This window comes from Coregonus lavaretus (genome assembly GCF_964263955.1).
Source record: "Coregonus lavaretus genome assembly, chromosome: 1".
NCBI lineage: Eukaryota > Metazoa > Chordata > Actinopteri > Salmoniformes > Salmonidae > Coregonus > Coregonus lavaretus.
Window position 1 is genome coordinate 45,728,037 of NC_139988.1, and position 144,179 is coordinate 45,872,215.

At 44.2% G+C, this 144,179-nt stretch overlaps 1 protein-coding gene and 4 pseudogenes across 8 annotated transcripts; 2 read left to right on the top strand and 3 right to left on the bottom strand.

Moving 5' to 3' along the window:
- Window positions 1-16,999: 16,999 nt before the first annotated feature.
- On the top strand, window positions 17,000-35,204 carry LOC311133244 (E3 ubiquitin-protein ligase FANCL-like; annotated as a pseudogene). The gene is made up of 8 exons: window positions 17,000-17,156; window positions 17,436-17,487; window positions 17,780-17,840; window positions 19,088-19,144; window positions 19,261-19,358; window positions 32,738-32,835; window positions 34,475-34,543; window positions 35,112-35,204. The product of its transcript is annotated as an E3 ubiquitin-protein ligase FANCL-like (transcript).
- LOC311133256 (E3 ubiquitin-protein ligase FANCL-like) lies at window positions 35,201-54,768 on the top strand (annotated as a pseudogene). Its single transcript has 7 exons — window positions 35,201-35,252; window positions 42,352-42,399; window positions 42,630-42,702; window positions 52,963-53,008; window positions 53,558-53,639; window positions 54,269-54,385; window positions 54,733-54,768. The product of its transcript is annotated as an E3 ubiquitin-protein ligase FANCL-like (transcript).
- Window positions 54,769-56,785: 2,017 nt separating this feature from the next.
- Window positions 56,786-64,465, bottom strand: LOC311133265 (annotated as a pseudogene). Its single transcript has 3 exons — window positions 64,446-64,465; window positions 57,577-57,682; window positions 56,786-57,262 (listed from the first exon to the last, which is right to left on the bottom strand). The product of its transcript is annotated as an uncharacterized misc_RNA (transcript).
- A 37-nt stretch (window positions 64,466-64,502) lies between these two features.
- Window positions 64,503-81,013, bottom strand: LOC311133275 (serine/threonine-protein kinase VRK1-like; annotated as a pseudogene). The gene is made up of 9 exons: window positions 80,852-81,013; window positions 80,192-80,239; window positions 79,758-79,827; window positions 78,635-78,722; window positions 78,384-78,492; window positions 78,189-78,281; window positions 77,883-78,015; window positions 69,736-69,822; window positions 64,503-64,645 (listed from the first exon to the last, which is right to left on the bottom strand). The product of its transcript is annotated as a serine/threonine-protein kinase VRK1-like (transcript).
- A 6,827-nt stretch (window positions 81,014-87,840) lies between these two features.
- On the bottom strand, window positions 87,841-89,466 carry LOC311128498 (uncharacterized protein). Of its 4 annotated transcripts, XM_084160674.1 has the most exons (4): window positions 88,594-89,466; window positions 88,399-88,461; window positions 88,258-88,323; window positions 87,841-88,134 (listed from the first exon to the last, which is right to left on the bottom strand). In XM_084160674.1, exons 1-4 carry the CDS (start codon window positions 89,444-89,446, stop codon window positions 87,926-87,928), a joined length of 1,191 nt encoding a protein of 396 aa, XP_084016800.1. In that variant the 5' UTR covers window positions 89,447-89,466; the 3' UTR covers window positions 87,841-87,925. The 4 variants fall into 4 exon arrangements, with proteins under 4 accessions (XP_084016800.1, XP_084016801.1, XP_084016799.1 ...); XM_084160675.1 differs by lacking the exon at window positions 88,399-88,461; XM_084160673.1 differs by having other exon boundaries at window positions 87,841-88,131; window positions 88,258-88,461.
- Between the last annotated feature and the right edge of the window lie 54,713 nt (window positions 89,467-144,179).

Genomic DNA, 144,179 nt, shown 5'->3' on the forward strand with positions numbered 1-144,179 from the left:
CCTCTCCATCTTCTGCAAAGAGAAAACATAAACCCGAACCGTAAGTCTCTCTGTATCCTTTCACACTGTCGCCACATCTATCTGTCTCTTTGACTCCCCTGCTTTCTTCCTTGTCTTCCCCCAGTAAGGAGAAGTGGATAGGTGGGCAGTTTATTTGGTAATCTTCCCCAACTGCAGATCTAAATAAAGATGCTCTTCAAATTCCATTACATGTTAGATAGTCTGGTGCAGTGAAAGGATTATGCTGTAAATATGATTTAAGCACGACACAATAGTGAGAGAGCGAAACAAGACAAAGCTTGTTTGGTGACAGGTTTCCCTGTTGAGTATTCCAATGCCTCATGCAAAGTTGTTTAAAAAGGCTTGGAATTCATTTTCTGGCTGGTGCAATTCAACATACTAACACAAAATCGAAGTGAGTCGCAGAGATTGCCAATAGGCAAACCTCCAAGTCATTTAGTCCAGATGCCTCACAGGCTGAAACGATAAGCCTCTCACAGCATATCATTATTGGCATAAGTATTATAATTACTTATGTTATTAATTTTGTCTTAATATGAGGGTAATATGATATGTAATTCAATCCCTATTGAAGAGAGGGAAAATAAGATAATCACAAATGCATCTCTTATGAAAATCAATTCCAAGTGGATATTCCGATATCACCCAACCACTGCCCTGTGGTTTTCTCATGCATATCAACCAATCATTTTTTGCATTCATCTGGAAAAATATATAAATATATCAACATATTTCACAGTGCCCCTGTCTAACAAAAAAACAATATAGATTTGTATTTCCTTGCAAACTATTTTAATAAAAAGCTATTGATCAGCGATCGAGCGGCTAGCCCATGGGCCCGGTGCACAGACCCCAGTGAGTCTAGATCATTATGTCCTCAACTGCTGGGTTCATTCACACAGATATGGTCAATAATGGTCTGGCACCCTTCAGGCTCTGTTATCGTGATGACTCCACACTGTTCTCAGCTCTGACTGAAGGCCCTGTTCAGTCAAAACCACAACAGTATGTATGACTTCCTAGGTAACTCAGAAATTACATTGATTTTATGCAACAAGACAGCATCTGATTTCAATTAAACATACCTGGCATTATGAATGCATTTTTTTTACTTGGATTAACTGGATTTCCTGGTTACCATTTTTGATTGAACAGGGCACTCGGTCTCACACGACAAAAAATGTATCAGAGAGGTGACTACATAGAACTACAACTTTTCACTTCTCTATCATGCCTATAGTAAAACCATAGCATACTACAGAGACAAAATTATATCAATCCACAAAACAGATGTTTATAACCTTATTTAACCTCCAGTCACTTTGTAAAATCTTTATTCTAGTGAACATATTTTCTAAACGCGAGACTCGCTGGAGAAATGGCAATAATGGTTTGGAGGGGGATCAATGCAGAGACCGGCTTTAATAATAAAATAATTTATCCATTAAAGTGAACCTTAGTCTGTGCCAGAATAGGAGAGGTTGGTCCACTCTTCACGTGCGTGATGTGGAGAATCGCCATATTTTTCCTGAGAGACAGAATTTATGACAGCTTATTGGAAATGAAGCACACTCATTACTTTACTAAAATAATTTATAGACCAATATCTTTCAACGGATAACATGAAATTGATGTTTATGAAGGAGAAATACAAAGGGATACCGTGTAGAATGAACTTGAAAATAAATTAATAATGTGTTTGAAGTACATCTAAAAGCCATCTCTCCCCGGTGTAGCTATTTACAAGACATGGAAAATGACGTTGGAAATAATGCATTTGGGGTCGTTCCACCTCAAAAAGCACAAGAAAGAGGATTTCGACACCCACCATTTCAAATTGTTCTGAAATCGTTTCCTTTGTTAGAAACTGATAAGATTAGCATTCCTGCAATATTATTTTGTTGAAATATAATTTGATCTCTGAGAAACTAAGTTAATTGATTGCATGATAATCTTATCTATTTCTAAGTACAGAAATATTTCAGAAAAATCTGAAATGGTGGGTGTCATGGCTTGCTGAAATGACATGGAATGACGCTTTGGTCAATTTATTAGCTTACACAGTATAGTTCATATTTACATGATGGCTTTGTGATTATTTTTACATTGTAACCTAATATTTAAAAAGACAAAGAATACTGACGTGTTGTAGTCCTTAGTCAGTAGTGCTGCTGAAGATAAGTGCTCACAGACAAGAAATACATAATATAACACAACTGTATCACTGGGCATGGTAAACCTACCGTAGCCTACTGGCTAGATGACTGTAAACACAATGAGGGGTGGAGGATACATAACAAGAACACTTCACAACGTGTATAACAAGCACACTAATCAAATCAAGTGGACTTTCTATATCCACACCCTGCATTTTCTTGCCTTTTCATATGGGAACCTCTTGATTATTAAATTATATTGATATTAATAGATATTAAATCTGTTGTGTGTTTTGGGGGATGTGTACATGTTAGCCTTTAGAGCACATAATGAGAGAGAGCAATGCTGACTGCTGGGAAATGGTTTACCATAGATTGTTTGTCATGTCAATCGGTCCATAATCCATGTAATGTTGTCAGGCTCTGTGACAAGCTACTTTAGTTTGGTGTAGTGGTGCCAATTGCCCTGTTTGATATCAGAGAAGTTAGCATATTGCTCCATGTTTCTGTACAGATAACCACTAAACACTACCCACCCTCCTACTGTACATCCATCAGTCAGCTGTGAGCAGCGGGCTTTAAACAACAGTGCTCTAAAGACCAATACAGAGATTTAAAAAAACATAAAACCTTTTACCTTATACCAGAGTCAGAAAACATTCACACTGAAGTCTGCAGGTTGATTGATAGAGTAGATTAAAGATATGCACACACACGCACGTGCACGTGACACGTGCACACACACAATCCTCTCTCACTGTTCCTTTCCCTGTTGAAACACACTTCTTTAAACACACACACCCCTGACTTCTCCACTAATGTTTTTTTAGGTACTGTAGGTTCCCTGCTGCAACTAAACACTGGTGATATCGATCTGTTCCTAAGCATCCACCAGGCTGATCAAGCCCCCCGTTCCCCTCTGATATTTACCCTCCCAGGGATAACCCTCTCCCAGCCATACATGAGGCAGGCAGGCCTCCCTAGCCCACAAGACATCCAGGGAGAAAAGTAAATTATACACATCGTGCTTGGTCTCCCCGTGGGGGAAAGGAACCCACACTTTCTAATCCGATCAATTCATGTCAGACAGCTGGCTGGATTCAGCCCTATCTCTGAGCCCTGTAATCCAAGCTAAGACTTCACACTCCACGTCGCTCCACCTCAGCTCACCACACATCCGTGATACAGCAAATTAGCGTAAACACACACAGACGCACAGTAATAAACGCACATGTAAACATGTAATAAAAGCACATGCAAACATGGAAACACACACACATACCCACACAAACAGACATGTGCACAGCCAAACAAACAAACAAAAACATGCATTCACTTAATTCCTAAACTTCAGGGTGAATGCCACGATATAGGCTAGAACAAGCAACATAAATAGCATGAAACCACACAGAAAGTCTTTATAATAATTTATTGAGAAGCTTGCAAGGTAAGAACTAAAACAGAGCTTTTAAAAACAGCCAAGTAATTTGATATGTCAGATAATCAGAGCATATTATAGTACTTGGCAGCCCTCCCTCTTGCAGCATATGACATCTGACTCTTTGCCTTAGAGTTGGGTCCAGAGAGCAGTTTAGTGCTGCTCAACACATCTCTCAGACTGTTGCCCAGTCCTGTCAGTGCTCACAGTAAATCAAGAGGAAGTGTGTGTGTGTGCCTGTGTGTTCGTTCATCTGCCCCATCTAAGAGTCTCATAAAGGGGGCTAAATAAGACGTAGAGACCAAGGCCAGACTCTGGCACCGTGGGCTGGCCTGGTCAGTACTGAGGCTGGGTCTGACTCACTTCATTACTTAAAACATGGAACTAATGCAACGGTGTGGGACCACTCAAATAAAGTACAGCAGAGATCATCAACTAGATTCTGCCGCGGGCTGATTTTTTCTTGAGCGGATGGTCAGGGGGCCGAAACATAATTACAGATCATTTGTAGACTACAAATTGACTGCAAGAAGCCCAAACAGATATAATATTTGACAAAAATATAATAATTTCAAACCTTACTTACATTTGTATACGATCACATATACAGTATCTCTCTATTGCGCATGGGAATAATTTGGAACAGATTTCCAAAATTAAAATCACTTGGAGCTGATGTGCTGCTGTTTGCTCAGAAAACATAAGGGGGCCAAATAAAATCGGAACCAGTTCAATCAATGAACACAAATTAAAGACAGGGCTACGTTCAAGAACACAAAGAAACAGGGCTACGTTCAAGAACACAAGGTTGACTAAGAAAATAAATACAGAACCTTACACAAGCTCTCACAATATCACGTCAGAATTAGACGTTCATCCATGTTTCTCAAACTTCAAATTTCGAAGTTGTTCCAAACGTCAAATTTCAAAGTGTTTAAGGTTAAGTTTAGGCATTAACTCTACATTTTTAAGGTTTGGGTTAAGGTTTGGGATAGGCTTAAACAAAAATATAAAAAACAACTTTTTTGGATTCGAGCATGCAACCTTTGGAATCAGAGGCCATCCCCGTCCACAACGCAAAACCGAAACCTACTTGAAGGTAACAGCGCTCACTGTTGCCCCTAATGGCCAGTGTCTATGTCTCCCGACGTCCTCAGACATGGATGGACGTTGAATACTAATTTATATCACAAGTGACCTGCCTGTGTTTTCCCCACTTGATAGGTAACTCCTTACATCTTCGTGTTGTCTTTCATTCTATCTATTATAATTTATTCTCTCTTGAAAATAACAGGTTCATACTTTGCACTGATGCAAATGTTTAGTAACTCAGAACATTGATCTAGGCTAAATTACTAACTGTAATTGTCTAGCATGGATGTCTAAAACGCCTTTACAGCAGAGCACACAAAAAAACTAGTCGAAAGACCAGGGTAGCTGGATGGGGGGATCCCATGATATAATTAAGCAATAAGGAAAGAGGAGGTGTGGTATATGGCCAATATACCATGGCTAAGGGCTGTTCTTATGCACGGCGCAACCCAGAGTACCTGGATACAGCCCTTAGCTGTGGTATATTGGCCATATACCACAACCCCCAGAGGTACCTTATTGCTATTATAAACTGGTTACCAATGTAATCAGAGCAGTAAAATTAAACGTTTTGTCATACCAGTGGTATACGGTCTGATATACCACTTTTTTTTTTTTTAAGCAATGGCTTTTTTCTGGCCACTCTTCCGTAAAGCCCAGCTCTGTGGAGTGTACGGCTTAAAGTGGTCCTATGGACAGATACTCTAATATCCGCTGTGGAGCTTTCAGCTCCTTCAGGGTTATCTTTGGTCTCTTTGTTTCCTCTCTGATTAATGCCCTCCTTGCCTGGTCCGTGAGTTTTGGTGGGCGGCCCTCTCTTGGCAGGTTTGTTGTGGTGCCATATTCTTTCCATTTTTTAATAATGGATATAATGGTGCTCCGTGGGATGTTAAAATATTCTGATATTTTTTTATAACCCAACCCTGATCTGTACTTCTCCACAACTTTGTCCCTGACCTGTTTGGAGAGCTCCTTGGTCTTCATGGTGCCGCTTGCTTAGTGGTGCCCCTTGCTTAGTAGTTTTGCATACTCTGGGGCCTTTCAGAACAGGTGTGTATATATACTGAGATCATGTGACAGATCATGTGACACTTAGATTGCACACAGGTGGACTTTATTTAACTAATTATGTAACTTCTGAAGGTAATTGGTTGCACCAGATCTTATTTAGGGGCTTGATAGCAAAGGGGGTGAATACATATGCACACACCACTTTTCCATTATTTATTTTTTAGAATATTTTGAAACAAGTTATTTATTTCATTTCACTTCACCAATTTGGACTATTTGTGCATGTCCATTACATAAAATCCAAATAAAAATCAATTTAAATTACAGGTTGTAATGCAACAAAATTGGAAAAATGCCAAGGGGGATGAATACTTTTGCAAGGCACTGTAAGTGGTAAAATGAACGATAAACAGGTTATACCAGCAATCACAACAGCATTCAAAAGAATAGCTAAACCAGAATAAACTAAATGCAACCTACATTTTAGACAATAACTTTTTTTGTACATTTAGTCGTTATGCCCATTTCAGCTCTTGCACAACAATATGTCCTATATACACTGCTCAAAAAAGTAAAGGGAACACTTAAACAACACAATGTAACTCCAAGTCAATCACACTTCTGTGAAATCAAACTGTCCACTTAGGAAGCAACACTGATTGACAATACATTTCACATGCTGTTGTGCAAATGGAATAGACAACAGGTGGAAATTATAGGCAATTAGCAAGACACCCCCAATAAAGGACTGGGGCCCTGTGCTCTTCACAGATGAAAGCAGGTTCACACTGAGCACATGTGACAGACGTGACAGACTCTGGAGACGCCGTGGAGAACGTTATGCTGCCTGCAACATCCTCCAGCATGACCGGTTTGGCGGTGGATCAGTCATGATGTGGGGTGGCATTTCTTTGGGGGGCCGCACAGCCCTCCATGTGCTCGCCAGAGGTAGCCTGACTGCCATTAGGTACCGAGATGAGATCCTCAGACCCCTTGTGAGACCATATGCTGGTGCGGTTGGCCCTGGGTTCCTCCTAATGCAAGACAATGCTAGACCTCATGTGGCTGGAGTGTGTCAGCAGTTCCTGCAAGAGGAAGGCATTGATGCTATGGACTGGCCCGCCCGTTCCCCAGACCTGAATCCAATTGAGCACATCTGGGACATCATGTCTCACTCCATCCACCAACGCCACGTTGCACCACAGACTGTCCAGGAGTTGGCGGATGCTTTAGTCCAGGTCTGGGAGGAGATCCCCCAGGAGACCATCCGCCACCTCATCAGGAGCATGCCCAGGCGTTGTAGGGAGGTCATACAGGCACGTGGAGGCCACACACACTACTGAGCCTCATTTTGACTTGTTTTAAGGACATTACATCAAAGTTGGATCAGCCTTTAGTGTGGTTTTCCACTTTAATTTTGAGGGTGACTCCAAATCCAGACCTCCATGGGTTGATAAATTTGATTTCCATTGATAATTTTTGTGTGATTTTGTTGTCAGCACATTCAACTATGTAGAGAAAAAAGTATTTAATAATATTATTTCATTCATTCAGATCTAGGATGTGTTATTTTAGTGTTCCCTTAATTTTTTTGAGCAGTGTATTATCATTCAGAACACAGAGAAAGAGAGAGAGAGAAAAAAGGTGTGTTGGACCAGGCACCCCTGCTCATGTCTTGCCTCAAAGGGATCTGTACGAACGAGCAAGAGAGAGCAAGAGCGAGAGAGAGAGAGAGAGAGGAGGCGGCAAAAAAAGATGGGTGCAGGACCCACACGGTTTAGTTCCAGCCAATTGCATTCCAGAGAAGTGACCATGGCCAGCAATAAACAAAGCACAATAGATAATTTATCTCAGAGCTGGAGCCCAGCACTGGAGGCTGCGGAAGGAAGGACGGAAAGAGAGAGAGAGAGAGAGCACTGTTTATGCACAGGCTCCGGCTATTCTCCAACGCTCAATTGTTTAAGCCTTTTTTCATTTTGAACGCTATTAAGCCAGCCATGTTGCGTGACTGCTGCACTTTACACGTGATGGAGAGAGACAGAGAGAGAGAGAGAAAGAGTGAGGGGGGGGGGAGAATATCGCTTCCTTCGGCACCGAGTGTGTGTGCCAGGGCTTCTCCTGAAAAGCCTCTTTGCTGAAATCGCCTTAAATTGTTCCCTCGCATTCCCCCAAACAATAAAGACATTTAACACTCACCCGTTTCACTGAGACAGGAGCCCTTCAGCCATTTGAGCGTGGCATCAAAACACACAAGCCCAGATACTCCTCCACAAAGATGTGTAAACAGCACCAGTAAGGTCTCTCTTTGTTTGGGTTTTCCAGCCTGGGTAGGTCTCTCCGTTTGTAGCTGCCTGCTGGGTTTTACAGCATTGAAGCAGGTGGATGACAAAACATCAATCTCTCCAGGCACATTGTGTATCATGCACGGTTGACACACTCCTCTCACAAGCCCATATTTTATCATCACAAACTGCAATACAGTCATCTTGGCAGGAGGGATAAATATTTGCTTAAAGGGAGCTAAGCCACAAACCTGCATATAGGAGCACGGCAATAAGGTGGCTTTTGTAGTAATCATGGTTTGATTGGATTTGAATAGGAATACAGTACAGGAGATTCACTCCACATGTTGTGACAATGCATATGTAAATTGATACAGAGACAGATGTTTTATTGGCTGATGTATTTCATATTATATGGAATATGAATGATACTGATAGAATAATTATGTGACAGTGTGATTGTTTAGTTGTCAAGGTAATCTAGTCTAAAATCAGATATAGATGTAAGAGTAATGCAATGTCAATATCCATCTCAAAGTTGAACACGCTATGTACTCTAGTTGGGTGCCGTTACTGTTTATATTTAGGTGCAGGAGCTCCACAATACTTTTGAGCTAATATTCTATAAGAGGAACAGGAGCTCAAGCAATCAAACATTTCAGGTGCCGGTACTCAGCTCCTGCCCAAGTCAAGCATTGACGTTATCTGAGGTTGGGAGTTGGGACTCAAGGTGGGGGCATCAGGGGCAAACTGCAGATGTTACCTGTAGAATAGAATAGAACAGAATAGAATAAATTGAGAAACCTATATTTACAAAATGATCAGCAATACATGTATGTTACCATATCCTCCCTGTACCTTCCATATTGTGTTTTTAATTAATAAAAAATGAATATTACCTGTAAATGCATCCACACATTTTGCTTAGCCTACATTTCAACACATTGACTAGGCCTGCCTTAGCTACGGCTTTGAAACATTTTTGGACCATGAAATTCAATTTTTTTGTACATAAAAAGCTGACCATTACCTGAGGGCTATACATACAGTTGAAGTCTGAAGTTTACATACACCTTAGCCAAACAGATTTAAACTCTGTTTTTCACAATTCCTGACATTTAATCCTAGTAAAAATTCCCTGTCTTAGGTCAGTTAGGATCACCACTTTATTTTAAGAATGTGAAATGTCAGAATAATAGTAGAGAGAATGATTTATTTCAGCTTTTATTTCTTTCATCACATTCCCAGTGGGTCAGAAGTTTACATGCACTCAATTAGTATTTGGTAGCATTGCCTTTAAATTGTTTAACTTGGGTCAAACGTCTCGGGTAGCCTACCACAAGCTTCCCACAATAAGTTGTGTGAATTTTGGCCCATTCCTCCTGACAGAGCTGGTGTAACTGAGTCAGGTTTGTAGGCCTCCGTGCTCGCACACGCTTTTTCAGATCTGCCCACAAATGTTCTATAGGATTGAGGTCAGGGCTTTGTGATGGCCACTCCAACACCTTGACTTTGTTGTCCTTAAGACATTTTGCCACAACTTTGGAAGTATGCTTGGTGTCATTGTCCATTTGGAAGACCCATTTGCGACCAAGCTTTAACTTCCCGACTGACGTCTTGAGATGTTGCTTCAATATATCCACATAATTTTCCTTCCTCATGGCCATCTATTTTGTGAAGTGCACCAGTCCCTCCTGCAACAAAGCACCCCCACAGTATGATGGTGTTCTTCGGCTTGCAAGCTTTCCCCGTTTTCCTCTAAACATTACGATGGTCATTATGGCCAAACAGTTCTATTTTTGTTTCATCAGACCAGAGGACATTTCTCCAAAAAGTACGATCTTTGCTGAGCGGCCTTTCCGGTTTTACTATGGATATAGGTACTTTTGTACCTGTTTCCTCCAGCATCTTCACAAGGTCCTTTGCTGTTGTTCTGGGATTGATTTGCACTTTTCGCACCAAAGTATGTTCATCTCTAGAAGACAGAACGCGTCTCCTTCCTCAGCGGTATGACGGCTGCGTGGTCCCATGGTGTTTATACTTGCATACTATTGTTTGTACAGATGAACGTGGTACCTTCAGCCGTTTGGAAATTGCTCCCAATGATGAACCAGACTTGTGGAGATCTACAATCTTTTTTCTGAGGTCTTGGCTGATTTCTTTTGATTTTCCCATGATGTCAAGCAAAGAGGCAATGAGTTTGAAGGTAGGCCTTGAAATAGATCCACAGGTACACTTCCAATTGACTCAAATGATGTCAATTAGCCTATCAGAAGCTTCTAAAGCCATTACATCATTTTCTGGAATTTTCCAAGCTGTTTAAAGGCACAGTCAATTTAGTGTATGTAAACTTCTGACCCACTGTAATTGTGATACAGTGAATTATAAGTGAAATAATCTGTCTGTAAACAATTTTTGGAAAAATTACTTGTGTCATTCACAAAGTAGATGTCCTAACCGACTTGCCAAAACTATAGTTTGTTAACAAGAAATGTGTGGAGTGGTTGAAAAACGAATTTTAATGACTCCAACCTAAGTGTATGTAAACTTCCGACTTCAACTGTATAAAGGACACTTTAGCAGAAAATTTAAGAAATTAGCTTTAGCCTATTTCCATTATATAATAATTTATTCCCTTATTAAAAAAGATTGCAGTTTTGAAACTGCAGTAAAAGTGCAGTAACTGCAGTCGACTGTGGTACTTTGGGCGCAGTGATTGCAAAATAACTGCAGTTACACTGCAAAATTACTGTAGTAAAAAAAACGGTGTTATTTTGGACACAGTATTTGTAGCATACTGCAGTTATACTGCATTATAACTACAGTTATACTACGGTGTACTGCAGTTATACTGCACTCTGACTGCAATATTTTTTCGTAAGGGTTAATTTGAGGCAAACCTAATAACATTACAGGAAAGGCTATCTAGTCAGCAACATCCATGAACCATTCAATGCTTTGTAAATAGGCTACAACAATTTTGTCGGTGCCTAATTTACATGGAGAATGACAATTGATAATGTGTAATAAACTTATAATGACCCCTTTGTTTAGTCAATTACCATTTGCAGAGCTGCCAACTCTCACGCATTGGCCGTGAGACACACACATTTCACCCTCTTCTCACACTCACATGCCACACCTCTTATATCTCACACATTGAAAATGCCTGCTTTTATTTTTCTAATTAATTCAGTGTGTTAACTTTTCAACTGTGCTCCAAATCGTTTTGAAATCAGAGCATCTGCGCCTGCAATTTAAGATCATGAGCGGAACCTCTATCATTGTCCTGTCTTGCCACAGCACTGTGAACCATGGCACATTGAAGCATTTTATTTTATTTTTTATTTAACTAGGCAAGTCAGTTAAGAACAAATTAATTTTTACAATGACGGCCTACACCGGCCAAACCCGGACGACGCTGGGCCAATTGTGCGCCGCCCTATGGGACTCCCAATCACGGCCAGTTGTGATACAGCCTGGAATCGAACCAGGGGTCTGTAGTGACGCCTCAAGCACTGAGATGCAGTGCCTTAGACCCCTGCGCTACTCGGGAGCCCTATGATTGGTCTAGTTATGTAAGGGATCAAGGGGTTTTGATGCACATTTTAAAGAAACGCCCCTCAAGATTAAAGTGGAGCTGAATGGAGAGAGAGAACATTTTCCACTGAGTTTAGAAAACTGTAAAAAGAGCAGCACGGTAGCACTGTTTTATGTACAATGTTGTCAACAAAATTAGGTTGCTGTTACTCCCGTCCCCATTGCAGAATGCAGCCTTTTGACAGCATGTACTAAAGTCAATTTAATCCACACTTGCATTATTCCCCTCGTTTGGTGACTGGCATTTAGGCTGACAACAAAAAGGCAGCAGACAGACTCACAATATGTTTTAGCAGGGAATTTTTGTAGGGTGACCTGATTTTTATCTATGAAAATAATTTTGTCAAACAGATTGTGAACCCAAAAGCGTAGGTTTGATAATTTGGTTAGGGTGAAGGGGCAGATTTATGTCATCTTGTCTTCAGGGGATTCTATTAGCTATTTACTTTATTTAGTCTGATCAGTTGAACAATTCTCATTCTTAACAATGGGCTAAAATATAGGGTAACTACTGTGCTTGTCAGCAAAAACACTATTGTTATTCCCCACATATTCTATTATTCCACTTCTTCCCAATTTTACCACTGTAATCACATATTTGACATCTGATATGCCTACTTGTGTCTTTCAAAATGAATTATATGAGGCTATATATTTTTGCAGCAATTCTTGGACAGTTTTTGAATAATTCATACAAATAAGCATTGGATATTAAATGATCCAGGCCTCAAATATATTTTTTTACATTTTAGTATTGTTTATCACAACTCATAAACACATCACATTTTGTTTATGTAGAGTAAGATGATGACAAGGATCTTCAACTAGTAGGCATAAACCACCTGAATATTAATATTCATTACATTTTTCTTGAAGGTTGGGTGATTTGGTGAAATTAATTGTTATAACAAGAACATTTTCAAACACTCAGCACTTGGGAAACATAGATCAGGGGTGGCCAACCCTCCTGGAGAGCAAGCAGGATTTTCTTCCAGCCCTATATTTCACCCAAATTACAAAATACAAAAAGTTTGTGTCCTCACCTTGAAAGCAGACTATGGACAAGGAGACTGCAATCTATGATTTGGTTTCCCACTGCCATCAACCATTAATATTTCCTGTGCAGAGCCTTGGTGTAATGGTAACACTCCCCGACACATTTCGCATACAACGTTCCACTTGAGAACAGGAATCAATCCCTGCTTCCAACCTTCCCACTGTTTCTCCCATTTGCCTGTCTCCCCATCTAATTTCATTAATGTCTGAATAGTGTCAAACCACGTAAAAAATATGTTGAAAAAAATATTAGCATACTTCAAATGTCATTCTTCAAGAATCTCAATCTCAATCCCATCTGGATTACCTACTTCGGGAGCGCCAGTGCTGTCATCGCTTCTCTCCCTCCCTCAGTGAACACTTGGAATCAGAGTCTGAACCCATGGAGGTAGGGGTCACTCGTCTCCCCGCGGCAGAGCGCCGCAGATGGATACAGCTGGGGCTCTGTCTGTACTGTGGAGAGGGAGGACACAAGCTCCAGAGGTGTCCGGCATGTCCGAATCCGGGATCCACAAGAGCAGAGGGATGGTCACGTGATCTTCCACCCCCTAGGGCAGGAGTGAGTATTCCATCTTCATCACTGTCTACTAGGCTCTTTTTGGTGTCCATTACACTATCTAACTGTCCTTCATGTACTGTGTCTACAGCGTCAGTGGATTCCGGTGCCGCGGGTAACTTTATTGACCAGACCCTTGCCTCCTCTCTTACCATTAACTCATACCCGCTCTCCTCTCATTTTCCGGTTCAAGCCCTGGAAGTCGGCCTTTAGGATCCAGAACCGTCACCCACATCACTCACCCTCACTGTGGAGTCCATTCGTCAGGAGAACATTCCCTTCTTCATTACCAGTGCACCAGTCCACAAGATCATCCTCAGCCTCCCTTGGCTTCGACAGGGGACCTGCTTCCCTGTCCCCTGTGGTTCCTCGTTGGTTGAGAGTCCTGTGGTTGCCCTTCAGCCCAACATCCCGGAAGTATACCAGGACATGCGGGAGGTATTCTCCAAGACCCGCACCACCTCTCTTCCTCCTCATCACCCCTGGGACTGTGCCATCGACCTGCTTTCAGGTTCTGCGCCTCCGCTCAGACGCATCTACCCTCTGTCGGTGGCTGAGAACCAGGCCATGGAGGACTACATCCAAGAGGCACTCCAACAAGGTTTCATCCACACATCCACTTCCCCTGCGTCGGCTGGTTTCTTCTTCCTGGCCAAGAAGGATGGAGGGTTACGTCCCTGCATTGACTACAAAGGACTCAACAAAATCACCTCAAAGTATCGGTATCCTCTCCCATTGGTGCTGTCAGCCATCGAGCAGCTCCGCGGATCCCGGTTCTTTACCAAACTGGAACTGTGGAGTGCATATAATCTCATCGGCATCCGGGAGGGGGATGAGTGGAAGACGGCATTTAGCACGATGTCTGGTCACTACGAGTACTTGGTAATGCCATATGGCTTAGCCAATGCTCCATCAGTGTTCCAGGCATTCGTTAATGAGGTGTTCAGGGACATGCTTGGCCGCCAGGTGGTCATGTATATCGATGACATCCTGATCTACTCGGCTACCTTGGAGGATCACATCATTCACGTTCAAGCAGTCATGGAACTCCTTCTCGCCAACCACCTGTTCGTCAAGGCTGAGAAGTGCCAATTTCACCAGAGGACGGTGTCCTTCTTAGGCTACCAAATCAGTCCGCAGGGTGTGAAGATGGATGACAAGAAGGTAGATGCTTTCATGTCATGGCCAGTTCCAACCACCTTAAAGGGGTTACAACAGCTTTTGGGGTTTGCCAACTTCTACCGCCGCTTCATCAGGAACTTCAGCTCTGTCGCCGCTCCTCTCACCTCTCTCCTTAAAGGAGGGCCCCGTAGGTTGGTGTGGAACCTAGCAGCCGATGAGGCCTTCTGTCTACTCAAAGGACATTTCACCTCCGCCTCAGTGCTCAAACACCCAGATCCCATGACATCCTTTTTGGTGGAGGTGGACGCTTCAGAGGTAGGTGTGGGGGAAGTTCTGTCTCAACGACAGGGTAACCCACAGAAGTTGTACCCATGTGCGTTTTACTCTAAGAAACTGTTCTCTGCAGAGAGGAATTACGACGTCGGCGATCGTGAGCTGTTGTCAGTGAAGTTGGCATTAGAGGAGTGGAGACACTGGCTGGAGGGCGCCAAGGAACCATTCATCATTCTCACCAATCATCAGAACCTGGAGTACATACGAACAGCGAGGAGAATGAATCCGCGCCAAGCTAGGTGGGCCCTGTACTTCACAAGGTTTGACTTCACACTGACCAATCGCCCAGGTTCTAAGAACACCAAGGACGACGCTCTGTCCCGTCTCTACGATTCGGGGGAGGGTCCTGTCCAGAATGCACCCATAATTACATCCTCCCGATTCGCACACAGCTTTCGTCGCTGGACATCCAGGTATTTATCGCACTACCCAATCCATCTCTGAGAAATACTGATGGCCCACCTTAGCGCAGGACGTCACTCGCTATGTCAACTCCTGTTCCGTATGTGCTCAAACCAAGTCCCCCCGGAACGCTACAGCAGGGAATCTCCTGCCCCTTCCCGTGCCTCAGCGACCCTGGTCACATCTATCCATTGACTTTGTAACCAATCTCCCCTCCTCTGATGGTTTCACCACCATTTTTGTGGTAGTGGATAGATTTTCTAAATCCTGTCGTTTAATCCCTCTTCCTGGTCTCCCCACTGCTCTCCACGTCGCTGAGGCACTCTTCCAGCATGTCGTCCGGCATTATGGCCTTCCGGAAGACATAGTCTCTGACCATGGGCCCCAATTCACATCACGAGTATGGAGGGCCTTCATGGAGAAGCTAGGGGTCACTGTCAGCCTCAATTCCAGGTACCGGCCTCAGTCCAACGGGCAGGTGAAGAGGATGAACCAGGAGCTGGGGAGGTTCCTTAGGAGTCACTGTCAGGACCGGCAGGGTGAGTGGCACGATTCATTCCATGGGCAGAGTACGCCCAGAACTCGCTACGTCACTCCTCCACTGGGTTGACCCCTTCCAGTGTGTTCTGGGTTTTCAGCCGGCCCTGGCCCCATGGACCCTGGGCCAGACCGATGCTCCTGCGGTTGATGAGTGGTTCCGGCGCGCAGAATAGGTGTGGAGTGACGCTCATGTGAGACTCCAGCGCGCCGTCCATCATCAAAAGGAACCGTAGTGAGACCCCTGTGTTCCACCCTGGGAATCGCGTCTGGCTTTCTACCAGGAACCTTCCACTCCGCCTGCCCTGCAAGAAACTGAGCCCCCGATTAGTGGGGCCGTTCAAGGTTCTCCGGAAGGGTCAACGAGGTGACGTATAGGTTACAGCTTGCCCAGTCTCTATCGTATCTCACCTTCTTTTCATGTCTCCCTTCTCAGGCCGGTGGTTGCTGGTCCCCTAGCTGAAGCTGTCCCCCATGACACACCCCCCCACCCTCCCTGGACATCGAGGGGAGTTCGGCATATGCTGTCAGATCCCTACTGGACTCCCGGCATCGTGGGGGTCGGCTCCAGTACCAGGTGGACTGGGAGGGTTATGACCCAGAGGAGCGGTGTTGGGTTCCGGTGGAGGACATTCTGGACCCTCCTCGGGGTTGTCCGTCTGGTCGGTGTCGTCCTATGGTGGGAGCCGCACGTCGGGGGCCGGAGTTTTTATCATTACGCACACCTGGCATCCATCATTACGCGCACCTGCAGATCATTATGATTCACACCTGGATTCCATGAACTTCCTCATGACCTCCCCTTTATATGTCCCTCCCTTACATTTAGTCCTCAGTCGGTATTGTTCCTGTGTTTATGCTATATCGCCACTGTTACACTGTCTCATTTCATGTTTGTTGTTTTATTAAGCGTTTCACCCGCACCTTCTTCTCGACTCACAGCGTCATTGTTACACCGTCTAAGCCATGTCAAGAATTGCAGGAAATTAGCTTGAAAATATTTTTTCCCACATCCACCAGCTAGGTGTAGAGACAATGTCATTCAAGATAGTAGATCTCACTCCAAGCCATCTTCAAAAGTTGGCAGCCCTGCATTTGCAGTCAAAGTTGTATATTAGGCTACTTCAAATAGTACCCGAAACACTGCTTAGTTGTCTACTGGCTAATACAGTTTTGCAATTCAAACTGTAGCCTTGTGACGTATGTTACACGATTATTTTGTGGGACAAACAGTCAGCTGGCTAGCTACTCAACCAAAATGAAGATAGCTATTGGCTTGTGACACCTTTTCCTCAAACGCACTGTTAGCTTTCTTAGTTAATTTTCTTGAGGTGTAGACACGTTCAAGTGGCAAGAACATGAGTACACAGCTGCACACTTCAACGTTTTTTACATGCTAGCATGGTCAGCTAACCATGTTGTTAACGTTAGCTCACCACACAGCTGACTGTCAAGGATGGAGAGTTTACTTGTGAAAGAGAGACCGCTGTTACCACTCAACAAGGAGAAACTGTCTGATGGATTTGTCACGGTTCAGGTCGGACAAACATGTTATGGTTTCTGAGCTTGCTACTTGCGTTACAATCAAGCCAAGAGATCTTGTATCTTTAACTTTGTAGTGTTGGCTGTGTAGTAGCCGCGCGCCCTTGCATTGATTCTTGGACAGTCAGCTGTTTATGTAGACAGCATCAGCGAATGCGCGGTTAAGTTAATCACATGCCAAGTTACCAGAAGAACAAACCATTTTCTCAACAGATCTCATGGTATTGAAGATGATCTGATGGCCTACTTTATCAACTTTTGTTGCTAATTAATTTTTTGGGTAAGAGACTTCAGAATAAGAATACTGCTTCCACCAGATCATCAACTTAAACTAGCTGAGTACAAGTCCCCTGTATTCTATTTTGTGTGTCAGAGAGAGAGAGACACAACAAGGAATGGTCTGTCAATGTCAGTCCCTCCGTCTGTCTGTTTTTGTTTGTCTGTCTCTCTCTATCTCTGTCTCTATCTCTCTATGCACACAGACAGACAGACTGGCGCAGAGGAATAGTGGTGTCAAACTTAATGATAAACGTTGCATGTCCTCTTTAATACCCTGAATGAATTATATTGTACTCTAGTCCTCTGAATCAAATGGAATCAATGATTTATTACATGTCATTCTGCATTGCAGGCTTCACTGCTGCTGGCAGCTGAAACAGCTATTGCATGGATATGGGCACATAATAAAACAGGCAAAACAAAAAAACAGGGCAATCTACACCAACACTTTAACTCTAACCAATTGAGAGTCCAAATTATTTCAGATGAAGATGTTTTCACCAATAGGTGGACTGGACTGTTTAGTAGTTATTGGACTGTACGCGCACTTATTGCTGTGTTTGACTCGCTTGTTAAAAAAGTAGTTTCCACTGCTTAATTAACATTGCCTTGGAAATGTCCCTATTTGTTATGTGGTCACCTGTTGGTTATTGGGATTAGATTGATATTTCACCTCGGGCTGTAAAGTTCATTATGTTCACAGGCTTTAAGCTATCATTAATTATTAAACCTAGTGACAGGCTTCATTAATCAAAACATTGGCTTTGATTTGAACGGCTCCTTCAAGTTGGTTTGAAAGAAGACACTACAGTATCCCTTAACCTCTACGGGATCGGTGTCCCGTATACGGGACGGTATAGCTAACGTGCGCTAATGTGATTAGCATGACCGTTGTAAGTAACAGCAAACTTTCCAGGACATAGACATGTCTTATATGGGCAGAAAACTTAATTTATTGTTATTCTAACTGCACTGTCCAGTTTACAGTAGCTATTACAGTGAATAAATACCATGCTATTGTTTGAGCAGAGTGCACAGCAACAAAAAACATATCATGGCAACTGGTTTGATACATTCACCTCTGAAGGTAATGTACTTACATTCAGTAATCTTGCTCTGATTTGTCATCGTAAGTGTCCCAGAGATAAAATGTAGCATAGTTTTGTTTGATAAAATCCATTTTTATATTCAAATGTAGGAACTGGGTTCTACAGTTCGAACCCCTGCTCTCTCTTTTTGTATGTTCTCTATAGTTAAATACTTGAAAATGTATCAATTGACCAATTCGGCACATTTGGGCAGACTTGATACAAAATAGTCCAGTATTGCAATGCTTCACTGGATCAATCTGAAACTTTGCAGAGACACTGCTGCCATCTAGTGGCCAAAATCTAAAAAATAATTGTTTGTATTATGTTTTACCAGATCTAATGTGTTATATTCTCATACATTCATTTCACATTTCCACAAACTTCAAAGTGTTTCCTTTCAAATGGTATCAAGAATATGCATATCCTTGCTTCAGGTCCTGAGCTACAGGCAGTTAAATTTGGGTATGTCATTTTAGGCGAAAATTGAAAAAAAGAGTCTGATCCTTAAGAGGTTAATTTTCCAGCTATTTAGGGATCTCTCTTTTCTCATAGTTTTTGTCTTTTCACAGAGATGACATCACTCACCTGATCTAGTCAACTTTGTTCTGGAGCTGAAGACTGTCCTGGTAAGAGCATCTGTTTTTGCCTCTCAGATTGATATTGACATATTCCTGAATCTCATAATAATACAGTCCTGAAATGCTGGTGATTGAATGTAAACAGGAAGTGTTCAATGTTTCAGGAAGTGGCCCTGAAGAGCAGGCTGGAGTGTTGCTCCTTCCCCCCTCCACAGTACTACTCTCAGCTCATCACTGAGATGGAGGACCTGGGATGGGATAAGTATGTTCTGGAGCAAGTAGGGCTAGGGACAGGAGTTTTTATTTACTACGTGACCTGACCAGGAACAACTCTGGTTGCTAGTCATAGAGTTTAACCTACAACTATGACCTGGAGTAATTCCTGGTGAGGTCTATTAGACCAGTCAGTGACAAATTATTACCTTATAGCTACCCTACCATCAGAATAAAGAAAGGCATTGGACAATATTGTACTGTATTAATAACTGACTCAGGGTTTGCACAAGGTGCTTGAGGTGCTTAAAGTACTTGAATTTGGCACTCTGAAATTCAAGTACTGGAATACCTTGAAAATCAGACATTTTCTCAAGTTGGTACTTGAAAATAGGAGAACAGAAAATGGTAAAATATGTTAAAATGAAAAATATTTAAAAAATGTATTTAGTCTTTCTAATTAATTTCCAGGCAGACTACCAAATTTTATTTCCTCATGTGTTTCACGCTCTGGTTGCCAGGCGAGCTCGCTCATTCCACCCACACTACCACACAGCCAGGCAGGTACAGAACTGTCTGATTAGGCACTGCCAAACGTCACATCGATAGCTAAAATGTCGGGCAAATATAGATTCAAAATTTGATGGTTATATATGGGTTGTGCCAGACCCATCCAGGGATGTAGTGGAGGGTAAACACACTCAAACGCCATTTACGCACCTTTTTATTTGTAAAATAGTGTTTACTCACCTTTTTTATTTTGTTAACTATCAATTACCCACTTATTGCGTTCCCAGCGTTGATCAAAGCTCAGAAGGCTTCTTGATCGGAGTTCTAATCGCGCCTACCTCTGCGAACAAGTTGAATCATGAATGATTAATGTATGCTCGTTATGTTCGCCTGCTCCCCCGGATTTGCCGTGTTAGCAGCGCATTCATTCACCACTCTGCCCAATGGGCTCCACAAGCTCCCACCCTCATCAGACCGTGAGGCTGTCTCAGCCTCCGGCCCATTCATCATCCACGATGGATACTACAGCTGGCTTGGGTCCATCGGGCCCCACCGCCCTTTAGTCCTTGAGGGGTTTGCGAAACCACTCGAGGCGAAAGAACGGCTGGACCTCCTCAGCCATTGCACCAGCTTTCGTCATCAGCAGTTCTATTGAAAGAAACATCTTGGTTCCCGGGGCAAAAACCCTGTTCTATCCTGGAGCACGAGTACAAGACATTACAAGGCTACTTCCTAACATTCTACGTCAGATGCTGGGAGCTGACACTGTCATACACCATGTGGGGTCAAACGACATCAGGAGGGCTAGCGTGGAAATTTTGAAAATTGATTTTAAAGAACGTATTCTAGCACTGAAAGATTCCAAATAATGGCCAAATAAGTCCGGTGCCATCATCGGGCCGAGGGTGTGAAAGATTCAGCAGGCCACTGGAATTACACACCTGGCTAAAAGATTACTGTAGCTCTGTTAGAATCACTTTTATAGATAACTTCGACACCTTCTGGAAACAGAAGATGCTCTATCATCTTGGCTCCTGGACTCTGTCCACGTATTTCAAGGCTGCGTTGAGACAATTACTTATCAATGACCCAAGACCAGCTCAGTTAATCCCTACCATTGTTTCGCTGAGTTGTCATAATGCTGAGCAAATGTACATTATCCCAGGGGCGTTGGCAGACACATTTTAAGTAACTTAATTTATTTCCCCCTAACTGCCCTGAATGCCTCTGTTGATCCTACAGCCATTGTATGCAGTAATCATGTGCCTATGAACCAGAGTTATACTGTTAGCACTGAGGAGGTGTTCCCTAGTAGGAAGTCCACTGTGTGCAGCACACCCTGCACTATCAGCTCAAATATAATAAACATGAGCATGTCTACTTCTGATAAGCTTCCCAGTAAACCAATAAAAACAATCAAGCATCCCAGAAAAGTGGTAAAAATAGCTCACATTAACATACAGTGGAGAGAACAAGTATTTGATACACTGACGATTTTGCAGGTTTTACTACTTACAAAGCATGTAGAGGTCTGTAATTTTTATCATAGGTACACTTCAACTGTGAGAGACGGAATCTAAAACAAAAATCCAGAAAATCACATTGTATGATTTTTCAGAAATTAATTTGCATTTTATTGCATGACATAAGTATTTGATCACCTACCAACCAGTAAGAATTCCGGCTCTCACAGACCTGTTAGTTTTTCTTTAAGAAGCCCTCCTGTTCTCCACTCATTACCTGTATTAACTGCACCTGTTTGAACTCGTTACCTGTATAAAAGACACCTGTCCACACACTCAATCAAGCAGACTCCAACCTCTCCACAATGGCCAAGACCAGAGAGCTGTTTAAGGACATCAGGGATAAAATTGTAAAATCACCCTCGGTCTGGGGCTCCATGCAAGATCTCACCTCGTGGGGCATCAATGATCATGAAGAAGGTGAGGGATTAGCCCAGAACTACACGGCAGGACCTGGTCAATGACCTGAAGAGAGCTGGGACCACAGTTTCAAAGAAAACCATTAGTAACACACTACGCCGTCATGGTTTAAAATCCTGCAGCGCAAGCAAGGTCCCCCTGCTCAAGCCAGCGCATGTCCAGGCCCATGTGAAGTTTGCCAATGACCATCTGGATGATCCAGAGGAGGAATGGGAGAAGGTCATGTGGTCTGATGAGACAAAAATATAGCTTTTTGGTCTAAACTCCACTCGCCGTGTTTGGAGGAAGAAGAAGGATGAGTACAACCCCAAGAACACCATCCCAACTGTGAAGCATGGAGGTGGAAACATCATTCTTTGGGGACGCTTTTCTGCAAAGGGGACAGGACGACTGCACCGTATTGAGGGGAGGATGGATGGGGCCATGTATCGCAAGATCTTGGCCAACAACCTCCTTCCCTCAGTAAGAGCATTGAAGATGGGTCATGGCTGGGTCTTCCAGCATGACAACGACCCGAAACACACAGCCAGGGCAACTAAGGAGTGAACCCAATAGAACATCTTTGGAGGGAGCTGAAAGTCCGTATTGCCCAGTGACAGCCCCGAAACCTGAAGGATCTGGAGAAGGTCTGTATGGAGGAGTGGGACAAAATCCCTGCTGCAGTGTGTGCAAACCTGGTCAAGACCTACAGGGAACGTATGATCTCTGTAATTGCAAACAAAGGTTTCTGTACCAAATATTAAGTTCTGCTTTTCTGATGTATCAAATACTTATGTCATGCAATACAATGCAAATGAATTACTTAAAAATCATACAATGTGATTTTTTGGACAAAAAAATTTGATTCCGTCTCTCATAGTTGAAGTGTACCTATGATACAAATACAGACCTCTACATGCTTTGTAAGTAGAAAAACCTGCAAAATCGGCAGTGTATCAAATACTTGTTCTCCCCACTGTATGTAGCCTAAGAAACAAGGTTAATGAAATCAATAACTTGCTAGAAACAGATGACACTCATATTCTGACTATCTCTGAAACTCACTTAGATAATACTTTTGATGATACAATGGTAGCAATACATGGTTATAAGATCTATAGAAAATACATTTGCCAATGTACAGAAATGCCAATGGGGGCAGTGTTGCGGTCTATATTCAGAACCGTATTCCTGTTATGCTTAAAAGGATCTCATGTTATATACTGTTGAAGTAATATGGCTACAGGTTCATCTGCCTCACCAAAAGCACATTCTTGTGGGAAGCTGCTACAGCGCCTTGCAAAAGTATTCATCCTAATTGGCGTTTTTTCCTGTTTTGTTGCATTACAACTTGTACTTTAAATTGATTTTTATTTGGATTTCATGTAATGGACATACACAAAATAGTCCAAATTGGTGAAGTGAAATATTTTTTTTTACTTGTTTCAAGAAATGCAAAAAAATAAATAACAGAAAAGTGGTTTGTGCATTTGTATTCACCCCCTTTGCTATGAAGCCCCTAAGTAAGGTCTGGTGCAACCAATTACCTTCAGAAGTCACATAATTAGTTAAATAAAGTCCACCTGTGTGCAATCTAAGTGTCACATGATCTGTCACATGATCTCAGTATATATATACACACCTATTCTGAAAGGCCCCAGAGTCTGCAACACCACTAAGCAAGGGGCACAACCAAGCAAGCAGCACCATGAAGACCAAGGAGCTCTCCAAACAGGTCAGGGACAAAGTAGTGGAGAAGTACAGATCAGGGTTGGGTTATAAAAAAAATATCAGAAACTTTTAACATCCCACGGATTGAATCCACTATTAAAAAATTGAAAGAATATGGCACCACAACAAACCTGCCAAGAGAGGGCCGCCCACCAAAACTCACAAGGACGGCATTAATCAGAGAGGCAACAAAGAGACCAAAGATTACATTTTACATTTACATTTTAGTCATTTAGCAGACGCTCTTATCCAGAGCGACTTACATGAGCAATTAGGGTTAAGTGCCTTGCTTAAGGTCACATCGACAGATTTTTCACCTGGTCGGCTCGGGGATTAGAACCAGAGACCTTTCGGTTACTGGCACAACGCTCTTACCCACTAAGCTACCTGCCGCCCCTGATAACCCTGAAGGAGCTGCAAAGCTCCACAGCGGAGATTGGAGTGTCTGTCCATATGACCACTTTAAGCCTTACACTCCACAGAGCTGGGCTTTATGGAAGAGTGGCCAGAAAAAAAGCCATTGCTTGAAGAAAAAAAGGCATGCGGGAGACTCCCCAAACATATGGAAGAAGGTACTCTGGTCAGATGAGACTAAAAAGGATATTTTGGCCATCAAGGAAAATGTCTGCTGCAAACCCAACACCTCTCATCACCCCGAGAACACCATCCCCACAGTGAAGCATGGTGGTGGCAGCATCATGCTGTGGGGATGTTTTTCATCGGCAGGGACTGGGAAACTGGTCCGAATTTAAGGAATGATGGATGGCGCTAAATCCAGGGAAAATCTTGAGGGAAACCTTTTTCAGTCTTCCAGAGATCTGAGACTGGGATGGAGGTTCACCTTCCAGCAGGACAATGACCCTAATCATACTGCTAAAGCATTAATCAAGTGGTTGAAGGGGAAGCATTTAAATGTCTTGGAATGGCCTAGACAAAGCCCAGACCTCAATCCAATTGAGAATCTGTGGTATGACTTAAAGATTGCTGTACACCAGAGGAACCCATCCAACTTGAAGGAGCTGGAGCAGTTTTGCCTTGAAGAATGGGCAGAAATCCCATTGGCTAGATGTGCCAAGCTTATAGAGACATACCCCAAGAGACTTGCAGCTGTAATTGCTGCAAAAGGTGGCTCTACAAAGTATTGACTTTGGGGGGGTGAATAGTTATGCACGCTCAAGTTTCTTTGTCTTATTTCTTGTTTGTTTCACAAATACAAATATTTTACATCTTCAAAGTGGTAGGCATGTTGTGTAAATCAAATGATACAAACTCCCCAAAAAATCCATTTTAATCCCAGTTTTAAGGCAACAAAATTGGAAAAATGCCAAGGGGGAAGAATACTTTCGGAAGCCACTGTACAGACCACCAAGTGCTAACAGTCAGTATCTGGATAAAATGTCTGAAATGCTTGATAATGTATGTAATCTCAACAGAGGTATACAGTGGGGAAAAAAGTATTTAGTCAGCCACCAATTGTGCAAGTTCTCCCACTTAAAAAGATGAGAGAGGCCTGTAATTTTCATCATAGGTACACGTCAACTATGACAGACAAATTGAGAAAAAAAATCCAGAAAATCACATGGTGGGATTTTTTATGAATTTATTTGCAAATGATGGTGGAAAATAAGTATTTGGTCACCTACAAACAAGCAAGATTTCTGGCTCTCACAGACCTGTAACTTCTTCTTTAAGAGGCTCCTCTGTCCTCCACTCGTTACCTGTATTAATGGCACCTGTTTTAACTTGTTATCAGTATAAAAGACACCTGTCCACAACCTCAAACAGTCACACTCCAAACTCCACTATGGCCAAGACCAAAGAGCTGTCAAAGGACACCAGAAACAAAATTGTAGACCTGCACCAGGCTGGGAAGACTGAATCTGCAATAGGTAAACAGCTTGGTTTGAAGAAATCAACTGTGGGAGCAATTATTAGGAAATGGAAGACATACAAGACCACTGATAATCTCCCTCGATCTGGGGCTCCACGCAAGATCTCACCCCGTGGGGTCAAAATGATCACAAGAACGGTGAGCAAAAATCCCAGAACCACACGGGGGGACCTAGTGAATGACCTGCAGAGAGCTGGGACCAAAGTAACAAAGCCTACCATCAGTAACACACTACGCCGCCAGGGACTCAAATCATGCAGTGCCAGACGTGTCCCCCTGCTTAAGCCAGTATATGTCCAGTCCCGTCTGAAGTTTGCTAGAGTGCATTTGGATGATCCAGAAGAGGATTGGGAGAATGTCATGTGGTCACATGAAACCAAAATATAACTTTTTGGTAAAAACTCAACTCGTCGTGTTTGGAGGACAAAGAATGCTGAGTTGCATCCAAAGAACACCATACCTACTGTGAAGCATGAAGGTGGAAACATCATGCTCTGGGGATGTTTTTCTGCAAAGGGACCAGGACGACTGATCCGTGTAAAGGAAAGAATGAATGGGGCCATGTATCGTGAGATTTTGAGTGAAAACCTCCTTCCATCAGCAAGGGCATTGAAGATGAAACGTGGCTGGGTCTTTCAGCATGACAATGATCCCAAACACACCGCCCTGGCAACGAAGGAGTGGCTTCGTAAGAAGCATTTCAAGGTCCTGGAGTGGCCTAGCCAGTCTCCAGATCTCAACCCCATAGAAAATCTTTGGAGGGAGTTGAAAGTCCGTGTTGCCCAGCGACAGCCCCAAAACATCACTGCTCTAGAGGAGATCTGCATGGAGGAATGGGCCAAAATACCAGCAACAGTGTGTGAAAACCTTGTGAAGACATACAGAAAACGTTTGACCTGTGTCATTGCCAACAAAGGGTATATAACAAAGCATTGAGAAACTTTTGTTATTGACCAAATACTTATTTTCCACCATAATTTGCAAATAAATTCATTAAAAATACTACAATGTGATTTTCTGGATTTTTTTTTCTCATTTTGTCTGTCATAGTTGACGTGTACCTATGATGAATATTACAGGCCTCTCTCATCTTTTTAAGTGGGAGAACTTGCACAATTGGTGGCTGACTAAATACTTTTTTTCCACACTGTATTTTCTGGGTGACCTAAATATTGACTGACTTTCATCAAGCTGCCCACTCAAGAAAAAGTTTCAAACTGCAACCAGTTCCTACAACCTGGTTCAGGTTATCAGTCAACCTACCAGGGTAGGTACAAACAGCACAGGAATGAAATCATCAACATGTATTGATCACATCTTTACTAATGCTGCAGAAATTTGCTTTAAAGCAGCATCCAAATCCATCGGATCTAGTGATCACAGTATAGTAGCCATATCTAGGAAAATTCCAGCTACTAATAAGCATGCACCAATTAAGAACATGACTGTAAAAACGGTTAAATCCCCTTGGATTCATGAGGAATTGAACAATTGTATGGTTGAGAGGGATGAGGCAAAAGGAATGGCAAATAAGTCTGAATGCACAACCGATTGGCAAATGTTTTGCAAATTGAGAAATCAAGTGACTAAACTGAATAAAAGCAAGAAACTATACTATGGAACAAAATATAAATTATATAAAGAATGATAGTAAAAAGCTTTGGAGCACCTTAAATGAAATTTTGGCCAAAAAAGCTAACTCAGCTCCATCATTCATTGAATCAGATGGCTCATTCATCTCAAAACCCACTGATTTTACCAACTACTTTAATGATTTTTTCATTTGCAAGATTATCAAACTTAGGCATGACATGCCAACAACAAACGTAGACACTAGACATCCAAGTATAACTGACCAAATTATGAAAGACAAGCATTGCAATTTTGAAATCTGTAAAGTTTATGTGGAAAAGGTGAAAAATTATTGTTGTCAATCAACAATGACAAGCCACCGGGGTTTGACAACTTGGATGGAAAATAACTGACGATAGTAGCGAACGATATTGCCACTCCTATTTTCCATATCTTCAATCTAAGCCTACTAGAAAGTGTGTGCCCTCAGGTCTGGAGGGAAGCAAAAGTAATTCCGCTACCAAAAAATAGTAAAGCCCCCTTTACTGGCTCAAATAGCTGACCAATCAGCCTGTTACCAACCCTTACTAAACTTTTGGAGAAAAAATTGTTTGACCAGATACAATACTATTTTACAGTAAACAAATTGACAACAGACTTTCAGCACGCTTATAGGGAGGACATTCAACAAGCACAGCGCTTACACAAATGATAAAAAGATTGTGGGGGCTGTTTTGTTAGACTTCAGTGAGGCTTTTGACATTATCAATCATAGTCTGCTGCTGGAAAAATATGTGTTATGGCTTTACACCCCCTGCTATATTGTGGATAAACAGTTACCTGTCTAACAGAACACAGAGGTTGTTTTTTAATGGAAGCCTCTCCCACATAATCCAGGTAGAATCAGGAATTCCGCAGGGCAGCTATCCAGGCCCCTTTTTTCAATCTTTACTAACGACATGCCACTGGCATTGAGTTAAGCCAATGTGTCTATGTATGCCGATGACTCAACACTATACACGTCAGCTACTACATCGACTGAAATGACTGCAACACTTAACAAAGAGCTGCAGTTAGTTTCAGAATGGGTGGCAAGGAATAACTTAGTTCTAAATATTTCAAAAACTAAAATAATTGTATTTGGGACAAATTATTCACTAAACCGTAAACCTTAACTAAATCTTGTAATGAATAATCTGGAAATTGACCAAGTTGAGGTGACTAAACTGCTTGGAGTAACCCTGGATTGTAAACTGTCATGGTCAAAACATGTTGATACAACAGTAGCTAAAATGGGGAGAAGTCTGTCTATAATAAAGCGCTGCTCTACCTTCTTAACAACACTATCAATAAGGCAGGTCCTACAAGCCCTTGTTTTGTCGCACTTGGACTACTGTTCAGTCATGTGGTCAGATGCCACAAAGAGGGACTTAAATGTACACAGAGAGCTAACGTTAATAATATGCATGTCAATATCTCATGGCTCAAAGTGGAGGAGATATTGACTTCAGCACTATTTGTTTTTGTAGGAAGTATTGACAAGCTGAATGCACTGAGCTGTCTGTTTAAACTACTAGCACACAGCTTGGACACCCATGCATACCCCACAATACATGCCACAAGAGGTCTCTTCAGAATCCCCTAGTCCAGAACATATTTTGGGAGGCGCACATTACTACACAGAGCCATGACCACATGGAACTCTATTTCACATCAGGTAACTGATGGAAGCAGTAGAATCAGATTAAAAAATCTGATGAAAATGCACCTTATGGAACAGCGGGTACTGTGAAGAGACACACACACAGGTACAGACACACACATACACACACAAAAGCTAGCACACAGTACACGTACATTGTAATATTGTTGTATGTTGGTATTATACATTTTGTATTGTAGGTATGTAGTGGTGTAATAATGTTATATAATGTACTGTTTTATCTTTTGTTTTATGTGTGATATAAGTGCCTTAATGTGTTTGGACCCCATTGGCAGCAGCTAATGGGGATCCCTAATAAATACAAATACAAAACTACCTCAGCCCAGACAGTGGGAATTATTTGAACATTCCTCGACTCCTGCCGTGTCAACAGACATCCCCCAAACAAACACCCCCTGACTCTCTGAGAATGGTAAATAGTCGCTGATATTTCAGTCAGATGTCTAGCAAGCTAGTTAGCTCAAGGGCTCTGGCTATTAGCCAGGTAGCTAGTTTTAACTAGCTGGCTAGAAGGATGAAGTTAGAAGCTAACGTTGAACGGAGCCTGACCTCAGCAGGAGCAGTTGACAGAAATTAAGCTAGCTATAATCAAAATATGGGCTACTTTAAGTTCTCATAACAAATACCTTTTCTCTACAGAGAGTAGTGAGACAGACAGTGGTGAGTCAGGCTGCAATGAAGGAGGCAAAGTAGAAACACAGAGAGAGGAAGCATTGAAGCAAGCAGGGAGAGAGGTTAGTAGTACAGTGGATCCCAAACATGGGGTCCGGGACCCATTTGGGGTCCCCTAATATTTAAATAGGGTCTCCTGAGAGAGTCTTTAATCTTATAAAACACATTAATAACTTGTTTCTCTTCAAATTGGTATAGAATACAACATTTTAGAGTCAACTAAGGGCCTTTTACACTGTCAGAATTCACTTTCATGTCATTATGTGTTGGGACAGCCTGCGGGACCTAACATTTTGTGAAATACAGTATATAGACAATTTAAAAATAAAGACAATATTATGTACACTGAACAAAAAATAGAAACGCAACATGCAACAATTTCAAAGATTTTACTGAGTTACAGTTCATATAAGGAAATCAGTCAACATCATCAGTCCTGACTTATCATTTATGTATGTAATAAATAAGTAGTGAAACACGGATTATTGAGTAGAATTTATAAGGAAATGATGAATAGTAAGTTAGTTATTAATTTTTTTCGGTTGTGGGGGTATACTGCCATCTGTTGGCGACTAGAAACCATTGCATAATAGGAACTATTACAAATTGATGGTCCTTGGAAATAAATAATAGAGCTTGAAAAAGTACTTGAAAGTCCTTCAATTTGACTTGCCACTGTCTGTACGAACCCCGCTGACTGTAATGATGTCCTTATTTGTAGTTATTGAGTAATAGTTAAAGCCAGATCCCATTTAATAACTCTGCCTTGCTGAGTGACAGCCAGCGCTAATACCATCTTCTCTTTATCACTGATGATGTATCTCCAGCTACCATTTAGCCCGGCTAATAATTTTCCACTTTTACTATTAATGACCACAGCTACAATTATGATATTAGAAAACGAAAATTGGTTTAATTGATTACCCTTCTCTTAGGTTTAATGGTGGGTTAATGGGGGGTTGAAGTTATGTGGAAACGAGGTTAACGTCATTTCAATGCTGTATTACCGTTAGAAGCATTCCGCAGCGGGTCTAGTTCAATGCACTCGAGATTCATTTAGTCTTAATTGGCAACAGCGTTAATAGCCCAGGGTTTTCACTCGCTCTGTCCGCTGATCGGTGCAGGTAAGAGAGGCTTGCTATGTGCCTGGTCATTTGAATGGGCTTGAGGTTGCCATGAGAAGGTGTGTCATGAGTTAATGAATGGGAATATGGAGTCAAGTATCTCCACCCTAGCCCCCTCTATGCCCTAAACCAGGGGTCCTCAAACATTTCTTGCCAAGGGACCCCCTCCCAGGCAAACCGGCAACCCAGGGAAGATATTCTCCTCTTTTCTACTGTAGGTACAGTGCCTTCATAAAGTATTCATACCACTTGACTTGTGTTACAGCCTGAATTCAAAATGGATTACATTTATTTTTGCTCACCCATCTACACACACTACCCCATAATGACAAAGTCAAAACATGTTTTTAGAAATGTTTGCAAATTTATTGAGAATGAAATACAGAAATATCTCATTTACAAAAGTATTCACACCCCTGATTCAATACTTTGTAGAAGCATCTTTGGCGGCGATTACAGCGTTGAGTTGTCTTGGGTATGTCTGTATCAGCGTCGCACAACTGGATTTGGGGATTTTCTCCATTTATTCCTTGCAGATTTTCTAATAATTCCACTTTGACATTATGGGGTATTGTGTGTAGGCCAGTGACGAAACATCTCAATTTAATCCATTTTAAATTCAGGCTGTAACACAACAACATGTGGGAAAAAGTCAAGGGGTGTGATGAATACTTTCTGAATGCATTGTACCTCCCGGTTGAATACCCCTGCCCTAAACACAGCGTGTTTGGCATCATTAAAAAGACATAACTTGATTCCTTATTCACCAGTTTACGTGGCATATAAATGTTTCTTGTGTGTCTTTGTTGAAATAAGAGGTGTGTGTTTGTGTGCACCTTTGTGTATTGCTCTTCAATCTGTCTTTAGGTTTCCCTAAAACCGTATACATTGCCTTTACCCCAAATGGCCATACATCTATTTGGCTTTTATGGTAATCGGTATAGGTTGTCACACCTTCCTAAAGTACTAGGAGTTGTCTATGGCTTCACTTAATCTCAAGCCTCCCTCCAGCATAAATACACCAGAGAACCTCAAGCCTCCCTCCAGGATAAGTACACCAGACACATGTTCTATACATTTCAAAGTGTATCCAAACATGAAGTACTTACTGGTGAAATAGTATGTGAATGGACTCATATGTGAGTAGAATTGCACATGACTGTCTATGGCTTTCTACATAGATGTCAAATACTTTCATATGGTAGCTGGAGAACCCCAGTTCTCATCATTACTGTAACAAATGGCAATTCCACCACTGTGTAAAGGTAGCTCCATCCATATACTGCTCACTCAGACATGTGTCATTTGTTCCTGTTTTCGAATCAGCTCCACTCCTGCATTTCGATTTTTTGATTGATATGATTTAAGTGTCATATTTTACAAATGCTCGGCTCTCATCAGTCTTCACAGTGGGGCATCACACTGTCACGCTGTGTCCATCACGCAAAGTGCCAGCCAGCCCCTGCTGTGGGGCGGGAGGCCCCGTGTGAATGCAGAGTAGAGATGGGACTGTGACGCAACGATGGAGCTGTGATATTGATATGTTGATTGAAAAAATAAATAATTGTCACTAATGAAATAGAATGAGGGAAGGGGAAAAAAGGGAGATGAATTGAGTGAGAGGGATATGAAGAGCGAGTGAATAAATTATGTTCGTATTTTACTAGATTAAAGGAGAGTGAGGTGCTGTGTAGGATCGCGGTGTATGTATGAGCATGTGTTGCCACTCATTTCTATGTTTGTGTATGTGTGTTTGTCAGTTTTTCAAGCATCATAGTTGCGTCCGTCAGAAAACCTGCCCTGCTCCATGCCTTCAGAAGTGTGTGTTGCAGTGAACACACTGACCACCACTCCCTGATACACCACATAAATATCCAGCAGATATATGGCCATGTCAGCCACAGCAGAGTGGCATTACTGCACTGTAAATATAGGACAAAGTAGCCCCCAGAGTCTAGACACTGCTCTAAGGTCACTTTGACTTTTACTCCGCCAATGGTTAAGGTTAGAATATGGGAAAGGTAAGCTGGTCCTAGATCTGTACCTACGGGGGATTTCTACATGGTGCTCTAAATCAGGGGAGATCTGAAGCAGAACAGGGACAGCGCTAATGTAGATGTTTCACTGCCTCCCTCAGGGTGTGATTAATGGGCTATGATGGGAGCAACGTGCGTTCCCTCTACTAAACTAAACCCCTCTGACTCGGTCTGTGTGTGAGAATGTGTCACCTCTGTATGCAGTATGTGTCTGACCAACTGACTGACGGATGTTTGTGTGTTCCAGGGATGGTGTTCATTGACACAGAGTTCCCCACACTGAGACTGAGGGCTGAGGACTCCTCAAGACGATAGCATGTCGTCACCATCAAACTGAAGCCCAAGGTAAGAGAACACACACACTGTGTACAAAACATTAGGAACACCTGCTCTTTCCATGACATAGACTGACCAGGTGAATCCAGGTGAAAGCTATGATCCCTTATTGATGTCACCTGTTAAATGCACTTCAATCAGTGTAGATGAAGGAGAGGAGACAGGTAAAAAAAATATATATTTTTAGACGTGGATTGTGTATGTGTGCCATTCAGACGGTGAATGGACAAGACAAAATATTTAAATCAAATGTTATTGTTTACGTACACATATTTAGCAGATGTTATTGCTTGTGTAGCGAAATGCTTGAGTTCCTAGCTCCAACAGTGCGGTAGTATATAACAATTCACAACAATACACACAAATCTCAAAGTTGCACCCCCTTTGAATGGGGCCTTTGAATGCGGTATGGTAGTAGATGTCAGGCGCACAGGTGCCAGGCGCACCGGTTTGAATGTGTCAAGAACTGCAACGCTGCTGGGTTTTTCACGCTCACCAGTTTCCCGTGTGTATCAAGAATTGTCCACCACCCAAAGGACATCCAGCCAACTTGACAACTGTGGGAAGCATTGAAGTCAACATGGGCCAGCATCCCTGTGGAACACTTTCGACACCTTGAAGAGTCCATGCTCTGATGAATTGAGGCTGTTCTGAGGGCAAACTCAGGTGTTCTTAATATTTTGTACACTCATATTTTGTACACTCATTGTATGCTATGTAGTCTAATATTCTCACACACATGTACACTTACAGTTAAACTAACTAATGCCCAAAGTGAGAAAACACACACACTGATAGTTAACAGTCAATGAAAACATACTCTTACACAGTACGGTCAAATATACATGTGTTCAAATCAAATGTTATTTGCCGCATGCGCCGATTTCAACAGGTGTAGACCTTACAGTGAAATGCTTACTTACAAGCCCTTAACCAACAATGTGGTTTTTAATAGATAAGTACAAAATAAAAATAGCAAATAATTAAAGAGCAGCAGTAAAATAAAATAACAGTAGGGAGGCTATATACAGGGGTTACCGGTACAGAGTCAATGTGCGGAGGCACCGGATAGTCGAGGTAATATGTAATATGTACATGTGGGTAGTGTTAAGAGACAGTACTTGTGTTAAAAGACATACTCTATCTAGGGCAAACATACTTTGGTGAAGTCTGTTTGAGAGGTGCCAACACGCTGTGAGATGGGAGTGTAGAGATATCCACTTTAGACACTCAGTGGCATGATACAACCCTCCAGAACCGGAGGAGAGGAGTGAGATAAGACCATGTGGGCATATCTAGTAAAAATACATCTTAAAATGATTATAAAGGGCATGGAGAAGGTACAACATCTAGATAAGTTTGAGCACATCTTGGTTGGCGATAGCGGCCATATTCTGGGTATAGCAGGGTGGCAGTGCTGGGTTAGAGAGTGCTGAGCAGGGTGGCAGCATGGCAGGTTGGTGGCAGCTGGCCCTGATGATATCGAGAGGAGGTGGTTGGTATAACCCTGTGCCCACCTGCCCACCTGCCAGCCCCCGTCGCTGAGTAAAAATAGCCTTGATTCCCCCTGTGGCCCAGCTACCTCGCCCGCCCCTCTCCCCTACCCAGGTCACCCTACACGGGGCCACAGCCAGAGGGTGGAAGGTAGGGGTTGGTAGAGGCCCCAGAGGGCTCCGCAGAGCTACCCGTTCCACCGGCCATGACCTGGACACCACAGGTACAACACACACATCTCACACACACATTCTCAGTCAGTCAGTCAGTAATATTGAGCCTTAGACACTGACAGCTGTTCTCGTTCCATGTGAGTGTGGGTGTGTGTATTTTATTTCTGCGTATGTGATACATGGCAAGCCGTACAGAGAAGACCAGCTCAGTACAGCTCTGCCGTATGGAGCCTGTCTGCCTGCTGGGCAGCTGATGGATCACTCCTGTGCTGCGAAAAGAGTCTGTGTGTGTGTGTGTGTGTGTGTGTGTGTGTGTGTGTGTGTGTGTGTGTGTGTGTGTGTGTGTGTGTGTGTGTGTGTGTGTGTGTGGGTAGTTGTGCATGTGTGTGTGTGTGTGTGTGTGTTGTTGGGGAAGGGCTTGTCTGTCAGCTGTCCTGACATGTTCATTTAAATTAGTAATTATTGCCTGCTCTGTTGCATGGCCAAGATGTGCGTTTGCACGAACGAATGAGGGACATAAAGACACTGTAGTTTGTGTGCACATTAGAGAGAGAACAAGAGACAGACAATACATGCATATACGTACATACTACATACCTGTTTTGTGTCTTTTTAAAGCAGTGTGTGGTGATTGTTGTCCGTATCAGACTGTGGGTGGGTAGGACCATCGGTGGGCACCAGACCCACCACTGCAGGTGTGGCACAGCATGAACAACCTCAGCCAGCAGTCTGTGTGTGTGAGTCCGTGCGTGTACACACGTATGTGCCAGACCTACCAGTCATAAAGGATTAGAGTACAGGATTAGAATCATACCTGTCATCAGCCAGGAGAAGAAAACCTACATACACTTAGGTTGGAGCATTAAAACTAATTTTTCAACCGCTCCACAAATTTCTTGTAAGTCGGTTAGGACATAGTAATTTTTCCAACAATTGTTTATAGACAGATTATTTCACTTATAATTCACTGTATCACAATTCCAGTGGGTCAGAAGTTCACATACACTAAGTTGACTGGGTCTTTAAACAGCTTGGAAAATTCAAGAAAATGATGTCATGGCTTTAGAAGCTTCTGATGGGCTAATTGACATCATTTGAGTCAATTGGAGGTGTACCTGTGACTGTATTTCAAGGCCTACCTTCAAACTCAGTGCCTCTTTGCTTGACATCATGGGAAAATCAAAAGAAATCAGCCAAGACCTCAGAAAAATAATTGTAAACCTCCACAAGTCTGGTTCATCCTTGGGAGCAATTTCCAAACACCTGAAGGTACCACGTTCATCTGTAAAAAAAATAGTACGCAAGTATAACACAATGGGACCACGCAGCCGTCATACCGCTCAGGAAGGAGACACGTTCTGTCTCCTAGAGATTAACGTACTTGGTGCAAATCAATCCCAGAACAACAGCAAAGGACCTTGTGAAGATGCTGGAGGAAACGGGTACAAAAGTATCTATTTCTACAGTAAAAACGAGTCCTACAATGGGGAAAATAAGTATTTAGTCAGCCACCAATTGTGCAAGTTCTCCCACTTAAAAAGACGAGAGAGGCCTGTAATTTTCATCATAGGTACACGTCAACTATGACAGACAAAATGAGATTTTTTTTCTCCAGAAAATCACATTGTAGGATTTTTTATGAATTTATTTGCAAATTATGGTGGAAAATAAGTATTTGGTCAATAACAAAAGTTTCTCAATACTTTGTTATATACCCTTTGTTGGCAATGACACAGGTCAAACGTTTTCTGTAAGTCTTCACAAGGTTTTCACACACTGTTGCTGATATTTTGGCCCATTCCTCCATGCAGATCTCCTCTAGAGCAGTGATGTTTTGGGGCTGTCGCTGGGCAACACGGACATTCAACTCCCTCCAAAGATTTTCTATGGGGTTGAGATCTGGAGACTGGCTAGGCCACTCCAGGACCTTGAAATGCTTCTTACGAAGCCACTCCTTCGTTGCCCGGGCGGTGTGTTTGGGATCATTGTCATGCTGAAAGACCCAGCCACGTTTCATCTTCAATGCCCTTGCTGATGGAAGGAGATTTCCACTCAAAATCTCACGATACATGGCCCCATTCATTCTTTCCTTTACACGGATCAGTCGTCCTGGTCCCTTTGCAGAAAAACAGCCCCAAAGCATGATGTTTCCACCCCATGCTTCACAGTAGGTATGGTGTTCTTTGGATGCAACACAGCATTCTTTGTCCTCCAAACACGACGAGTTGAGTTTTTACCAAAAAATTCTGACCATATGACATTCTCCCAATCCTCTTCTGGATCATCCAAATGCACTCTAGCAAACTTCAGATGGGCCTGGACATGTACTGGCTTAAGCAGGGGGACACGTCTTGCACTGCATGATTTGAGTCCCTGGCGGCATGGTGTGTTACTGATGGTAGGCTTTGTTACTTTGGTCCCAGCTCTCTGCAGGTCATTCACTAGGTCCCCCCGTGTGGTTCTGGGATTTTTGCTCACCGTTCTTGTGATCATTTTGACCCCACGGGGTGAGATCTTGCGTGGAGCCCCAGATCGAGGGAGATTATCAGTGGTCTTGTATGTCTTCCATTTCCTAATAATTGCTCCCACAGTTGATTTCTTCAAACCAAGCTGCTTACCTATTGCAGATTCAGTCTTCCCAGCCTGGTGCAGGTCTACAATTTTGTTTCTGGTGTCCTTTGACAGCTCTTTGGTCTTGGCCATAGTGGAGTTTGGAGTGTGACTGTTTGAGGTTGTGGACAGGTGTCTTTTATACTGATAACAAGTTCAAACAGGTGCCATTAATACAGGTAACGAGTGGAGGACAGAGGAGCCTCTTAAAGAAGTTGTTACAGGTCTGTGAGAGCCAGAAATATTGCTTGTTTGTAGGTGACCAAATACTTATTTTCCACCATAATAAATTCATTAAAAATACTACAATGTGATTTTCTGGATTTTTTTTCCTCATTTTGTCTGTCATAGTTGACGTGTACCTATGATGAAAATTACAGACCTCTCTCATCTTTTTAAGTGGGAGAACTTGCACAATTGGTGGCTGACTAAATACTTTTTTCCCCCACTGTATATCGACATAACCTGAGAGGCCGCTCAGCAAGGAAGAAGCCACTGCTCCAAAACCGCCATAAAAAAGCCAGACTACGGTTTGCAACTGCACATGGGGACAAAGATCGTACTTTTTGGAGAAATGTCCTCTGGTCTGAAGAGACAAAAATAGAACTGTTTGGCCATAATGACCATTGTTATGTGTGGAGGAAAAAGGGTGTGCTTTCAAGCCGAAGAACACCATCCCAACCGTGAAGCACGGGGGTGGCAGCATCATGCTGTGGGGGTGCTTTGCTGCAGGAGGGACTGGTGCACTTCACAAAATAGATGGCATCATGAGGAAGGAAAATTATGTGGATATATTGAAGCAACATCTCAAGACATCAGTCAGGAATTTAAAGCTTGGTCGCAAATGGGTCTTCCAAATGGACAATGACCCAAAGCATACTTCCAAAGTTGTGCCAAAATGGCTTAGGTAGCTTAGTGGTTAAGAGCGTTGTGCCAGTAACCGAAAGGTTGCTGGTTCTAATCCCCGAGCCGACTAGGTGAAAAATCTGTCTGTGCCCTTGAGCAAGGCACTTAACCCTAATTGCTCCTGTAAGTCGCTCTGGATAAGAGCGTCTGCTAAATGACCTTTTTTTTTTTTTTTTTTTTTTTTAAGGACAACAAAGTCAAGGTATTGGAGTGGCCATCACAAAGCCCTGACCTCAATCTAAAGAACATTTGTGGGCAGAACTGAAAAAGCGTGTGCGAGCAAGGAGGCCTACAAATCTGACTCAGTTACACCAGCTCTGTCTGGAGGAATGGGCCAAAATTCACCCAACTTATTGTGGTAAGCTTGTGGAAGGCTACCCAAAACGTTTGACCCAAGTTAAACAACTGAAAGGCAATGTTATCAAATACTAATTGAGTGAATGTAAACTTCTGACCCACTGGGAATGTGATGAAAGAAATAAATGCTGAAATAAATCATTCTCTCTACTATTATTCTGATATTTCATATCTTCAAATTAAGTGGTGATCCTAACTGACCTAAGACAGGGAATTTTTACTAGGATTAAAAGTCAGGAATAGTGAAAATCTGAGTTTAAATGTATTTGGCTAAGGTGTATGTAAACTTCCGACCTCAACTGTACGTCACAGTTCCCTCAATGTCTACACAAGCCATCATTATAAAGGCTTTAGGTATCCATTCATACTGAATTACTCAATTTGAACCCTGCTAGATGGTTGCTTTTATTAGCAGTGTTTTAGTATGTACAGTTATACTCCCGTTTCCTCAGTAGTTAAGCATGTAGTGAGGATAGATATGTGTCTTTGCTCAGTGCTAGATGAAGAGGCTTAATTAAGGCATTCAAGGAGCACTGAGCGGATCTTAGCTTTCCACAGACACACACTCTTACAGCTTGCCACTCAAATCCAGCAGGAATTCAATTACCAAGCCGCTTTTACTGGGTCCACTGTATTTCTATGGAGCCATAACCATAATCACGCCACTGGCATTAATTGGCCAGTAATTGCGGAGTCTCTGCACCTGTGCGATGTTAAATTGTGTGCACTGTGCTGGCACAATGACCCATAATTTTGGTTCATTTTTCTCTCTTTCTTTTTCCTTTCTCCCTCTCACTTCTGTCGGGTTTCCCGCTTTGGTGTGTCGTGGTGGTGGGGGAGAGAGCTATTCTAATCAAATAATTTGTTAAAGGGAATTAGATTTGCTGAGCCCGCGCCTGCATTAAAAACTGAATAGGGAGTAGAATAATTTTCTAAATCATGTTTGTCTATGTGACACTATCTCATGGTAGTCTATAGTCTGATATGTCATCTTCATATCTTACAAGTTTAGGCAAAAATATTTTCCCAACCGTTAGATACAACGTATGTGGTTGAGATAGCTAGTTGCTTGAAGTTATATTTGTGGTAATTTTAATAGAGGAACTGATTAGGCTACATGTAATTCTCTCCAAGATCAGACCTTTCTATAGATGCAAATCTTTCTGCAAATCTAATTTGTATGGGCATAATTATATAAATGTTATTATTATCATTTAGAACAATTCATTTCTTTATTGAGAAGTATCCACCCACACATTTGAAATCTGGTTTAGGTTGTCATATCTGTTGTGTTCTGTTCCCCACACAGAGTTGGGGCAATGTTCACACAGTTCATGCTGCTTCTAGAGTCTCTGGCCGAGTTATGTGCGGTTATAGATGAGATTTATGAAAATACCTGTGTTCTAGTGTAGGCTCGACAAGGAACACAAGGAAAGGACAATTCCCAAGGACTCGTCAGCCCTGGCCCCTATGAGGGGCCAACATGTATCTCTCTGTTACAGTATCCAGATGACTGACTATTGAATGAGTGATAGAATAATGATATAGTATCCATGTTTGGTATCTATCTGAAATTTGTTCACGTTGGATAAATCTGATGCTATCTATGTGGATGTATTATCTCTGTGGTAACTTGTATCTGTACAGGGTGAACTCTAAATTTCTCCATTATGCAACGTTTATTTTTATTGTCCTCTCAGGAATTCTGTCTCATTTACTGCTGTGACACCCTGTGGAGATTGAGCCTTGTTGGTCAGGTTACACTGCAAACTTGGTATCATTTGATTGGTCAAAGATGGTTGGTTTTAGGTTGAAAGGTTACACCTTCTGATTAAATGCCTTTGTTCTCTCTCTTATCCTGCATCAGGTCCATGGAGGAAGGTTGTATGATAAATTCTCATTTCCTAGGCTTCTAAGCCTCTGGCCTAGTAAGCATCTCTTTGTCCAAGCTTTGCCTTGTAAGATAACCTTAGAATCTATATGCCTAGAATAATGCTTTGTTATGGTCAGTATTACCTTTTAACTTAAGCTTTATGCCTTGTATGTGAACCCATTCATTTTACAAAGTTATTAAATAATACTTGCTTTGATGTCTGCTTTTCATGACCATTCCTTAATCTTAGTCAGCTAAACACATAATACTTGATTGCACATGATTCAACTGTAGTCTCTTGCATATTGCTAATTATCTTTATGGAGTCAGATAAACATTTTAATAGGCTAATTGCTTAGTCTTATTACGAGTCGCAGGTGAGGTACAGTGGCTTATGAAAGTATTGACCCCCTTGCCTATTTTTTTGCCTTACAACCTGGAATTTAAATGGATTTTTGGGGGGGTTGTATAATTTCATTTACACAACATGCCTACCACTTTGAAGATGCAAAATATGTTTTATTGTGAACAAACAAGAAATAAGACAAAAAAACAGAAAACTTGAGCGTGCATAACTATTCACCCCCCCCAAAGTCAATACTTTGTAGAGCCACCTTTTGCAGCAATTACAGCTGCAAGTCTCTTGGGGGTATGTCTATATAAGCTTGGCACATCTAGCCACTGGGATTTTTGCCCATTCTTCAAGGCAAAACTGCTCCAGCTCCTTCAAGTTGGATGGGTTCCGCTGGTGTACAGCAATCTTTAAGTCATACCACAGATTCTCAATTGGATTCAGGTGTGGGCTTTGACTAGGCCATTCCAAGACATTTAAATGTTTTCCCTTAAACCACTCAAGTGTTGCTTTTGCAGTATGCTTAGGGTCATTGTCCTGCTGGAAGGTGAACCTCCGTCCCAGTCTCAAATCTCTGGAAGACTGAAACAGGTTTCCCTCAATAATTTCCCTGTATTTAGCGTGCTTCACTGTGGGGATGGTCTTCTCGGGGTGATGAGAGGTGCTGGGTTTGCGCCAGACATAGCGTTTCCCTTGATGGCCAAAAGCTCAATTTTAGTCTCATCTGACCAGAGTACCTTCTTCCATATGTTTGGGGAGTCTCCCACATGCCTTTTGGCGAACACCAAACATGTTTGCTTATTTTATTCTCTAAGCAATGGCTTTTTTCTGGCCACTCATCCATAAAGCCCAGCTCTCTGGAGTGTATGGCTTAAAGTGGTCCTATGGACAGATACTCCAATCTCCGCTGTGGAGCTTTGCAGATCCTTCAGGGTTATCTTTGGTCTCTTTGTTGCCTCTCTGATTAATGCCCTCCTTGCCTGTCTGTGAGTTTTGGTGGGCGACCCTCTCTTGGCAGGTTTGTTGTGGTGCCATATTCTTTCTATTTTTTATGCTCCGTGGGATGTTCAAAGTTTCAGATATTTTTTTAGAACCCAACCCGAATCTGTACTTCTCCACAAATGTGTCCCTGACCTGTTTGGAGCGCTCCTTGGTCTTCAGCTGCTTGCTTGGTGGTGCCCCTTGCTTAGTGGTGTTGCAGACTATGGGGCCTTTCAGAACAGGTGTATATATACTGAGATCATGTGACACTTAGATTGCACACAGGTGGACTTTATTTACATTTCATTTCATTTCAGTCATTTAGCAGATGCTCTTATCCAGAGCGACTTACAGTTAGTGAGTGCATACATTTTCATACTGGCCCCCCGTGGGAAACGAACCCACAACCCTGGCGTTGCAAGCGCCATGCTCTACCAACTGAGCTACACGAGGCCTATTTAACTAATTATGTGATTTCTGAAGGTAATTGGTTGCACCAGACCTTATTTAGTGGCTTCATAGCAAAGGGGGTGAATACATATGCACGCACCACTTTTCCATTATTGATTTTGTAGAATTTTTTTTTACAAGTCATTTTTTTCATTTAACTTCACCAATTTGGACTATTTTGTGTATGTCCATTACATGAAATCCAAATAAATATCAATTTAAATTACAGGTTGTAATGCAACAAAATAGGAAAAACGCCAACGAACTGTATTTATAATATCATATACACTGTATATACACATGTCAAATATTACTGCCCACTACGCTAGAGAAAGAGAAACCCAGCAGAGCCGACACCATGAGGAGGATCGCCATCGGTAACATGGCGATCACACACACACACACATACATGCTCTCACTTAGGCAGATATGCACACTCACTGACTAGAGACCTCGGTAGCCCATTATTAACCCTCATGCACACTGAACTGAACAACATACCTCTACTGCTATTACCTATACACACTCACTTCTATAGTTGTTTCCTTTGCGTTATGGTCACCTGTTCCTTGATATGTCCCCAAACATTGATTGACTATGTCTGTAGGAAATAACGTGTCCATAAAAGTGGAGGTTGACATGAGACACCCAATGATGCTGCCAGCTCGGAGCAGACCATAGTAGATATAATACTGGATACTTAGTGTGTGTTTATTAGTTTTCTTTAAATGTTGTACCACTTATTTCTGACTTATAGTTATTATTAGTCTTTACAACACTACTCCTCTTACACCGTTTAAACTAGAAATGCCATTCAAACTTTAAAACGTGCACACTTGTCTGGAATAGTGTGCTTGTAAAAAACCTTTTGATACTATTTATACTTTTTAAACTATTACAATTTTATTACACATATTAAATGTCGTCCACTTTCATGTGATTTCTTTAACATTCTAAAGCTTCCTTTGTGACATCAAGGCATCCAAATTTCCATTTACTGTGAATGCAACAATGCAACTTTTGACATAAATCTGCTAATTCGACCACTTTCCCAGCACTTTAGACAACAACTTAGAAGGGTCTGACATATTGGTCTACTTCTCTGCTATTCAAATCTGGAATCAGAACCAAATGATCTGCTACCAATCAAAAGTTCAGCTGTTTGTCGGAGTTTAGAGTGACGAAAAAAAGCTAGCTAACGCCAGCTAACAGCTTTTTTGCCATTCAATGCATTTGAATGGCAAAAAAAGAAGAGCCGGTTGACCGATAGAGTCGGCCGATATTAGCCTTTCACAGAAATATTTATATCGGTCTTTATTCCACAGATAAAGCGCCAATATTATATACTTAAGCAATAAGGCCCGAGTGTGTTTTGTACAGTGCCTTGCAAAAGTATTCATCCCCCTTGGCATTTTTTCCTATTTTGTTGCATTACAACCTGTAATTTAAATTGATTTTTATTTGGATTTCATGTAATGGACATACACAAAATAGTCCAAATTGGTGAAGTGAAATGAAAAAAAAAACTTTTTTCAAAATATTCTAAAAAATAAATAACGGAAAAGTGGTGCGTGCATATGTATTCACCCCCTTTGCTATGAAGCCCCTAAATAAGATCTGGTGCAACCAATTACCTTCAGAAGTCACATAATTAGTTAAATAAAGTCCACCTGTGTGCAATCTAAGTGTCACATGATCTGTCACATGATCTCAGTATATATACACCTGAAATAGCCCAGAATCTGCAACACCACTAAGCAAGGGGCACCACCATGCAAGCGACACCACTTCCTCCGAAGCTGCCTCCTCTCCTTGTTCGGGCAGGCTTCTGCGTTCGTCGTCACCGGCCTTCTAGCCACTGCCGCTGATCATCTCATCACTCCATTTGTTTTGTCTTGTTTATTACACACACCTGGTTCATATCCCCTCATCAGTACATGTATAAGTATTCCCTCTGCTCCCCTTCTCTTTGTGTGTGATTGTTACTTTGTGTAGGTATCGCTAGCTCGGTTGAGCATTTTGTTATTTTTATCGCCGGGAATATTTACCTGTGTATGTTTGGTTTCCCAGTACGCATTTAAGTCGCACTGGGATCGTGTTTACACATTGCTGCGGACTACCTTATTGAACTGAATAAAGCATATTCCTTCTTCACACTCCTGCGCCTGACTACGTCCATCCCCTTGCCCCACAGAATCACACACCCAGCAGCATGGAGTCAGCAGAAAACGGGAATATGCCTGGAGTCGTGGAGCGGGTCCGGGAGCATTCCAACATGCTAGCCAGCTTGGCGAAGCGATGGATCGGGTTCTCCAGGTCGTCCAACGCCTGGAGAGGAGAGGACCCAACCCTTCGGGACCAGCTGAGCGACCGGATCCAGCCACCAACACCCCAGCACCCAGAGGGATTCACCTATCCTGACCGAGGGAGTACGACGGGACAGCGGCCCACTGCCAGGGATTCCTCCTGCAGCTGGACCTCTATTTTTCCACCATCAGCCCGGCTCCCTCAGAGCGGGAGAAGGTGTCCGCCCTCGTCTCCTGCCTCAAGGGGAAGGCCCTGGAGTGGGCCAACGCGGTCTGGAGTGAAGGAGGAGACACGTTGGACAACTACGGGGCATTCGCTCGCTTCTTCCGGGCAGTCTTTGATCATCCCCCCGAAGGAAGAGAGGCCAGCGAGCACCTGGTCCATCTGAGACAGGGGACGAGGACCGCGCAAGACTTTGCCCTGGAGTTTAGAACTCTAGCGGAGTGGTCCGGGTGGAACGAGCGGGCCCTCATTGACCACTTCCGGTGCAGCCTGTGGGAGGACGTCCAAAGGGAGCTAGCCTGCCGGCATACCACGTTGACTTTCAACCAGCTGGTGGACATGGCCATCCAGTTGGACAACCTGCTGGCTTCCAGAGGACGTCCTGGTAGGGGCCTGCCCATTTCACCCCCCTGCAACCCGGATTACGTGCCGATGGAGCTGGGTGGTGCAGCAATCCGGGAGAACGGAGGACGACAGATCTAGTCACTCTTGTGACAAGAGAGGACATTCTGCTGCACGCTGTCGTCAGCGTTCTTCTGGGTCTGGAGGCAGCAGGCAGGGCACTCTCGCGTCACCCCAGGTAGCGCAAACCCACACTCGTTCAGAGCCCTCTGCTGTGCACTTCACTATACACATCCACTTCCCTGAGCACACGGTAGTTCCCCAGTGTAAGGCGCTGGTCAATTCAGGCGCAGCTGGGAACTTTATGCAGCTAATAGGTTATGTATCACATTGGTTTCCCCTACCCATTCCATTTCCCATCAAGGCACTTGACAGTCAACCATTAGGGTCAGGTTTTGTTAGGGAGGTTACAGCACCAGTCACGATGATTATGCAGGAGACCCATATGGAGCAAATCACTTTTTATATTAGCCCCCTGATTTCCCTGTTGTGTTGGGTCTTCCCTGGCTCGCACTACATGACCCCACCTTTTCAGGGCCGCAGAGGGTTCTCACGGGGTGGTCGCGAGAGTGTCAGGGTAGGTGTCTAGCTGTTTCCGTTGGTGCAACCACGGTGGAAAGTCCAGACACTACCTCAACCGTGTGCATTCCCCCCGAATACCTCAACTTGGTGCACACGTTTTCCAAAACGCAGGCGACCAAATTGCCACCTCATTGGGCGGGGGATTGCGAGATAAACCTCTGGTTAGACGCTGTGCCTCCCAGGAGTCATGTCTATCCCCTGTCGCAGGCTGAAACGGAGGCTATGGAGACATACATCTCTGAGTCCCTGCGCCAGGGGTTTATAAGTCCCTCCACTTCGCCCGCCTCCTCAAGTTTCTTTTTCATGAAGAAGAAGGATGGAGGTCTGCACCCTTGCATTGATTACCGGGCACTTAATAAAACTACCATTCGCTATAGTGTTCCCTCTACCCCTCATCTCCTCTGTTATAGAATCAATGCATGGGGCGCGCTTCTTCACAATATTAGATCTCCGGAGTGCGTACAACCTGGTGCGTGTGGACGAGTGGAAAACAGCATTCAGCACAACCACGGGGCATTAAGAAATACCTGGTGATGCCGTACGGCAGGGTTCTTCAATTCCGGTTCTGGAGGGCCAAAACACCTCTGTTTTTCATCCTCTCCTTCTAATCAGGGGCTAATTCAGACCTGGGACACCAGGTGAGTGCAATTAACTACCAGGTAGAAATAAAAAACAGAAGTTTTTCGGTCCTCCAGGACCGGAATTGAAGAACCCTGCCGTACGGGTTGATGAATGCTCCATCCGTCTTCCAGTCCTTTGTGAACGAGGTGTTTTTGGACATGCTTGGTCGCGGTGTGGAGGTCTACATCAATGACATTCTGGTGTATTCCGCTATGCGCACCGAGCATGTGTCCCTGGTCCGCAGAGTGCTGGGCCGACTGTTGGAACTTGACCTTTATGCCAAGGCAGAAAAGTGTCTGTCTTACAGTAGTCCGTCTCCTTCCTCGGGTTACCACATCACCACCTCAGGTGTGGAGATGGAGGAAGACTGCCGAATTGGCCGACCCCAACCACGGTGAAGGAGGTGCAGCGCTTCATTGGCTTTGCCAATTACTATCGGAGGTTTATCAGGGGTTTGGCAAGGTCGCAGCTCCCATCACCTCTCTGATGAAGGGTGGGCCATCCCGGATCCGCTGGTCTGCTGAGGCTGACAGGGTTTTCAGTAACTTGAGGGCTCTGTTCACCTCAGTCCCGGTACTGGCCCATCCCGATCCATCATTGCCGTTTATAGTGGAAGTGGATGCGTCCAAGGTAAGGGTAGGCGCAGTCCTATCCCAATGCTCGGGCATGCCACTCAAGCTCCACCCATGTGCCTTCTTCTCGAAGAAGCTCAGCCCGCCGGAGCAGAACTACGACGTTGGTGATTGGGAGCTGTTGGCTGTTGTCAGAGCCCTGACCGCGTGGAGGCACTGGCTCGAGGGGGCGAAACACCCTTTCCTCATCTGGACTGACCAGCGTAACCTGGAGTACATCCGGGCAGCGAGAAGGCTGAACCCTCTCCAGGCCAGGTGGGCCATGTTCTTCACCCGGTTTGATTTCACGTTGTCATACATACCAGGTACTAAGAACGTGAAGGCAGATGCACTGTCACAGCTGTACGACACAGAGGAGAGGCCCATAGACAACACCCTCATACTCCCGGCCTCCTGCATTGTGGTGCCGGTAGTGTGGGCGGTGGACGCGGACAGAGACATCTCCACCTCAGTGCCCAGCTGGGCTGCGGTACGTGCTGTCTCTTGTCCGTGATCGTCTGATCTGTTGGGCACACACATCCCCCTCCTATGGTCACCCAGGTATTGGCCGTACAGTGCGCTTCCTGACCGGGAAGTACTGGTGGCCTACTTTGGCTAAAGACGTGAGGGTGTATGTCCTCCTGCACCTAGGCACCTCCCAGCGGGTAAGTTACATCCCTTACCAGTTCCACAATGGCCATGGTCCCACTTGTCAATTACTTTTCTCACTGATCTTCCCCTCTCTCAGGGAAACACCACCATCCTGGTCGTTGTGGACCGCTTTTCTAAAGTCTGCCGCCTCCTTCCGCTGCCCGGTCTCCCCACGGCCCTGCAAACGGTGGAAATCCTGTTTACTCACTATGTCTTCTGGCACTACGGGGTGCCAGAGGACATTGTGTCTGACCGGGGTCCCCAGTTTACATCCAGGGTCTGGAAGGCGTTCATGGAATGTCTGGGGGTCTCAGTCAGCCTGACCTCTGGGTTTCACCCCGAGTCTAATGGGCAGGTGGAAAGGGTAAATCAGGATATGGGTAGGTTCCTGCAGTCCTACTGCCAGGACCGGCCGGGCGACACACAGCGCACTGGAGGTTACACGGTTTGTGGGGCCGTTCAAAGTCCTGAGGAGAATAAATGAGGTTACACATAGGTTACCCTCCTGATTACTGTATTAACCCCCTTATTAACTACCTTATTGAGCTGAATAAAGCATATTCCTTCTTCACACTCCTGTGCCTGACTCCATCCATCCCCTCGCCCCACAGGAGCTCTCCAAACAGATCAGGGTTGGGTTATAAAAAAATATCAGAAAATTTGAACATCCCACGGAGCACCATTAAATCCATTATAAAAAAATTGAAAGATATATGGCACCACAACAAACCTGCCAAGAGAGGGCCGCCAACCAAAACTCACGGACCAGGCAAGGAGGGCATTAATCAGAGCGGCAACAAAGAGACCAAAGATAACCCTGAAGGAGCTGCAAAGCTCCACAGCGGAGGTTGGAGTATCTGTCCATAGGACCACTTTAAGCCGTACACTCCACAGAGCTGGGCTTTATGGAAGAGTGGCCAGAAAAAAGCCATTGCTTAAAGAAAAAAATAAGCAAACACGTTTGGTGTTCGCCAAAAGGCATGTGGGAGACTCCGCAAACATGTGGAAGAAGGTACTCTGGTTAGATGAGACTAAAATTGAGCTTTTTTGCCATCAAGGAAAACGCTATGTCTGGCGCAAACCCAGCACCTCTCATCACCCCGAGAACACCATCCACACAGTGAAGCATGGTGGTGGCAGCATCATGCTGTGGGGATATTTTTCATCAGCAGGGACTGGGAAACTGGTCAGAATTGAAGGAATGATGGATGGCGCTAAATATAGGGAAATTCTTGAGGGAAACTTTTCTCAGTCTTCCAGAGATTTGAGACTGGGACGGAGGTTCACCTTTCAGCAGGACAATGACCCTAAGCATACTGCTAAAGCAACAATGGAGTGGTTTAAGGGGAAACATTTAAATGTCTTGTTATAGCCTAGTCAAAGCCCAGACCTCAATCCAATTGAGAATCTGTGGTATGACTTAAAGATTGCTGTTCACTAGCGGAACCCATCCAACTTGAAGGAGCTGGAGCAGTTATGCCTTGAAGAATGGGCAAAAATCCCAGTGGCTAGATGTGCCAAGCTTATAGAGACATACCCCAAGAGACTTGCAGCTGTAATTGCTGCAAAAGGTGGCTCTACAAAGTATTGACTTTGGGGGGATGAATAGTTATGCACGCTCAAGTTTTTTTGTCTTATTTCTTGTTTGTTTCACAAATACAAATATTTTACATCTTCAAAGTGGTAGGCATGTTGTGTAAATCAAATGATACAAACCCCCCCAAAATCTATTTTAATTCAAGGTTGTAAGGCAACAAAATAGGAAAAATGCCAAGGGGGTGTATACTTTTGCAAGCCACTGTATGTGGCCAACATACCACGGCTAAGGGCTGTTCTTATGCACGACGCGACGCGGAGTGTCTGGATACAGCCCTTAGCCGTGGTATATTGGCCATATACCACAAACCCACGACATACCTTATTGCTATTATAAACTGGTTACAAACGTAATTAAGAGCAGTAAAAATAAATGTTTTGTCATACCCGTGGTATATGATGGAACCCTCTGTATTGTCATTTCTTGTGGTGGCAGTATCATGTTCTGGGTATGCTTGTCACTGGCAGGGACTGGGGAGTTTGTCAGGATCAAAACAAGTATGAAAGGAGTCTTCTGAATACCTAACGTTGGGATAGAGTTGCATTTCTTACCGGAACAAATACACACATTTTAAAGCCAAATACAGAACAGAATGGCTTTTCAAGAGGTGTTGAGAGTTCCTGAGTGGCCCAGTCCTGACTTAAATCTGCCTGAAAATCAGAGACAAGGTTTAAATATTTCTGTCCATCAATGGCTGCCAACCAAATTTACTGTACAAAACATTAGGAACACCTTCCGAATATTGAGTTGAACCCCCTTTTGCCCTCAGAACAGCCTCAGTTCATTGGGGCATGGACTCAACAAGCTGTCGAAAGTATTCCACAGAGATTCTTGCCCATGTTGACTCCAATGCTGCCCACAGTTGTGTCACGTTGGCTGGTAGTGAATCTCTACTCCGAATAGCTCGTTCCATCTCATCCCACAGATGCTCAATTGGATTCAGATCTGGTCACTCGGCAGGCCACTGCAGTAAGTTGAATTAACTGTCATGTTTGTGGAACCATTCCTGGGCAATCCAAGCTTTGTGGCATTATCCTGCTGAAAAAATCAATTCGCAGATGGATACACTGCTGCCATGAAGGGATTCACCTGATTGGCAATGATGTTCAGCTCACAGGAGGCTGTTGAGGGGAGAACGGCTCATAATAATGGCCGGAACAGAGCAAATGGAATGGCATCAAACACTTGGAAACCATTTGTTTCATGTATTTGTTACCATACCACTAATTCTGCTCCAGTCATTACCACGAGCCCGTTCTCCCCAATTAAGGTGCCACCAAACTCCTGTGGTTCAGATATCCTGTGGCATTCAAACGTTGCTCCACTTTTATCAAGGGGCCAATGTGTGCCATGAAAGCACACCCCACACCATCACACAGCCACCACCAGCCTGTAATGTTGGCACGCGGCATGATGGATCCAAGTACTCATGTGGTTTTCTCCATACCCTAGTCCTCCCATCAGTGTGAAACAGCAGGAATCAGGATTCATCAGACCAGGCAGTTTTTCAAATTCTCCAGTGTTTTCATTCCTTGGCCCACTGCAACCGAAATTTCTTGTTTTCTGCTGAAAGAAGTAGAACTCTAAGGTCGTCGGATGCCATACCCCATTCATGTCAAGGTAAGACGAGTTGTGCATTATTTTATGGGTCTTTGGGCACCAATGTTGTACTGGAATGTCAGTTGAATAACTGTTGCCCGTCTGTTGCTCTGAACAATGTGGAATGTGTACCCTGTATTGAAAGACAGCACACTTGCCGTGCTTCAATATCTTTTAAAGGCATCCTCCTTCCCACATTCAGTCTATTAACTGATCTGACTCAATTTGATAAGCAAACACAGAGTATTGAGGAAACTTGGCTTCCACCTACCATATTCTGTCATATCTGTGATCACAGACAAAGGAAATATGTACAGTGCCTTCAGAAAGTATTCACACCCCTTGACCTTTTCCACATTTTGTTGTGTTACAGCCTGAATGTAAACATTAAATGTAGATGTTTTTGTCACTGGCATACACACAATACCCAATTAACATCAAACTGGAATTATGTTTTTCGCATTTTGCACAAATTAATTAAAAATGAAAAGCTGAAATGTCTTGATTCAATAAGTATTCAACCCTTTTCTTATGGCAAGCCTAAAAAAGTTCAGGAGTAGAAATGTGCTTAACAAGTCACATAATAAGTTGCATGGACTCAATCTGTGTGCAATAATAGTGTTTAACATGATTTTTGAATGACTACCTCCTCTCTTTACCCCACATATACAATTAGCTATAAGGTCCCTCAGTCGAGCAGTGAATTTCAAACACAGATTAAAATACAAAGACCAGGGAGGTTTTCCAATGCCTCACAAAGAGGGGCACCTATTGGTAGATGGGCATAAAAAAAAAGCAGACATTTAATATCCCTTTGAGAATGGTGAAGTTATAAATTACACTTTGGATGGCGTATCAATACACCCAGGCACTACAAAGATACAGGCATCCTTCCTAACTCCTTTACCGGAGAGGATGGAAACCACTCTGGGATTTCACCATGAGGCCAATGGTGACTTTAAAACTGTTACAGAGGTTCAAGGCTGTGATAGGAGAGAACCGATGATGGATCAACAACATTGTAGTTACTCCATAATACTAACCTAATAGTGCCTGTACAGAATACAAATATTCCAAAACATACATTCTGTTTGCAATAAGGCACTAAAGTCAAACTGCAAAAAATGTTGCAAAGAAATGAACTTTGTCCTGAATAAAAAGTGTTACGTTTGGGGCAAATCCAACAGAACATCCCTGAGTACCACTCTTCATATTTAAGCATGGCGGTGGCTGCGTCATGTTATGGGTATGCTTGTCATCAGCAAGAACTAGGGAGTTTATGATAAAAATAAACTGAATAGAGCTAAGCACATGCAAAATCCCAGAGGAAAACCTGGTTCAGTTTGCTTTCCAACATACAGTGGGGGACATTCACCTTTCAACAGGACAATAACCTAAAACACAAGGCCAAATATACACTGGAGTTGCTTACCAAGACGACATTGATGTTCCTGAGTGGCCTAGTTACAGTTTTGACTTAAATCGACTTGAAAATCTATGGCAAGACTTGAAAATGGATGTCTAGCAATGATCAACAACCAACTTGACCGAGCTTGAAGAATTTAATAAAGAATAATGTGCAAATATTGTACAATCCAGGTGTGCAAAGCTCTTAGAGACTTACCCAGAATACAAATGTTTGAATTTCTCTCCTACTTTGACATGAGTATTTTCTGTAGACTTTAGGAAAGGAAAGATGGATTATTTTTTGGGGCACATTATTTGTCCTTTTGAATGTGGACTACCCAACATAAACATTTTACAACATATTGATTTGGTAAGTTTGCGAGGACCAACCAACGTTGAGTTTGTTTTATTTAAGTCCCAACAATTGTTGCCAATTGTTTCTTTAAATCCAAGGTCATGCTTGGCCAACTGTGCCACATAAAACTCATTGTTGGTTTGCCTAGCAATGCTACTCAAATATATTAAAACACACACTCTCATGTCGCCAAGACTGAAGCAGGCAGTAACCCTCAAATAGAAAGGGTCACGCAGAAATATTGCTTTTTGCATTTAAGAATAGCAAATGATGGCTGTACACAAAGACAAGGCTGATGGGGTGGAACAGACAAGAGCAGAGCGGTTGTCGAAGTTATTCAAATATTTCCTCTTTGCCTGACTCTGTTGTCAAATATGAATAGCTGTTTGAAAGAGCCTGTGTGTTGCATCCAGGAAAACCCTTGACATCACTAGAAACAAATTAGATTTGGGGTGATGTTTTCTAAAATGCAAAAAAAAGGACTGTATTACACAACACTAGCAGGGGGATTTATCTCTAAACCTGTCTTTTTACAATGCCCATTTGGAATTCACCAATTAATTGTGTGGATAATTTTCCCTTGCAGTTGTAACACCTTTGAGGAACAATCTCAATGCCAACATGCATTTAAGGTAAGTTAGGTAGTCAAACATGTATTTATTGGTATTATCTTATGTTACATGTTCCATACAATGGTATTTCCTGATTTATAGTGTTGGAAACATTCCACATGAACCAAGTCTCCTTATAATCGTGATGTCCTTGGTCTTCAACATTTCCGAGCAGGGAGAGAAATATAGGACATATTGGTCATAATTGTAAACTCCTGTTCCCCCTGTCTCTCCCTCATTTGCATGTCTTTAATTAGTGTGTGAAGGAGCTGTTTCTTGTGTCTTTCAGGAGCCCGGACTGCATCATCTTGCATAACCTCCGTGATGTTTTGGGGATAGAATTCCCGTCACCTGCCACCCATGAAAAATCTGAACTGAGAACCAAGTCTGAACATGAGCCAAGTCTCCTATGCCATATAATCGTGATAGTCTTGGTATTCAACATTTCCGAGCAGGGTTGAGAAATACAGGACATATTGGTCAAAATTGTAAACTCCTCTTCCCCCTGTCTCTCCCTCATTTGCATGTATTTAATTAGTGTGTGAAGGAGCTGTTTCTCGTGTCTTTCAGGAGCCCGGACTGCAGCGTCTTGCAGAACCTTCGTGATGTTTTGGAGATAGAATTCCCGTCACCTGCCACCCACGAAAAATCTGTATGTTGTATTTCCCTGTTTCAAACACCAAGCCCTCACAATTACCTCTACCGAGCAATCGTGTGTGTGGTGGACAGATATGTATTTTTCTGTCTGTTATTCTTTTTTATGTTTGCTGGAGGTGGGTGTGCATCCCCTTTAATTGGGTTGTTTACAGATAAAATCATTTGAATAACAAAGATGGCAGAATCCTTGCCACTATCAAGATTGCTTTAATCACACATTTATCCATTTATTTTTTTATTTTTTATTTTTTACTTGCCAGCGGATGGGTTGAAAGGGCGCCGTGTTTATCCGCTGTCACCACGGTGATTAATGCCTCAGCATCATTAACATTCCGAAGAGTGAAAAGTTTACTTGACTAGATGTTGACATTTTACCTGCCATCCTCTTTTTAATGGATCGCTTAGAGTATAAAAAAGGGTTTCTCATTACACGAAAAGCAATATGCAAAAAGAGAGAGAGTGTAGGGGAGGTGGATAGACTGGTAGAAAGAGAAAGGGTGGTGTAGTGGGATAGAGGAAGCGAAGAGGGGTGATAGAGAGTGAGAGAAAAGGAGAGACAGGAGAGAGTGGGCAAGTACTGTGGATTTTGGGTCTTCATCAGTGACTCTGTTGTGTATATTGTAGAGTTTCAGTGTGGAGTGTGGGATCTGTTACTCCTACCATCTGGTGTCGGCCATTACTGATCAGGTGTGCAACGACCATCACTGCGGCCAACCGTTCCACCAGGCATGTCTGTACGAGGTGAGGGACACACACCCACGACTCTCCAACCCGATCAGTAGGCCTGCCTATATGACAAAACGATCACTACACACACAATATCCCAAATGAGACATATTACATTTTAAATAAATTCATACAAAAGTCAAAGGATGCAAAAGTCAAATAGTGTAAATATAAAGTCATTTCAAGTGTTTCCTCTTTGCATTGCTCAAATCTTGCCACTACAGGCACAAGGTAAATGGGCAACTTCAGTTTCAAACCAGTGTTAAGTTTGACTAGTTCTTGTTCGGTCTCCCTAAATATTTGCCAATAACAATATAGTCCATGTTAAAAACGACACTATTTGTTATTTTTATTGTATGCAGCACATCACAGTGAAGATGTCCACCCAGAAACCCTGAGAGCTGACTGGAGCCAGGCCCTGGACATAGAGCTCTATGGTTTCACATGAGCCTCAGCAAAACGACTCACTCCATCAAATGTACTGTCTCACTCATGTCATGACACTAGAGCAAACTGTAAAAATATATATATATATATATTTTGTCACATACACCGGATACAGTGGGGGAAATAAGTATTTAGTCAGACACCAATTGTGCAAGTTCTCCCACTTAAAAAGATGAGAGAGGCCTGTAATTTTCATCATAGGTACACGTCAACTATGACAGACAAAATGAGAAAAAAAAATCCAGAAAATCACATGTAGGATTTTTTATGAATTTATTTGCAAATTATGGTGGAAAATAAGTATTTGGTCAATAACAAAAGTTTCTCAATACTTTGTTATATACCCTTTGTTGGCAATGACACAGGTCAAACGTTTTCTGTATGTCTTCACAAGGTTTTCACACACTGTTGCTGGTATTTTGGCCCATTCCTCCATGCAGATCTCCTCTAGAGCAGTGATGTTTTGGGGCTGTCGCTGGGCAACATGGACTTTTAACTCACTCCAAAGATTTTCAATGGGGTTGAGATCTGGAGACTGGCTAGGTTACTCTAGGACCTTGAAATGCTTCTTACGAAGCCACTCCTTCGTTGCCCGGGCGGTGTGTTTGGGATCATTGTCATGCTGAAAGACCCAGCCACGTTTCATCTTCAATGCCCTTGCTGATGGAAGGAGGATTTCACTCAAAATCTCACGATACATGGCCCCATTCATTCTTTCCTTTACACGGATCAGTCGTCCTGGTCCCTTTGCAGAAAAACAGCCCCAAAGAATGATGTTTCCACCCCCATGCTTCACAGTAGGTATGGTGTTCTTTGGATGCAACTCAGCATTCTTTGTCCTCCAAACACGACGAGTTGAGTTTTTACCAAAAAGTTATATTTTGGTTTCATCTGACCATATGACATTCTCCCAATCCTCTTCTGGATCATCCAAATGCACTCTAGCAAACTTCAGACGGGCCTGGACATGTACTGGCTTAAGCAGGGGGACACGTCTCGCACTGCAGGATTTGAGTCCCTGGCGGCGTAGTATGTTACTGATGGGAGGCTTTGTTACTTTGGTCCCAGCTCTCTGCAGGTCATTCACTAGGTCCCCCCGTGTGGTTCTGGGATTTTTGCTCACCGTTCTTGTGATCATTTTGACCCCACAGGGTGAGATCTTGCGTGGAGCCCCAGATCGAGGGAGATTATCAGTGGTCTTGTATGTCTTCCATTTCCTAATAATTGCTCCTACAGTTGATTTCTTCAAACCAAGCTGCTTACCTATTGCAGATTCAGTCTTCCCAGCCTGGTGCAGGTCTACAACTTTGTTTCTGGTGTCCTTTGACAGCTCTTTGGTCTTGGCCATAGTGGAGTTTGGAGTGTGACTGTTTAAGGTTGTGGACAGGTGTCTTTTATACTGATAACAAGTTCAAACAGGTGCCATTAATACAGGTAACGAGTGGAGGACAGAGGAGCCTCTTAAAGAAGAAGTTACATGTCTGTGAAAGCCAGAAATCTTGCTTGTTTGTAGGTGACCAAATACTTATTTTCCACCATAATTTGCAAATAAATTCATTAAAAATCCTACAATGTTATTTTCTGGATATTTTTTTCTCAATTTGTCTGTCATAGTTGACGTGTACCTATGATGAAAATTACAGGCCTCTCTCATCTTTTTAAGTGGGAGAACTTGCACAGTTGGTGGCTGACTAAATACTTTTTTTCCCCACTGTGTATGTGCAATGAAATGTGTTGTTTAATGGTACTGCGCCCCTGCAGCAAATTATGACCAGTCCCTTGCTCAAGGGCACATCAACAGATTTTTCACCTTGTCTGCTCGGGTATTCGAACCAGCGACCTTTAGGTTATTACTGTAACCTCTAGGCTACCTGCTGCCTACCTACTTGCCAAAATAGGCATGATGGGTAAGAAACGTAAAGAAAAAGTGTCAGAGAGTACCAGGGAAACGGAGCACCAAGTCATCAATTAGGACCGCCAGTCAGTGAATAGAAAGGCCAGGGACAGGAATAGGAAGAGAACTAAGGCACTGCAGTAGTGTGACATCCCAGCCATCCTTCTGTTTAGAATAAGGCTCTGCTCTTTGGTCGTGGTCTTTGTGGCCGTATTCCTCCCACTCACCACGGTCATATATGTGGTTGGGATTTCCCAGTGGTCAGATTCTGGGGGACCGTGCTTCTGACTCTTACCCCAACACTGGTCATTACGGTCGTGGTTGAAGTTCTCCAAACCATCAACCTCATTGTACAGATGTTTTTCCCAGTGTGTCCGACTGTGGACCTCCCAATGGTCATTATGTGTTTGACCCAGTTTGGTTTTTGTACGGGTTCTACTTTCTCTCGGGTAGGACGGTCTATGATTGACTTGTGGTCTTGTTGAGGTCACAGCAACGCCATCGTCAACAACCATTTTCCTCATGCGCCGTTTGGTTTGTGTTGATGTTTTCTGTTAGGGGATAATTCAAACATTTGCTCCAGTTTCTGCCATTGACCTGAACTCTTGTAGCAGTGGTTGAAATATGTTTTTTATATGGCAATAGAAATATATTATTGTGATATTTCTTTGCAGTTTGACTTTTCTTTGAACTTGACATTTCTTTGATACAACTCCAATATTCATTACCACTTGGGAGTCACAGTAAATTTGCTGGTCATTTTGTCCATTCTCGTAAAACCAGTTTGTAACAGCATTATAGTAAAATGTAGTGAATCCTGTCAATATTACAATACAAGCAGGATTTAGTGCCTTGACCTCATCACAAGTCCTGGCTGGGGCTTGGAAATGGGTGGTCCTCTGATGTATTGAGACGGCATTGGTCTGGGTCTCTCCTCCTCATCCTCCACAGCCTCTAGCTCAGCCCGCTTTCTGTAGGGAAAGGATACGGGAAGACCATGTTGAGACATTACATGTGAAACTAGCATGCACTAGTGTATGACAATAAGGTAATCCTTGCTCTATAGCTGCTTTTATACCAGGAGTAGGCTGAATCTGGATCGGAGAAAGCCACCTACTATGTTGAACACTAGCAATGTTCACTGAATTATTAATTTCAGTCTTTGAATGATGAAGAGAAATGATGATACAGAGGAGTGGGACTGATACACTGAAGGAAGACTTTCCATGAACACTATTACTTCGACTGACATTTACGCTCTCTTTTTCCAAACCTCCAAAAATGTACACTTCTGTTTGACTACGGATCAAACTGCCAGGCAGTTCAGTGTGGAGAGGAGAGAGAAATAGAGAGGGGTAAAAAGGAGTATAATTGTGGCTGCTGATACTCTGCCCCTGTAAAGTGTGTGTCATCAATCGCCTCAAATTGGGCGTCTGTGGGTCAAGTTAGCTGCCATTGTGATTCCGGTAAATTCCAGAAAATCACAACCCTCTCCACTCCAGTCCCTCTTGAGGGGGACGAGGTGTCCCGCCGTTGGGGTCAGGGACAACTTTACCTCCTTTACTGCGGTCAAGATTCCCCGCCAGGCATTTGGAGAAGAAAATGTGATTCTCCTCTCTACACCGCTATGCAAAAGGCCAGAGCAAGAGAGATTTGACAGATTTGGTACAGGTAAATGTCCAATTGAAATGCAACTATTTCACTAGAAATACTTTTTACAGTGTGTGTGTGTAACTGTGTATGTGTGCATATTGTAAATAAAGACTTGTAATTGGATAGGGTCTGTGGCTGAGGCTGTCATCAGTGTGTAAATCTCCCACACTGCACTGCGGCTCATGACAGACACACACACAGAAGCCTCACTCCTCTCCCAGACAGATGCAAATCAGAGTATACACAATGAACACATCCATTGAAGTTAGTCAGGCCATCTGGTCTCCATTACACTCCCCTGAGCAGCATTCTACCCTCTACAGAAATATTAGATACACTTCAGTATATATATATATATATATATATATATATATATATATATATATATATATATATATATATATATATATATATACAGTGAGGGAATAAAGTATTTAATCCCCTGTTGATTTTGTGTGTTTGCCCACTGACAAAGAAATGATCAGTCTATAATTTTAATGGTAGGTTTATTTGAACAGTGAGAGACAGAATAACAACAACAAAATCCAGAAAAACGCATGTCAAAAATGTTATAAATTGATTTGCATTTTAATGAGGGAAATAAGTATTTGACCCCCTCTCAATCAGAAAGATTTCTGGCTCCCAGGTGTCTTTTATACAGGTAACAAGCTGAGATTACGAGCACACTCTTAAAGGGAGTGCTCCTAATATAAGCTTGTTATCTGCATAAAAGACACCTGTCCACAGAAGCAATCAATCAGATTCCAAACTCTCCACCATGGCCAAGACCGAAGAGCTCTCCAAGGATGTCAGGGACAAGATTGTAGACCTACACAAGGCTGGAATGGGCTACAAGACCATCGCCAAGCAGCTTGGTGAGAAGGTGACAACAGTTGGTGCGATTATTCGCAAATGGAAGAAACACAAAAGACCTGTCAATCTCCCTCGGCCTGGGGCTCCATACAAGATCTCACCTCATGGAGTTGCAATGATCATGAGAACGGTGAGGAATCAGCACAGAACTACACGGGAGGATCTTGTCAATGATCTCAAGGCAGCTGGGACCATAGTCACCAAGAAAACAATTGGTAACAAACTACGCCGTGAAGGACTTAAATCCTGCAGCGCACGCAAGGTCCCCCTGCTCACGAAAGCACATATACAGGGCCGTCTGAAGTTTGCCAATGAACATCTGAATGATTCAGAGGAGAACTGGGTGAAAGTGTTGTGGTCAGATGAGACCAAAATCGAGCTCTTTGGCATCAACTCAACTCGCCGTGTTTGGAGGAGGAGGAATGCTGCCTATGACCCCAAGAACACCATCCCAACCGTCAAACATGGAGGTGGAAACATTATGCTTTGAGGGTGTTTTTCTGCTAAGGGGACAGGACAACTTCACCGCATCAAAGGGACGTTGGACGGGGCCATGTACCGTCAAATCTTGGGTGAGAACCTCCTTCCCTCAGCCAGGGCATTGAAAATGGGTTGTGGATGGGTATTCCAGCATGACAATGAACCAAAACACACGGCCAAGGCAACAAAGGAGTGGCTCAAGAAGAAGCACATTAAGGTCCTGGAGTGGCCTAGCCAGTCTCCAGACCTTAATCCCATAGAAAATCTGTGGAGGGAGCTGAAGGTTCGAGTTGCCAAACGTCAGGCTCGAAACCTTAATGACGTGGAGAAGATCTGCATAGACGAGTGGGACAAAATCCCTCCTGAGATGTGTGCAAACCTGGTGGCCAACTACAAGAAACGTCTGACCTCTGTGATTGCCAACAAGTGTTTTGCCACCAAGTACTAAGTCATGTTTTGCAGAGGGGTGAAATACTTATTTCCCTCATTAAAATGCAAATCAATTCATAACATTGTTGTCATGCGTTTTTCTTGATTTTTTCTCACTGTTCAAATAAACCTACCATTAAAATTATAGACTGATCATGTCTTTGACAGTGGGAAAACGTACAAAATCAGCAGGGGATCAAATACTTATTTCCCTCTCTGTATGTACTGTATATATACACTACAGGTCAAACGTTTGGACACACCTACTCATTCAAGGGTTTTTCTTAAATTTTAAAATTTTTCACATTGTAGAATAATAGTGAAGACATCAAAACTATGAAATAACACATAAAAAGTGTTAAAATCAAAATATTTTTTATATTTGAGATTCTTCAAATAGCCACCCTTTGCCTTGATGACAGCTTTGCACACTCTTGGAATTCTCTCAACCAGCTTCATGAGGTAGTCACCTGGAATGCATTTCAATTAACTGGTGTGCCTTCTTAAAAGATCATTTGTGGAATTTCTTTCCTTCTTAATGCGTTTGAGCCAATCAGTTGTGTTGTGACAAGGTAGGGGGATATACAGAAGATAGCCCTATTTGGTAAAATACCAAGTCCATATTATGGCAAGAACAGCTCAAATAAGCAAAGGGAAATTACAGTCCATCATTACTTTAAGACATGAAGGTCATTCAATACGGAACATTTCAAGAACTTTGAAAGTTTCTTCAAGTGCAGTCGCAAAAACCATCAAGCGCTATGATGAAACTGGCTCTCGTGACGACCACCACAGGAATGGAAGGCCCAGAGTTCTCTGCTGCAGAGGATAAGTTCATTAGAGTTACCAGCCTCAGAAATTGCAGCCCAAATAAATGCTTCACAGAGTTCAAGTCACAGACACATCTCAACATCAACTGTTCAGAGGGGACTGTGTGAATCAAGCCTTCATGATCGAATTGCTGCAAAGAAACCACTACTAAAGGACACCAATAATAAGAAGAGACTTGCTTGGGCCAAGAAACACAAGCAATGGACATTAGACCGGTGGAAATGTGTCCTTTGGTCTTTCTGAGACGCGGTGTGGGTGAACGGATGATCTTTGCATGTGTATTTCCCACCGTAAAGCATGGAGGAGGAGGTGTTATGGTGTGGGGGTGCTTTGTTGGTGACACTGTCTGTGATTTATTTAGAATTCAAGGCACACTTAACCAGCATGGCTACCACAGCATTCTGCAGTGATACGCCATCCCATCTGGTTTGTGCTTAGTGGGACTATCATTTTTTTTTCAACAGGACAATGATCCAACATACCTCCAGGCTGTGTAAGGGCTATTTTACGAAGAAGGAGAGTGATGGAATGCTGCATCAGATGACCTGTCCTCCACAATCCCCCGACCTCAACCCAATTGAGATGGTTTGGGATGAGTCGGAACGCAGAGTGAAGGAAAAGCAGCCAACAAGTACTCAGCATATGTGGGAACTCCTTCAAGACTGTTGGAAAAGCATTCCAGGTGAGTCTGGTTGAGAGAATGCCAAGAGTGTGCAAAGCTGTCACCATGGGTGGCTATTTGAAATATATTTTGATTTGTTTAACAGTTTTTGGTTACTACATGATTCCATATGTGTTATTTCATAGCTTTGATGTCTTCACTATTATTCTACAATGTAGAAAATAGTAAAAATAGAGAAAAGCCCTTGAATGAGTAGGTGTGTGTCACGATCGTCATGAAAAGTGGACCAAGGCGCAGCGTGATATGCGTACATCTCTTTTATTGTGTACTAGCAACACGATACAAAATACAAAACAACAAAACAAAACGTGAAGTCCTCGGTCATGAACACAAACCAACACGGAACAAGATCCCACCAAACACAAGTGCACAACAGGCTCCCTAAGTATGGTTCCCAATCAGAGACAACAAGCAACAGCTGATTCTCGTTGCCTCTGATTGAGAACCACCCCGGCCAACATAGAAACACATAACCTAGAACAGAACATAGAAAACGAAACATAGACACTACACAAAGAAACTAACACCCTGGCTCAACATACAAGAGTCCCCGGAGCCAGGGCGTGACAGTACCCCCCCCCCCAAAGGCGCGGACTGCGACCGCGCCAACATAAACCCAACAGGGGAGGGGCCGGGTGGGCATTCCACCTCGGAGGCGGATCCGGCTCCGGGCGTGACCACCACCCTCTAACAACCCCCCCGTAGCGCCCCTGGTCTGGTCCCGCTGGCTGGAGCTGGACTGGACATCGGTGGAGCGGATTGCTTAGGCTCCGGTGTGGAGCAGCTGACCGGTACCTGACCAGGCACCGGTGAAACAGGCACGGGCTGTGCCGGACTGACGACGCGCACCACAGGCTTGGTGCGGGGAGCAGGAATGGGCCGGACCGGGCTGACGACGCGCACCACTGACTTGGTGCGGGGAGCAGGAACGGGCCGGACCGGGTTAACGATGCGCACCAGTGGCTTGGTGCGGGGAGCAGGAATGGGCCGGACCGGGCTGACGATGCGCACCATTGGCTTGGTGCGGGGAGCAGGAATGGGCCGGACCGGGCTGACGAAGCGCACCACTGGCTTGGTACGGGGAGCAGAAACAGGCCGGGCCGGGCTGGCGACGCGCACCATTGGCTTGGTGCGGGGAGCAGGGACGGGCCGGGCCGGGCTGACGACGCGCACCATTGGCTTGGTACGGGGAGCAGGAATGGGCCGGACCGGGCTGACGACGCGCACCATTGGCTTGGTGCGGGGAGCAGGAATGGGCCGGACCGGGCTGACGACGCGCACCATTGGCTTGGTGCGGGGAGCAGGAATGGGCCGGACCGGGCTGACGAAGCGCACCACTGGCTTGGTGCGGGGAGCAGGAACAGGCCGGGCCGGGCTGGCGATGCGCACCATTGGCTTGGTGCAGGGACGGGCCGGGCTGACGACGCGCACCATTGGCTTGGTGAGGGGAGCAGGAACGGGCCGGACCGGGCTGACGAAGCGCACCACTGGCTTGGTGCGGGGAGCAGGAACAGGCCGGACCGGGCTGGCGACGCGCACCATTGGCTTGATGCGAGGAGCAGGAACGGGCCGGGCCGGGCTGACGACGCGCACCATTGGATTGGTGCGGGGAGCAGGAACGGGCCGGACCGGGCTGACGACGCGCACCATTGGCTTGGTGTGAGGGGCAGGAACAGGCCGGGCCGGGCTGGCGACGCGCACCATAGGCTTGGTGCGAGACGCAGGAACAGGCCGGGCCGGGCTGGCGACGCTCATCACCGGCTTGGTGCGAGGGACAGGAACCGGCCGGACCGTACTGGGAACACACACCACTGGCCTTGTGTGGGGATCAGGAACGGGCCGGACCGGACTGGTAACACACCTCAGTACCTCTCGCCGTGCCTCTACACTCTCCTTCCCTCTACTGACCAATGGCCCCCGTAACCTGGTGGCCTTCTCTCCTCGTCCACAAACTCGCCCTTTATCTGCCTCCAGCAGCCCCGTCGTCCATGCCGTGTGCTCCTCTCCTGCCTGGGTCTCCCCCTTCATCGCCCTCCGGTAACGGACGGCCTCCTCCTCCGTGATCTGCCCCCAACCGAGGAGGACATCCACTAACGTTACCTCCGGCGTTTGCTCCTGGACACGCTGCTTGGTCCTGTATTGGTGGGATCTTCTGTCACGATCGTCATAATGAGCGGACCAATGCGCAGCGTGATATGCGTACATCTCTTTTATTGTGTACTAGCAACACGATACAAAATACAAAACAACAAAACGAAACGTGAAGTCCTCGGTCATGAACACAAACCAACACGGAACAAGATCCCACCAAACACAAGTGCACAACAGGCTGCCTAAGTATGGTTCCCAATCAGAGACAACAAGCAACAGCTGATTCTCGTTGCCTCTGATTGAGAACCACCCCGGCCAACATAGAAACACATAACCTAGAACAGAACATAGAAAACGAAACATAGACACTACACAAAGAAACTAACACCCTGGCTCAACATACAAGAGTCCCCAGAGCCAGGGCGTGACAGTGTGTCCAGACTTTTGACTGGTACTGTATATATACAGTATATATATATATCTATAACTGTTAGGTCCTAATACTTCACGTCAAAGGGGTATGTTTGCGACCTGATTTTCTAACTTTTAGTAAGCTATATCTTATTGTCTATTGACCATAGACTACTTACATTTGGGAGTAGATCTGGATATGCATGTGAATGATTGATTGATTGATTAGGTCTACATAAACAACTTCAATGCAAGTGTCTAGGTAATCTCTCAGGTTCTCTCACCTTGCCCGTGGCTGGCCCATCAGACCCTCTGGTGGAGGAACCCCGTGACACCTCTCCTCATGGCCCAGACAGGTCCAGCCTTCCCTGGCCTCCGCTCACTCTCTGTCCCCCCTTGGACAGCGGCTCTCTCAGCTTCTGGTAGTCCGGACGCGCCTTATACCCCAGAACTTTGACATGGAGCAGGAACCTGGTTAACTCATCTAAGAGAGAGCAGGGAAGAAGAGAAAAATGAACAATATGTTTCAAATCAAATAACATTTTATTGGTCGCATACACATATTTAGCAGATGTTATTGTGGGTATAGTGAAATGCTTGTGTTCCTAGCTCCAACAGTGCAGTAGTATTTAACAATTCACAACAATACACACAAATCTAAAAGTAAAAGAATGGAATTAAGAAATATATAAATATTAGATTGAGCAATGTCGGAGTGGCATTGACTAAAATACTAAAATACAGTAGAATAGTATACAGTATATACATATGAGATGAGTAAAGCAGTATGTAAACATTATTAATGTGACTAGTGTTCCATTATTAAAGTGGCCAGTGATTCCAAGTCTATGTATATAGGGCAGCAGCCTCTAAGGTGCAGGGTTGCGTAACCGGGTGGAAGCCGGCTAGTGATGGCTATTTAACAGTCTGATGGCCTTGAGATAGAAGCTGTTTTTCAGTCTCTCGGTCCCAGCTTTCATGCACCTGTACTGACCTCGCCTTCTGGATGATAGCGGGGTGAACAGGCCGTGGCTCGGGAGGTTGATGTCCTTGATGATCTTCAAATCAAATCAAATGTTATTTGTCACATACATGTGTGAAGCAGATGTTATAGCGGGTGTAGCGAAATGCTTGTGCTTCTAGCTCTGACAGTGCAGTAATATCTAACAAGTAATATCTAACAATTTCACAACATATACCCAATGCACACAAAACTAGTAAGAAAATATACATATATGGACAAGCAATGACAGAACGGCATGGACTAAGATACAGTAGAATATTATAGAATAGAATGCAGTATATACATATGAGATGAGTAGTGCAAGATATGTAAACATTATTAAAGTGACTAGTGTTCCATTTCTTAAAGTGGCCAGTGATTTCTGTAGCTCAATTGGTAGAGCATGGCGCTTGTAACGCCAGGGTAGTGGGTTCGATCCCCGGGTCCACCCATACGAAAAAACGTATGCACACATGACTGTAAGTCGCTTTGGATAAAAGCGTCTGCTAAATGGCATATTATATTATTATTTCAGCCTCTAATGTGCTAGTGATGGCTATTTAACAGTCTGATGGCCTTGAGATAGAAAGTGTTTTTAATTCTCTCGGTCCCAGCTTTGCTGCACCTGTACTGACCTCGCCTTCTGAATGATAGCGGGGTGAACAGGCAGTGGCTCGGGTGGTTGATGTCCTTAATGATCTTTTTGGCATTCCTGTGACCGGGTGCTGTATGTGTCTTGGAGGGCGGGTAGTTTGCCCCCGGTAATGCGTTCGGCAGACCGCACCACCCTCTGGAGAGCCCTGCGGTTGCGGGTGGTGCAGTTGCCGTACCAGGTGGTGATACAGCCCGACAGGATGCTCTCAATTGTGCATCTGTAAAAGTTTGTGAGGGTTTTCGGTGCCAAGCCGAATTTCTTCATCGTCCTGAGGTTGAAGAGGCTCTGTTGTGCCTTCTTCACCACACTGTCTGCGTGGGTGGACCATTTCAGTTTGTCGGTGATGTGTACGCCAAGGAACTTGAAACTTTCCACCTTCTCCACTGCGGTCCGGTCGATGTGGATAAGGGGGTGCACCCTCTGCTGTTTCCTGAAGTCCACGATCATCTCCTTTGTTTTGTTGACGTTGAGTGAGAGGTTATTTTCCTGGCACCACACTCCCAGAGCCCTCACCTCCTCCCTGTAGGCGGTTTAGTCATTGTTGGTAATCAAGCCTACTACTGTTGTGTCGTCTGCAAACTTGATGATTGAGTTGGAGGCGTGCTTGGCCACGCAGTCATCGGTGAACAGGGAGTACAGGAGGGGGCTGAGCACGCACCCTTGTGGGGCCCCAGTGTTGACGATCAGCGAAGTGGAGATGTTGTTTCCTACCTTCACCACCTGGGGGCAGCCCGTCAGGAAGTCCAGGACCCAGTTGCACAGGGCGGGGTTCAGACCCAGGGCCTCGAGCTTAATGATGAGCTTGGAGGGTACTATGGTGTTGAATGCTGAGCTATAGTCAATGAACAGAATTCTTACATAGGTATTCCTCTTGTCCAGATGGGATAGGGCAGTGTGCAGTGTGATGGCGATTGCATCGTCTGTGGATCTATTGGGGCGGTAAGCAAATTTAAGTGGGTCTAGGGTGACAGGTAAGGTAGAGGTGATATGATCCTTGACTAGTCTCTCAAAGCACTTCATGATGACAGAGGTAAGTGCTACAGGGCGATAGTCATTTAGTTCAGTTACCTTTGCTTTCTTGGGTACAGGAACAATGGTAGCCATCTTGAAGCATGTGGGAACAGCAGACTGGGAAAAGGAGAGATTGAATATGTCCATAAACACACCAGCCAGCTGGTCTGCGCATGCTCTGAGGACTCGGATAGGGATGCCGTCTGGGCCGGCAGCCTTGCGGGGGTTAACATGCTTAAATGTCTTAATCACGTCGGCCACGGGGAAGGAGAGGCCACAGTCCTTGGTAGAGGGCCTCGTCAGTGGCACTGTGTTATCCTCAAAGCAGGCAAAGAAGGTGTTTAGCTTGTCTGGAAGCGAGACGTCGGTGTCGGCGACGTGGCTGGTTTTCCTTTTGTAGTCCGTGATTGTCTGTAGACCCTGCCACATACGTCTTGTGTCTGAGCCGTTGAATTGCGACTCCACTTTGTCTCTATACTGATGTTTTGCCAGTTTTATTGCCTTGTGGAGTGAGTAGCTACACTGTTTGTATTCTGCCATATTCCCAGTCACCTTGCCATGGTTGAATGCGGTGGTTCGCGCTTTCAGATTTGCGCGAATGCTGCCATCTATCCACGGTTTCTGGTTAGGGTAGGTTTTAATAGTCACAGTGGGCACAACATCACCTATACACTTCCTGATAAACTCAGTCACCGTTTCAGTGTATTCGTCTAAATTATTTTCGGAAGCTACCCGGGAACATATCCCAGTCCGCGTGATCAAAACAATCTTGAAGCGTGGATTCCGATTGGTCAGACCAGCGTTGAATAGTCCTTAGCACGGGTATTTCCTGATTAAGTTTCTGCCTATAGGAAGGGATGAGAAAAATGGAGTCGTGGTCAGATTTACCGAAAGGAGGGCGGGGGAGGGCCTTATAACCATCCCGGAAGTTCGAATAGCAATGGTCGAGGATTTTGGCAGAGCAAGTACAACAGTCGATATGTTGATAGAACTTCGGCAGCCTAGTCATCAAATTTGCTTTGTTAAAATCCCCGGCTACAATAAATGCAGCCTCAGGATATGATGTTTCCTGTTTGCATAAAGTCCAGTGAAGTTCTTTGAGGGCCGTCGTGGTATCAGCTTGAGGGGGGATATACACGGCCATGACTATAACCGAAGAAAATTCTCTTGGGAGATAATACGGTCGGCATTTGATTGTGAGATATTCTAGGTCGGGTGAACAAAAGGACTCGAGTTCCTGTATGTTACTACAATTACACCATGAGTCGTTAATTATGAAACACACACCTCTGCCCTTCTGCTTCCCGGAGAGATATTTATTCCTGTCTGCGCGATGAACTGAGAACCCCTCTGGCTGGACCGATTTCGACAGAATATCCCAAGAGAGCCATGTTTCCGTGAAACAAAGTATGTTACAGGCCTTGATGTCTCTCTGGAAATAAATCCTTGCCCGGAGTTCGTCGACCTTGTTAACCAGAGACTGAACATCAGCGAGTAGTATACTTGGAAGCGGTGGGTGATGTGCGCGCATCCAAAGTCGAACCAGCAGGCCGCTCCGAGTGCCTCTCCTCCGCCGGCGATGTTTTGGGTCAGCCGCTGGAATCAGTTCAGTTGCCCTGGGGAGAGCAAACAAAGGATCGGCTTCGGGAAAGTCGTATTCCTGGTCGTAATGCTAGTGAGTTACCGCCGTTCTGATATTCAATTGTTTTCCCCGGCTGTATGTAATGATACAAAACACTTTCTGAGCTAATAATGTAAAAAATAATACATAAAAAAACAAAATACTGTCAAGTTTCCTAAGAGCTAGTCGCGAGGCCGCCATCTTCATTGGCGCCTTTCTGTGACATCGGGTGCTATAGGTGTCCTGGAGGACAGGTAGTTTGCCTCCTGTGATGCGTTGGGCAGATCACACCACCCTCTGGAGAACCCTGTGGTTGCGGGCGGTGCAGTTGCCTTACCAGGTGGTGATACAGCCCGACAAGATGCTCTCAATTGTGCATCTGTAAAAGTTTGGGAGGGTTTTAGGGGTCAAGCCACATTTCTTCAGCCTCCTGATGTTGAAGAGGCGCAGTTGCGCCTTCTTCACCACACTGTCTGTTTGGGTGGACCATTTCAGAACGTCAGTGATGTGTACGCCGAGGAACTTGAAGCTTTCCACCTTCTCCACTACGGTCCCGTCGATGTGGATAGGGGCATGCTCTCTCTGCTGTTTCCTGAAGTCCACGATCAGCTCCTTTGTTTTGTTGACGTTGAGTGAGAGGTTATATTCTTGGCACCACTCTCCCAGGGTCCTCACCTCCTCCCTGTAGGCTGTCTCGTCATTGTCCCACTCACTGTCTCTTATCATAGATGTTTATAAACACTGGCTATGACTACCAAACACACAGAGACACCCCAGGTGATGTGTGTTTCAGTACACAGAAACAATTTGACTTTCACCCCTTACTGTAACAAGTCCCGCTACCTAGAGTGTACACAAACACACACACACACATACATTGGTGAGTGTGTATCACACTATATAATATGGTTGATGCATGTCCTGGGCCTTATCTGTGGCGGCCAGCCGGGCCCTGCCTCTGGAGGAGGTGCAGAGAATCAGCCCAGTCAGACAGTCACCACCATATCTGATCACACAGAGACGTCACCTCACTGAGATGTGACCTCTCTTTACAGGACCAGAGATAACAGACAACACAACACCCAAGTCTCAAAGACATCTCTCTGGGATGGATCCTGGAGTTGTGGGAACGTATTTTTAGGATGAGGTTTTGAAAGGCTGATCAAGTGTTTCACTGACACCTGGGACACTGTGGTGTGACTGGTGTCTGACTCAACCAGAGGTGTATGACTACTGGACTCTGGACACATACTGACTGACTGGTACGGAGGCCCTCTCACTCACCTGTGTAAGCTCCACCCAAGTCTGCCCCACACAGCCAGTGGAGCAGACAGAAGCCCAACACCTCCAGGTCCCCATGTCTAGATGGAGCTACAGAGAGAGGGGGAGAGAGAGAGACAAAAAGAGAAGGGAGATAGGGAGAGTAGAAGATCAGAACCTGGTCTGGGAGGATAAAAACTGCTTAGATTGAAGGGATGTGTTCAGAGGTAAAACACATACCCTCTCTGAAAAAGAGAGGGTATGATGATGACGGAGGGAGTGTAGGCCTATTTTGTTTGCTCAGCTGGTGTTAATCTCAACTTTTTCCTTGATCTATGTCCTGCTCTGCAGACATAGAAAGAGAAATTGGTGTACTCAGCTCAAATGTTTGTAGCAACAAAAAGTATTTGGTTGCCGGGTTCAAAAGCCATATACTTGAAGAAAGAAAAAACCTGCACTCACTGGAATATTCTTTATGTTTTAATGTATTTTCTTAGCCGCAGAGGTCAGAACAAACGGGCGCGTTTCAGCGGCTGCCTTCATCAGCGTACTCTGCAGACAAACAGGGCTTTCTGAGGGGAGGAGGGCTGACTTTTTTGGTCAGTTTACTCCCGCTCTGGCCCGTTCCAGGAAACTGGATCCTTGTGGCCTCTGACATGATCCAGACGCCCGCTGCATGGCCTAAAAACACACTCACACACTCAATCCCTCTCTCAGGCAGTAAAACACACACACAGAGATGTCTGAGCCAAAATCACTACCACATGTTACAGAAGTCGACAGGGTGCTGTGCACTGGGGAGTCATCTAAATACTGATAGCTAGACTAGACATTAATCTCTGGACTTTGTTGTAAACAATGCCTTCCATCTAGTTTGAATAAAGAAGTGGACAAACCCTGCACTGAGCCAGTGTCTTTATGAAAAACTGTGGTGAGTTCATCAATACGTCTGAAATGAGTCCATGTAAGGGGTCGAGCCCGAGGAGTTTTAGCAGCACAATACTGTAACAGCCTCACGTCTCTGGAGAAATTACCTATCGACTGGCTTCATCAGAGGGAGAAATCTTCAGCCAGATCCATGGCTAGCATTGATCTCAGCCAGTGCTGCAAGAGTTGCCACCAGGCAGCAGTACCCAGCAGGCCAGCACTACTGGCTAGCCTTGAGACAGACATGGCTGGTGCTGGTTGGTTGTTAGTTGGTGGGTTGGCGTTGTTGGCTGTAGTTAGATGTTGTTGGTTGGTTCTTGCCACTGCTGCTGCCTCTGTTGCCTTCATTTCTGTGATTAAACCGCTTGTTTAAATAATTTATTGAATACATTCTCTTAAGAGTGGAAGGTGTAAAGTACTTAAGTGCATAGGTCACCATTACAGTATATTTGTTGCTGCCACATCTAATCAAGTCATTGTTGCAAACAATTATATAAAGCCTCGTTGATACTGAGAGGCAGATAAGAGAGAATAAAGAAGAAAAACACAAGTGACACCAGCACTCAAACTGCTCCAAGTCCCACTGCCACATAATAGATTAACAATTATAACTATGTTAAGCACCAGTGGCCTGCTTTTGTGTGTTCTTTGGACATATTGTCCCTGTTCACAATAGCATTTACTTTGCTGTTTGGTAGTGTATTTCTGCATCTTTCCTAACGAGAGAGGGGGCAGGATACACACAGATCTCTCAACCGCACACACACTCGAAAACACACAATAGATGCACAGACCAGGGTTTCCGTTAGGAAAATGTGGCGCCCGGACAATGTGGCCGGGAAGATTTTAATTTACCGGCCATTTGAGGAATTTACCGGACCCATATGCATTGGGTACATAACCCATTAGGGCGTCCACCCCCGGTGCTCAGAATGACAGAAATCACATTGATTATGGTAGTGCTTTTTAACAGAACGCACAACTCATGCAATGAAGCAGCGAATAAAACATCATTTTCAAACATTTGCCAAAATGCAATTCGCGGGAAAACACCATTCTAAACAGCACACCTGATAACGATTATATGTGACAAGATTAGAAAGAGCGGGAATCTAAAGATGCAACAACTAGGATGCGTTGCTAATATGACTAGGATTGTGCCTTTGGCTTCTGGACAACGAAAGAAAGTTGATATGAAAACCAATAGCACAGGAGAGAAATGGCATAGCAGTGGGTCCAATAGGGAAGTAAATGAAAATACATTTCCCATAACTATATAATTACTCCTGTCTAAACAGAAATAGATAAAATCATTTAAAATAAATCACCAGAAAGCATGACTTAGCCACAGAGGAATCGAGGATCATTAGCTTCTTAAAAAAAAACTGGATTGTTTCATATCACAAGCTCGTAGGTCTATGCCTATTTGGGAAGCCTGCAATTTGGGCAGCGCACGTGGCAATAGGCCTAGCTGATTATTGAGTTGCGGCTGTTGGTGAAAAGCATCTAAAATATGTGTGAAGACAATGTGTCTTGAGTATAATTTAAAATGTAGAGACAAGAAGGGGAGGGGTGTGGCGAAGATATAGGCGAGTCTCTCCAGAATGGCTCAGCTGTCTCCCGCCAATTATTGCGCACTCATCGTTTAATTGTGTGAATTGTTTTCCCTTTGATTATTATTTATATGAATTCCCCATTACATAATTCACCAAAGTAAATGTACCGTTAATCACCGTCATTTAGTTACATTAATTTCTGTTAATACATGTATTAATTTGTCATTTACCGTTCTCATTCTCGGAGTGTAAACGTTGTTTGCAGTTCACAACCTGCTACACCTGTGAAAAACAAGTTTTGGTTTATTTCATAACCATCATTTACGAGATTTGTTAATGTTTTCATTGTCTTTTGTTCGGAGTGCTCCATGTGAGCGATGAGCATGTGTCTGGTTTCGCTGTCCTGATAATGTTGAGGGAGCGTCTGCTGCACAGAAATGTTTTTTAACATTCATTGCGAATGATAATATATTAAAACTATAGTTCCTAGCAGTAAGCTATTTGAAAAATCTTTCCAACAATCTCCCCTCCAATAATCACCAATCCTTGTTGTGAAAGAGCAATGGAAGTTATAGGCCTACTGCTGCATTAGCCTATAGGCTATGAGTTCCATGCGTTCATTTCTTTACATTTACATTTACATTTTAGTCATTTAGCAGACGCTCTTATCCAGAGCGACTTACAGTTAGTGAATACATATATTTTTTTATACTGCCCCCCCGTGGGAAACGAACCCACAACCCTGGCGTTGCAAACGCCATGCTCTATCAACTGAGCTACATCCCTACCGGCCATTCCCTCCCCTACCCTGGACGACGCTGGGCCAATTGTGCGCCGCCCATGAGTCTCCCGGTCGCGGCCGGCTGCGACAGAGCCTGGATTCGAACCAGGATCTCTAGTAGCACAGTTAGCACTGCAATGCAGTGCCTTAGACCACTGCGCCACTCAGCCACCAATGGATCACGGTGTATCAATGTGTCCATACAGCAGAGGCTGGTGATCTCGCATTAGTTGACTTTTAACGTTTCAATTTTTATTTTATGATTAACCACTGATTTTGAGAAACAAAAACGATATTATTGAAATTAAACTGTTCCGCGAAAATATGCATATGAAAATCAGAACTGGCACGCAGAACGGTAGAAATGGTAGGATAAATTAATTGTAAGCTTCCTCAAACTTGAAACTCAAGTGCCACCTATGAAGTCTTTATAAAATAATTGCCTCAACGTTTCCATGGTGGGATTTTGCCTATAGGCTACTTTGAAGCAAGGTAAGACATGCCTCATAATATGAAATAAAACATTCAGGTTTCAAACAATGAAGTATGTTTTCAAAATGCATACTGCCTCCAGCTCACATTGTAAAGTGGTGGGTAACGCGCTGATAGCCTATTGCCTGCACTTGGATGGTGAATGAGAGGCGCTTTTCAATTATCAGTTGAGAAATAAAAATACTAGCTTTTTTTAATAGTGCACCAAAACTGTTTTTAACATGTGATGGCATTTACAAATCCCGCTCAAAATACAGTGAGGGAAAAAAGTATTTGATCCCCTGCTGATTTTGTATGTTTGCCCACTGACAAAGACATGATCAGTCTATAATTTTAATGGTATGTTTATTTGAACAGTGAGAGATAGAATAACAACAACAAAATCCTGAAAAACGCATGTCAAAAATGTTATAAATTGATTTGCATTTTAATGAGGGAAATAAGTATTTGACCCCTCTGCAAAACATTACTTAGTACCTGGTGGCAAAACCCTTGTTGGCAATCACAGAGGTCAGACGTTTCTTGTAGTTGGCCTCCAGGTTTGCACACATCTCAGGAGGGATTTTGTCCCATTCCGCTTTGCAGATCTTCTCCAAGTCATTAAGGTTTCGAGGCTGACGTTTAGCAACTCGAACCTTCAGCTCCCTCCACAGATTTTCTATGGGATTAAGGTCTGGAGACTGGCTAGGCCACTCCAGGACCTTAATGTGCTTCTTCTTGAGCCACTCCTTTGTTGCCTTGGCCGTGTGTTTTGGGTCATTGTCATGCTGGAATACCCATCCACAACCCACTTTCAATGCCCTGACTGAGGGAAGGAGGTTCTCACCCAAGATTTGACGGTACATGGCCCTGTCCATCGTCCCTTTGATGCGGTGAAGTTGTCCTGTCACCTTAGCAGAAAAACACCCCCAAAGCATAATGTTTCCACCTCCATGTTTGACGGTGGGGATGGTGTTCTTGGGGTCATAGGCAGCATTCCTCCTCCTCCAAACACGGCGAGTTGAGTTGATGCCAAAGAGCTCCATTTTGGTCTCATCTGACCACAACACTTTCACACAGTACTCCTCTGAATCATTCAGATGTGCATTGGCAAACTTCAGACGGCCCTGTATGTGTGCTTTCTTGAGCAGGGGGACCTTGCGGGCGCTGCAGGATTTCAGTCCTTCACGGGTTAGTGTGTTACCAATTATTTTCTTGGTGACTATGGTCCCAGCTGCCTTGAGATCATTGACAAGATCCTCCCGTGAAGTTCTGGGCTGATTCCTTACCGTTCTCATGATCATTGCAACTCCACGAGGTGAGATCTTGCATGGAATCCCAGGCCGAGGGAGATTGACAGGTCTTTTGTGTTTCTTCCATTTGTGAATAATCGCACCAACTGTTGTCACCTTCTCGCCAAGCTGCTTGGCGATGGTCTTGTAGGCCATTCCAGCTTTGTGTAGGTCTACAATCTTGTCCCTGACATCCTTGGAGAGCTCTTTGGTCTTGGCCATGGTGGAGAGTTTGGAATCTGATTGATTGATTGCTTCTGTGGACAGGTGTCTTTTATACAGGTAACAAGCTGAGATTAGGAGCACTCCCTTTAAGAGTGTGCTCCTAATCTCAGCTCGTTACCTGTATAAAAGACACCTGGGAGCCAGACATCTTTCTGATTGAGAGGGGATCAAATACTTATTTCCCTTATTAAAATGCAAATCAATTTATAACAATTTTGACATGCGTTTTTCTGGATTTTGTTGTTGTTGTTATTCTGTCTCTCACTGTTCAAATAAACCTACCATTAAAATTATAGACAGATCATTTCTTTGTCAGTGGGCAAACGTAGAAAATCAGCAGGGGATCAAATACTTTTTTCCCTCACTGTAGGCTCTGTATGCTGTGCGCGTGTGATAGTTGTGTTGGATAAATAAGATACATGATGACTAACGAAAATACACACAGGCCAATTTTATTCCACTAAATTATGCAAATGAACCTATAGACCGATAAGCATGACGGTCAAATGTATTTCCATCGACTGGTATTTCCATCAATGAATAAAAGGCATTATTTTGCAATGGATCTTTTTTTCTCCCGGTCATTTTGGCTGGCAACAGTTTTTTAAAAGTTTTTTTTATCAGTTTTTTAATGAATTTTTTGGGGGCCAAAAGCCCCCAGACACAATAAATGCACACATGCATGCAAGCTCGCAAACACACACACAGTTTAGAAGGTGAACCTCAGAGCCGTAAACACTCCAGGCTTGTCATAGAGGAGTTAGGTGACAATGTAGTGGGTAGTCATCTCCTACTGTTATTCAGATTTCCTAAATCGTGGTGTCACACTCTAAACCCTCTCCGTTGGAATTTCTGTGTTCAGAAGCATCCCTCTCCAATAGGTGATAATTAGCTCAGAGTTCAGTGGTGCATCACTCTGTGTTCAATCTCCACCCTCGTCATGGCAACCTTTCAACATCTACACAGTGAGGCTGATGAGAGGTGAGATGGGAGGGCGGGATCTTGAGCAAAAAGTATTTGTGTTCCTCGTCAAAATCTGCAGGCATCTCTATTGCCATTTGACCCAAAGAAACTCAGAAACTGCCTTACAACATGGAGGTCAAGTAAGAGCAGCCATCATATACAATTTATCCGCCTGGAATATAATTTTTTGATTTGTTTATCAACTGTAGTCAAAAAAGGAAACTTTACCAAATGGCCTCTTGATTGACCAATTCCAATAGTGGTGTACTGTAGGTCTAACGAAAGCTTTTATTATATCAAAGGACTTATGAATGTCAATAGTGTTTAGAAGAAGGTCACCGCAAAAGCACATATTTTCATCTTATACTCTATACCTACTTTGGTTTGTAGAAGATTCATGACCCCTGGGCCAAAGAAGCAAAGGAATAATTCACCTGTACAACAGCTTCTACTGTTTAGGCAAGACCAAAGCGTTGGAATGAGGACCATATGCAACGGCCTGTATGTGACATGAGAACAAATTGTGGTAGGTGTGAGTGAGTGTACTTCAATGTAAAAGAACAGACCTGTGTTTGAACCAGTCCTGTGATTTAAATGTCATTCCTATCCAACCTCTTATTAAATCAAAAATACAATGAGAACAGCTATAGATCAACAACTGATAACATGTTGAAGTAAGTTCTGCCTGCAACATATGGGCTTCTATTCAAACGTTGAATTGAAATCAGTGTTTCTTTTCAGCAGAGGTGGCACAGTTGTCGGGGGGGGTGTTGAGGAGTGGCCTTGGCACGGTTTTAGAGGCCCTCTTGGCCGCAGAGACAAAATGTTGCCACTTTAAAACTAATTTCCTGCAAATCTACACATTTTGCCATGGGGCATAAAGAACATTTTATTGTTTTAAAGCTAGTTTCCTGCAATTCTACACATTTTGCCATGGTGCCAAGAGAACATTTTCAGTTTTAAAGATAATTTCCTTCAATTCTACACATTTTGCCATGGCTTATGCCTTGTTCTTATGCTATCCAGTATCTTTTCTACATACTTTATACAGTATATTGTTTTAGCCATTTAAGTTTACACTGAAAACGTTTTACCATCCCCACATTTTGTTCTTCCAAAAAAAAAGAGAAATATACATATTTTTGAATCTTTTCTGAGTATTTTTTTTGGTTTGTGGCAGTGTGCCTCTGCCAAATGCATATAGGTGAAGCAATGATTACAATACATGGGCCCAACATCCACCTTTCCAACATCCACCTTTTCATTCAGAGAACATCCAACAGAAAAACATAAGCTCAGCAATTAACCCCCCCCCCCCCCCCTTCTCTCTAAAGCATATTAAAATTGACGTTTTTGCCTTTATCAATATCGCTGCATGAACATCTCGTGTGTTTTGGTCCATATCGACAGCATCGATAGAAACAGAGGCACGGCGATTAAGGAGTCTTAGCCACACTCGTTCAGTGTATCGAACCTCAAAGCCTTCCTCTGCTCTGAGCAAGCAGAGAGGTTATCAGTGGCCAGTCCCTCTCTAACCAAACATCAAAGCCTTAATTAATGGGGGATGAATACACAATGCAGGTTATGACTTTAGCTAATTAGGGAATTGTTAAATGGAGTCCGCGTCTGGGAAATATGGGCCAGGGAGAATCATTGTCCAATAAAAAGGACCATGTATGCAATTTGCCAGCTAATGTGTTCCCGATATCTACTGAGGGAGGTTTTAAAGCAAGGGACGAAGAGGGTTTCACTTTACATTATCCAACTGGAAGATACTGTAACGCAGTTAGTATAAAGCAAGATACATCCATGCAAGATCATTGACCATACAGTTAATACAAGAGAACTCTACTGTCCACAAATCTGTGTATGTTTACCCAGAAACCTTTCACAACACAATAGCTTTTTTTGGCATCTGAAACTATGAATGTTCATAACAATGAAATCACACTTTACCAACTCCATTGTGAGCATCTATGCTGGTGTACGCTATGGTTCCGTTGTGTCCCTTCTTTGGGTTTTCCTTGTACTCCTTGTGTACTCCATCTGGGCTGTACCTGTAGAACAGGCCGTAGTCAGCCAGGTACACCTGCAGAACAGGGAATAAACAGACAGTATGTGTAGATAACTTACAAGTAGAAGCTTAACACAATGCTCAATGTTAGTATAGTTTGTAACGGTCTTCTACGTATGTTTTGTACACAGTACAAGAAATTCCTTCAATACACATGCCTACTGTATTTAGACAGTGCTAGTGCTAACCTTGTCTGGGTCTGTGTGACCAAGCATTAGGTTGGCAGCCTTTACGTCTGCATGGACATACTTGTTGTCATGGATATACTCAAGCACATCCAGCTGTAGGAGGACAAGGAGACAAAGAGTAGGTGAAATCTTTCCATTCCATCTTGTGATATGCAGCAATGGATGATGAAGAGGATAACAGAGTAAGAGACTCACCAGGACACGTCCTAGCTGTAGCACTGTGTCTATCTTTAGCCTGCTACCATTTCTCTCACACACCTTCTGAAGGTCACTGCACAGACGGTCCATCGCCATGAACCTGTACCTGAACAGGGCAAAGGTCAAGGATAAGGGGTAAAATCATCTCTGACACACTTCCCAACCCCAATGTGAGGGATTATTAACCAAGTATCATCAACATCATCCTCATCATGACCATAACTACACCATGTAATGGTCAGTAGTACCTGGTTCCGTTGTGTTCTGCCAGTCCTGATCCCCAGTATGCAGGGATCCCCAGGAAGTCCAGCTTCTTGCTCCTCTTCCACCTCAGCACTGAGACAACAGCAGGACAGAATTACAAAAATCAAACAATGTAATGTACTGTATCCTACATATACATACGGCCAGGTCGCAGTTGTAAATGAGAACTTGTTCTCAACTGGCTTACCTGGTTAAATAAAGGTGAAATAAAATTAATTAATAAACAGTATTTACGACATATTTAAATGTATTTTCACCAGTGCAATGGTTGCACCTATTATTTTTCTACAGGAATACCAGACACAAAAAAAAGTGCAAAAACAGAACACTGTACATATTTGCTCTTTGCCTTATTGTTTCATTCATTACTCGTTGCGTTCATTATTTACCTCTGTTTTATTCCCTCTGAAAGTAACTGATGCTAGTGCTTAGCAAATATGGCCAAGTGCCCAAGATACAATCCTAGGGGACCTGAGCCTTTGGTCTTAAAAGTTATGCAACAAATTGGGAAGTGATGTGAATTGAATTACTGTCGATTTAGGTTGACTCTGTCTGAACTGTTCGCAAAAACACATATGACCAGACAGAGGAAATATGGAAGGACATGTCTAAGCCAGACACACAAGCATGCACTTCAAACTATAGACACAGACACACACTGACAGACAGAGAGAGAAACAGACAGACAGGCAAGCACACACACAGTGAACAGTAGGCCTGTCTTGGAGTGGTGACTGGCCTGACTGGCTCTCCACCAGACTGGCAGGTGGTCAGGGGCCCAGTGGAGGAGCAGGCATCATTATGTGTGATTGGGTCCCTCTCTATGAATTAGAACTCAAACAAGCAGGGAAGGGGCTAACTGCCACTGAGGTGCATGTTAGCTTTGGCTTATTAATTACACCAGGCAGCAGTCTTCATGTCTATGGCCATTTCATCAGCCAAGTTCACTCCTGCTGCACTGGGCCTGGCTGCTCATATAAGAGGTAGCCTAAAACAGGTTTTGCTGTAACCAAACAGTATGTAGCCTTTGTGGGATAAAGGCTATGCATTCTTGACCATATGTCTGCTGCATGATGATGTTGAATGATTGAAGTTGTTGATACTCATTGTTCTCAGGTTTAGTTCACCTCTGATAGAACTTGAGCTCAGAAAACAGAGGCCCATTCTCATGGTACCCCTGCAGACACAATGAAATAAGAGGGTCAAATAAGAAGAAATGTGGAAATAGCCTAGGCCCACACTATTTCATAAATAGACATGCTGAAAGCTGTTGCATGTTCTGCCTTAAAATTATAGGCAGTTCTATAAGCATATAAAGCCAGGAGTTCCTCATTGTCACTTTCCATATCCAAGAAAACCCAATGAGGAGAGCAAGCAAGAGAGGAATACAAAGTGAGAGAGCAATGGAGCCTAACAGTAAATGATTGTGGTTAAGTCAAACTGTCAATCATCTCTAGTTTATCTCTGAAGAAATGACAATGCCTACACATAGGTGTTAATGCCTTGACTCACACAACACAATCAGCCATTCCTATACTTACCACTTTAATCACAAAGTTAGAGTCCTCCCCAACAGGCGTGTCCACGTCGTGCGAAGCTGAAGGGAGAGAGGGAAGAAGGGAGACAGAGAAAAAGTAAGAGATGGGGAAAAGGAGGGAGAGAAATAGGGTGTAAGAGAGAAGGGGGGAGCAAAAGAGAGCTGGGAGAGAGAGAGACAAAGAAAAACAGAGGGACACATAAACCGTGATAATCATGACAGGAAGCAATCAGATGTACCCCAGTTTTTGTGGTCTGTTGGTGATGTGTTTACACCCAAAAAACTAATCTGTGATTGCTGGTCATGTGTTTTGCTCCATAAATTGGGGTCTCACCACTCTTGTCACTCCAAGAGGGATGTGTGTGTGAGTCTGTGTTGAGGGAGGGAGGGAGGAGGGGGTTTGAGAATCAGTGATAACTTGATGGATTGACATACTAGTCTGGTTACCTACCTAGGTAGATCTACCTCGGGCTCCCGAGTGGCGCAGCGGTCTAAGGCACTGCATCTCAGTGCTTGAGGCGTCACTACAGACCCCCTGGTTTGATTCCAGGCTGTATCACAACTGGCTGTGATTGGGTGTCCCATAGGGCGGCGCACAATTGGCCCAGTGTCGTCCGGGTTTGGCCGGTGTAGGCCGTCATTGTAAATAAGAATTTGTTCTTACCTGACTTGCCAGGTTAAATAAAGGTAAAATAAAAAAATTAAAAATTCCAAAGCCTCCTTGGTCAATTATTCTGCCCAGTGTCCATCGCTTCTTCTCTTTGTCTGTCAGTGTAAAACCGTCTGGTAGGGGTGCAGGCAATACTCGTTTCCTAGGAGGGTCCATGGAGCTAGCTAGCAATAGCAACCTATTTAGCCGTTAACGTTACAGAGAGTCAAGTTAGTTGGCCAGCAATAGTGGCAATAGTATGGTTGCAGAGTATTGACATGTGGTCAACAGATGCAGCTATAGCCACCTAACTAGCTTGCAAAGTATGAGCTGAGAAGAGAGGCCATGAATACGGAAACAAAACTGAAAGTCAGTGAAATATGGAAATTGGCCAGCAGATTAGCCTATAGCTAGCTAGCTAGCTACTACAAGCTCAACTAGCACTCAACTAGTTGAGGAAGAAAGAAAGCTTTTATTCTCTACCATGTATTTATATTATTCTCCCATATGTAACTCTGTGTTGTTGTTTTTATCGCACTGCTTTGCTTTATCTTGGCCAGGTCGCAGTTGTAAATGAGAACTTGTTCTCAACTGGCTTACCTGGTTAAATAAAGGTTAAATAAAAAAAATAATAAAAAAAATTTGCTAGGTTTAAAGCTACCAGTACTAGATATGATCAATGAACGAATGTTGTGTCCAAAGTTGGCAAGCTAGCTAGGTTGCTCTCCCTACAGAGCTCTCCCATATACCGAAAGAATGTATCTACTCCATCTGGTTCTTCGACAGCTGACAGCTGCTGTCAAAACTGTCCAATTTCCTTCAACTTTGTCCCTCCCGCTGAGTGGTAGGCCAGACATCAACCAATGATATTCAACCGCCAATGACTGCAACAGCAAGTTCCATATGACAGGTTTAGATTGCTTTCAGTCAGCCTCAAACATCTGGCCTGGGGTGCTTTCAGTGGGTGCAACCATATGGGTGCAACGCTACAGAACGTTCTGGCAAAACTATGTAGAACAGAAACTATCTCTCATTTAGATTAGGCCAAGGAATTGTATCAATTTGAGTGATTTGTAAGAAAGAGACCTCCCAGTCAACATGGTGGGTTCAGGCCTATTCTGTCTGAGACTCAGGGGACTATGCATCGACTCGGACTTCATACGGGCCGAGCTCTTCCCGAGTCCGGCAGAATAACTCTTGGTTCCGGCTAATGGTACTCGGGCCGAGTCCACTTCAGCATATCTGGCCCGAATAACTTTTTTTCAGAGGTAGGGCCACATTAGGTTTTTATTCGGCAGGTGATGGAACAATAAAAAAAACAAATTGTTGTAATAATTTCACCTCAAATTTGCTAGGTCATTTGCAAGCAAGAATTCGGCCCATTAGGCTATAAGATGGAGAAGGACCCTACAGAATTTATGCTATAAAAAAAAAAATGTGGGGAACCCTACTCAAACGAATTATATTAATTTCAGTCCTTCGGCCAATCCTGGTTTAATATAATGGCAATAGCGATTTTTAGGCATATGCTGGTGGCCACGTTAATTATAGGACGACTTGAAATACAAGATCCACGACAGACAGCACATCTCAGTGTCCAGTGGAAGCTCCTCGGAGGAGGAGGATGGCGAGGACCGTCCTCCTCAGTGAATTTCATACAAATAAAAATAGTGAAACATTTAATAGGTTATCATTTTTAGATACAACTATATTAAATATATTCACATGTCACCAAATAATTGATTAAAACACACTGTTTTGCAATGAAGGTCTACAGTAGCCTCAACAGCACTCTGTAGGCAGTGGAGATTTTAGCATGTACAGTGCATTTGGAAAGTATTCAAACCCCTTGACTTTACAGCCTTATTCTAACATTTATTAAATTGTTTTTTTTCCCTCATCAATCTACACACAATACCCCATAATGACAAAGCAAAAACAGGTTTATAGAAATGTTTGCAAATGTATTGAAAATAAAAAACTGAAATATGACATTTACTTATTTATTCAGACCCTTTACTCAGTACTTTGTTGAAGCACTTTTGGCAGCGATTACAGCCTCAACTCTTCTTGGGTATGACGCTACAACCTTGGCACACCTGTATTTGGGGAGTTTCTCCCATTCTTCTCTGCAGATCCTCTCAAGCTCAGTCAGGTTGGATGGGGAGCGTCGCTGTACAGCTATTTTCAGGTCTCTCCAGAGATGTTTGATCAGGTTCAAGTCCGGGCTCTGGCTGGGCCACTCAAGGACATTCAGAGACTTGTCCCAAAGCCACTCATGCATTGTCTTGGCTGTGTGCTTAGGGTTGTTATGTTGTTGGAAGGTGAACCTTCGCCCCAGTCTGAGGTCCTGAGCACTCTGGAGCATGTTTTCATCAAGGATCTCTCTGTACTTTGCTCCGTTCATCTTTCCCTCGATCTCGACTAGTTGCCCAGTCCCTGCCGCTGAAAAACATCCCCACAGCATGATGCTTCCACCACCATGCTTCACCGTAGGGATGGTACCAGGTTTCCACCAGACGTGATGCTTGGCATTCAGGCCAGAGTTCAATCTTGGTTTCATCAGACCAGAGAATCTTGTTCCTCATGGTCTGAGCGTCCTTTATGTGCCTTTTGGCAAACTCCAAGCTAGCTGTCATGTGCCCTTCACTGAGGAGTGGCTTCCGTCTGGCCACTCTACCATAAAGGCCTGAATGGTGGAGTGCTGCAGAGATGGTTGTCCTTCTGGAAAGTTCTTCTATCTCCAGAGAGGAACTCTGGAGCTCTTTCAGAGTGACCATCGGGTTCTTGGTCACCTCCCTGACCAAGGCCCTTCTCCCGGCCAGCTGTAGGAAGAGTCTTGGTGGTTCCAAACTTCATCCATTTAAGAATGATGGAGGCTACTGTGTTCTTGGGGACCTTCAATGCTGCAGAAATGTGCCTGGACATAATCCTGTCTCGGAGCTGTACGGACAATTCCTTCGACCTTATGGCTTGGTTTTTGCTCTGACATGCACTGTCAACTGTGGGACCTTATATAGACAGGTGTGTGCCTTTCCAAATCATGTCCAATCAATTGAATTTACCACAGGTGGACTCCAATCAAGTTGTAGAAACTTCTCAAGGACGATCAATGGAAACAGGATGCACCTGAGCTCAATTTCGAGTCTTATTGCAACGGGTCTGAATACTTATGTAAAATAGGTATTTCTAGTTTAGGATTTTTTTATACATTTGCAAAAATTTTGAAAAACATGTTTTTGCTTAGTCATTATGGGGCATTGTGTGTAGATTGATGAGGGACATTTTTCTATTTAATCCATTTTAGGATAAGGCTGTAACGTAAGAAAATGTGGAAAAAGTGAAGTGGTCTGAATACTTTCCGAATGCACTGTAAATCTTGGTGGGGCAAAAAATAAAAAATAAAACAGCAAAGCCACTACACAACACAGCACTAAACAATACATTAATTGCACTATAACGGTGACAAACGGTGCCCACAAACTGTTAGGGCCTACATGAAGCTGTTCCAACAGCAGAGCTTTCTTTTCAGCACCATGGAGTGAATTCTTACCACCGCTACACCTGGCTATCAGCGGCACCTTGTCTGGCAGCGAAACAGTTCATTCAGCCTCATTTACAGCTTTTTTGAAACATAGCTGATATGGCTGACTTGCTTAAACAAATGTGGTTTCTACTGACAATTGAGATGTAGAAACTATGGCATAAAGGAACGACGAGCGGATAAGAGGAAATTAATTTCGATTAAGACATTAATGAGCGAGCTAGGACAGACGTAGTCAATATAACTGCATGTTCAGCATTTTTTAAATGTACAGCGACAAATTGGGGGCTAGCTATATTAAAAAAAGACTTTCACTTTCATTTACTTAGGTAGCAAATGTAGCTAGCTAGTTTAGCCTACTCAAACACCCTGCTCAAACAGAGAGCTATGTTAGCTAGCTGGCTATGACAATCCAACACTGGAATTCTTCCAAGTCAAGGTAAGCTTTTGGTTTGACTAATTTCTTGCAACCGGGACCTGCCGGTGTAACTGCTAAACTGCTTATTGACTGTACTGCATGATTGTAGCAGGTTTAAATCAAATCAAATCAAATTTGTCACATGCGCCAAAAAGAACAGGTGTAGACCTTACCGTGAAATGCTTACTTACAAGCCCTTAACCAACAATGCAGTTTTAAGAAAATAGAGTTAAGAAAATATTTACTAAATAAACAAAAGTTAAAAAAAAAAAGATGTTAAAAAAGTAACACAATAAAATAACAATAATGAGGCTGTATACAGGGGGTACCGGTACCGGGGGTCAATGGAAATGTTTTCATTCCAAAGAATCAGTTGAAAAACGTTTCTTAAATGGAAGCAAACGGAACGAAACGGGGATAAACATACCTGAATTTGTCCAATAGAAACTCTCGTTTGCAACTGTTAGACTAATGATTACACCCTAGATCAGCTAGATGCAGTCAATATTGTACACGCCGGTATTTAATGTGTCATTTTCTCTCAACCTGTGCACCTACGTTGTAAACGTTCATTCATAGGCTAGGTTGGAGCAACCTCATGATGGGTATAGGGAAAATTCGAGTATCATGTAGTAACCTAAACCTATCGATGTAACATGGAACTGGGTGAATGGAATATGAATTACACTAATCAAATATACTGTAATAGAAATAAGGCCATGCTCATAAAAAATTAATAATCGTCCTCCCTCATCTTAAATGGACCCGACTGCCACTGTCAGTGTAATAGGCTATAGCCTATTTTTCTATGGTAGGCCTATCTATAAACGCCGATACATCCTGACAAAATACACCATATGGGTGGCCTAATGTAACTTCTGGAGCTTGTAAACTGTTGAGAATAAACCCATAACTAATCCAAATGGTTGTATAATCAGGGCTTTATTTCGTCATGAAACACAAAAGGACGTTTGAGCAGTTATTCAAATTAGCCTACATCACTGCAGTTTACAGCCTAGACAATGAATGTATAGTAAAGATAATACATTCCTCAATGCACTTTGTTGTTGTAGCCTAGAAGGTAAAATAATTGTATTTTCTAAAAACGTACTAATTATATCAATAGTGGAGAATGCCCGGCGACCGCAGAGCTACCTAAGCTGAACGAGTGATGCAGCCTACCATGCATGTTGAATTATTGCAATAGCCTATTAAACTGTTAGAAATGTATTCAATAACATATTAAAATAGTCAAATAAATAACGACCATGACAGTCAATGGGAAAAAATCAAGGCGCGCGAAACGTCATGATTGTGTGTTCGATTCCCGGGGTCACGAACGGAAAATGAATGCATGCATACTGTCGCTTTGGATAAAAGCGTGTCCTTACTGTCATATTTATTATTTTTGCACACCTCATATTAGCTATGGGGTGCCTGCACATTCTGAGAAGATGGAAGAAAAGAAAACAGCTATCTAAACCGGGTAAGTTATGAATTGTATCACCAACTGTGTAACTTTGTCATAGTGTTTCTTTGTCATAACCCAAGGTTGCATGCCAAATGTTTGCTGAACCTGAACAGAGACAAAGTTTAATTCAAGATTGAGACCTCACATCACCAAGTCAACAATAGGCTATTTCCTGTCTGTTTTACAAATCTGTGCTTGGAATTTTCAACATAGCAAATAGCAGCATACATGTATCATCAATTGCCAACATCAATGTTTGCTGAAGTACTGTTGTCCTTAATAGGGAGCTATCATGACCTCTAAAGGAACCAAAAACACGCAATCCAGCAGTGGTGGCCTCTGCTGCTCGAGCAGTCTGCATTGTGAGAGCGGTCGTTGTGAGAGTCATTCAGTTGGTTAACAGTCAAGGCCAGCCGGAGATACCAGAAAGCTCAAAATAGGTAATTGTAGCTATTGTATTTGTAGTAGTATATTTCATTGCTGTCGCTAATTAGTTTGTGACATTGTAGCTAGCTTCATTTCTGGCCTGATCATGGTTGTTGTCAAAGTTTCTTCGTTAACGTCAGCTAACGTCAATGTTAGCTATCTTAGTTAACTGTTAGAGCAGAGGTAGCTAGCTAGCTAAATCAACACGTTTAGCTGACGTTAACGAAGAGCTAGCTAGTGTTTTTGCTTGTAAAACATCGGTAGTCTAGCAAGAAAGCACACGGTTGACATTGCTAGCTAGCTAACAGTTGCAGTTAGCTACGCTAGCTAGCTATGTCCAGTGAGTCACAAAGGACTCGCGCGACCCCAACTGGTCTCGAGCGGAGATGGCAAAGAGCGCTCCAAGATTAAATTATGATTATGATAATGGTTTATTACGTTTCATGTGTACAATGGCAACTAAACAGTTACACATACAATATATGTTATAATATGGTCCCAGTGGTTCTGTGTAATGTTAGTTATCTGAATTATTTGGATCTAGCGTAGAATCCCGTATTATCAGCATATTCAACAGCGTTTAAGAAATATATTACCTTCAACAGTGTTATCTTGTGATCAAGCCTTCAATGTTTTGTGATTATTGGTGTCGTAAAAATGTTAGCTAACGGTTTAGCAATTAGCAAGTTTGACATTTCATTTGAAAATATTACTGTTATCTGCTTTTGATAAGCGGTTTAGCAAAAAAATACGTCCCGTATTATCTGTATACGGCCCCCAGTTATTGGGCACCTTACTATTTTGTTCAATTACAAGATATATCCGTTTAATTTTGTTGAAAAAAGAGACACCAACCACGTACCCGAAGTGTTTACTAGATAGTTGACTAGTTGGCTAGTCTTCAGGTAAAAAATAATGATTTGCCTGTCAACTTTTCATTGCGTAGCCCTCTTGTGGACTCTTAAAAAATGGTTCTTCACCAACATATTCAGTGTTGTAACCAAATGAAATATGAGTATTAATAATTTACATCAAATACACTTTAATTTCAGTTATGCGCATTAACATAAAACAATGAAAACACTGTTGGAGTTTGTGTTGCAGAGGTGCACTTGGAAAGTAAAGGAAGAAATACACAAGATGGATTCAATAAATATATATATTATATTTTAGACATTTATTTTTTTGAACAAATAAATAATTTCATATGAACACAAACAAAACAAACAATTAAATCTCGACCTCCATCCCTATATTGTCACAAAAATCACAATAAAAATCCAGCTCCACCGCTACCTCTTGATCCCACTGCACACACCTGCAGTGGAACCAGTGCTGGCAAAAGTCACAGCACACCCATGGCACCTCGGATCTACACTCCTGAGAGGAGCTTGCAGGCGGATCACGCTCCCCGCAGCGAGCACAGCAGGTGGTGTCTTCTTTTATAAAAAATTAAATAATAATACAAATTGATTAATATGGTTTTGCAAAATGTAGAAGTTCTTCAACAACAATAGTAATTGATACAACTGAGAGAGCGAGAAAAACAGATTATGAAGTACCTGAGAGTGGTGCCATGGGTGGTGTGACAGATGTGACCGGTGTAGCTTTTCTCTTCCTTTTCTGTGCTGCAGTTTGAGAAAAAGTAGTGTTAGACAGAGCATGTTGCATGAAAACCCTTTTCAACTTTTTTACATCAATACCTCTGGAGGAAGCTGCAGAGGTTTTGGAGGAGGCGGAGATGACTTGAGGGCTGGTGCTATTTACTGTAGATATATAAAGATATATATATATATATATATATATATATATATATATATATATATATATATTTTACATTGCTGTTTTATAAAACAGATAACAAACAGTCATTTTTTCGTAATTTAACATGTGTTTACCTGTGGAGGTGGTGGTATTCAAATTGCAGGGGGCAGGGACACCAGACGAGGCTGCTATGGTGGTGTGACCAGGGGAGACGGAGGAGGCAGTTGGTCCAGAGGAGGCTGTGTTGGTGGTGACAGACATGGGGGGTGGTGTGCATTGGGGTGGTGGTGGACAAAACCGCCGACGATGGCTTGGAGGAGCTGGTGTTTGTAATGGTGGGGTTGAGGGGCCGACGATGGTGTGGCCGGGAGAGTAGGCATGTGGCCTTCTTCTGCAGCTGGGGACTCCGGCGGCTCCTACAGGTGTTGCACACTGGGAGGCACTGGCAGTGGTGATGCAGCTGTCAGGAGTGGTTCCAGCAGGGGGTCCAGCAGAGGCGATGGCGTCAATGGTCTCATCCATGGCAGCCCTCTCCTGTGCCCTCTGTGTTCTGAGGGCTGCCCGACGCTCTTTCTCCTCTGCCCCGGCCCTCTCCTTCTCACCCCTCTCCTGCCACTGGCGCGTGTATTCCTCCCCGGTGAGGCATGTGGCGACCACAGGGAGTCTTCTGTATCGGTCCAGCCGATACTTCAGGACAGTAAGGATGTGCCCCAGGTCCTTCGCTATCAGCCCCCCCTCTATTAGGGGGTGCTCTTCTAGAGCTAGGGATAGGACTGGAGCAGCGGCTGGGACTGGGGCAGGGGCTGAGGGTCCTCCTGTGGTCGCTGGGGAGGAGGTGCTGATGGATGGCACATTGCTGCTGGTTCCAGTAGAGGCGGTGTTGGGACCCGGCAGGGTCCGAGACGGCATTAAACGGGACCCTTCAATGGCTGAAGGGTCAAAAGGGAAGAGGCCACACTTCTTAAACCCTTCCACCACATAGCGCATGTCCTTGCATCGCTGGTACGGGTAGCGGAATACTCTGGCAAATTCTGATTTGTTTACCATGTAGGAGTGGTCAAAATGGCTAAGGTCTCCAGCTACCTTGGAGAACTCAGCCTTGAGGGCCAAGGTATGCCACTTCCAGCGGCTGCAGGACATGGGTGCAGTGTGGTGGAAGACAAAGAAGTACAACCCCTTCCCTTAGTGCCACCGCGAGCACTTCCGGGTCCATGTGGCTCTTGTGCCCATCAAAGAGGAGAAGGAGAGGGCGCTCTTTCACTGCATACTTAATAAAGTGCTGAAACCACTTCCTGAACAGGTCCCCGTCAATGTAGCCACTGCTTGACCGTCCATACAAGGCTTGGGGGGGGGCCTCCCAGTGTGTAGTGGCCACCGGGGAAACACTTGGGGTAGATGATAAACGGGGGGATGTCCTCCCCAGTTGCGTTGAAGCAGGCCAGCACTGTGATGTGCTCCTTGGTCCCCGGAGCCTGCTGGTACACGTGTTTTGCGCCCCGGGGAGCCAGCACTTTGTGCCTGCTCTGGTCGCTACGAAACCCAGACTCATCGCAGTTATAGATTTGTCTGGGTTTCTCCCTCAACCCACTCTCCTCCAAGTGCTTCTCATAAGAAGTGAAGAAGGTGTCCATCGTCGGACGTGTGGCACACTCAGCTCTCCCCCTATCCAGGGTGTCCGGCCTCCTCATGCTTAGGTTCTTGTGCCTCCTCCTGAACATTTCCCACCACCTCTTCCCCAGTGGTGGGATTGTTTCCCCTGGGTGCCGAAACCTACAATAGAATAGAATATATAATTGTCCATCCAGGATGAAAATGTTTGTTTTGGCATCACCATACACATCCACATTTACATCACACACATTGATAACAGTCAGTCCAGCATTCTACATACATAAACACATAGAACACCAAATACCTGCGTATTTTGTCGGCGTATTTCATCAGCCTCTGTCTGGTGAAGGGGAACCCATGGCTGGCGCAGTAGATACAGTACTGCACCAGAGACTTTTCATCCTCTGGTGCAAGCAATGTGGGTGGTCCACTGCGACAACCATGGGTCACCCGGCCGCTCAGCCTGTCCGCCAGGGTCTGCCGAGGTACACCATGCACCTTGGTAGATAAGAAAAGAAAACTGTTACTAGCAGATAAAATTCACATACACATGGTAATCTCCTAAAAACAAAAGATGCCTAACCTTGGCAGCCTGGCGGATAGCCATCCCTGCCCCGCAGTCCTCCATGGCATGGAACATGTCCACCTCACTCCACTGCTTCCTCTTGACTTTCTCCATGCTGCAGTGGTAAATACATGTAGCTAAATAACTTGGCATACTATACACATTTTAGAAAGATAACTCAATCTGAATATGTATAAACATTTACATTTCAAAGCTAAGGCATTGAAAGGTGATGAAAGTTTTCACAATAACTGAAAGTGTACCCACATTTTTTGTTTGATGTTATCTGTAATGAAAATTAGTGTCCCAATTAGTGTAATATTGATGCATACATTGTACCATTTAACTAAATACTGCCTCTATGTAGCTATTGTAAGATGAAACATAGCCAACAGTGATAGGTGTCAAAAAGTTCATGGTTCAAAGTTCCAAATACATTTTTGCAGATTGTGCAAAACGCCTCCGTCAGAGGACTCCAATTTTGATACGGTAAAGCTTGACAACATGCAGCTGTTTTCGTGATATGTATTATCTAACACTTACAATTTCTTTCCTTTTTGCTTACTTAGCAGTTCTATCAACATTTAGCAACTAAGATAGCAACATTAGAACATCCGTTAGCTATATTTCAGAGGTAAAAAGTTGGATATTAAATTAGGTGTGGTCTGTCGCGCAGTCGAATTTTACAATATGCAGCGTGTTCCACAAAATGTGTACATATAACTTTTTTGAAAACTCTCAAAACCTAACTTAACTTACAGAAATTGCACTGAAAATCGGTGGTCAGTTAGCTAAAAGGGTGTCGTTAGTCACAAAACGTACCGTTATTTTTCAGTCCATTTAAATGTTGAGCTCGAGGTGATTCAGTCCTCCAACCGCTAGAGAGTGTCCGAGGTCAGGGGGTGTCTGATGTTTGGGGAAAATTAGCTAGCTACTGCTAGCGGTTGACCACAACAACAAAAAATAGTTTTGCGAAACTATTCATGGTTGACCCTATACAGTCAATTGGTCAATCAGCTGCTGTCTTCTTTCATGGAAAAGCAAATATATTAAAAAATAAACTATAAGTATAATGTAAAACAACATTCTATAGGTTGAATGATTAGTGCTTCCAGCTGATCCCATTCCACACTTGAACCCCATGGAAAGCGATGTGCTCGACAATACATGTCTTCTTGTTTGTTTCCCTACCAGGAGACTCTGTCTCTCCACCCGTAGCCTCTGATGGACTGTCTCCACCTTCCACCACCTTGCGCCAAATATTCAAAATGTGAATCTGAAGACTGCCAGCCTGAGCTGGTGTGGCTGGACAGTAATGGAGTCAATCTCAAATGTAAAAACTGTTCAAGGGTGTGTAGACTTTCACTAGGCACTGTATACCCATTGATTCTTGGAGAAAATAAGTAATAAATGCTTGTTGAGGTTAGTTGAACTGTTCTTCCCCATCAGAACCAAACATAGGCCTGTTTAACTGAAGACAAACACTGTATAGCCTCAAAACATGATTAAAACTATAGTTGTTATATAATGGATGGCCAGTCCTTGCATCCATAGCTCCTATATGTGTATGGTCAGTGCTATCTGGGCTCCTTGGGACGTCCTACCCTAAACCATAACCCTAACCTTAACCCTTACCTTAACCTTACACATAACCAAATCCCTTACCTAACCTTAACCATTTTAAATGTCAACTTCAATGGGGTTAGGGACATCCAAAGGATTCTGAATAGCACGGATCATATGTTTATCATCTGAGAGCTGTAACCATGAATACTGGGCAGGGGACACAAGATAAGAGAGATTGGTGTGAGAGATAGACAGTGGCCTGACCATACAATTAGGAATATCAATACTATTATGACATAGCCTGACAATAAATCAAAGAAAATAGTTATTTTCAGAGGGAAATTGATCCAAGGCCTTTGCGGCCCGCGGGCTGCCAGTTGCCCATCCCTGACCTAGAGTCCTGAAATTCTGTACCTAGGTCCTTCTTCTCACGAGGAACAAATTTGCATCAAGGACTCACAAGGTCTGTCATGATGGATTTCCCACCATTTTTAATTGTTGAAAAACACTTAAATTAAATCTCCGGAACCACAGGGCCGATCTGGATGAAACTTGATATGGCATCTATGGACCAAGGTCTTTCAACGCTATTTTTTTCTCCAAACTAGTATGTCAAACAACTGACCAATAAACATTCATGTGTGTGTGGTCTGGTACATAAATGCATATAAATCAGATACAGATATTTGTATTGTAATCAAACTTGGTACACATGTTCCAAACAATGTCAAGATTCAACATATGCAAGCACGTTCAGGTTGACCACACGGTGGTGCTACAACAGGCACATATTTATACAGAGCTTGCAAAAGTATTCACCCCTATTGGCATTTTTCCTATTTTGTTGCCTTACAACCTGGAATTAAAATTGAATTTTTGGGGGTTTGTATCATTTGATTTACACAACATGCCTACCACTTTGAAGATGCAAAATATTTTGGGGGGTGAAACAAACAAGAAATAAGACAAAAAAAGAAAGAAAACTTGAGAGTGCATAACTGTTCACCCCCCCAAAGTCAATACTTTGTAGACCCCCCCAAAGTCAATACTTTGTAGAGCTAGCTTTTGCAGCAATTACAGCTGCAAGTCTCTTGGGGTATGTCTCTATAAGCTTGGCACATCTAGCCACTGGGATTTCTGCCCATTCTTCAACGCAAAACTGCTCCAGCTCCTTCAAGTTGGATGGGTTCCGCTGGTGTACAGCAATCTTTAAGTCATACCACAGATTCTCAATTGGATTGAGGTCTGGGCTTTGACTAGGCCATTCCAAGACATTTAAAAGTTTCCCCTTAAGCCACTCGAGTGTTGCTTTAGCAGTATGTTTAGGGTCATTGTCCTGCTGGAAGGTGAACCTGGAAGACTTAAACAGGTTTCCCTCAAGAATTTCCCTGTATTTAGCGCCATCCATCATTCCTTCAATTCTGACCAGTTTCCCAGTCCCTGCCGATGAAAAACATCCTCACAGCATGATGCTGCCACCACCATGCTTCACTGTGGGGATGGTGTTCTCGGGGGGATGAGAGGTATTGGGTTTGCACCAGACCTAACGGTTTCCTTGATGACCAGAGTACCTACTTCCATATGTTTGGGGAGTCTCCCACATGCCTCCCACGTGTTAGCTTATTTTTTTCTTTAAGCAATGGCTTTTTTCTGGCCACTCTTCCGTAAAGCCCAGCTCTGTGGAGTGTACGGCTTAAAGTGGTCCTATGGACTGTCACGATCGTCAGGGAGAGAAGTAGACCAATGCGCAGCGTGATGAACGAACATGTTTACTTTATTTAATTAAAGCACGAACAAAACAACAAACGACTCGTAACGTCCACGGTAACAAAGACCGAACACGGAACAAAAACCCACAAACACAAAGTGAAAAACAGACAGTTTAAATATGGCTCCCAATCAGAGACAACCAGCCAACAGCTGACACTCGTTGCCTCTGATTGGGAGTCACTCAGACAAACATAGAAAACAACAAACTAGAACCCCCAACATAGAAATAACCACATAGAATGAACACACCCTGGCTCAACAAATAGAGTCCCAGAGCCAGGGTGTGACAGTACCCCCCCCTAAAGGTGCGGACTGCGACCGCGCCTCAATACGAGCAAAACAGGGGAGGGCTGGGTGGGCATTCCTCCTCGGCGGCGGTTCTGGCTCCGGGCTTGCCCACCACCCTCCAACAAACCCCCCATAGCGCCCCTGGTCCGGTCTGGCCCCGCTGGCTGGAGCTGGACTGGACGTAGCAGGAGCGGTTAGCTTCAACTCCGTAGTGGAGCCGTTGACCGGTACCTGGTTAGGCACCGGTGACCCAGGCACGGGTTGTGCCGGACAGACGACGCGCACCCCTGGCTTGGTGCGTGGAGCAGCAACGGGCCGGACCGGGCTGACGATACGCACCCCTGGCTTGGTGCGTGGAGCCGGAACGGGCCTCACCGGACTGACGACTCGCACCCCTGGCTTGGTGCGTGGAGCAGCGACGGGCCTTGCCCGGCTGACGACTCGCACCCCTGGCTTGGTGCGAGTAGCAGGAACGGGCTGGACCAGGCTGACGACTCGCACCCCTGGCTTGGTGCGAGTGGCAGGAACGGGCTGGACCAGGCTGACGACTCGCACCCCTGGCTTGGTGCGAGTGGCAGGAACAGGCCGGGCCGGGCTGGCGACGCGCACCGTATACTTGGTGCGAGTGGCAGGAACAGGCCGGGCCGGGCTGGCGACGCGCACCGTAGACTTGGTGCGAGTGGCAGGAACAGGCCGGGCCGGGCTGGCGACGCGCACCGTAGACTTGGTGCGAGTGGCAGGAACAGGCCGGGCCGGGCTGGCGACGCGCACCGTAGGCTTGGTGCGTGGAGCAGGAACAGGCCGGACTGGGTTGGCGACGCACACCGTAGGCTTGGTGCGTGGAGCAGGGACAGGCCGGACTGGGCTGGCGACGCACACCGTAGGCTTGGTGCGCGGAGCAGGGACAGGCTGGACTGGGCTGGCGACGCACACCGTAGGCTTGGTGCGTGGAGCAGGGACAGGCCGAACCGGGCTGTGGAGACGGATAGGAGACCTGGAGTGAAGAGCGGCCACCACCCGTCCCGGCTGAATGCCTACCCTCACACACTCTGTGTGAGGCATCCGCACAGGACGTACAGGGCTGTGTACCCGTACTGGCATAACAGCACGTGACACCGGAGCAGGATATCCGGGACCGCGGAGAGGCATTGGAGACCACGAGCGTTGAGCCGGCACACTCCGTCCTGGCTGCATACCCGCCTTCGCACGACACGTGCGGGGCGCTCGCACAGGACGTACAGGACTATGCCGGACCACTCGTGGCACAGAACGCCGCTCCGCATACCGCGGAACCTGCCCCGTCCCATGCTGCCATGCCTGAGTACGGGACGTTGGTTCCGCTCTCCTTCCAGGCTCCGCCAACCTGCCTTCTGGTCCCCCAAACCCGGTGGCCTCCTCTCCAAATCGCCCTGTGGCAGCCTCCTGCTGCCCAGCCGCCCATGCAGTGTGCCCCCCACTAAACATTTTTTGGGGTTGCCTCTCGTCCTTCCGACGATGACACTGCTGACGCCGCTGCTCCTCTCTCGCCAGGGCCTTAATCCTTGCCCATGGCCCTTTGCCCCCGAGCATGTCCTCCCAGGACCACGATTTGCCCACCTGGGCCATCGCCAGCCTCTCCATCTCCTTTCCTGGCGCTTCCTCCCATGTCCAGTCTGCCTGCTCCTGGACACGCTGCTTGGTCCTGGTATGGTGGGTTTTTCTGTCACGATCGTCAGGGAGAGAAGTAGACCAATGCGCAGCGTGATGAACGAACATGTTTACTTTATTTAATTAAAGCACGAACAAAACAACAAACGACTCGTAACGTCCACGGTAACAAAGACCGAACACGGAACAAAAACCCACAAACACAAAGTGAAAAACAGACAGTTTAAATATGGCTCCCAATCAGAGACAACCAGCCAACAGCTGACACTCGTTGCCTCTGATTGGGAGTCACTCAGACAAACATAGAAAACAACAAACTAGAACCCCCAACATAGAAATAACCACATAGAATGAACACACCCTGGCTCAACAAATAGAGTCCCAGAGCCAGGGTGTGACATGGACAGATAATCCAATCTCCGATGTAGAGTTTTGCAACTCCTTCAGGGTTCTCTTTGGTCTCTTTGTTGCCTCTGATTAATGCCCTCCTTGCCTGGTCCGTAGGTTTTGGTGGGCGGCCCTCTCTTGGCAGGTTTGTTGTGGTGCCATATTCTATTTAAAGGTGCTCTGTGGGATATTCAAAGTTTCTGATATTTCTTTATAACCCAACCCTGATCTGTACTTCTCCACAACTTTGTCCCTGACCTATTTGGAGAGCTCCTTGATCTTCATGGTGCCCCTTGCTTAGTGGTGTTGCAGACTCTGGGGCCTTTCAGAACAGGTGTATATATACTGAGATCATGTGACTCTTAGATTGCACACAGGTGGACTTTATTTAACTAATTATGTGTCTTCTGAAGGTAATTGGTTGCACCAGATCTTATTTAGGAGCTTCATAGCAAAGGGGGTGAATACATATGCACACACCACTTTTTCGTTATTTATTTTTTTGAATTGTTTGAAATAAGTTATTAATTTCATTTCACTTCACCAATTTGAACTATTTTGTATATGTCCATTACATGAAATCCAAATAAATATTAATTTAAATTACTGGTTGTAATGCAACAAAATAGGAAAAACACCAAGGAGGATGAGTACTTTTGCAAGGCACTGTATATCTTGATCTGTTTGACTCAGTGTTGAAATTGAAAACCTCTGTGATTATTGTGTTGATTTGCTTCCCATTTTAAGGTCAGGATTGTGATTCCTAGGATTTTTGTGTGGTGTCAAATTCTGACTAATTGTTGTAACTACTGCTTTTGCTATTTTATTATGTTATTCAAAGGTGCTGTAAGGAGAAACACTTTCACATCCAAGGCTACAGATGGAGAGACGGAGAAGTTCGTCATAAGGTGGCTGCAGCTTGCACCAGACAGAGACTGTGGCAGAAAGGAGAGGACCGAACACAGCAAGGAAGGGCGGATAGACCCAGAGAGACATAGATACATTTACATACACATAAGAGATAAACACTGACGATTTGTACATTATCTGGAAATAATGGACGGCTTGGTACTGCCCGAGTTTATTAGTTCCAGATAATGTACAGAGCGGAGGCATTTATCCTGCTTATACCACAGTTGCCAAAGAAACAACCACACATTTACTGGTAAAAATGACATGTTTTCATTGAGATTTTAATTTTGATAAGAAAATTCATACTATTTCATCCTTCCACTAAACCTGGTTGTTAGTTCTATCGGTTAAGTTGCTAGAGAAGTGGACTTATTCATTCTGTTTGTTTGATTGCTATGCAGGCTGGCCATGTTCTTATTGCTTGCTTGCTAGCTAGCCAACTATGGCTAACAGAGTCGTGTCAACTCTGCAGATAGAATAACATCAAAGTAGCGGCATTTGTTTAAGCTGTTTTCTAGTGACATTTATTTGGATACATCCATGCTACTGTACATACGTAGTGCCTGTTGTGGGATGACACCCACACAGTCAATTTAATCTATTGAAATAAAAGTTTTAATATACACTGCTCAAAAAAATAAAGGGAACACTTAAACAACACAATGTAACTCCAAGTCAATCACACTTCTGTGAAATCAAACTGTCCACTTAGGAAGCAACACTGATTGACAATACATTTCACATGCTGTTGTGCAAATGGAATAGACAACAGGTGGAAATTATAGGCAATTAGCAAGACACCCCCCAATAAAGGACTGGTTTTGCAGGTGGTGACCACAGACCACTTCTCAGTTCCTATGCTTCCTGGCTGATGTTTTGGTCACTTTTGAATGCTGGCGGTGCTTTCAATCTAGTGGTAGCATGAGACGGAGTCTACAACCCACGCAAGTGGCTCAGGTAGTGCAGCTCATCCAGGATGGCACATCAATGCGAGCTGTGGCAAGAAGGTTTGCTGTGTCTGTCAGCGTAGTGTCCAGAGCATGGAGGCGCTACCAGGAGACAGGCCAGTACCTCAGGAGACGTGGAGGAGGCCGTAGGAGGGCAACAACCCAGCAGCAGGACTGCTACCTCCACCTTTGTGCAAGGAGGAGCAGGAGGAGCACTGCCAGAGCCCTGCAAAATGACCTCCAGCAGGCCACAAATGTGCATGTGTCTGCTCAAACGGTCAGAAACAGACTCCATGAGGGTGGTATGAGGGCCCGACATCCACAGGTGGGGGTTGTGCTTACAGCCCAACACCGTGCAGGACGTTTGGCATTTGCCAGAGAACACCAAGATTGGCAAATTCGCCACTGGCGCCCTGTGCTCTTCACAGATGAAAGCAGGTTCACACTGAGCACATGTGACAGACGTGACAGAGTCTGGAGACGCCATGGAGAACGTTCTGCTGCCTGCAACATCCTCCAGCATGACCGGTTTGGCGGTGGGTCAGTCATGGTGTGGGCCCTCCATGTGCTCGCCAGAGGTAGCCTGACTGCCATTAGGTACCGAGATGAGATCCTCAGACCCCTTGTGAGACCATATGCTGGTGCGGTTGGCCCTGGGTTCCTCCTAATGCAAGACAATGCTAGACCTCATGTGGCTGGAGTGTGTCAGCAGTTCTTGCAAAAGGCATTGATGCTATGGACTGGCCCGCCCGTTCCCCAGACCTGAATCCAATTGAGCACATCTGGGACATCATGTCTCGCTCCATCCACCAACGCCACGTTGCACCACAGACTGTTCATGAGTTGGCGGATGCTTTAGTCCAGGTCTGGGAGGAGATCCCTCAGGAGACCATCCGCCACCTCATCAGGAGCATGCCCAGGCGTTGTAGGGAGGTCATACAGGCACGTGGAGGCCACACACACTACTGAGCCTCATTTTGACTTGTTTTAAGGACATTACATCAAAGTTGGATCAGCCTGAAGTGTGGTTTTCCACTTTAATTTTGAGGGTGACTCCAAATCCAGACCTCCATGGGTTGATACAATTTATTTCCATTGATAATTTTTGTGTGATTTTGTTGTCAGAACAAGAAAAAAGTATTTAATAAGATTATTTCATTCATTCATATCTAGGATGTGCTATTTTAGTGTTCCCTTAATTTTTTTGAGCAGTGTAATATATTTGTTTATGTTTATGTTGTTCGTAGGTCGGTTGATAGCTACAATATTACTAACTACATTTAATATAATATTACTACCTACATTTAATTTAAATATTTTGTAGTGGGGGAGGGTAGAATCGAGTGGATTTGGGCCATTAATGGGCCGATTCTGGCCCTAAAATGGCAGCTTTGACTCAGTTCAGGCTGCCAGATCTGGGCCGAATGACTCGGGCCTAGTCTGTACCGTCATTCATTTCGGACTCGGGCCGGATCCGGCTGCCAGACCTGGGCCAGCAGTTTTAGATCAGCCATGCTGGAATCAGGCCAGATGTCTCAAAGAGCAGAAGGCTAAAATGTTGCAGAAGCTTTGTACAGAAATAGTGTGAGCCAGCTTTCAACAGGCCAGAAGGTTGAGGGTTTGCACACCACCTCGAACAAGCTCACTCTCCCTACCTTTTTCATTAAAATAGTTAAAAACAAAATGTTGATGCATCAAAACCAATGCTAAGTTGACTGCTGCTTTAAATAATTATTACAATTAACCCTGCAAAATCTTGGGTAGGCTACAAAAAGCCCAGACTACCTCACCTGAGATTGAGCCTTACACCTGTGGGCTAGACAGCCTCACTGCCCCAGTCTGAATCTGATTCTGAAGTCACATGATTAGATATCTTGGACATTTCAACAGCGTCTGCATTTTAAATTCTCTGTTCCACTTTAAATATACATTTAAGATAAGATCATGCAAAGCATAAAAGTTTTATCACTGTCAAAATCAATAATAGGCCTACACTAAAAATATACCAACAGAGTTGGGAAGATGTTGCATCTGGAACTTGAATTGGATGGTGGTGGAAAAATGGATGAATGTAATTTTGTCAAAAATAATGGGAAAAGGAGCAACATTGCTGTGGAAAATATATATATAGTTCTGATCATACCCCGTCGTATCTACAGTGGGGAGAACAAGTATTTGATACACTGCCGATTTTGCAGGTTTTCCTACTTTCAAAGCATGTAGAGGTCTGTAATTTTTATCATAGGTACACTTCAACTGTGAGAGACGGAATCTAAAACAAAAATCCAGAAAATCACATTGTATGATTTTTAAGTAATTAATTTGCACTTTATTGCATGACATAAGTATTTGATCACCTACCAACCAGTAAGAATTCCGGCTCTCACAGACCTGTTAGTTTTTCTTTAAGAAGCCCTCCTGTTCTCCACTCATTACCTGTATTAACTGCACCTGTTTGAACTCGTTACCTGTATAAAAGACACCTGTCCACACACTCAATCAAACAGACTCCAACCTCTCCACAATGGCCAAGACCAGAGAGCTGTGTAAGGACATCAGGGATAAAATTGTAGACCTGCACAAGGCTGGGATGGGCTACAGGACAATAGGCAAGCAGCTTGGTGAGAAGGCAACAACTGTTGGCGCAATTATTAGAAAATGGAAGAAGTTCAAGATTGACGGTCAATCACCCTCGGTCTGGGGCTCCATGCAAGATCTCACCTCGTGGGGCATCAATGATCATGAGGAAGGTGAGGGATCAGCCCAGATCTACACAGCAGGACTTGGTCAATGACCTGAAGAGAGCTGGGACCACAGTCTCAAAGAAAACCATTAGTAACACACTACGCCGTCATGGATTAAAATCCTGCAGCGCACGCAAGTCCCCCTGCTCAAGCCAGCGCATGTCCAGGCCTGTCTGAAGTTTGCCAATGACCATCTGGATGATCCAGAGGAGGAATGGGAGAAGGTCATGTGGTCTGATGAGACAAAAATATAGCTTTTTGGTCTAAACTCCACTCGCCGTGTTTGGAGGAAGAAGACGGATGAGTACAACCCCAAGAACACCATCCCAACCGTGAAGCATGGAGGTGGAAACATCATTCTTTGGGGATGCTTTTCTGCAAAGGGGACAGGACGACTGCACCGTATTGAGGGGAGGATGGATGGGGCCATGTATCGCGAGAACTTGGCCAACATCCTCCTTCCCTCAGTAAGAGCATTGAAGCTGGGTCTTCCAGCATGACAACGACCCGAAACACACAGCCAGGGCAACTAAGGAGTGGCCCATCTCTAAGGAGAGACCTGAACCCAATAGAAAATCTTTGAAGGGAGCTGAAAGTCCGTATTGCCCAGTGACAGCCCCGAAACCTGAAGGATCTGGAGAAGGTCTGTATGGAGGAGTGGGCCAAAATCCCTGCTGCAGTGTGTGCAAACCTGGTCAAGACCTACAGGAAACGTATGATCTCTGTAATTGCAAACAAAGGTTTCTGTACCAAATATTAAGTTCTGCTTTTCTGATGTATCAAATACTTATGTCATGCAATAAAATGCAAATTAATTACTTAAAAATCATACAATGTGATTTACTGGATTTTTTATAAAAGTTACAGACCTCTACATGCTTTGTAAGTAGGAGGACCTGCAAAATCGGCAGTGTATCAAATACTTGTTCTCCCCACTGTATTACATGCAATAAAATGCAAATTAATTACTGGCATCTCGGAAAAAGTCGACATTGCTCTACAAAAGAATGTTCCATGAGTGTTCGATGCACGAAGGATGAAGTGTGTGGTAAATGGCATGAAGGAGAAGAGTTTGTCTGTTCTTGTGTTTTTTGACATGGAGTCTCTCCCTACCTGAGTGCAGCTAGGATATGTATACTGTTCTGTCAGAGCTTTGAAATGTAACCTGTCAATTGTTTGGACATGTAGCAAGTGTCTGCATATGGGAGAAGCCAAGATGTGGGATATGTGGGACAGATCCCTATGATGGAGACTGTTTAGCAGAATAGAATGGAGAAGGAGAAAAGTGTTTTAAATGTGTCGGAGAACATGAAGCGAAATCCTTGAAATAAGGGTAAAAGAGATTGAGTTTGCCAAGGTATGGGCAGTTCAGAGAGTCTCTTATGCGGAGGCTGTCAAAAAGGTTGAAAGGACAAATGGCTCTGAAGGTCCCATGGTAGTGGATAGGCCTACACCACAGACTGCAGAGTGCCTATCACCAGCGGGACACATAAATTATTATGAAGAAGGTTGGTTTTTTGACTTTTATAGCAATGGTGGCTGCTCAAGTTGAAAAAAAGTCAATTGTTTCTGCAGTTTAGAAGTTTCTTAGATTAAAATATTTCACGTCTGAGGAGTTACATGAAGAACTGTCTAGAGTGGCCCCACCCTCTCAGGCCCCAGAGCCTGAGTAGAGAGTTATGGAGTTTTTTGAATGACTGAAGGAGTGGGAAGATGTTTTGTAAAAAAAAAATATTAGTGTGTATTAATGACTTTCCCCCCTTATCCATAATGGGGTTTTTTTTCTTACTCTTGGCCAGTTGGTGGTGGCAACACAATATTAGGTTTGGTACACCATAAAACCTTGATGAACAAGAAAATATAACTACCAAAGATGGTAGATACAGTACCAGTCAAAAGTTTGGACAACTACTCATTCAAGGGTTTTTCTTTATTTTTACTATTTTCTACATTGTAGAATAATAGTGAAGACATCAAAGCTATGAAATAGCACATATGGAATCATGTAGTAACCAAAAAAGTGTTAAATCAAAATATATTTTATATTTGAGATTCTTCAAAGTAGCCACCCTTTGCCTTGATGACAGCTTTGTACACTCTTGGCATTCTCTCAACCAGCTTCATGAGGTAGTCACCTGGAATGCATTTCAATTAACACGTGTGCCTTGTTAAAAGTTGATTTGTGGAATTTCTTTCCTTCTTAATGCGTTTGAGCCAATCTGTCGTGTTGTGACAAGGTAGGGGTGGTATACAGAAGATAGCCCTATTTGGTAAAAGGCAAAGTCCATATTATGGTAAGAACAGCTCAAATAAGCAAAGAGAAACGACAGTCCGTCATTACTTTAAGACCTGAAGGTCAGTCAGTCCGGAAAATGTCAAGAACCTTGAAAGTTTCTTCAAGTGCAGTCGCAAAAACCATCAAGCACTATGATGAAACTGGCCCTCATGAGGACCGCCACAGGAAAGGAAGACCCAGAGTTACCTCTGCTGCACAGGATAAGTTCATTAGAGTTACCAGCCTCAGAAATTGCAACCCAAATAAATGCTTCACAGAGTTCAAGTAACAGACACATCTCAACATCAACTGTTCAGAGGGGACTATGTGAATCAGGCCTTCATGGTTGAAGTGCTGCAAAGAAACCACTACTAAAGGACACCAATAAGAAGAAGAGACTTGCTTGGGCCAAGAAACTTGAACAATGTACATTAGACCGGTGTAAATCTGTCGATTGGTCTGATGAGTCCAAATTTGAGATTTTTGGTTCCAACCGCCGTGTCTTTGTGAGACGCAGAGTAGGTGAACGGATGATCTCCGCATGTGTAGTTCGCACCGTGAAGAATGGAGAAGGTGTGATGGTGCTTTGCTGGTGACACTGTCAGTGATTTATTTAGAATTCAAGGCACACTTAACTAGCATGGCTACCACAGCATTCTGCAGCGATACACCATCCCATCTTGTTTGCGCTTAGTGGGACTATAATATGTTTTTCAACAGGACAATGACCCAACACACCTCCAGGCTGTGTAGGGGCTATTTGACCAAGAAGAAGAGTGATGGAATGCTGCATCAGATGACCTGGTCTCCACAATCACCCAACCTCAAACCAATTGAGATGGTTTGGGATGAGTTGGACCACAGAGTGAAGGAAAAGCAGCCAAAAAGTGCTGATCATATGTGGGAACTCCTTCAAAACTGTTGGTAAAACATTCCTTATAAAGCTGGTTGAGAGAATGCGAAAAGAAAAACCCTTGAATGAGTAGGTGTGTCCAAACTTTTGACAGGTACTGTATACATGTTTTTGTTACAGTTCCGGTCTGGGGTGGCTCTCCGAGACAAGTCCCATAGGCAACAATGCAATAGCAGCTGGGTCTGGTCTGCTTAGTTCATTGACTTATTTTTAAAATGGGTTCTGAAAGGCATCCATGGGGGGCTTACTGAGTGCTGGCCAAGTAACTCCAGTTGGGTCTTAATAGATCCCCACCATGGACACCCTGTTATCAGACAAACTAAAGGAAAAAAAGACGCACCAAATTAGAGAGTGAAAAAAAAGTGGAGCAAACCCAAACAGGGGAAACCACAAAGGTAAAGGTTATGTTCAACAACCTGAAGCGCTAAACAGAGGTGTAGCTTCTACTTCTTTTTCTGTGGATTTTATATGGCAGTTGGCAACCAACTTTAAGGTGCATTACCGAGAGGTGTGGCTCTTCCAACATCAATTTTTTCTAACCCAAACACAGGGCCAGCAGCTCTTAAATGTCAGCTGTGACAGCACAGGTGAAACACCTTCTGACTAAAGAGGACAACATTTGCAACACATCCTGAACAATGAAGATGATTCCAATCAGTATGCCACACCCTAAGAGAACCAACCTCGAAAACAAATCGAGGGAAAAACCAAAGCCTGTAACAATATGGACCAGAAAAAAGGAGTGAGTGAAATGTCTCTTCTTCTTCAAGGTTTTATGGCAGACTATGCCTATTTGGTGTATTGCCGTTACCTACTGTATGGTTTATTGAAACAAAAAATATTCCATTGCAGGAAGGGGGAAGGCCCAACATCATACAAACTACAAAAAATGAATTAAAAAAACATCCCACTCCTTCAATCACGGTTTAAATCCCATCCCTAAACAGGCTCAGGTGCCTGTGAGCACGGAGCATTCATCGACAGGATTCCTTGCAATGCATCTGCTGTAAAATCCCTGAGTCCCAAAAAACGCTCAGCCTCACAATGATGCCTATTTTCTCAGAGTTCGTCTTTCGTTGCACTGTGCAGTTGATAACCAATGCTACAAAGTCCACCTTCTTAACATGCAACATGTCAGGATCCCTCTGACAAGTAATATTATCTGGTGTCTCTACTACTACTACCATTATTTCTTCAACTTCACTCCTTTCTTCCACTCTTATCACCTCCTCCGCATAGGAGCCCTTATTCTTACCACCTCCTTCACCCTAACAGGACACTTCAGGAATTCTGGTGCAAGTTCACCCCCACATTTGCAGCATTTAGGCTCTGCTGGCATACAATACTCCTCCCGTCTACATACACTTGACACATTACCAAATATTTAGCATTTATCACACTACATGGTTTCGGGCGCAAAGGCTCTCACAGGTTATCTCCTAAAACCCAAATACACGTGAGAAGGGAGAGACTCTTCACAAAAACCAATAGAATGGATGGAGTGAGCTTCCTCCCTCCATCCACCATGCGGGAAGTCGGTGTACACCAACCACTTGATCCAATTCTTCACATATATTCTTTGCTTTTAGTTCTAGCGCCACCCCAGAGATAACACCCTTGATAGGTGCCCTCCTTCAAAGATCCACACACGACACATTCCAAACTGATATCTTCTTGAGGTGCAGCGTATGCTCCTTCTCTTCCAAAGATACACAACAAAATTATAATAAGCCCACTTCTCGTTACTCTCATCAACACCACCTCATCCAACGCATTCAAAACATTTTGAGACTTCAATCAGATCTCCCAGGTAACAACATCGATCCAAAACTAGATTCCACTGCCACTTTACTTCTCTTCTTTTCTTTTGCATTCGCCATTGTAATACAATTATTCTCACTCATCTCCACTCGACACTCCATTTGATTCAAACATAATATCCGCTGACATGACCCTGCCATTTTCTCCAATTTACAGCTCTCTCTACCCTCGCATCCCACCCCTCTCCAGGACAGGGTCATGTCGTCTTCTTCTTCTTCTTCTTCTTCTTTGGGATATGGTTGGTGGATCGCATCCAACTTTTAGGTGCTTACACCGCCACCTACTCTACTGGCGTGTGAGGCCATTCACGACCTACCTACATTAAATTATCTTCATTAGTCCTGTTCCTCTAAGTAAGTGAAATATAGCCCTAGACACCACTACCTACACTCATTCAAAACCCACTACCCCACTACTTTGACCCTATCTGCCCCTGCACAATGCCAATGGCCTGGGAGGACAGGACACCACCCCTCAACACACCCTGTAACTCTTCTGAAGTCAAATCTCATATACCCAAATTCTTCTCTGCAGCTGCCACCACAACATCTATTCTCTGTGATTTACATTCCATTTCAGCGGTACAGTTAATAACCATTGCTATGAACGCTAGGAATCAAACCTTACTGAAGCATAACTCTCTCGTTGCCCTATCCCTCTGTGCTGGCACAAATATACTACTCACTGGGATACTCTCAGGATCCCTCACCCTTGACCCATCCTCCTCCACTTTCTTCACTGCCTCATCGTACGACACCTTCTGCACTACTCTGACTCTGGCCACTTCAACCTGCCTCTCTCGCACCGGACACTTACGATCCCCAGCAACATGAGCACCCCTACAGTTGACACACACAACTTTATCTACCGAAACTATACAATCCTCTGTCCCATGCCCTCCTGCACACTTCCCACATCTTGCAATCTCCCTCCTACATACTGATGCAACATGATCATAAACGTTACACCTGAAACAGTGCAGTGGATTCTGCACAAAAGCTCTAACAGGATAACTGATATATCCTGACATGACTTTGTCTGGTAGAGACTCTGACTCAAACCTCAAAAGAACTGATGGTGACTCCTCTGTTTCACTATGCTCCCCATCGGTTCTACGTCACACCAAACGGCGGGCAACACAAACACCAAGAATGTTCAACTTCAATTGCTCCACCTCTACACTTAACGCTACCCCAGAAATCACTCCTTTCAATGGTGCCCAGTTTCTAAGAGCAAAGCAAGAAACAGATCTTGACCCAAGTTACGTGACACAGAGCGCATGCTCTCTCTGGTCAGAAGAAACAAACAAATATCAGAAGTCCACTACAGGTTACCTAAACTGATTCAACTGCCCCCAACTCCTTTCTCACCCACCCTGAAACCACAAATGGATTGGCCAAAAGGTAAGGGTCCACTTGCTCCAAAAATGTCACTCCTACTGGTCCAGATTCTTCTTTATTATGTCTGATGCCATTCTTCCTCAACATACATCTTCCCACTACACTCTGCTCTTCTCCTTCTTCCTCGCTGTCTATAATCACATCTATCCGTTCACCACGCTCTTGCTGTCCCTTGATCCACGGCATTGCTTGTAAAGCACACACTGATGGGGTTTCTCCAAAACCCAACTTCTGTTCCTTAGCCCATTTTACAAGTCTGGCTATCTCTGACCTCTCCATGCTTCCACCTTGCAAACATTTCCCACACCTAGCCGAATCAACTTCTTCAGTCGCGTTGTCAGATACAAAAAGATGCCAAACTTTCGCTGCAAAATTGGCAGACACCACCCTTCTTCTTCTTCTTCTTTGGTATTATGGCGGTCTGCAAACAAATGTGCATGCCGCAACCTACTGTATTGGCTGTGTATCAGCCTACTATTCTGCACCAGGCCAGCAGCCTGGGAGGATGGGACACTATCGTTCAAAACACCTTGTAACTCTTCTACAGTAAAATCTTGTACACCCAAGTACTTCTCTGAAGCTGCCACCACAACATCTAACCTCTATGATTTACGTTCCATTCCTGTGGTACAGTTGACAACCAAAGACATGAATGGCAAAAAAACAACCTTACTGAAGCACATGTTATTCCTATCACTCTCTATTGACCTCAGCCTACTTACAGGGATCCTCTTAGGATCCCTCACCCTGGACCCAACTTCCTCTTCACTGCCTCAGCATACAACTCAGTAGTACAGACAGTGTCTTCTCTGTTTTACCACGCTCTCCACCGGGTCTGCGTCGCACCAAACAGTGGGCGTCACAGACACCGGGAATCTTCAACTTCAGTTGACCCTCCTCAACACTTAACGCCACTCCAGTTATCACTCCTTTCAACGTCGCCCTGCTCCGGAGAGGAAAGTCATTCACAGCTCTTGTCCCCAGTCGCATGGTGCGGAGCGCACGCTCGCTCTGGATGGCAGAAATGCAAAAAATCTACACAATTCCGCTTCGAGTCACTTTCATCAACCCAACATTCCCCAACCTCTTCTCCACCCAACCTGACACCACATATGGATCAGCCAGAGGGCAAGGATCCATTCTCTCCAAAAATCTCACTCCCACTACCGACCCCGTGTAGCTCAGTTGGTAGAGCATGGTGCTTGCAACGTCAGGGTTGTGGGTTTGATTCCCACGGGGGGCCAGTATGAAAAATGTATGCACTCACTAACTGTAAGTCGCTCTGGATAAGAGCGTCTACTAAATGACTAAAGTGTAAATGTAATGGGTTCCTCTGACTCCATCTCCAAGCCCGACAACCATTCGGGCGAACCCGCCATCTTGTGACTCATCCGCTTCCCTTTGAAGCATGCCTAAATGGGGTACAGCTTTTGTCAAAAGTTGATTTTGTTGTGCATTTTAGCTAACCTTAACCCTTTTCCTGATCTTAACCTAATTCTCCTAACCTACTACATTAATTTTCCTAACCTGCTGCGTAAGTTCTCCTAAAGCTGCTACGAAAAGTCAATTTTGACAAAAGCTGTATCCATTCTAGACAAAACCCCAGGACAGAGTAGGTCTACAGAGTAGGTCTAGAAAAGTTGCTCCATCATGCGCGCACATTCTTTCTTGAGCGCCCAACCTGCTGTTCGCTTCCCACACGTATACCACTCTGTCCCAGAGAGAAAAACTAAAATAACAAAGACTAGGTGCAAGTTAATGGTAATGTTAGACAAGAGTTGATCAGGCTCTGTGTATTATGACATTTTCAACTTTTGTAGCACAGCTACCGCTAAATGGAACAATTGAATGTGTGATGTGAAGTGTGTAGATTCATTGGAATTAGCGCTATTCCCCACAATACCAAATAACTTTTGCCTGAAGAATAGGCTATACGAAGCAGGCTATTTGGATGTTTTGGGAAGGGCCACAAAGCTGCAAGAACACTTAGCCTAATGTAGGCTACATCAAGTAGGCCTAACCACAAACTCTTCCTGAATTTTAGGTGAGTACAACATATTGACACATCTGGTGGCACAGACTGAGCGGGAGCAATAAGAATATAACAATGTCTCACTGTAGTCTCAGGTTTCAGAAGTAGGCCTGTAGAAGTAGTTTTAGAAGTACAGTAGGCCTAAAACTATTGCCAAGACCTCTTCGACTCATGGGATGAGGCCTGTAGGACTACGTACAAAGACTGTGAATACAAGCTCTTTGTCAAAAGTTAAACTTTTGGCACTTAATAGATGCACAAAGATGTGTAAAACGTAGTGCCGCCAGGTGTCTCTGTCCTAATCAAAATGACCCAATGGAAGAACAATAAGCTCAATCGGTTTTTGTCAGCTACAACCTTTTTGCTTGTCAGGCTCTAACCTTGCTCCAAACCTGTTGGCTCCCATAATGCCCCAGGCTGTATCTTAGAGACCCTGATGTTGTTCCAGCATGGTTTGTATAACAGCCAGCACAGACAATAATCATTATAGTAGGGCTTTATTCAGTAAATATTTGCTTTCAATCTATTTATAAAGAAATTGAATAAACCCCCCAGTTTGTTTAGTTTACACACAGATCAATAGGCAGTTGTTTTTTGGACGACAGCCTGGCGGTCTCTGAGATGTAGCACAGCTTGAACCCAGTTTTGGTTTACAGCATGTCTTGGTCAATATTATGCTTCTGTAATGTACTCGGAGTGGTTTAACGTACAGAGCACTTGATGGCAAAGGCGGCTCCAGCCTTTACCGCTCTCAGCCTGGTTTGTTTTATTTAGAGCAGAGCAAAACTGCAGTTTCTTCCCGTCGGCACACACCTGCAGCAAGGCTATCGATCGGTGGGCACCCGTAGGGCCTAATTTAAGACTCAAGGACTCTGCTAAAGAACATCAAGGGTTCAGCACTGAGAGGGGGGGAGGAAAAAGGAGGACAAATATTACTTTAGAGGAAAAAGGCAACTCTAACCAATGCATGTGCTGCTGCATATGAAAGATCAATGGATAAAATAGTTTGTATCCAATTAGAATTCGGCCTATTTCCTTGAGTGTAGGCCTACTGTATATGAATGACCTGCTAATGATTAGGTTCTATATAACTGGCACATAGCCCTTGGTGTTGCATAACCTCACCCATCTTCAATTCCAAGCAAGTTGGGTTCTCTGTTGTGCTATTCCAAAGCAAGTTTATTTTTTACTACATTCTCTAATATGAAACTACAGAAAACATCCACAGCCTACTCATCTCCACTCTCATCTATAATGGCCTGTTGTTTCTCTGATGTTAGTCTATCTAGGTCGCCTTACTCATTCAGACCAGTGCGGTTCACAGCAACATCACTTTAGTTTTTACTTTCTAGAGGAGGAAAAGGGGATTAATCTCTAAAAGTCACCATCATTAACGCAGAGATTCCCTAATCTCTGGCTAGCCTGGTTTAGCTGTCTCCCTCCTCTGCCCTCTCTCCGTTTCCTCTCCCCTCACCCAGGGTAATTGCTCTGTGAGCTCCGAGGTGCCAGCCGAGTGCCACCGGGCACCTCTCCCCAACTCTCATAGTGTGGGCACGGTGACACCAATCTCCAGAAGGCCGTGACACCATTTTGTGTAACTGGCCCTCGTGATGGAGATGGCATAGTTGTTATAATTAGGCGGAGCAGACCAGGATAGTGCGGTGGTGACCCACCCCAGCCCAAGTCCATATGGTGGGAAAGAGATAATGAGCCTGTTAATGTGCTGTGTCCATCAGGAAGACATTTTCAATATGGACGCCCGGCCATCAGGCTGGCTGGAGAGTTTTCTGTTTCTTTTCTCTGTCTGTCGTGATATGAGTTTGTACTGTGGAATGAGCATAGCCTCCGCAATGTGGCAGGAATGTTTTCATTGTAGTCATGTACAGTGCCTTGCAAAAGTATTCAACCCCCTTGGCATTTTTCCTATTTTGTTGCATTACAACCTGTCATTTAAATGTATATTTATTTGGATTTCATGTAATGGACAAACACAAAATAGTCCAAATTGGTGAAGTGAAATGAAAAAAATAACATGTTTCAAAAAATTCTAAAAAATAAATAACGGAAAAGTGGTGCATGCATATATATTCTCCCCCTTTGCTATGAAGCCCCTAAATAAGATCTGGTGCAACCAATTACCTTCAGAAGATACATAATTTGTTAAATAAAGTCCACCTGTGTGCAATCTAAGTGTCACATGATCTGTCACTTGATCTCAGTATATACAGTGAGGGAAAAAAGTATTTGATCCCCTGCTGATTTTGTACGTTTGCCCACTGAGAAAGAAATTATCAGTCTATAATTTTAATGGTAGGTTTATTTGAACAGTGAGAGACAGAATAACAACAACAAAATCCAGAAAAACGCATGACAAAAATGTTATAAATTGATTTAATAATAATAATAACAATAATATGCCATTTAGCAGACGCTTTTATCCAAAGCGACTTACAGTCATGCGTGCATAAACTTTTTTTTGTGTATGGGTGGTCTCGGGGATCGAACACACTACCTTGGCGTTACAAGCGCCGTGCTCTACCAGCTGAGCTACAGAGGACTTCATTTGCATTTTAATGAGGGAAATAAGTATTTGACCCCCTCGAATCAGAAAGATTTCTGGCTCCCAGGTGTCTTTTATACAGGTAACGAGCTGAGATTAGGAGCACACTCTTACACACTCCACAGAAGCAATCAATCAATCAGATTCCAAACTCTCCTCCATGGCCAAGACCAAAGAGCTCTCCAAGGATGTCAGGGACAAGATTGTAGACCTACACAAGGCTGGAATGGGCTACAAGACCATCGCCAAGCAGCTTGGTGAGAAGGTGACAACAGTTGGTGCGATTATTCACAAATGGAAGAAACACAAAATGACTGTCAATCTCCCTCGGCCTGGGTCTTCATGCAAGATCACACCTTGTGGAGTTGCAATGATCATGAGAACGGTGAGGAATCAGCCCAGAACTACATGGGAGTATCTTGTCAATGAGCTCAAGGCAGCTGGGACCATAGTCACCAAGAAAGCAATTGGTAACACACTACGCCGAGAAGGACTGAAATCCTGCAGCGCCCGCAAGGTCCCCCTGCTCAAGAAAGGACATATACATGCCCGTCTAAAGTTTGCCAATGAACATCTGAATGATTCAGAGGAGAACTGGGTGAAAGTGTTGTGGTCAGATGAGACCAAAATGGAGCTCTTTGGCATCAACTCAACTCGCCGTGTTTGGAGGAGGACGAATGCTGCCTATGACCCCAAGAACGCCATCCCCACCGTCAAACATGGAGGTGGAAACATTATGCTTTGGGGGTGTTTTTCTGCTAAGGGGACAGGACAACTTCACCGCATCAAAGGGACGATGGACGGGGCCATGTACCGTCAAATCTTGGGTGAGAACCTCCTTCCCTCAGCCAGGGCATTGAAAATGGGTCGTGGATAGGTATTCCAGCATGACAATGACCCAAAACACACGGCCAAGGCAACAAAGGAGTGGCTCAAGAAGAAGCACATTAAGGTCCTGGAGTGGCCTAGCCAGTCTCCAGACCTTAATCTCATAGAAAATCTGTGGAGGGAGCTGAAGTTTCGAGTTGCCAATTGTCAGCCTCGAAACGTTAATGACTTGGAGAAGATCTGCAAAGAGGAGTGGGACAAAATCCCTCCTGAGATGTGTGCAAACCTGGTGGCCAACTACAAGAAACGTCTGACCTCTGTGATTGCCAACAAGGGTTTTGCCACTGTTACGGATACAGGTATCCTGTGTGTGTTTTTGTGTTTTTCCTCTCCTTCTGCCCTAATCACAGGTGTCCTTTATGTTCCTGATTGGTGGTCGTTGGGGTGTCCCACCTGTCCGACATCCGTTTGGCTGCTGATTGCTGAGGTGGACCAATCAGTGGACATTCCTCTGTATTGCACCACCTGTTTCTGGTTTTTCACTTACACCTCCCATTGTTTTAAAAGCCAGTCAGTTGTGTTTGTAGAGAGAGACTATTTTCCGTATGTGAGTATGGATAATGTGGTGTCCTGTGTTTTGTGTACTCACTCATTTGCTGGTTACTCTGTTTGTTAACTTTGTTGTGTGTTTCTGAGAAAAGGGGGATTTATGCAAGTTGCCCTTGGGCATACATTACCCTTAGGAACAAAATTGTCTGAAAACACTAGTTAGACCTGAGCGGACCACCCACTGTAATATTTGTATGATTAGCAGTAGCTTAGCGGTTCTTGAGGCAGGCAAGATCAGTTTAGTTTTTTTTTTTACACTATTGTTTCATTTCTTGGGTCCTGCTCAGCCCTTTTTCCCCAACCTTTACCGTGTGTTCAAAATAAACATTTTATGTTTGACGGTAGCTTATGGTTGTCGGTGTATTTTTTGTTCTAACTGTTTCCATGTCACGATTCTAATTTGCATGAATTAAGTTACGGGTCTCTTGTCCATCCACCCTAGACGTTTAAAGCCACGGGGTTCGTAACATAATGTGGGGGCTCGTCTGGGATAATTCTCATTGATACCCATGCTACTCATGCAAATTAGTGTAGTGTCTGGTTCAGTGTTGAGCTTGGCAGCTGTAACTAACTGTTTTTTTGGTTCAGTATTCGTCGGCTCGTGTTGCTAGTTTAGGATGGCTACTTTTGAGTTGGATGCATTTTTGGAAAACCCTACGTGGGAGGTTTTTGAGAATTGCCGTAGAGTGGATCTACAGGCTTTGGCTGACCACTTTTCGGTACCCATATCAAGGGTTTTAGTGAAAGCAGAAGTTAAGAAAGCGAGCGAGTGCTTGAGTTACCGCCGCCTGAGCCTGCTGCTCCTGTAAGGGATGTGGCTGCTGCTCCTGTAAGCCCGTCGGTGTCTGAGGACGAGGCTAAGGCTCCAGCCACAATGCCCCGTTTTGACCCACTCTCCCCACTGTCTGACAGTGATGCCAGGATGGATGTCCGCTCAACACGGCTCCAAATGGAGGCGGAAGAGAGGGCACAAATCAGGCAAGAAAAGTTGGAGACGCGTAAGCTAGAGGCAGAACAAGAGACGCGTAAGATGGAACTGGAGACGCGTAGGCTTGATCAAGAACTGGAGACGCGTAAAATGGAACTGGAGGCAGAAACAGCGAGGTTAGTCTCTGCTCATACTATGCCTGCTAGTGAGCCGTCCTCACCAGTTGTGTCATCTGCTACTTTTGATATTAGTAGACAGATCACCTTGGTACCTGTGTTTAGGGAGTCAGAGGTTGATTCCTATTTCAGTGTTTTTGAGCGTATAGCAGTAGCATTGAAATGGCCCGAAGAGGTATGGTGCCTATTACTTCAGTGTAAATTAACAGGTAAAGCCCAAGAGGTTCTGTCAGCGCTACCTCTTGAAGACAGCTTGAATTATGACGTGGTCAAAGCTACTGTTCTTCGTGCCTATGAGCTGGTTCCTGAGGCATATCGACAGAGATTTAGGTCTCATAAAAAGTATTCTACTCAGACTTATGTGTAGTTTGCTAGAGACAAAGGAAATATGTTTGACAAATGGCACACTGCTAGTAAGGTAAGTGATTTTAACTCTCTACGGGAGTTAATCTTGTTAGAAGAGTTTAAAAATTGCTTACCCGAACGCATTCTAGTTTATCTGAACGAACAGAAAGTATCCTCACTGTCGGAAGCGTCTGTATTGGCAGACGAGTTTGTGTTGACGCATAAGAGCGTGTTTTCGGCTCGTACGGAGAGCAGGGCCGCAGAGTTGCTAACTTTTACATTTTACATTTTACATTTTAGTCATTTAGCAGACGCTCTTAACCAGAGCGACTTACAGGAGCAATTAGGGTTAAGTGCCTTGCTCAAGGGCACATTAACGTCATTTAGCAGACGCTCTTAGCCAGAGCGACTCACAAATTGGTGCGTTCACCCTATAGCCAGTGGGATAACCACTTTACAATTTGGGGGGGGGGGGGGGGGGGTTAGAAGGAATACTTTATCCTATCCCAGGTATTCCTTAAAGAGGTGGGGTTTCAAATGTCTCCGGAAGGTGGTGAGTGACTCCGCTGTCCTGGCGTCGTGAGGGAGCTTGTTCCACCATTGGGGTGCCAGAGCAGCGAACAGTTTTGACTGGGCTGAGCGGGAGCTATGCTTCCGCAGAGGAAGGGGAGCCAGCAGGCCAGAGGTGGATGAACGCAATGTCCTCGTTTGGGTGTAGGGACTGATCAGAGCCTGAAGGTACAGAGGTGCCGTTCCCCTCACTGCTCCATAGGCAGTCCTAGTCGACCAGCAGTGCATCCAGCACGCCCAAAAGATGTGCGTCACTGTTTCTATTGTCATAAGGTGGGACATATGGTTAATGATTGCTTTCTGTTAAAACGCAAACAGGGGATGCCTCAGCACGCCATGCCGCCAACTGGTGTTGAGCTGATTCGTACGGTTTTAAGGCCGGAATCAAAACAGAGGCCTCATAGTGAATGTGGTTTAAAAGTCCCTGTCCCAGTCCCAGATCACAGTTATGAACCGTTCATTTTTGAGGGGTTTGTTTCCATATCAGATGACGAAGCGTCTCAGCGTTCGGTTAGAATCCTCAGAGATACTGGTGCGGCGCAGTCGTTCATACTATCTGATGGGTTGCCCTTGTTTGATAATACATATTGTGGTTCCAGTGTGTTAGTACAAGGAATTGAAATGGGTTTCGTCCCAGTGCCATTGCACTTTGTGAACGTACACTCTGAGTTAGTCAGTGGATTGTTCAGAGTTGGAGTACGTCCTATGTTGCCAGTAAAAGGTGTGACATCTATAATGGGCAACGATATTGCCGGAGGAAAGGTGATACCTGTATTGGAGGTAATGGATAAAAGTGACCAGTCTCTCTCCGAGGAGCTGGCACAGGGTTATCCAGATGTGTTCCCCGCTTGTGCTGTCACACGCGCTCAAGCACGACAAGTGGGTGACGTGATAGATTTGTCGAACACCATTCTATTCAGAGAGTGTGACCCAGAGGATAGTTCGGGTGCTACCTCTGGTAAGCTGGTGCAGTCTGACCAACAGCCCAGGGAAAGGAAGAAGTATGTGGAACTTGTTGCTGAGGCAATACAGTTACCAGTCACTCGTGAGCAGCTGATCGCTAACCAGAAGGTTGACATTAGCCTGGCTAAATGTTTTTCTAGTGTTGTCTCAGAGGAGGAGCTAAAGAAGAAAAACCTGGCATACTTTATTGATAGTAATCTCCTCATGCGTAAATGGACATCCCATGTTGACGCTGGCTGAGATTGGAATGCTGTTTACTAAATAGTGATTCCTACAGCCTTTCAACAAAATGTTTTATCCCTCGCTCATGATCACCAGTGGTCCGGACATCTGGGAGTCACCAAGACTTATGATCAAGTTTTGCGACATTTCTTTTGGCCTGGTCTAAAACAAGTTCTGTCGGACTTGCCACACCTGTCAAGTAACTGGGAAACCAAACCAGGTTATTCCTCCCGCGCCTCTTTGTCCCATGCCTGCCATAGGTGAACCATTCGAACATGTGATGGTTGATTGTGTTGGACCATTACCTAAGACAAAATCTGGTAACCAGTTTCTGTTGACGATTATGTGTGTGGCCACCAGGTACCCAGAGGCCATTCCTCTGCGAAGGATTACTGCTCCGGTGGTGAGTAAAGCTTTGATCAAATTCTTCTCAACTTTTGGGTTACCTAAGGTGGTACAAACTGATCAGGGTACGAATTTCCTTTCTAAGCTTTTCAAACAAGTGTTAAAATCCTTGTCAGTTACACACCGTGTGTCAAGCGCATATCACCCAGAGTCTCAGGGTGCGCTTGAACGTTGGCATCAGACACTGAAGTCTATGCTCCGTAAATATTGCTTAGAATCTGAGAAGGATTGGGATGAGGGAGTTCCTCTAGTTTTGTTTGCTGTCCGTGAGACAGTACAGGAATCCCTAGGGTTCAGCCCAGCTGAACTGGTGTTTGGACACACCATGAGAGGACCTATGAAAGTCCTTAAGGATCAGTTTTTATCACAAGAGTTGTGTGTGAAAGAAAATGTGTTGGACTACGTTAGTCGATTTCGTGAGCGCCTACATGGTGCCTGTGCGCTAGCAAAGGAAGCGCTGAATTCCTCACAGAGACGGATGAAACGGCACTATGACAACCAGGCTGTTTCTCGTTCACTGCAGCCAGGTGACCAAGTTCTTATATTGTTGCCTGTGCCAGGAGCGTCATTGTCAGCACGTTTCTCTGGTCCTTATGTAATTGAAAAGAAACTAAGTGAAACTGACTACATGATACAGACTCCTGATAGAAAACGCCAATCTTGTGTGTGCCACGTTAACATGTTGAAGACATAACACACCAGACCCGTCACTCAGATCGACAGTCCAGAGAAACTGGCCGAGTCGGCTGTCTCTATTGCTGCTACGGCTGTAGTGGGAGGTCATGTTAATGATGTGGACAGAGATGGTTTGGAGTTGCGCAATACTCAGCAGCAGTGTGCTAGATTGCCCAATTCAGAGATGCTGCTGTCTCTCCCGTTAAGCCTGATTCATTTAACGGACGGACAGTCAGATGATATTGTGAGGCTATTACACAGCTTTCCATGTCTTTTTAATGATGTTCCTACATGCACAAATGTGTTAGAACATGACATTAATGTTGGAAACGCTGCACCTATCAAGCAACATGCTTATCGTGTCAACGTCTCTAAAAGAAAGATAATGAGGGATGAGGTCGGTTATTTGCTGGAGAATAACCTGGCTATGCCAAGTTCAAGTTCTTGGAGTTCTCCGTGCATTCTGGTTCCTAAACCTGATGGGACATCCAGGTTACGTACGGACTATCGGAAGGTCAATGCTGTCACAGTGCCCGACTCGTTCCCGTTACCCAGACTGGATGAGTAAACAAGGCAAGACAGAAGCTGTCCCCCCCTCCGTTTTCTCTAACAGGAGGTAAGCTTGGCTTCTTATATGGTGTTGAGTTAAGCTTAAACCATGTATTTAGATTGTAGGTAGGTATTGTAGTTAGATATTGTAGGTAGTTTATTTAGGTAGTTATTGTAGGTAATTATAGGTAATTATTGTAGGTAAGTATTGTATTCGAGTTAGCCCGGTGAAGCACGAGGCTAGCTAACCTAGCGGGTAGCTACTGGTAACTTTTAGCAACGGTGGATAGTTGTTTCCAATGTTATTTCACGCTTAAGAGTACCTGTAATTAAGCCAGCTAGTTACCTACCATTCAGCTGTTTTTCTAACCTCATTATCTGAAGCATTAACCGATAGAGCTAGCTAGCTAGCGGGTAGCTACTGGTAACTTTTAGCAACGGTGGATAGTTGTTTCCAATGTTATTTCACGCTTAAGAGTACCTGTAATTAAGCCAGCTAGCTACCTACCATTCAGCTGTTTTTCTAACCTCATTATCTGAAGCATTAACGTTAGGTAGTTAGTAGCTAGTGTACTTAATTACAGCTACTGATTGCAGAAAACCACCCAGACAGCTGGCGTCGGGTAAGTTTGGCTTTATGCATAGCTTGGGCTTTGTCGAGTAGGGCTTAAACTATGTATTTGGATTGTAGTTGGGTATTGTAGCTGGGCATTGTGGGTTGTTGTGGGTAGTTGTTGTATGTAGTTATTGTAGGTTACTTTTGTATTCGGCAGTGCCGGGTGTGGCACGAAGCTAGCTGGCTAACTCACCTCCTGACTGGCTGGCGAGTAGCTATTAGCAACGGTAGCAACTAGGTACGGTGTCCTTTTGGCCAGCTACGTTCGTTCGCAGCGACGCCGTTTTTCAAGCAGGGTCAGCACAGCGGCCATTGCTAGCTAGCCAACACTGCCAGCTAGCTGTACTGTAGTAGCTAAATACAATATCTTTGTGCTAGCTAGCCAACGTTTATTTATTGCTGCGTTATGAAAGAACTAGACACGGACACGAATTATCTGTTTAGTGTGTTAACACACTATTGGTAGTTTGTTGTAACCAAGTATTGGTGCTAAACTGTGTGTTATTGGATGCTAGCATGCTAGTTAGCTATGGCGTCATAGTTAGTTAGCTGAATAAAGTAAGTTGAGTCTATTCCTTGAAACATTGAACCGCTGTAGTTTACAACAATTCTAATTTCTAAAGTGGAAGTTGGGAGAGTTTTATTCGCGTGGTTCAGTGAAACAATTATAGTTTCTGAGGTGGAAGTTGGGAGAGTTATATTTTTTTGGTGAGGGAGGCCCTGCTCTCTCCTTTCCCAGATGTTTAGTTCATTTCATTCCGATCTCCTCTGCATTATCGTAGCCATCTGCTACAGCCTGTCAACTATGCCTCTGCCTATCCCTGTTCTCTCCTCTCTGCACAGGCTACACAAACGCCTCACACCGCGTGGCTGCTGCCTCTCTAACCTGGTGGTCCCTGCACGCACCACACACCTGGAGTTCCAGGTCTCAGGCAGCCTCTGGAACTGCCGTTCTGCTGCCAACAAGGCTGACTTCATCCCAGCCTATGCTACCCTCCAGTCCCTCGACTTCCTGGCGCTGACGGAAACATGGATTACCACTGAAAACACTGCTACTCCTACTGCTCTCTCCTCGTCTGACCATGTGTTCTCGCATACCCCGAGAGCATCTGGTCAGAGGGGTGGTGGCACAGGAATCCTCATCTCTCCCAAGTGGTCATTCTCAACTTTTCCCCTAACCCATCTGTCTATCTCCTCATTTGAATTCCACGCTGTCACAGTCACTAGCCCATTTAAGCTTAATATCCTTGTCATCTATCGCCCTCCAGGTTCCCTTGGAGAGTTCATCAATGAGCTTGACGCCTTGATAAGTTCCTTTCCTGAGGATGGCTCACCCCTCACAGTTTTGGGGGATTTCAACCTCCCTACGTCTACATTTGACTCATTTCTCTCTGCCTCCTTCTTTCCACTCCTCTCCTCTTTTGACCTCACCCTCTCACCGTCCCCACCTACTCACAAGGCAGGCAATACGCTTGACTTCATCTTTACTAGATGTTGCTCTTCTACTAATCTCACTGCAACTCCCCTCCATGTCTCCGACCACTACTTTGTATCCTTTTCTCTCTCGCTCTCCTCCAACACTACTCACTCTGCCCCTACACAGATGGTAACGCGCCGCCGCAACCTTCGCTCTCTCTCTCCCACTACTCTCTCCTCTTCCATCCTATCATCTCTTCCCTCTGCTCAATCCTTCTCCCTCCAATCTCCTGATTCTGCCTCCTCAACCCTCCTCTCCTCCATTTCTGCATCCTTTGACTCCCTGTGTCCCCTATCCTCCCGGCCGGCTCGGTCCTCCCCTCCAGCTCCGTGGCTTGATGACTCATTGCGAGCTCACAGAACAGAGCTCCGGGCAGCTGAGCGGAAATGGAAGAAAACTAAACTCCCTGCCGACCTGGCATCTTTTCACTCCCTCCTCTCTACATTTTCTTCATCTGTTTCAGCTGCTAAGGCCACTTTCTACCACTCTAAATTCCAAGCATCTGCCTCTAACCCTAGGAAGCTCTTTGCCACATTCTCCTCACTGCTGAATCCTCCCCCCCACCCCCCCCCCCCCCCCCCCCTCCTCCCTCTCTGTGGATGACTTCGTCAACCACTTTGAAAAGAAGGTTGACGACATCCGATCCTCGTTTGTTAAGTCTAATGACACTGCTGGTCCTGCTCACATTGCCCTACCCTATGCTTTGACTTCTTTCTCCCCTCTCTCTCCAGATAAAATCTTGCGACTTGTGACTGCAGGCCGCCCAACAACCTGCCCGCTTGACCCCATCCCCTCCTCTCTTCTCCAGACCATCTCCGGTGACCTTCTCCCCTACCTCACCTCGCTGATCAACTCATCCTTGACCGCTGGCTATGTCCCTTCCGTCTTCAAGAGAGCGAGAGTTGCACCCCTTCTCAAAAAACCAACACTCGATCCCACTGATGTCAACAACTACAGACCAGTATCCCTTCTTTCTTTTCTTTCCAAAACTATTGAGCGTGCCGTCTTTAGCCAACTCTCTTGCTATCTCTCTCAGAATGACCTTCTTGATCCAAAGCAGTCAGATTTCAGGACTGGTCATTCAACTGAGACTGCTCTTCTCTGTGTCACGGAGGCTCTCCGCACTGCTAAAGCTAACTCTCTCTCCTCTGCTCTTGTCCTTCTAGACCTGTCTGCTGCCTTTGATACTGTGAACCATCAGATCCTCCTCTCCACCCTCTCCGAGCTGGGCATCTCCGGCACGGCTCACTCCTGGATTGCATCCTACCTGACCGGTCGCTCCTACCAAGTGGCGTGGCGAGAAGCTGTCTCCGCACCACGTGCTCTCACCACTGCTGTCCCCCAGGGCTCAGTTCTAGGCCCTCTCCTTTTCTCCCTATACACCAAGTCACTTGGCTCTGTCATATCCTCACATGGCCTCTCCTATCATTGCTACGCTGACGATACACAACTAATCTTCTCCTTTCCCCCTTCTGATAACCAGGTGGCGAATCGCATCTCTACATGTCTGGCAGACATATCAGTATGGATGACGGATCACCACCTCAAGCTGAACCCTGGCAAGACGGAGCTGCTCTTCCTCCCGGGGAAGGACTGCCCGTTCCATGATCTCGCCATCACGGTTGACAACTCCGTTGTGTCCTCCTCCCAGAGTGCGAAGAGCCTTGGCGTGACCCTGGACAACACCCTGTCGTTCTCCGCTAACATCAAGGCGGTGACCCGATCCTGCAGGTTCATGCTCTACAACATTTGGAGAGTACGACCCTGCCTTACACAGGAAGCGGCACAGGTCCTAAACCAGGCACTTGTCATCTCCCGTCTGGATTACTGCAACTCGCTGTTGGCTGGGCTCCCTGCCTGTGCCATTAAACCCCTACAACTCATCCAGAATGCCGCAGCCCGTCTGGTGTTCAACCTTCCCAAGTTCTCTCACGTCACCCCCCTCCTCCGCACACTCCACTGGCTTCCAGTTGAAGCTCGCATCCGTTACAAGACCATGGTGCTTGCCTATGGAGCTGTGAGGGGAACGGCACCTCCGTACCTTCAGGCTCTGATCAGTCCCTACACCCAAACGAGGGCATTGCGTTCATCCACCTCTGGCCTGCTGGCTCCCCTTCCTCTGCGGAAGCATAGTTCCTGCTCAGCCCAGTCAAAACAGTTCGCTGCTCTGGCACCCCACGGAACAAGCTCCCTCACGACGCCAGGACAGCGGAGTCACTCACCACCTTCCGGAGACATTTGAAACCCCACCTCTTTAAGGAATACCTGGGATAGGATAAAGTAATCCTTCTACCCCCCCCCCCCCCCCCAAAAAAAAACAAAAAAAAAAAAACAATTGTAAAGTGGTTATCCCACTGGCTATAGGGTGAATGCACCAATTTGTAAGTCGCTCTGGATAAGAGCGTCTGCTAAATGACGTAAATGTAAATGTAAATGGATGACTGTATTGATACTGTTGGTGCTGCTACTTATGTAACCAAACTAGATCTTCTAAAAGGTTACTGGCAGGTGCCGTTAACCTCACGTGCCTCCGACATCTCTGCCTTTGTGACCCCAGACCACTTCCTACAATATGCTGCCATGGCATTTGGGATGCGGAACGCACCAGCCACTTTCCAACGCCTGGTTAACACAGTATTGGCTGGAGTTCCTAATTGTAGTGCTTACCTTGATGATCTGGTAATTTATTCAACTGAGTGGTCTGATCATGTTAACACTCTAAGGGTAGTGTGTGAACGTCTAGCAGCCGCTTCTCTAACCCTGAACTTAGCAAAGTGCATGTTTGGGAAGGCCACTGTTACTTATCTCGGTAAACAGGTCGGCCATGGTCAGGTGCGCCCTGTAGATGCCAAGGTCTCAGCTATAAATGCATTTCCCGCACCTACCACCAGAAGAGAGCTACGCCACTTTTTAGGGATGGTTGGCTACTACCGTAGTTTCTGTAAAAATTTCTCTGCGGTAGTTGCTCCATTAACGGATTTGCTCAGTCCGGCAAGAAAATGTGTATGGTCTGAAGATTGTCGTACTGCTTTCAACACTGCTAAAGCACTCTTATGTAGTACTCCTGTTCTTGCTGCGCAAGATTTTGAACGACCGTTTAAACTGGAGGTAGATGCAAGTGCCAGAGGTGCTGGTGCTGTTCTACTGCAGCCGGTCCAGAGTGGAGTGGAGCATCCTGTCTGTTATTTTTCACGGAAATTTAACAAATGTCAGACAAACTATTCCACCATTGAACAAGAAGCTCTAGCTTTGTTATTAGCTCTGCAGTACTTTAAAGTATATGTTGGTTCCAGTGCATTACCAGTGATAGTGTATACTGACCATAACCCCTTAGTTTTTCTCCACCGGATGTACAACCAGAACCAACGCCTTATGCGTTGGGCACTTGTAGTGCAAAATTATAATTTGGGGATCCGCCACAAAAAGGGGTCAGATAATGTGCTGGCAGATGCTTTGTCTCGTGTTTAAAGAACTAGGTTTTTTTGTTATCCCGTTATTGAGTTAACTTTAGCTCAGAGATGGACAGTTAGAGACCGAGCATACTGTATATGCTATGTAAATGGATTATAACATTTACCATTATTTCACCAAATAATAATTCCAGGAATATTACTCAGAAATGTGAGGGCTACGGTTCGTATCCATTTAAAAGTAATCAGATTTATTACAAGTATGCAATAAGAGTACAATTAATAAATGGTACATACCAGAAATCTTCACGATAAAAATAGTCTTAATTAACAACATAGACAATTTACCACTATGACATACTAACGTACATCAGGAGATCGGTTTACCAATGAATCCATGATCAACGTTTAAACACAGTTTTTATTCTTCCAAGAGCGCCAAATCCCAGTATCTCCCATCGTCTAATTAATATCACTTTGCATGGCCCATTAAAACATTAAAACAAAAGGTATAAAACTTCATTTTCCAATCTAATACCCACACCTCAACACTGTATGATAAGAGCATACCCCTGTGTCACTCCTCTTTGAACTATCCGCCGTCCGACGAACAGAATAACACAGTTTCTCTGTAACAATAAACCCATAGCATTTACAGTACAATGAAACATACTAAATTCATAGCTCTTTATGAACTCTTGAAACAATCCAAACATGACAATTACATTTACAAAGTAACATTCATTTTGTCAATTCAAGTTTCGTTAGTCGTCACACCTCTCCTGGCGTCAGTGACCCCAGGACTTCCATGAGAACTCGGGCTCCCGAGTGGCGCAGCGGTCTAAGGCACTGCATCTCAGTGCTTGAGGCGTCACTACAGACCCCCTGGTTCGATTCCAGGCTGTATCACAACCGGCAGTGATTGGGAGTCCCATAGGGCGGCGCACAATTGGCCCAGCATCGTCCGGGTTTGGCCGGAGTAGGCCGTCATTGTAAATAATAATTTGTTCTTAACTGACTTGCCTAGTTAAATAAAGGTGAAATAAAAATTAATAAAAAGAACGTCTCTTCCTGGAAATTGCCACGGCGAAGGTGTGACTCTCTCCTGTGAGATGCAAATATACAGCCATCCATCCGGACAATGCCAAATTGAATCAACACGCCAGGCTGGCGTCAGCAAGTCGCAAGACGGACCTTCATCACTGGTCTTCATCATCATTCACATTTGTTCACTCTTTCTATTCTTCGACTACAGTGCCATTCATTGGTTGCAACACACTATCACAGATTATCATGAAATAGAATTCAAATTTGTTGTGGCTAAAGTTAGCTAGGTTAGCTAGGTGGTTAACATTAGCTAAGGGTTAAGGTTAGGGTTAAAGGTTAAGGCTAGGGTTTAAGATTAGTGGTAGAGGTTAAGGTTAGGGGCAGGGGTTAAGGTAACATTCTAGCAAAGTAGTTAAAAAGTAGTAAGTAGTTGCAAAGTTGCTAATTAGCATAAATCCTAAATTTATCCATCATGTGATTCTAACATGCGATGTTTGGGTTGCTATACCTTCCTCGTTATATGCCCACCCATCCTCCCCAACCAACCTTCCTCCTTTTGTTTCTGTGTTAGTAACATACTGCCTTTATCTGTGATTGAAATGCACTGTATACAAAATTGTTTACCTTTTTATGTGTCTGTCATGAATTTCAAATAAATAATCTGTTTCTATTTCACGATGATTTGTGATAGTGGTTTGTGCCATTTCAAATGAACATAATACAAATCTAATGGCCAGTAAGGAGAAGCAGTTTCTCCATTATGGAGAGTGGCCCTGTGTGCGTGCGGTTGTATGTGTGTGATGTGATGCTAATAAAGCCTGCTTTCTGCTCCAGGGAGCAAGCACTGACCAGGATTCAGATTAGGCCTTAATGGTTCTTAGGGCTGGGGCCAAATTGAAACGTAAAACCCCAACCCAAACATAATTTAACCCTATACGTCTGCCCTGTTGATATGGCCCTGCATGTGGATATGGGAGACGTTAAGTTGTTGGACTGTAATTTACTTCTAAAGATACATTCTAAAGATCCACTCATTGGTAATCTCCAGGAAAACGATGAGACTGAAGTTAGTTAGCTAGGCCTATATGGGAATGTATGTTCAGGTGATGCCATATCATTTGATAGGCATGATTGTGCAACCTTACATTAATGTACTGTTAATGATTGCATAGACTTTTTCATAAGAATGAAAGAGAGGACAAAAGGAGTGCTGCTAACTGTCAGACCGTGGTGTATAAAATCAAATAAAGTACCTCTACAGTAAGGGAAAAAAGTATTTGATCCCCTGCTGATTTTATACGTTTGCTCACTGACAAAGAAATGATCAGTCTATAATTTTAATGGTAGGTTTATTTGAACAGTGAGAGACAGAATAACAAAACAAAAAATCCAGAAAAACGCATGTCAAAATGTTATGAAGTGATTTGCATTTTAATGAAGGAAATAAGTATTTGACCCCCTCTCAATCAGAAAGATTTCAGGCTTCCAGGTGTCTTTTATACAGGTAACGAGCTGAGATTATGAGCACACTCTTAAAGGGAGTGCTCCTAATCTCAGTTTGTTACCTGTATAAAAGACACCAGTCCACAGAAGCAATCAATCAATCAGATTCCAAACTCTCCACCATGGCCAAGACCAAAGAGCTCTCCAAGGATGTCAGGGACAAGATTGGAGACCTACACAAGGCTGGAATGGGCTACAAGACTATCGCCAAGCAGCTTGGTGAGAAGGTGACAACAGTTGGTGCGATTATTCGCAAATGGAAGAAACACAAAAGAACTGTAAATCTCCCTCGGCCTGGGTCTCCATGCAAGTTCTCACCTCGTGGAGTTACAGTGATCATGAGAACGTTGAGGAATCAGCCCAGAACTACATGGGAGGATCTTGTCAATGATCTCAAGGCAGCTGGGACCATGGTCACCAAGAAAACAATTGGTAACACACTACGCCGTGAAGGACTGAAATCCTGCAGCGCCCGCAAGGTCCCCCTGCTCAAGAAAGAAAATACACATGCCCGTCGGAAGTTTGCCAATGAAAATCTGAATGATTCAGAGGAGAACTGGGTGAAAGTGCTGTGGTCAGATGAGACCAAAATGGAGCTCATTGGCATCAACTCAACTTGCCATGTTTGGAGGAGGAGGAATGCTGCCTATGACCCCAAGAACACCATCCCCACCGTCAAACATGGAGGTGGAAACATTGTGCTTTGTGGGTGTTTTTCTGCTAAGAGGACAGGACAACTTCACCGCATCAAACGGACGATGGACGGGGCCATGTACCGTCAAATCTTGGGTGAGAACCTCCTTCCCTCAGCCAGGGCATTGAAAATGGGTTGTGGATGGGTATTCCAGCAGGACAGTGACCCAAAACACACGGCCAAGGCAACAAAGGAGTGGCTCAAGAAGAAGCACATTAAGGTCCTGGAGTGGCCTAGCCAGTCTCCAGACCTTAATCCCATAGAAATTCTGTGGAGGGAGCTGAAGGTTCGAGTTGCCAAACGTCAGCCTCGAAACCTTAATGACTTGGAGAAGATCTGCTAAGAGGAGTGGGACAAAATCCCTCCTGAGATGTGTGCAAACCTGGTGGCCAACTACAAGAAACGTCTGACCTCTATGATTGCCAACAAGGGTTTTGCCACCAAGTACTAAGTCATGTTTTGCAGAGGGGTCAAATACTTATTTCCCTCATTAAAATGCAAATCAATTTATAACATTTTTGACATGCGTTTTTCTGGATTTTTTTGTTGTTATTCTGTCTCTCACTGTTCAAATAAACCTACCATTAAAATTATAGACTGATCATGTCTTTGTCAGTGGGCAAACTTACAAAATCAGCAGGGGATCAAATACTTTTTTCCCTCACTGTATATGTATTTTGTAATTATCATTAAATGTCAGTTTCCTTCGTCAAACACTGATCAATATAATAACATTGAAATATTTCAATTAAACATAGCACAAGCAAGTACACAATTCATGATTGAGAAGTTGCACAGAGAATAAGAAATACATGTCTTTCTATATCCTGCACTGAGGAGTCTCTGTGGAGATGGGCTCTATATCCTGACAAGCACAGACACAGCCACACAGCCTCAGTGTGATTGGTGCACTCTTCACACACACAGTCATGCACACACTCACACATGCACACACACCCCACACACAGTGGCACACACACAGCGGCACTTTACATGGTCCCATAGGACAACCAATTTGAGACCAGCACAGCACGGGAGATGAGATACACCAGGACAAGTATTCCCAGTACTCCCAGTGCCATCCAGTACTCTCATAAAGACTCACCTGGACAGCCTGATCAGAGAACACTACACACAGACAAGCCAGGCCAACCTCGGAGGTCTGACCCTGACTTTGACCTTTTGTTGCATAACATGAGGAAAGTGAGCGGTCTGCCCTGTAACTGTGAAGGAGGGACTGCTTCCCCTATGATCTGCAAGGTGTTCAAAGGATACTTCGGGACTTTGGCAATGAAGCCCTTTATCTATCAGTTATCTATTTAACTGTTCGCAGAGACATAAAAATGGTATCCAAGAGTTCATCTGACTCTGGGGAAGTAGATAAAGGGCTTCATTGCCAAAATCCTGAAGTATCCCTTTAAGGGCTACAGTACAGTGGCTGGGGGATGTACTTTTTGAAGGCATTCTCACAACTGTGGAACCACTTGTAGTCTAACCTTGCAGAGATAATGTACAGACTAGAGCAGAGGAAAGACAGGAGAGAGGGAGAGAGGAGAGAAATGGAGACAGAGAGAGGAGGAAGAGAGTGAAAGGCATAGACGAATGTATGGTCTGGCTGTCAGATTTGAGCAATGGAACAGTGCTAACACCTGGTGGATCTCACTGCTCTCCATGAGGCTCTGTTTGTTTGTTCCAACAGGCCACTTCCTAAAGGGAGAGGATGGGAGAGAGGGCGGAGAGGGCCAGGAAATAAGATAGGTAGTGTCAGTAAATATGAAATAGATGGAGGAAGAGTGCTCAGAGAATGAGAGAGTTAACGTTAAAAAGAGAGAGGTAGAGTACATAAGGGGAGAGAGAAAGTGGAGACATTAGATTAAACAAGGAGAGGAGGAAGAGAGGAGGATGCTACAGCTGATGATAAAGAGTAGTAGTTTATTGGGTTAAAGTTGATTGACAAGGCTGTGTAAGTTAACAGTTGTGTTTGAAGTCTAACAGAAACATGCTGCAAACACAACTAAGCGCGGTGCTTTTCGTTTCATCCCAAATCCTTCCCCAAATCACTCTGACCTCGATAAACAATGGAGACTTTCGAAATTCAAAAGCAATTCAGATGTTGATTTGGAAGTTTCAATCTAATTTGTGTGTTTGTCTGTACTTGTGCTTGTTTAATGTGGTGTGAGGGGAGACTGGGGGATGCAGGGGAGCCAACCCCACTGTTCTCTTCTCTGGTCTCACCTGGGGCTTCTAATTAGCTCAGAGAATATCTCCACAATACTCCCAGGTATGGCAATTACAGGCCTATCATTTGCTCAAGATTTCATTTTCCTTTCATGTTGTTCCTAAACAACAATAGATTAATATTCTTATCCCCGAGGTGCCCACTCTGATATTGTTCATTACAGAGGGTATTACCATCTGCAGAACGTTTTCAGCAGGATGATGATGGCGCCGGAGGGGATGGCTGTCGTTTTATGGACTCTTAACCAACCGTGCTATTTTGTGTGTTTTCTCGTATTGTTTGTGACTTATTTTGTACATACTGTTGCTGCTACCGTCTCTTATGACTGAAAAAAGCTTCTGGACATCAAAATAGCGATTACTCACCTTGAATTGGACGAATAATTTTTCTTTAATGAGTCGGACGAGAGGGATTTGCTCCAGACACCCGACAGGGCCCTCATCCCCGTCATTCGCAGTAGAAAGAAAAGGACATATCGCGGAAGGAGATCGGGGTGCTTGGTAAGGAGCCGGCGACGAGTGGCTAATCTGCCTTTGCCTTCACTCAATGAACTGTATACAGCCATAAGCAAACAGGAAAACACTCATCCAGAGGCGGCGCTCCTAGTGGCCGGGGACTTAATGCAGGGAAACTTAAATCTGTTTTACCTAATTTCTACCAGCATGTTAAATGTGCAACGAGAGGGAAAAAACTCTAGACCACCTTTACTCCACACACACAGGTGCGTACAAAGCTCTCCCTCGCTCTCCATTTGGCAAATCTGACCATAATTATATCCTCCTGATTCCTGCTTACAAGCAAAAACTAAAGCAGGAAGCACCAGTGACTCGGTCAATTAAAAAGTGGTCAGATGACGCAGATGCTAAGCTACAGGACTGTTTTGGTAGCACAGACTGGAATATGTTCCGGGATTCTTCCGATGGCATTGAGGAGTACATCACATCAGTCACTGGCTTCATCAATAAGTGCATCGACGACGTCGTCCCCACAGTGACTGTACGTACATACCTCAACCAGAAGCCATGGATTACAGGCAACATCCGCACTGAGCTAAAGGGTAGAGCTGCCGCTTTCAAGGAGCGGGACTCTAACCCGGAAGCTTATAAGAATTCCCGCTAAGCCCTTCGACGAACCATCAAACAGGCAAAGCGTCAATACAGGACTAAGATCGAATCGTACTACATCGGCTGCGATGCTCGTCGGACGTGGCAGGGCTTGCAAACTATTACAGACTACAAAGGGAAGCACAGCCACGAGCTGCCCAGTGACACGAGCCTACCAGACGAGCTAAATTACTTCTATGCTTGCTTCGAGGCAAGTAAAACTGAAACATGCATGAGAGCATCAGCTGTTCCGGACGACTGTGTGATCACGCTCTCCATAGCCGATAGTGAGTAAGACCTTTAAACAGTTCAACAATCACAAGGCCGCAGGGCCAGACGGAATACCAGGACGTGTACTCCGAGCATGCGCTGACCAACTGGCAAGTGTCTTCAGTGTCATTTTCAACCTCTCCCTGTCTGAGTCTGTAATACCAACATGTTTCAAGCAGACCACCATAGTCCCTGTGCCCAAGAACACTGAGGTAACATGCCTAAATGACTACCGACCCGTAGCACTCACATCTGTAGGCATGAAGTGCTTTGAAGGCTGGTCATGGCTCACATCAACACCATTATCCCAGAAACTCTAGACCCACTCCAATTTGCATACCACCCCAACAGATCCACAGATGATGCAATCTCTATTGCGCTCCACACTGCCCTTTCACACCTGGACAAAAGGAACACCTATGTGAGAATGCTATTCATTGACTACAGCTCAGCGTTCAACACCATAGTGCCATGAAAGCTCATCACTAAGCTAAGGACCCTGAGACTAAACACCTCCCTCTGCAACTGGATCCTGGACTTCCTGACGGGCCGCCCCCAGGTGGTAAGGGTAGGTAACAACACATCCGCCACACTGATCCTCAACACGGGGGCCTCTCAGGGGTGCATGCTCAGTCCCCTCCTGTACTCCCTGTTCACTCATGACTGCATGGCCAGGCACGAATCCAACACCATCATTAAGTTTGCCCATGACACAACAGTGGTAGGCCTGATCACCGACAATGACAAGACAGCCTATAGGGAGGAGGTCAGAGACCTGGCCGTGTGGTGCCAGGACAACAACTTCTCCCTCAACGTGATAAAGACAAAGGAGATGATTGTGGACTACAGGAAAAAGAAGGGGACCGAGCACGCCCCCATTCTCATCGACAGGGCTGTAGTGGAGCAGGTTGAGAGCTTCAAGTTCCTTGGTGTCCACATCACCAACAAACTAACATGGTCCAAGCACACCAAGACAGTCGTGAAGAGGGCACGACAAAACCTATTCCCCCTAAGATTTGGCATGGGTCCTCAGATCCTCAAATGGTTATACAGCTGCACCATCGAGAGCATCCTGACTGGTTGCATCACTGCCTGGTATGGCAACTGCTCGGCCAACGACCGCAAGGCACTACAGAGGGTAGTGCGTACGGCCCAGTACATCACTGGGGCCAAGCTTCCTGCCATCCAGGACCTCTATACCAGGCGGTGTCAGAGGAAGACCCTAAAAATTGTTAAAGACTCCAGCCACCCTAGTCATAGACTGTTCTCTCTGCTACCGCACGGCAAGCGGTACTGGAGCACCAAGTCTAGGTCCAAGAGGCTTCTAAACAGCTTATACCCCCAAGCCATTAGACTCCTGAACATCTAATCAAATGGCTACCCAGACTATTTGCATTGCCCCCCCCCCCGCCTCTTTTACGCTGCTGCTACTCTCTGTTTATTATCTATGCATGGTCACTTTAATAACTCTACCTACATGTACATATTACCTCAACTACCTCGACTAACCGGTCCCCCCGCACATTGTCTCAATACCGGTACCCCCTGTATATAGCGTTGCTATTGTTTTTTTACTGCTGCTCTTTAATTATTTGTAACTTTTATTTCGGATTATTTAATATTATTTAATCCAAAAAAGAAATCGTGCTTAGATTTTTTAAATAGTTTTTTTAAATTAATTAATTCGTTTTGTTTGGTATTCTTTCTTAAAACTGCATTGTTGATTAAGGGCTTGTAAGTAAGCATTTCACTGTAAGGTCTACATCTGTTGAATTCGGCGCATGTGACAAATACAATTTGATTTGACCTACTGTAAATAATCCCTCCACACACACATGGACATACACGCACAGAGACCAGAGACCAGAGCACACATGCACAGATATACTGTCAGTACTTGCCGTAGTACTATCTCTGCCCATATGCTTTATTTGGCCAGCACACATAAACACGCAAACATTAAAACATATAGACAGAGAGGGCAAATGTACATGCACAAGTTGAAATGCATTGCACACTGTAATCGAGAACTCTCTCACATGCACACACACTTTTGCCTTAAAAATGTAAATTGTGAGTTAACAGCATTAAAAGGTTCCTTTTACTGTTTGTACATAAGAATGCTATATTGCACGTTAACGTGTGCCTGTTTTCACAGATACTTGATGTCAAGCATTTAGGCTAGAAAGGCAGACGAGAATGTATTTTGCATAAGAATCTACAGTATTTTATTAGTTTATTATTCTTCTCAGATGATTGTGGCACAATCATCCATGAAATAAGTTAGGTGTTAATTTTTTAACATTTCTTCCAGGTCTTTCTGGTGCACCTTTGTATTCATGACGGTTTCTCTGCACCAAAAATCAATCTCAATCAAAGGTGCTGTGAGTTTATCATAAATTATCATGAAAAGGGTTCCCACTCAGTAGATGCTTAATTACAATCTCATTTAAATACGTTTGCATATTAATGAGTTTGGAATGAAAATGGTTTGTGCAGGTTCTGATGGGGGCCGGGGTAACCAACGGCGATAATGGCAGCTCTTTAAAATGTATGTGATCTTACTACCAGCAGAGGCTCAGCCATCACACACACAACACACACACACGCACGCACACACACACACACACACACACACACACACACACACACACACACACACTCACACACGCACACACACACACACACACACACACACACACACACACACAAGCACACAAACACAGTCACACACACACAGGGGTGTTATAACGTGATTAATCGCAGAGTGTCTCTGACATTAATAAACTATAACCAAATTAAAGACTTCATTAGTTGTGACTTGGCGGCGTGTTTGGTCACATTGTGAATCAGCGCTGTGTGATATTTGCCTCTTGTGACTTTTCTTTTTTTTGTACTTAAAAAAAAAAGTTTGCTTCAAAGTTTAACTTCAAGAATCTGGAAAGAGTAGTTTCTTGTGCTAGAGTGTGACTTTAATACACATCTCTGAATCAAGTGAAAGGTATAATGCAAAACATATCCATATTGTTTTTACAGGTAGGTCTAAGTTTGAGTTCACTGACAATGAGAACTTGAATATATATATACAGTGGGGGAAAAAAAGTATGTAGTCAGCCACCAATTGTGCAAGTTCTCCCACTTAAAAAGATGAGAGAGGCCTGTAATTTTCATCATAGGTACACGTCAACTATGACAGACAAATTGAGAAGAAAAAAATCCAGAAAATCGCATTGTAGGATTTTTTATGAATTTATTTGCAAATTATGGTGGGAAATAAGTATTTGGTCACCTACAAACAGGCAAGATTTCTGGCTCTCACAGACCTGTAACTTCTTCTTTAAGAGGCTCCTCTGTCCTCCACTCGTTACCTGTATTAATGGCACCTGTTTGAACTTGTTATCAGTATAAAAGACACCTGTCCACAACCTCAAACAGTCACACTCCAAACTCCACTATGGCCAAGACCAAAGAGCTGTCAAAGGACACCAGAAACAAAATTGTAGATCTGCACCAGGCTGGGAAGACTGAATCTGCAATAGGTAAGCAGCTTGGTTTGAAGAAATCAACTGTGGGAGCAATTATTAGGAAATGGAAGACATACAAGACCACTGATAATCTCCCTCGATCTGGGGCTCCACGCAAGATCTCACCCCGTGGGGTCAAAATGATCACAAGAACGGTGAGCAAAAATCCCAGAACCACACGGGGGGACCTAGTGAATGACCTGCAGAGAGCTGGGACCAAAGTAACAAAGCCTACCATCAGTAACACACAACTACGCCAGGGACTCAAATCCTGCAGTGCCAGACGTGTCCCCCTGTTTAAGCCAGTACATGTCCAGGCCCGTCTGAAGTTTGCTAGAGTGCATTTGGATGATCCAGAAGAGGATTGGGAGAATGTGATATGGTCAGATGAAACCAAAATAGAACTTTTTGGTAAAAACTCAACTCGTCGTGTTTGGAGGATAAAGAATGCTGAGTTGCATCCAAAGAACACCATACCTACTGTGAAGCATGGGGGTGGAAACATCATGCTTTGGGGCTGATTTTCTGCAAAGGGACCAGGACGACTGATCCGTGTAAAGGAAAGAATGAATGGGGCCATGTATCGTGAGATTTTGAGTGAAAACCTCCTTCCATCAGCAAGGTCATTGAAGATGAAACGTGGCTGGGTCTTTCAGCATGACAATGATCCCAAACACACCGCCCGGGCAACGAAGGAGTGGCTTCGTAAGAAGCATTTCAAGGTCCTGGAGTGGCCTAGCCAGTCTCCAGATCTCAACCCCATAGAAAATCTTTGGAGGGAGTTGAAAGTCCGTGTTGCCCAGCGACAGCCCCAAAACATCACTACTCTAGAGGAGATCTGCATGGAGGAATGGGCCAAAATACCAGCAACAGTGGGTGAAAACCTTGTGAAGACTTACAGAAAACGTTTGACCTGTGTCATTGCCAATAAAGGGTATATAACAAAGTATTGAGAAATTTTAGTTATTGACCAAATACTTATTTTCCACCATAATATGCAAATAAATTCACAAAAAATCCTACAATGTGATTTTCTGGATTATTTTTTCTCATTTTGTCTGTCATAGTTGACGTGTACCTATGATGAAAATTACAGGCCTCTCTCATCTTTTTAAGTGGGAGAACTTGCACAATTGGTGGCTGACTAAATACTTTTTTTCCCCACTGTAGTAGCAGTCTCGCACCTATAGGCTAGAAATAGCCTATGCGGTGCTGCTTGTGACACGTTGTGCCTTAGATCATTGTGAAACGATTAGTCATTGACGAGCAAAGCCTTTTAATACAGCACAGGTAGAGTGGCTGTAGTTACTCGGTGTGCAGTGTCAGTGTGGTTTTCAGTGAATACATAGAAGGGGAGACAAAAGTGATGCAACAGCAGAGACTTGTGGTCAGTGGGAGATGTGCGAGGAGGTTTTTGTTACTGCTCTCTCTCTCTCTCTCTCTCTCTCTCTCTCTCTCTCTCTCTCTCTCTCTCTCTCTCTCTCTCTCTCTCTCTCTCTCTCTCTCTCTCTCTCTCTCTCTCTCTATCTCCCTCTTTATCTCTCTATATCTGTCTTACCTCCCTCCATCTTTCCCCCAAAGCCCTGACCTTTTCCTCTGTTTGCAGGATTATTACGGCTACAATTATTACAGATTACACTGAGAAGGAGCTCTTCAGCGTTGAGAAACCTCTTTATTAAAGCGTTCTAATAGATCTTATTGACTTGATATCATATAAAGGGCAATCACACGCACTGTAATAAAGGGGCTTTAAATATCACTGTCATTTTGTTCATGAATATGTAGACTGGTGGAGGGATCATAAAGGATCTGAGTTTAATCAGAGCTGAGGGGCAGCTTACTAATTATAGCGGGAGTCATACTCACTGTACCTAAGGAACACATACAAACACACACACACATACACACACACACAGGAAAACACAAAAATATACTATGCACACACTAAAATACTGGCCATCATCTAGCAATCACACACCTGCACCCATATTCTCCAGTACATTAAAACACACACACAAGCACACGCACGCACGCACACACTCACACACACACACACACAGGATGGTCCTACGACACCGGCGGCTCCAGCTAATAAAGACAGCATGCTAATGAGCTAGCGGAGGCTGTAAAAATAGACGGAGGCCAGATAATTCATAAAGTATATTGATCTCCCAGTAAAGACGCTAAGCCCCGATTAAGGGCCACAAAAGGAAAGGCATCACACTTCATCAAGTGGTGGAGCTGAAGGGAGAAATGTGAGAGCGCTGACAGATTGTCATTAACATACGCATTCACACAGACACCACAAAACTGCCACATGCGTTCTTCACACCGCAAAAAAAGAGGGAGGGAGAGAATAAATAATAATGAGAGAGGGGGAGAGAGGAGGAAGGGGAGAGAGGAGGAGGGGAGAGAAGAGGAGGGGGAGAGAGGAGGAGGGGAGAGAGGAGGAGGGGGAGAGAGGAGGAGGGGGAGAGAGGAGGAGGGGAGAGAAGAGGAGGGGGAGAGAGGAGGAGGGGAGAGAAGAGGAGGGGGAGAGAGGAGGAGGGGGAGAGAAGAGGAGGGGGAGAGAGGAGGAGGGGAGAGGAGGAGGGGAGAGAGGGGGGGGGGGGAGAGGGGGGAGGGGGAGAGAAGAGGAGGAGAGAGAGGAGGAGGGGGAGGGGGAGAGAAGAGAAGGTAGGGTTTCTCTAATAAATCAGAGAGCAGAGTGTTGTTTTGTTTGTTTGGTGACAAATAATGTGGCATGTAGATCAGTTCATTACTTCAGGGTACAAAATAATATGGTATAATCCTAGCTAGAGAACTTTGGTATTTACCAGGGTTGCCGTCAATTCCATTTCAATTTAGTCATTGCAATTAACAAAAATTCAACTCAGTAGAAGTGCCCTTGTTTCCTATGACGACTTTTGACTTTAAATGAACTTCTGCATTGATTGAATTAAATGGAATTAACTGCAATATTTACAATGCAGGTCCTAGCATTTTCATAGCTTTCATCAAAAGCTAGTATCTTTACAGCACGTTTGCTATAGATTTCAAGCACTGTTGTTGTGTGCTGTTTCTACCAGGTCAGAGACAAGATACACTCAAGTGCCTTGCATAGAAAACTTGAGGGTCATTGCTGTAGGTTCACAAAAGACAGAAGAAAACCTATGCACTGTATGTGTTTGACTGTACATGTGTATGTGTGTGTGTGTGTGTACCCGCATTGGTTCGTATGGATGTGTGTGTGTGTGTGTGTGTGTGTGTGTGTGTGTGTGTGCATGTGCTTATTCAGTGTATATACTGTAAGAGTGATTGAGCTGGCAGCAGTCCAAATGAAGGCTGTGTTTGTGTTTTGCCCACGCAAACTTTCTTCTCGACTCTCGTCTGGTAGCATGGCAGCACACTTAAAACTGCAATTTGTTTCCCTTGCATCCAATAAGCTGCTCATTCCATACCCAATCAGTCACCCCGAACACAGAGATTAAAAGCAGGCGGGAGAATGGAGAGAGGAGCCGTTTGCTGGGAGAAACTGCAGTTGATTTGACAGAGAGAGAGGGGAGAGAGGGACGGACGGAGAGATTTGCATTGTATTGTATTTGAGAAAGAGAGAGGGAGAGGTTCCAGTCTCATACTGTAGTTCAGTATTACACAGTATGCAGTGTGTGTCAGTACCTCTTTAAATGTTTTTTTTTTTTTAATATATTTTTATTGTTATTATTGTAATTTTTTAAAACTTTTTACCCCTTTTTCATGATATCCAATTGGTAGTTACAGTCTTGTCCCATCGCTGCAACTCCCATACGGACTCGGGAGAGGCGAAGGTCGAGAGCCATGTGTCTTCCGAAACATCCCGGCAGGCCAAACCCTCCCCTAACCCAGACGATGCTGGGCCAATTGTGCGCTGCCTCATGGGTCTCCCGATCACGGCCGGCAGCGACACAGCCTGGGATCGAAACAGGGTCTGTAGTGACACCTCTAGCATTGCGAAGCAGTGCCTTAGACTGCTGCGCCACTCGGGAGGCCTATGTGTGTCAGTACTTCTCTCTGGAACTTTCGAGGAATAGTAATGTGTGCTCATAAACACAAGATATTACTTTTTTCTTCTTCAAATCAATAAACATTTGATCACAAAAAACAAGACATACAATTCAATGTCCACTGGAACACTAGTCTATTGGGTCAAATCAAGTAGAGCAAGCTATGTTGTGGAGTTTTGTACCTTTGCTCAAGGGTATCTTGTTAATGGTGTTAAGGTGTGATATCTGAGTCCGTGATCTGGTATGAGGTCACATTCGATGGTAATTTGTGTGACTTGTGTTTTTAGGGATATTTGTCTTACCCTGTGTGTGATAGAACCAGGTGATGATATTATCCTTGCGGAGGGGAGGGGAGACAGTATCAGACATGTAGGGTTGGGGAGTAACTGATTAAATGTAATATGATTACAGTAAAACTGTAACTGTAATTAGTTACATTGCCAGCATAAATATTGTAATCAAACTACATGATTACTTCTTGGATTACTTTTCAATTCATGTTTATGAGAACAAAAAAAGACATTAAATTGAGCATTGAAAAAAGGCAGAATATTAATTTAATTTGTTCAACCTGAGTGAGTCTGAACACAAGTCGGAGACCACTATGATGACACACCAAATGAGTTTGATGGATCCTTTTTGTTTTTTTCTATTCGCTCTTAAGGGGAAAGTAATCAGATTACATTACTGAGTTTGGGTAAAGTTACATAACAGATTACAATTTTGGACAGGTAACAGGTAACTGTAATAGATTACATTTAGAAAGTAACCTACCCAACCCTGCAGACATGTTGTGTGTGTGTGCTGTCTGTGTGTGTTGTCTGTGTGGGGTGTGTGAGTGTGTGTCTGGCATGGTTGTGTGAAGGCTGTTGTCCTTGTCAGAACACCTGCTATCTTCTCCCCTAACCTCTTCTCCTCTCATCCTCCTCCTCTCCTCCCTCCGACACTTCATCAATCCCTTCCTATCAGAGCTGGCATGAAGGGTACCACCAGAGCAGAGCACAGGACACATCTCAAGCACAGGACAGAGGAAAGGTCATTACACACACAATTATATTTCCTTACAACTTCACCCTGTTGTTTTTGTATCTTATCTCTCATCACCACAATATTTCAATTTTCTTCACTCTTCCTCTCAACCAAGTCATCCTCCTCCTCTCTCTACCTCCTTCTTCCTCTTCCTCTTCTCTCTTCATCCCTCGCTCCCTTCCTCCCTCTCTCATTATCTTAATTAGATCCAGCAGATGAACATCCTTTTGTCTGTAGGGGAGGAGAGAGGGCTTCATGATGCAATACGCCTAATTTGCATATCCAAAGTTAATTGCAGGAGTGGAGCAGGTGTACAGTAATAATAATCATCACACATGACACTTACCTGTGACCACAGCTTCCCGTGCGCACATACACCCACACACACACGCTCATACACATACACGTGCTCACACACATGACCTGCCACCAGGTCATAGCTGACACACTCTCCAACCACCAAAGCCTGTAATAAAATCCACCAATCTCTTTCAAGTTTTCCTGCTGTTAAAAATATATATTTCAGTTGGCGATATCTCCCTTCTGACACTAAACCTTGTGAGACCTGAGACCTTCATCAGTTCCTGTTAAACACAATATCTGTTTTAACATGCTGGTTAACACACCTCCGCCTTACCAAGCAGCATCCCTGTATGTTGCGGTGGCTCTAATTGCTGTAGCTAATTCTGTGCTGTCCTCTCACCTCTCTACCGTTTCTCTTGCTGAGGTGAGGATCACACCTCTACATGGCACGGCCTGGTGGTGGTGATGAGTCACCTGCTTGTGAGGTGAATGTTCACACTTTTAACACCGCTGGAATCAGCAAGCCTTTAAAGCCACACACACACACATGCTGCTTACACACACAAATACACGCACATGAATATGTGCACATCGGTTCACACCACACATGGTCATACAGACATGAGTCACTATCACGGTTTCTGTATTTGGTTCATTCTTTAATTGAGCAATGCATGCCCAGTAGGTTTTTGATTAGCTAATAACAGGTATTCCATTGATCTGAGAGCCCATCACAATACAGAGAGCTTTCTTACTGCTTACAGAATGACATGTGACGTGACATTCAGACAAGTCAACTGGTCTGGGTTCAAAATGTTAATAAACTCTCCTTTAATCAAGTGAGGTTTCACATCAGGAGAAGTCACACATCCAAACAGTATTGTAGGATGTTGATATTGTCATAATCTTGCAACCATGCAGCATCTAGAAATCTGCATGGGTCCTGGTATCTACCAAGAGGTAGGGTAGTTGGTTTCATCTAATCAGACTCACACCCATTCAAAATCCTTTTGACATTACAGCCAGTACAGCTTCAAGCACGGTGAGAAAAATTAACTATACCTCCACTAGTTTCCTCGCTTATGTTGAACTTTCAGTCAATCCTGATGAATAATTTGCCCTTGAAGAATCTCACAAGCCACAAAATAATAAATAAATAAGCCTTATTTTCTAGGCATTATTTATCTCCCGAGGAGGAGGAGGAGGGAAGCCACTCTCTCTCCTGCTTTGCTTGTGATATCCTTTGTGTATTATTTATGATTTATGCCGTGTGACTCACTGGCGTAGTTTACATATTTACATTTACAGGACCGAGGGTCTCTTTCATGTTCGCTGGCAGGTTGAGAGGTCGTAGGAGGCAGGGTCATTGGAGTAGATGCAGGTGGAGAGGACTCTGACGCAGGTGATGTGGGGTGGTTTGGACTAGAGGTCTTGAGGTTGTAACTCCTAGAGAGGGAAGTAGTGGTGGGCCTTATAAGCTCATAATCATGATGGTCTCAACATGTTATGAAAGTGCATCACAACTTGTGTGTGTTTGTAACTTTCCTAACACCTCTCCCCTGTGTGTGTATCTTCATCAGCTGATTATGCTAATTCAATACTAATTTGGAGGAGAACAGAGGAAGCCATCATTTTTGGGGGGCACGGCAGAAGCTGGGATTAGTGCTGTTTGGACAGCTGTTAAAGTAATGCTACCTCATACCCTGCTTCCTGCTACAGACCTGTTTCTCTCTCTCTCTCTCTCTCTCTCTCTCTCTCTCTCTCTCTCTCTCTCTCTCTCTCTCTCTCTCTCTCTCTCTCTCTCTCTCTCTATCTATCTCTCTCTCTCTCTCATGTGGTGTGTCTGCCACTTTACTTTGCTCTCCCTTTCTCACTTTTCCCCTCACCTTTTCACTATCGCTTCTCTTTCTTTCACTTTCTCTGCCACCTACTTTCTGTTTTCTATTGTTATCCTTTTCACCACTCTTCTCTCTTTCATTCTCTCTCCATCTCTCTCTTCCTGGCTTTACAGTAGTACTAAAGTGTCTTGACCTCCTGTCCCAACCATATTATTCTAGTCTGGCACAGCACATGCTCTGATACATTCTCTTTTATGGTACCTGGCATGTTCCAGGCATATTAATGGGGAATGGAGACATGGACACTGATTTCTGAGTGTTCAATGGTTCAGAGAGAAAAATGGCCCATCCCGAGTGTTGTTATGGGTATCATTCCACCTGGAGCCAGAGAAAGCGCGAGGGGTTGAGATACCCCTCCTCTGCTGTATTCCATTATACTGCATGTCTGTATTTCGCAAAGCTACAGAACTGAATGACGTCGTTAAATTTTGGATGGAGGTGCTGGATGTGCCTAAACTCAGTTTTAACTACACCATTGGAGGACGGCCAGGGAGGAAGCTATTGACACGAACAAGTGCAAAAACAAAAACGACAACAACAGACCCAGGAGCTCATTCTGCCCGCTCCGGGATAAACAGGAAGCGTCTCGTAAATTCCTCTTGAAAAGTCTGATTGCTGACAGGCCTGACCTCGGCAGTCCTGCCATGTTTACCCATAACTCACAATTAACGCCGACATTAGAGCGTCCCCACGAGGATCCACGGCTTTATTTACCTCTAACTGGGCAGCGCCGGGCCTGGACCGAAGCCCAGTTCTGTGATTTAGCGAGAGAGAGAAGGGGGGCTGGGGTGGGGGGAGGGAGGAGGGGGTGTAAGGGGTACAGAGCACACTTTGGGGGTTTAGGGCTGTTATGGATATAGCTGTGGTAATTACTCAGAGCTTGTTATTGCCCACATCACCACACCTGTGCCCAAAATGCGTCGGCGGATATTAGAATATCTGAAGAGCATTGTAAACGGGATAACAGCAAACTAGCATGGCATAAAGAATGAGGCTAGGGAGACGGATAAACCTCCAAAAAGCATGTTTTCTTCATTAGCTCACTTTAAGTCACACAAAAACATATATTTTTTTATTTTTGGGACATTGTTGTGTTTTTGCACTGGCATGGCAGTGGGCAGTACGTTGCCGGGTTCTTTTATTCATGAAACAAACAAGCACCTGTTCTCCGACGTGTCAAACTCAATCTCACGGCTCATTAGTGGGGCCCATGCCCATAACTAGCTTTAGAGCTGCTTTGGGCCTAATTCCCATCTCAACGCTGTCACTGGGTGTCATCGCCACAGTCATTCATGTTTTTATTCATTTCACATTTCATCATTTATTTATTGACTAACCAGACTGGCACAGCAAGAGACATTCAGGACAGAGGTATGTGGATGCTGGGCAGACGTTACTTGCTTTTGAAGAACTGCTAGCCAGTAAATATGTTTGAGGTTTACTTACTGAAATGTAGTCAAGCCTTATCTGAGTCTTGTTTAAAATCTAATAATCTGTGTTATCTATGTTAACTTTATATGTGTGTGTATCGTAACAAATATTTCATTGTGCTAAGGTTTTTGGTCTCACAGTTGACACATCAACAATGAATGTACCAGTTAAAATGGACGGTTAGTTTTGTGGTCCCAGTAGAGACTGTAAATGATAACTGGACTGTGATTGGCAAAAATTAAACCATCAGATGCCGCATGTAGGTCACAGGAAATGAGGCGAGAAGCCTGAATTTGGACTTCATCCCAGGGTCCTTTTCTTCCTCCTCTGTCTCTGTGTGTCTCTCTTTTCACTCTCTCAGAGCAACAGGGATGGATAATTGTCTGTGTTTCAAGAATTTCCACAAGCACATTCCTTCACTCAGGTCTTTAAATCTTCTCATAACAGAGAGTGTGTCGGACTCTCAGTGCATCAGTTATGGGCTGTTGTTGCTGGGCTGTTGATGTGCAGTCCTTTGAGATTTTCCATACGTTTTTGTGCGCACAGAGTGCTTGTGTACACGTGTCTGCAAAGCCCATACCTGCATATGTGTGAGAACTGCTCTTGCCTTCTCCCCCTTCTCTATCCCTTTGTCTCTCCTTTTCCTCTTCCTTCTTCCCCCATCGGTAATAGAGCTGTCACCGTGCTCTTAACCATATCTGAAGGCATTAACACCCCATCTCCGGTCACTCCCGCTGGGGACCCTGTGTGACAGCAGCGGTGCCCTCCACTACAGAGCAACCACAGTAGCCAGAGCAGCCAGCTTGCCAGGCAGCAAGGCCAGGGGGAGAGAGAGGGCTGGTGGGGGACTGGCACAGGAGCTGGCACGGGCACCATGCGTTGGCAGCTAGGCCCAAAGTCACTCTCCAGGACCTGGCCCTCATCCAGTCAGCTGAGCCCAGGCCAAAAAACCGACAGAGAGAAAAGGAGAGGAGCGAGGGATGGGAGGATCGGAGGAGAGCAGCTCTCTCATTTAGCCCTCCAACTGTTTCCCTCCTCACATTTTAATTGACAGAATAAATGCACCTGCCATTGTGTAATATTGGAGAGATTGGTTCTTGCTTTGATGGAGGTGGTGTCAGATGGGGGAAGGGTTTGAGGAACGGACCAAGGGGATAGTGGCATGCTGAAGTCACTCACATGTTTTAATGGCATTTTGAGGTGTTGAGAGAAGAATATGTCAATGCTAGTATGTCATTGTTCAAAATAAAAGATGAATAGCCTATAGCAGAGAATGGGCAACATTGTTACCTTTCCCTTCATCAAATCAAATCGCAGAATGGCTTCACAGGTAGATGGTTTCGGTTGTCAGAATAAGAAGTGTACATGAAACATAGATATTGTTATGAACATGGCTAAGGCTCCATTAAATCCAGAAAAATACTCTCTATGAGAGTCACTCGAATG

Bases quoted from the DNA above. Each gene is read 5' to 3' on its own strand.
- LOC311128498 (XM_084160672.1), bottom strand. From the start codon at position 89,446: ATGCGCTATGTGGTGGAAGGGTTTAAGAAGTGTGGCCTCTTCCCTTTT. The intron at 88,462-88,593 runs GTAAACACATGT...ATATATCTACAG, and splicing joins GAATACCACCACCTCCACAG to TAAATAGCACCAGCCCTCAA. The intron at 88,135-88,257 runs GTACTTCATAAT...TTTTTATAAAAG, and splicing joins ACCCATGGCACCACTCTCAG to AAGACACCACCTGCTGTGCT.